This window comes from Rhipicephalus microplus, chromosome 3 (assembly GCF_043290135.1).
Source record: "Rhipicephalus microplus isolate Deutch F79 chromosome 3, USDA_Rmic, whole genome shotgun sequence".
Classification (NCBI taxonomy): domain Eukaryota; kingdom Metazoa; phylum Arthropoda; class Arachnida; order Ixodida; family Ixodidae; genus Rhipicephalus; species Rhipicephalus microplus.
In genome coordinates this window covers 129,825,713-129,969,891 of record NC_134702.1, presented here as the reverse complement: position 1 = coordinate 129,969,891, position 144,179 = coordinate 129,825,713, and the positions used below count along the sequence as shown (strand labels likewise).

General features: G+C 45.0%; 1 protein-coding gene across 1 annotated transcript; it reads left to right on the top strand.

The window, feature by feature from the left end:
- The first annotated feature begins 31,827 nt into the window (after positions 1-31,827).
- On the top strand, positions 31,828-123,634 carry LOC142803351 (endothelin-converting enzyme 1-like). The gene is made up of 12 exons (XM_075888466.1): positions 31,828-31,892; positions 39,351-39,533; positions 46,222-46,503; positions 54,802-54,939; positions 57,056-57,235; positions 71,991-72,132; positions 82,232-82,327; positions 85,388-85,666; positions 89,828-90,025; positions 95,558-95,796; positions 118,595-118,735; positions 123,267-123,634. Exons 1-12 carry the CDS (start codon positions 31,890-31,892, stop codon positions 123,603-123,605), a joined length of 2,220 nt encoding a protein of 739 aa, XP_075744581.1. The 5' UTR covers positions 31,828-31,889; the 3' UTR covers positions 123,606-123,634.
- Positions 123,635-144,179: the final 20,545 nt, after the last annotated feature.

Sequence of the window (144,179 nt, the reverse complement as noted above, 5' to 3'; positions counted from 1 at the left end):
TGACGATGACAAATCGTTGGTAACTTCCAAGTGTACTCCTCTTGTTACCGCGCAGGTGAATATCAGTACATATTGCTTCACAATCTGGTACTTGTCCTTTGCGTAAAGAGGTCCTGTGAAGTCAACTCCCGTAACTTTGGATGGCTCTGCTTCAGTGACTCTGTCTGCCGGAAGTGGAGGTATGTCTTGAGTGGCCGGTGTGGAGTTATGCCTCTTGCAGACGACACATTTATTTAGAACTCTTTTCACTGCTTGTCTACCCTGCAATATCCAGCATTTAGTTCAAAGTTGCGCTAGCGTCACTTGAACTCCTCCGTGTGATACCATTTTATGCACGTGACGTATTAGCAGTTCCGTGAAATGCTCATGCTTTGGCATTATTACTATTACGTGCTTGTTGAATGCTTGGCTGCACTGCAATCGTCCCTTCTGTCTCAAGATTCCATCGTCATCAAGATAAACTTCGTGTCCATTAATTTCAAGCGATTAAGTGTTTGAATAGGCCTCACCCTTTGTTTGTCTGAGTGATATTTGGGTCTGTGTTATCCAGTATTTCTCTGCATTTGTTACCTCTTTTTCTGTCAACGGCCCTTTGTGATTTTCCTTTCTTGTGTTGTTTATGAATCTGAACACCCATGCTGTCACTCTTATAAGCCATCCGTATGATGAATACCTTTTGATTTCCAAGATTGGCTCAATTTCGGCTCTTCTCATGCATTGGTGACATTGTGTTTTATGCTGGTCTTCTACGTCTGTATTTGTGCCAATTATGCTTACTAAGTTCTTTTCCAGTGATGTTATCAATTCGGGACAGTTCCACTATAACTTTGACGTTATGAATGCCTTTGCGCTTATTCCTCGTGTAAGTAGGTCAGCAGGGTTGTCGTCACTTTGAACGAATGACCAGCTTGCTTGAAGTGTTTTTCTTTAATTTCAGCGTTTCTGTTGGGAACAAACGAATTCCTTTTGCTTGTTCCCTTGATCCAGTGAAGCACAATCATCAAGTCCGTCCAGCAGTGTATTTCCTGAATTCTTTCGTTGAAGTGACCTTTGATGTCGTCGCATAATCTTGATGCTACCACCGCTGCCATCAGTTCAAGTCGCGCCAGTGTCAGCTCTTTAATTGGAGCTACGCGGCTTTTTGCTGTTACCAGTCTTGATTCTTTGCTTCCATCGTGGTATACTGCTATCAAGTATGCTGCCGCTCCGTATGCTAATGGGCTCGCGTCGGCAAATACGTGCAGTTTGTATGCTTGTACTGGTTGATTCTTGCTTGCTTAGCATCGTGGGATTTCTAGAACTCGAAAGTCCTCCGCTTCAGAGATAAGGTTTTTTCATTTGTCGCATTCATCTTTAGGGAGCTGGTCGTCCCACATGACGTTCGTTTTCCACAGTCTCTGCAGTCCTATTTTCACGCGTACTGTGAATGGCGACAACAAACCGAGTGGGTCAAATATCTCCGCTGTAGTTTGTAACACAGCCCTTTTTGTCAAGTACGTTGTATCTGTTAATATATTCTAGTTTTTCATAGGGAAGCAAATCATGTCCTTTGAGTGTTTCCATATCAAGTCCAGAAGCATTGTAAATCCTCTAGATCGAATATCTATGTGAGAATCGTCCCTTTCGTTTTCATCAATCATTTTGTTTAATCGCTATTCATTGGATGTCCATTTTCTCAAATTCATCGCTGCCTCTCTGGACACTTGCTTTGCCTCTTTGTACAACTTGACTGCTTCATCAAGCGTTGCTGCTTCCAAAATGACATCATCCACGTAGATCGCTTTCTGCAGTGTCCTTGTCGTATCAGGAAACTGGTCTTCCACTTGTTTCAAATGGTGTTTAATCGTAGCTGCCAGTATAAGCGTGCTTGGTGTTGTTCCGAACGTTACTCTTGTCATGCGCCATGTTTGCACTTCATTCATTGCCCTTCCTTCAGCGTCATGCTTCCATTACAGAAATCTCATTGCATCTCTATCCTCTTCATGTATAGAGATTTATAGAAGTAACGTTTCAACATCTCCAACTAATGCCACCTTTTCTTTTCGGAAATTATTGAGCAGCGACAGCATGTCCTCATTCAAATTGGGTCCTGCCTCTAGGTTCTGGTTTAATGACATGCCTTTTCGAGAATGTGATGAGGCGTCAAACACTACTCGAACCTTTGTTGTGGCTCGGTCCTCTCTTATGAACGCATAATGTGGCATGTAGTAGCAAAGTGCATTTGGCTGTTCTGATGGCTCTTGGACCTCCTCTGCGACTCCTAATGCCATATACTCTGATATAGCTTTGTCGTAGCGATACAGCATGTCTTCATTTTTTTGCAGCTTTTTGTCAGTTGCTGTAGTCTTTTTATCGCATTTTCCTTGTTGCTTTTCAAGTTTACGTCCTGTTTCCATGGCAAGCTGAGTTGATAGCGACCGTTTTGTTGTACAATCTTGCGCTCGAATTCTTCAACCACTTCATTTCCGGTGTTATCAAAACTATTTCTTGTGATCCCCATTGACTCCAGGCTCCAGAACTTCTGTAGCTTTCGCTGTCTCCACAGCTTCGACCTTCAGAACCATGACTGCTTGATTATGTGTTAGTTTTGTCTTGCTTTGCTCTGACGGCCCTTGCAGTACCCATCCCAGTATAGTTTCTACAGCCATCAGTCTGTCCTCGATTCCTTGAGTTCTACCAGGAAATAATTCCCAATAATAGTCTGAGCTGATCAGCAGTTCTACAGAATCTGTTGCAGTCGTCTTGGTCCTGTGATCAGCCACTTCCATACTTAGCTGTTTCTTTTTCTCGCCGAGTTTCTTAGTTGGAGTGGGTATACAACTGTGCGAGATAACGTCGACTTGTAACGCTTCAATCACTGTTGTCGTGCTTGTTTCTCGTGATCCTAACGTCACTGGCACCACGTTCATTAGTTTGACCTTTTCGTCTCCTCCAAATGAACCAATCGTCAGCCTTTCCTGTCGCAACACCTTCGCACCTATTTCTTCTGCTAATCCCGCTTCAATAAATAAACGTTGACTTCCGCTGTCTAATAACAAATGGCAATGTCGGCCACATGTTTCTCCTTCTACGCACGCTACAGCCGTCTGCAAAAGCACAAACTTATGCTTGATGTTTTCGGTTGCGTGTAGCGTAGACGTCGTCGCTTCGGCTTGCGCTGTCGAGATCGCTCTGCCCTTGTTTTATGTATAACCCTTCCACACACTGACGTGGCATGTCGTCCCTTGCATTGCTTGCATTTTACTTGTGCCTTGCAAATGCTTGCAGTGTGGTTTGGCCGCTTGCATCTGAAGCATGCTCTATTTTCGGTAAGCATAGTTTTCTTTTCATCTATTGGAATGCTCCTACGACAGTTTTCGGTTGCGTGGGTTTTCTGCTTGCAGAATAAGCATATTCTGTCCGCTGAGCTATAGAGGGTTGAAGTTGTGCGCATCTGTCCGCGCTTCTCTCTTGGTTTTGCAGTTATCCTCTCTTGTTCACGTTGTGTTTCTTCGCGAATAGCCGCTTGCTCTCTTAAAAATAACATAAGGCTGTCCAGCTTTTCCTCGCACGCTTTTCCCGTTGCGTTGTTTTGCTCGCCGTTTTCTGAAGCTGAGCTGTTTCTCATAGCCTCTTTTGACTTGAACTGCACTGATAATTCTGGTGGAATTGCTCTTTTCAATACCGGTTACAACATCGGCGCATAGCTCTCGGTTTCCACTTTTAGTGACTTGAGTGCCAATATGTTAACTTGCACTCTCTGTACTAGCCTATTTAAGCCATCGGTATCTTGAACAGACCTCACTTTCTCCAAACTCAATAGCTCATTCATGTGCATTTCAATGGAATGTTCTCGATTGCCGAACGTTTTTTGTGGTATTTCGATAGCGTCATCATAATTTTCCTCTGCCGAGTACCGAAGTCCTTCAATAGCAGCTGCCGCTTTTCCTGTTAGTGATGCAAATAAGTAATTGAACTTCTGTCCCTCGCTCATGTTCGGTCTCAGGTGAACTGCCAACTCGAACTGAGACCAAAAGTGGTTCCACTCTAAAGTTTTTCCCCCAAACGTTATCATTTCAAGCTTTGGTAGCTTAACTAGTTCTGTTGCTTCTTGTCCTGTACTTTAGGGCGTCACCTGCCTCGTCCTATCGCTTGAATCCGATTGTTCAGGCTGTCGAAGTCTGAATTCTATTGCAGATAAGATCGTCGTTAATTTCATGTCGTACTCTATGACGCTTTCGAATTCAGCTTCGGCATTGTCTTCTGTTAGAAACTTTTCCATTTGCTCGTTCGCGCTCTTGAGACTGTCGCTTATTGCTTTAATCTGCGCCTGCAATGTAAGCAGCTGCTCCCGGTTAGGTCCATCATTAATTTGCTGCTCGGCTGCGTTAATCAGTCGCTTGATCTGGGAGCAAAGTGCTTTCCTTTTCTTCGTTATCACTTCTTTGCTCATATTGAGGCGGTTAAATATGACTCCTTACTTGTCACTCGTTCGTTCTGATTCTCGTACTGCCCACCGTCGCTCGATCCAGGTCGATCCTCTGCTCCTCCGCCGTTTTCTTCTCTGCTACTCCGTGGCAGGTTGACCTTTCTTGTCGGCGAGGAGGTAGTATCCTGGTTCACTTCGCCATTATTAAGACGATAGAGACCAGGGACTGCTTCGAAAGAATACGGTTTATCAGAAGAAGTGATGTAGAGTGCGCTCGCTCCAGGCAGCAGTCTTCTTTCTTCTTCTGGCGTTTGATGATGATATTTTATAGACATTTTTCACGCATGAGTGATAAGAAAAACCTGAAATCAGCAGAGCTAACCCGAGGCATGTAAATAATATATGTCAGGGGCCCAGCAGGAATCGAATCCAAGCATTTTGCGTTGCAATCAAGCATGCTACCACAAAGCAACGCCAGGTCTCGGAACTACTTTTCAAATCGACCCTAATAGTTTTTGCAACGTCAATTGTGGTTACCTTTCTCGGTATCTAATTTTATAAACGTTTCATATGAATTTTTATAATACAGCCGTCATGTCGTGTCAACACGAACTGTATTTAGGTGTCATGCGCTGATGGTTATTTATTTAGCAGTGCCCAGGGCTACCATCCTCGTGAGCACCAGCACCTAATATCAGCTTTTCGCTTCTGGTGTTGCTAATACTCGTGTTCCTGTTAGCATCATTCGCAAGTGCAAACAACTGGATATATGAAGATCTGCAACTTTTCGAGATATGTCTGTGCGTGTACATTTATACATATATAGAGGGTCATTTCATACAATTTACCTCTACAAAAAAGTTCCGCATTCTTCAAATAACGTTGATTATCAATGTATGTGGGATATGCCAAATTTGCATGTCTTGTTTCTGATTATACTGTGCATTTTATTCAGAGCAGAATCTGCGAGGCATCTGTAAAAGAGCTGTGATGCAGATGTATGTCAACTTGAGGATGTGGCTACAGTGAAAGTGGCTCTCGCTTCACATCCGCTCTCAAAGTAATGGTTGCATTGATTTCAGAAGCCTTTCTTTTCAGTGGGGGAGATGGCTCTTGCCACCAAGCGGGTTGTCTTTCTCGATCTGTTACACAGAAGTAAATGCATAATTTTATGTATGGGTGGAAAAAAAGTGCAGGATAACGTGTTCAGTTGAAAGTGTGGAACGCTGTGTAGTGAGTGACGAAAATGTTGAAATATGCTGTACGCTTTAAAGGAACGTTGCTACTCAGCGTAAACTCGATAGAGTTTACGCTGAGTAGCAACGAAATATAAAAGATCTCGCTGAGTCTCACCTACTCACAGTATCAGGTCTCATAGCCCAATGTAAGTTCATGGGTCAACATGTACACCAATCATGACTCAACAGAATGCTTTCAAGACATGCTCTACTTGCAGGGCAACGTATACCTTGCTCTTGGTTGCAAGAACCAGCCAAATTTATTTCGCAAATACACCTCGAATTCACCAAAGCGACACAAGGCTTGAAACCGAAAAGCTTGAATAATCACTAAAGAACTGAAGGTGATGGTGTGTTCACGGTAGTAGCATAGCTGATGCATGACACTCCGGGGCAGTCTCCTCTTCATGTGCGAGCCCGACCCCACTTAAGGCCAAAAAAGTGCCCTCTTTCAAAAATATTGCTGCACAAAACCATTTAGGCTGATGGAAATATGTGCGATTTAGGGATCACGTATGGTAGCTAACGAGGGGTATGCACAGAATCTAAGCAAACGCATGAAATACCACCATCAGTGGTCAAGTGCAGAAACTTCGCTGTCGACACCCTATTGCCTGCTTGCATTAATGTGCGAAATAGTAATAATAAAGTTTTTACTTCAACTGCTCAGATTCTCAGCCAAATTTTTGTGTTCTGTTGTTTTAATATTTAACAGATCGATGGGTCAATGCCATCACAACCTACACCAATGGCACCTATACAGCAGTCGATGAGATTCTCGTCGAAGAACCTGCGCTGAATATTCTTGTGGATGCGCTAAAAGACCAGCTTGTGGGTGAGAATGGTCTTCGCTACCTGGTCGCCTGGAGCATTTACAGGCAGCTGGTGCGATACACAGTGCCTGATTTGCTGGCTAAGCGGAGACCCGCGAGTGACGCTTGCTACGAGCACGCGGACAAGGCTATGCACTTGGCACTCATGAGCCCTTACCTTCAGGGAGGTGTGTTTATTTATTTATTTCATCATTCGTGCTTTCAGGTGATTGTCACAACGCTTGAATCTACAGTAAAATTAATCCGACGACTGATGACGAATTGCGACATTCACTAATATTTACCAATAACATACCGGTAGCTCCTTCGTTGTGACAAACATTCAAATCATCCTGGCGTTGACTTCACTATTTTTCACACATTGTTGTAAATATGATTGTGTCTATCTATCTATCTATCTATCTATCTATCTATCTATCTATCTATCTATCTATCTATCTATCTATCTATCTATCTATCTATCTATCTATCTATCTATCTATCTATCTATCTATCTATCTATCTATCTATCTATCTATCTATCTATCTATCTGTCTATCGATCTATCTATCTATCTATCTATCGATCTATCTATCTATCTATCTATCTATCTATCTATCTATCTATCTATCTATCTATCTATCTATCTATCTATCTATCTATCTATCTATCTATCTATCTATCTATCCTCTTTCCTGTGTCTAGGAAAAACACCAGTCTAACGGCAGCGCCAAGAATCGTAGTATCAGAACGAAATAACACGTATTGTACAATGCACATTAAACAAATCTACCACGTTTTTTCACCCATTACGACCACTGCAGGCTCCGAATGTCGGCTACCGTCGCCTCGTGTTAGCTCTTCTCACCTAGCTTTTCGCCAGCACCTGCTGAAATTGACGAACTACCAGCTAGCCTTGAATAGTGTTGCCTAATCTGTTCCCTTTTCGCCAGAACCAACCAAGGTTGACCATTTGTCTGCAACCCTCGACTTTAGTTGCATAATGTGTAGAAATATCAGCTAACGTTAGCGAACTCTCCCGCTAAGTTGGGATAGGCTTGTTATAGTTTACTGTCGCAACGCACTGTCGAAGACTTGTTTGTGGAAGTTTTTATCAACAGTACGTTTCCTCTGACACCTCTGTGCCTGTCTCTTAGAAATCTCGTATTGACGTACAGCACATAAACGCGCCAATCTTCGTGCAAAAGCTGTTTGAACAAACATGTCAACGCCCCAAAGCATTCAGCACGCCTCATTTGTAAGATGGTCTTAGGGGCCGATTCGGTGTACTCCCATGCTGGGATGGTGCACGTTCCTCTACCTGAAAAAGCATTCATGCCTGCCTCATCACCTTTCATTCCACGTCAGAGAGCACGGCATATTACCTGATCTTGGAATGTGGCTCCATGAAACATCAATTCTATGGTGCAGGAATTGTGCTTATTCATTGTATTCGTGCGAACATTTTTTTATTCTATGCAGTGGTCAAGTCGTCTATGGTGGAAGCGGTAAAGACAATGCTATCTAATATTCGAGATGCTTTACATGAAGAATTCAAGTTATCAAATTGGGTCACAGGAGAAGATAAAACAGTGGTAGTCAAAAAATTGGCCTACATGAGGAACTTCGTGGGAAGTCCAGGACAGCGTCTTGAAAATGACTACTTGGAAAAACTTTACAGTAAGGGCTGGTTTTTTATACAGTTTGCGTGACTTAGAGTGGGCCATCTAACGTTAGTCTTCTGAAGAATAGGTGCGATTATAATTAAATTTCTCGAGATTTCTTGCACTGTAACTTGAGTTACCTTAGCAATTCAAGAACCAACATGGTTGCTTCACTCAAAGTTATGTGTGAAGGTGCGTTCAAATAGTCTTCAAAAAGGGTATCACAGTTGAGAATAGTACTATTTTCTTGATGTACGTGCTACGGCAACTACAAATCCCACCAGGTCGATTTAGGGTGTTTTAGGTTTTCCTTTCACTGCAGATATCCGTCGCTGCATTGGAGACAGTTTGGACTCATGTTTTAATTCAATTACACAATATCGTGCTGTTCTAGCTCATGGGGTTGTTTCTTTGTATACTTTGTTCTTTTGACATGGGAGGAATTCATTTTCTCAATAAACATTTTGATGCAAAATATTTAACTAAGAATAAAAAACAGTAATGTGGCCACCCCGAGACATCATTTTTTTGGCAGAGACATGCAACAAAAAAGTTCCAGATATTGAATGTAGTTCTAGCCGTAATTTTGCATTGTTTACGGCTTGAGATAGTGTGCTGTATCAGGCAACCATTGTTATAAAAATGACACCCGAATATACAGTTACTACTCTTAAGTGAAGTACCCACCTTGCAACATTGAAGTGATAGAAAAGCAAATACTAGTAGTTGTTGGGCAAAACTAACAGCAACTTGCGTGTGAGACATAACAAAAAAACGGCCGCGTATGTGCATGTTACAATGCAAATGTCGTCGAAAGATGATAGTCTTGCGTCTCGAGAGAGTTAACAAAACGTGTATTTGAAGTTGTTCACACAAAAAAAAATTGGTGAATCGTATTCTGGAGGCGCTGTGTCAGAGTGCCTCGAGCGTGCAGCGGAGGCGAACGAGCGCATTGAGTCACGTCACACGTGAGGCACGAGCGCTATCTGGCAGTCATCTTGGAAAACAAAGTGCGCAGCGTGCACGCCCATTTGGGGGGCGATAAGGTGTAGAACGCAAGGCGATGGATAAGTGCCACCACCGTGCCGTCTGAGCAAAGCGTTGGAAACACTTGCCTTTTCGTGCAAGCGTTGTATCGTCAGCGCCGCGTGAAAAGTGCTACGGTCCTTAGAATTACTGATGTATGCCTTGTCTAGTAAAAAAGAGGCACACAAACAAAATATTGACGTGTTGTTATGGTCCCAAGATATGTGCAACAATTCTTTTTTTATTCACAATCGCACAAGTATGAACGCTAAATCTTGAGCAATATTGGTGGGCGCTGCGGATGAGGTCGACCGTTTAGGGAATCGTTAGGTGAGGATAAACAGACAAAGGGACAGGCAGAGGGACAAAATTTTTGCGTCAAAGGTCCACAAGAAAGACTGTCGTCTTTGAAAAGGTCAACAGATATGAACATTCGCAATTTTACTTTTGATCCGCAAAAAGACATAGCAATCGTTCGATACATTCAATATCCTCCGAAATAAGACAACTTAGTTTTATATGTCGTACGCACAAGAGTACGAGTGCATTAGCGCGAATCTGCAACGAGAATATTTCATAGTAAACATTTTTTTACTGTGAGATTCGGATGTGTTAGTTATGGTCCTAACACGCCTTCGTACCACTGCTACGAGAATGGAAATTTGTTAGTCAGAGAGAAACTTCTATAGCTACTATCGTTGAGTGTTGAGTGCAAAGTATTCCTACAAAAGTAGTCTTTGAGATGCTATGAAAGAGCCTATGGAAATTTTAGTTAACGTTAGACTCGTACAATGGGATACTATGTAGTTGAGAATTTATCTCTCTGCGCACTTCATCTTGTAATAGTGATTCTAGTTGATTACTTGAAGAATGAAGGAATCGGGTAACAGTATAAAGTCAACTTAGTATATAAATAAACTCTTTCGAATGCTAGCGGTTTGTGAAATAGATACGATATATCGCATTGTGACCACGTAGAGTTATTTGTGCGAAACAAAGCAATGAGAACGTTTCGAGCAAGAAAGTAAGTAGAGGATGCAAATTGTGGAGGCTACCACTCTCTCAAAGTAATAGGCGTCTTAGAGTACAATTGCAATAAACGCGCGATAAAATTTTACACCTAAATATGTTGAAAAAATCAGTTTCATTACCATTAAAACCTGCTTCTGTTTCACTTAAATGCTAGCAGCTCTGACCTGGTATAAGTAACAAGGGTATATTAATAGAATTATGATTATATTCGAACCAATCTCACCTGAGGAAGTTAAGTTATGCTTGAAGAGGCCTAAACGCAAATGCATGTACCAGTTTTCCGTGAATAAGGCTATGAGGAGATATAGCTGTCGGGCAGCAGATACAAAACTACGCTTCCTAAGCTAAGCTTACTCCAATCAGAAAATGATAGAAAGTTAGGCGAGAATGGGTCATCAGTTCTACATGTTGATTCTTGTTGCCCAAATTGTGTCTCTTAACAAGAAACATTTCACTTGTTTTTACATGTGTTGGCATGAAGAATTTATTATTATTATTCGCCCCTCCCTTTGGCCCTTTTTTAAACCAAATCGACCATACGATTACAAAAACGTGCCTTGAAAACCACTACCTCTTTCTCCTCTTCTTGCACAAGCTCAGATTTTTCTACCTACTCAGGTGATGCCTTTCATGTCTCCACAAAGTTATAAATCTGGCATGTTGACAAACTCTGTCATTGACACCATCTTTCCACTCTCTGTGAGAACGTTTTTTTGCACCGACCCGTAACACAAGGCATGCAGGCGATGGAAACCTTAATATATTGATATGTAAGAATGTATATGGCGAATGGTTAATTCGGTCAACTGGTACTGAAATTTGAAACAAAAAAATCACTTTCATTTCATTTCATTTTATTTTATTATCCCAAAGACCCCACTAGGGGGTGGTATATAAGGGGTGGATGTAGAGAAATTATACAAAAAAAGAGAAAAAAAATGCTAACCATGTATGTTAATTGCGAGACAGTCAATGTGTTACATTTTGTAAAAATAAACTCGGGCAGGTAATGGCGGCAGTGCTATGGGAAAGCTCGTTCCATTCAGATGATGCTTGTGGAAAAAAGGAGGCAGAAAATGTCTTGGTGTGGCTGCGTGGACGGGTGACTTGTAGGGCATGACCGGTGCGATGAGATATGCGGGCTGGAGTGGTGATAAAAGTCCGGTCGATCACGCGAGCTGTAATAGAACTTATGAAACAGAGCTAGGGTGGCAATGCGACGACGAAGCGCAAGAGTTAATAGAGATGATTCTTCTTTCAATGATGACACACTGACATGATATGAATATGATGAATAAATCGTACTACGCGGTTCTACAGTGCCTCAAGTGAATTTGGTAAGTAAGCCTGAGGCGGGCTCCAAATGGCAGCCGCATACTCAAGCTTTGGCCTGATAATAGATTTGTGGGCTAGAAGTTTCAGGTGTTTTGGAGCGTGGCATAAATGACGTTTCAGAAATCCAAGTTATTTGTTAGCACCCGCTATTATGTTAGTGAAATGCGCACCCCACGTTAGATCATATGACAATGTTACACCTAGATACTTTTAAGATTCGACTCTGTCCAAGTCAACATTACCGAGTGTGTAAGGAAAAGTTAAAGGGTTTTGACGACGTGAGAAATATAATGATTTTCATTTAGTTGGGTTATGTGTCATGAGCCAATGGTCACACCATGCTTGAATAGAGTTAAGATCATGTTGAAGTGCTTGTTGCTCAGATGGATTAGTAATAGTACGATAAATGACGCAATCATCGGCGAAAATGCGAATGTGGCATGAAACGTGCAAAGGTAAGTCGTTAATGTAGCCCCGCCGCGGTGGTCTAGTGGCTAAGGTACTCGGCTGCTGACCCGCAGGTCGCGGGTTCGATTCCCGGCTGCGGCGGCTGCATTTCCGATGGAGGCGGAAATGTTGTAGGCCCGTGTGCTCAGATTTGGGTGCACGTTAAAGAACCCCAGGTGGTCGAAATTTCCGGAGCCCTCCACTACGGCGTCTCTCATAATCATATGGTGGTTTTGGGACGTTAAACCCCACAAATCAATCAATCAATCAATCAATCAATCAAGTCGTTAATGTATATTAGGAACAGTAGAGGGTCTACCACCGAACCTTGGGGAACACCGGACGTAACTGGAAGAGGGTTAGAAACACACTCATTAACAAAAACTGATTGGGAGCGATTCCTCAGAATTGCAGCAATCCAATTAAGAACGTTAGGGTTAATGTTTAAGCTGGAAAGTTTAAAAAGAAGGAGCTTATGAGACACTTTATCGAACGCTTTAGCGAAATCTAACAAGATGGCATCAGTTTGCTGGTTACAGTCTAAGTTTAAGTGGAAATCATGAAGGAAGTGAGCTAGCTGTGTTTCACAGGATAGACCTTTGCGAAAACCGTGCTGTGAAGGATTAAAAAAATTATTTAAGTCTAGAAAGGTCATGATTTGTGAATAAATGATATGTTCGATGATTTTGCATGGTATACTTGTTAACGAAATTGGACGATAATTTAATGGTGACTGCTTACTGCCAGATTTATGGATGGGAACGACCTTTCCCACTTTCCAGTCATCGGGCAAGTGACCTGTTGAAAGGGATTGAGAAAACAAAAGACACTAGAAAGCAACCGAAATGTTCCTAGTATTAAGTAAAAACTTCAAATTAATTTCGTCAAAACCAGCTGATGATGTTAACTTGAGACGTTCTATGCAAGATATTATGCCATCAATGGAAAATACAATGTCAGGCATTGGTAGTTCGCTGGTAATACACCGAGATCTTAGTACAATCGGAGGCATGGCATGGTCATTAGTAAATACACTGGCGAAGGCGGTATTAAATACGTCCGCACATTCTGCGTTACTTATAACATCATTGTTTTCATTAGCTAGTGTTATCGTGTGTTTTTGTTCTGGGTTAATCACCCGCCAAAATTGCTTAGGATTTTGTGTTAGCATACGAGAAAGGTCATCTTGAAAAAGTTTGTACTTAGTGTTTTATATTGCCGTGAGATATTCGGTTTTCACTGAGTAGTACTTATCTCACAGAAGTGGGTTGTTGCTCTGTTTAGCAGCTCGGAAATATCTTTTTTTTCTATTTTCTAGTCGCTTCAGTGATTTCTTGAACCATGGTTTGTTTTTGTTAGCACGGAAACTACATGCCTGTATATACTTCTCAATTAGCTCTAGCACTTTGCTCTTGAAAAGCAACCAGTTTTCTTGCACTGGATGATTACTAAATTGCTTCTCAAATACCGGGAAAAAGCGGGTTAGCTCGCTGTTGATAGCTTCATAATCAGCCTTATCATAAAGTAGAATTGTTTTTTTGTAAGTTTCACATACTAGCGGGGCAAAGTTAAAGGTTGCATGAACAACCTTGTGGTCGCTTATTTCCCTTAAGTGTGTTATGGATGTCATAGAGTCAGGGTTGTTTGTTAGTATCAAATCTAGGGTGTTTGACGAGCTCTGTGCGACACGCGTTGGTTCAGTTATCAACTGTGAGAGGTTGAAGTTCAGACACACATCAGCAAAGTTAGTTGCTTCTGGGCTGAAAGTTGTGTAGTTATGCCAGTCAATGTGAGGATAATTGAAATCTCCGAAGAGAACAATGTCAGCGTTTGCATGCACTCTTGTAAGATTGTTAAGAATGCTGTTCAGTTTGCACGGGAAATCGGGGTTACTTTGGGGCGGCCTATAGCAAACGCCTAAAAGTACAGTTCGCTGTACCGCGCGGCAGATGATCCATAACATTTCAATGTCCGAATCGATGTCTAATACTGAAGATGATAGCTGCTGATTCACTGCCACAAGGACCCCACCCCCACGTTCATCTGTGCGATCTTTGCGATAAGAATGGAAGTTAGGCAGGTCGGCTAGAACTTCATCGTCACTGATGTTGCTATGTAGCCACGTTTCAGTTAATATGAGCACATTGCTGGTAGATGATAAGACAACATTTGATACAAGCTGACGTTTTGACAAGAAGCTGCGAATATTAGTAAATATTACAGACAATGTAATGTTAGCCCGAGGAACTTTGCTATGATGGTTTTTTTTCTTTTACAGCCCATTGACTACTTTTTGAATTCTCTGACAGATTGCAAGACTTCGACATAAATATATTTCTTTGAGCCAATAGAAAGTGTTTTGTAAGACAGTTGAAAGCGATCAGATTTAGTTTTGGCAATAGCAACCAAATGCTTACGAGCGTTTCTGACCGAGCGGGAGAAGTCCTGTGCGATACTGTAATTAGTCCCTTTTAATTTTCGAGCATTAAAAAGAACAGCTTCTTTCGTTTTGTAGAAGCTAAACTTAACGATGATGGGGCGACCGCGCTTGATAGGGTGACGGCGTAGGCGATGAACTCTTTCAATTTCTTTTGGATTTATTGCAAGGCCAAGGTGGTCACGACAGTGCTGTATGACCAATTCTTCGGTTTGAGTGTAACTTTCTGAATTACTAGGCTCGGGCAGGCCATAAAATACCAAGTTGTTTCGCCGGGATCAATTTTCGGCATCGCCAAGACGTGTCTCGAGTTCGAATACTTGGCGAGCTGTCTGGGCAGTGTTGGACTTTATGTTGTCTATTTCTCCGCGAAGCAAATCAAGGCTCTGACAATGTTTTTCAACATCATTTATCCGCTTACTCAACTGGGCGATAGTTTGATTCGTTGTTAGAACTTGGTCTTTCAGGTCGCTTACTTCTGAAATTAGTTTGAACTGACCAGCTGATATTTTATGCAATTCGTCGAGTATAGCGGTTGTGTTAGGACCCATATTTGACACGACATCGCCCGATAACATGAGCAAGGAACGAATGACGTCAGCACACTCAACAACAACTAATAAGCAGAAGCAGCACCGTGGGCTCGGCAGCTGTAGCAAAAAGTAGTTGCTTGATTTCTTTGAGAACAGAGCGTATGGTTTACTAACCTGCATGGCAAAGGTAACCGGGTTACTGCTCTGTGCTGTAGCACAGCTGTCGAGCCCACGAAGCACCGCGGTAGATCGCAGCTCTTTTGTAGGCGACAAACAGGTTGATGTTCCAGGCGATGCGGTCTCCCACGTTGAAGTGAGGACCGAGTGTTCCAGGGTTAGCGCCATCTGGTCGGTTGAGGTGCTGGCTTCCGGTTGGGTAAGGGGCGTTCTTCGGTAGAAGGCTTGAGTTTCCCAGCCATTTCCTTGGAACCGGCATGTTGACGCTATCTCGGTGGTGGCGAACGATAAGGCAGTTAAATTTAAAATTGCAAGCAATCCTAATTTGACTTGTAAAAGGCTTTTTTCTTGTAAATCCTTCATATTCACAACTAAAGTTGAGCTCATATCTACACTTTGGGACGACTCACCTGACATCTACAATTTTTTTAGCTCTCATGTAAGCTCGACAGCTTTCATTCTTCAGCACAGTGTTAGCGCAAATTATGCACAATCATATTTAGTACGTCAATCTGCTGTATAAGCGCATACACTTAGTTGATTTTATTGCTTCTCTATTTAGAATACTTTAAAAGTTTTCTATTTATTGTCATCTACATTTCTTAGGTATATTATACCTTTGAAGCTATTCTGTCAGTAAATATGCATTGATTCATATACATATTGACTACACCTCTGCTTCTCACATGTAATCAAAAAAGCCACTCGCGTAATTATGTGGGGTGGAACACGAGTAAAGGCGTCGCAGAGGGGGGGGGGGGGTATCGTTTGAATGTCGCCTAATTGGGTATGGTTTGAAAATGCTTTAGTGTTATTTTGTCTTTAGTATTCTTATTTATTGAATGAAGGAGAAATGTTGCCCTCAACGAGTTGTATGACGCTAATGTCGAGTTGTGCCCTACTACTGGTTGAAGGAACTGTTGCTTCCATCGCTACTACTCGACTCAAGCAAAGCGCCAAGTCGAGCGAAACCAAGTAGAGACGCCCTTGACAGAATTTTTCAAGCACGCGATCTGGTGCCTACATATATGGGGTGGCCAGTGAACAGATGTGCAGCGCGAGCAGTCGGTTTTGTCTAGCATATGGTGCCTGCGTTTGCATTGCGAAGCGAGAGGGGTGGGGAGGGAGACCGTTGGCACGAGACGCAGTCGCGAGCATGCGTAGTGGGTGTGTATACAACACCACCGACGCCAATTTTGGGACTAGGTATGACTAAAACGAATTACATCATATTCGTGGAGTGAATGATGATGAGTGGGGTGAAGTGTTCATCAGTCTTTCCGTCCATGCATCTGTCCGTGCGACCGTTCACGAATCCGTCTGTGCATCCACGAGTTCGTCCGTCCACCGTCCGTCCATGCGTCCGTCTGTGCGTCCATGCTTCTGTCCATCCGTCTGTATGTGCATCTGTCCTTCCGCCCGTACTTTCGTTTTTGCTTTCATCCATTGGATCGTCCATGCGTCCAACCATCCCGTGCATTTATGCGTTCGTTCATCTGTGTGCCTGTCCATCCGTCTATCCAAGTATGTCTGTTCGTCTGTCCGTCTATCTGTTTGTATAGCGATTCACCTTGTCTGTAAAGGCTTTTTTTGTCTGTCGGTCTGTGTATCTGTTCATCCGTCCGTTCATCTACTGAACATTCCAAGTACCGCCATCTCACATCTTTTTGATCATATATTCATCATATACAAGTACCGCCATTCAGGGAACCTTCCCTGGACTAAACCAAGGGTGACTATCTACTACTACTACTACTACTACTATTATACTACGACTACTACAACTACTACTACTACCTACTACTACTACTACTACTACTACTACTACTACTACTACTACTACTACTACTACTACTACTACTACTACTACTAAATACGTCGGCGACGCACGACCCAAAGCTTAAGCAACTTCGCGCCTAAAATGCCCCGCATGAAAAAGCACATGTTAGAGATTCGTCCACTGACTAGCTAAAAAAGGCTGTAGGTCCAATATACATTTGTGACCACTTTTTGTATCACGTTGAGTAAACAAGCATGGATTGATTTATTATTGAATAAAGAGAAAAATAAACCGAGGGATCGAAAGGAACTTTGGTGAGCAAAGCGTCGGCATAAAGGTCCAGAAAATTGACAGTGGCAAATTTTAGAGGTGGTTATCAATGCAACACCCACGATTTGATCACACGTTTTAAAATCGACAAAATGCCGCTAGGGAGTGCTCGTACTGCGGAAAGTTGCTCTAAGCATGTAATTCAGTTGGTAACATGCCTCGGCTACGATGCGCTTGAGACTGACTTTACGCACACTCAGTTTAGAATTTTGCTTAACATTTGTGAGCAATAAGGTTTTGATTGCATAGCCGGGCTTAGCCGAGCTAAACCATAGCCATCTTTTTAATTTTAAGGGTACCTTTCTCCTTTCCTGAATTGTTTGTGACTTTCTTGTGGAATATTTTTTATTTCAATTTTAACTAAGCACGCACCATATATAAATAAATAAATATAAATATATATATATATATATATATATATATATATATATATATATATATATATATATATATATATATATATATATATATATATATATATATATATATATATTGCAACGAGCAAGGTTGCGTAAAAACACAGGTTATTATTCCAGAAACGTTAGCCGCAACAAGCTGGTACAGGCAGGAAGCCGGCAAGCACGAGCCACACACGGACGCTTTCACGCTGGCACAGAGCTGGCCCCACTTTGCTTCGGTACAATTACTCCCCGCGCAGAAAGGAGCCAACCTGGCGACCTAGGCAAAGGACACGACAAGGGGGTCATAGCACGGTTTTAGGCGTGATACGTGTACTGTTTCACGCCCACGGCAGCGTTGGTCCGAAGGTGGATCAATGGGCTCAACTTCATAGTTGACAGGAGATGTTTGCCGCACCACACGGTAGGGGCCATGGTATTTCGACGAAAGCTTCGGGGAAAGACCGGGAGGGGTAGACGGGACCTAGAGCCAAACCAGCATTCCTGGGTTATAGTGTACAGTAGACGCAGAGGAATCGTGGTCAGTTTTCTGGCGCCATTGGTCTTGCGCGGTAAATGAGCGAGCGAGTTGACGACACTCTTCGGCATAAGCAGCTGCTTCGGAAACATCAGGCCTGTAAGGGAGAATGGTGTCCATGGAACATGATGGCTCACGTGCATACAGGAGGAAGAAAGGAGAAAAGCCAGTGGTTGTTTGTGCCGCAGAGTTGTACGCGTACGTGACAAAAGGTAGCACTTTGTCCCAATTAGTGTGGTCGTCAGAGGCGTACATGGCAAGCATATCTCCAAGGGTACGGTTAAAGCGTTCCGTCATGCCATTTGTTTGAGGATGGTATGCTGAGGATTTCCGATGGACAGTGCGACATGCCTTGAGTAGCTCGTCGACGGCGTTCGAGAGAAACACGCGTCCACGGTCACTCAGTAATTCACGAGGTGCACCGTGTCGCAAAATGAGATGGTGAAGAAGAAAGGACGCAACGTCTTTCGCAGTGGTAGCAGGCAGCGCAGATGTTTCAGCGTAGTGTGTCAAATGATCCACGGCGACGATAATCCACCGGTTGCCTCGAAGAGAGTTGGGTAGAGGAGCATAAATATCAATTCCGACGTGGTCGAATGGTCCCGCTGGGCAGGTTAAGGGTTGCAAAGGGCCAGCAGTGCTGTGAGAAGGCGTCTTGCGTCGTTGACACGTGGTGCATGACCGAACGTACTGGCGAACGTGCCGAAACATGCCGCGCCAGTAGTATCTTAGACGAAGGCGAGAGTAAGTCTTAAATACTCCAGCGTGGCCACACTGGGGTCATCGTGAAAGGCAGCGCAGATGTCCGAACGCAAATCACGAGGGATGACAAGGAGCCATCTACGGCCGTACGTCACGTAATTGCGGCGATACAACAAGCCTTCACGGACAGCAAAGTGTCTTGCTTGACGAGAGAGGGAGCGTGAAGTCGTTTCTGACGAACTGTGAGAGAGGACGTCGAGCAAAGAATTGATCCAGGGATCCTTGCGCTGTTCGGATGGCATGTCAGTGATGGTCAACGATGACGAATCGCAAATGGTAGTTGATGAGCAGGCAAGGTCAGGAGGCAGTGGAGAACGGGATAGTGCATCAGCGTCTGAATGTCTGCGTCCTTAGCGATAAACAACACGGATATCGTATTCCTGAAGGCGTAAAGCCCAACGAGCGAGGCGGCCAATAGGATCTTTCATGGACGCTAACCAGCATAAGGCATCGTGATCTGTGACAACATCAAACTGGCGTCCGTAAAGGTAGGTGCGAAATTTTCCTATAGCCCAAATGATAGCGAAGCACCCCTTTTCCGTGACGGAATAGTTGGACTCTTCCTTCGTTAGTGTACAACTGGCATAGGCGACAACGTACTCGTCGCAGCCATCCTTGCGTTGAGCGAGAATGGCACCGAGGCCCACACCGCTTGCATCCGTGTGAATTTCAGTGGGTGCATTGGGATCGAAGTGGCGGAGAACTGGCGGAGAGGTGAGTAGCCGGCGTAGCGCCGTGAATGCCTCATCGCAGTGGGAATTCCAGCCAGAGAGGTCCACGCTACGGGAGAGAAGCTGAGTCAGAGGGGCAATTATAGAGGCAAAATTGCGAATGAAACGCCGAAAATAGGAACACAAGCCTACGAAACTACGAAGCTCCTTTAGGGTAGTAGGCTTGGGGTACTCGGCAACGGCACGCAGTTTGGCAGGGTCTGGCGATATTCCTTCTTTTGAAACGACGTGGCCGAGAATTGTGAGTTTGCGGGCGCCAAAACGACATTTCTTGAAGTTTAGTTGCAACCCGGCTGCCGTAAGGCACTGGAGAACTTGTTCCAGACGGGAAAGATGAGTTTCAAAATTCGCCGAGAATACAACTATGTCGTCTAAATAGCAAAGACAGATGTGCCATTTAACTCCCCTGAGGACACTGTCCATCATTCTTTCAAAAGTCGCAGGCGCATTGCAAAGACCGAAGGGCATTACATTAAATTCATATAAGCCGTCAGGGGTCACAAACGCCGTTTTTGGACGGTCTGGTTCAGCCATTGGCACTTGTCAATATCCAGAGCGCAGATCCACTGAAGAGAAAAACTCCGCACCTTGAAGGCAATCCAAGGCGTCATCAATGCGTGGCAGGGGATAAACATCCTTGCGTGTGATGTTGTTTAGTCGACGATAATCCACGCAAAACCTGATGGAGCCATCCTTTTTTCGCACGAGGACCACTGGCGAAGCCCAAGGACTGTGTGAGTGCTGAATAACACCACGTTGCAGCATCTCGTCGACGTGTTGAGTGATGACGTCACGCTCAGCCTGCGAGACGCGGTAGGGGCGCTGACGAAGTGGAGTATGATGACCGGTGTCGATATGGTGAGCGACCACTGACGTGCGTCTCAAGGGAGGTTGTCCGTGGTCTAAGGAGGCGCGGAAACGGTCAAGTAGTTGAATGAGCTGATTGCGCTGGTCTTGCGTAAGGCCGGTGTCTACGCTGCGCAACAGAACGTCTTCGTCAGGTAGTGAGGGCGCGGTGCCAGCTGTGACAGCATCCACGGACATCGGTGTCGTATCAGAACGGGCATCGAAAGGAAAGATGTCATCATAAGTGTCAAGACTCCCAAGGCATTCGCCATGCAATAAGGTAGCGGGACAAGGAAACGGATTGCACACGTACACGGCACTGGAGCCATCGGCAAGTGTTATGATGGCAAACGGGACGACAAGGTTCCGGCGGCGAGCACATTCTTGTGACGGCATAAATAGGGCAGTTGAATCGGAAACGGAGTTGCACAAAAAAGATACCGCGGCGACCGATAAAGCAGAAATGACGACGTCAGCGGCGACGATCACCTTTTTGGGTGAGCGAGGGAGATCTATGAATGTCGTGCTGAATGGATACAAAACGAGTTGAGCACGAGCGCAGTCAACAACCGCATGATTAGCGGAAAGAAAGTTCCATCCCACGATGATTTCATGAGACGCATGCGGAAGGACGACAAATTCAACGATGTAAAGCACTCCGTGAATCACAACACGAGCAGTGCATGTGGCAGAAGGTTAGACGTGTTGCGAACTCGCTGTGCGTAAAGAATTTTCAACCAGTGGAGTCGTCACTTTGTTCAGTTTGCGGCATAACACTTCACTGATTATACAAATAGCGGCACCTGTGTCGACAAGAGCAGTTGTGGCGAAACCGTCCACAAACACGGCAATCTCGTTAGGGGGTGAAAGATGAGGCCTTGGAAATTTCGTCGGTGGCGCAGCTCTTGCCTCAGGAACTGCGACTGTTAGTTTTCCTCCTGGGCGTGGTTGGAACGGCGAAGCATGGGGGAAGGAGACCGAAGACGGGGTGAAGGAGATCGACGTCGGCTGAAGTCTGGTCGACGTGAGCGGGGGTCATGTGAATCAGGTGTCACATACGATTCAGATTGCCGAGGTATGTTGCCTGAATGCTGCACATCATTAAAATAGAATCCACGGCGACGATAGTAGCGCGCGACATGTCCTGGGATACCACAGTTGTAGCAGACGGGCCGGTTATCCGGAGTACGCCAAGAGTTTACAGGTGCTCGAGGTGGCGGAAAGGGCCGATTTACCGGATAAACTGAAACTGGTGACCTGTAGTAGCTGGTGGCTGGACTGTATGAAGGGAGCGGTGGTTGGGCAGGAGGTCGGCGGACGGCTTCTGCATAAGTCAGCGGTGCAGCCACTGATATTGGGGATGCGGGCGAAGGGAGAATCTCGGTAACCTGCGTCTGAATAGCACGGCTAAGTGAGTGGTCCAGTGTTGTGGGGGTCTCGTTGATGGTGGCGACAAGAGAGAGCTGTCGAGCAACTTCTTCCCGGATGTACTGTTGAATTTGAGGCATTAACACGCTGTAGTCGGGGCCACTGCTTTTGCGCTCCAAGGCCGAAATATCGGCTGTTTGCGTATTAGCGCGACGTGTAGAAACTCGTTGCTTGCGCAGCTCATCGAAACTTTGACATAACTGAATCACGGCCGTGACGGTCTGTGGGTCTTTGGCCACAAGCATATGAAAAGCGTCGTCATCAATGCCTTTCATTATATTCTTTATTCTGTCAGCCTCCGTCATCCTGGCATCAACTCGCCTACAGAGGCTGATCACATCCTCAATGTAGCTTGTGAAGCTCTCACCATTTCGCAGAAATCGTCCCCGCAGTCCCAGTTCAGCACTAAGCTTACGCATGGCTGGACGACCGAAAAACGAGGTGACGGCCTCTTTGAAAACCGACCAGGTGGGGATGTCGGCTTGGTGGTTGGTGAACCATAGGTTGGCCAAATCCGTCAAGTAGAAGATGACGTGAGTGAGCTTCGCAGAGTCATCCCACTTGTTAATCGCGCTGGCATGCTCGTACTTTGCCAGCCAGTCCTCGACATCTTGATCTTCAGTGCCGTCGTATGTTGGTGGGTCACGCAGGCGAAGTACACCAGAACACATGACAGGTGGCAGCGTGGAAGAGCCTTGTGGGGGATCGATGCGCTCGGTCATCGCGGACTGAGATGGTAGCTTACGGCTGTGGAGCTACAGGACGTTACCCAGCACGTTTCCACCAAATGCAACGAGCAAGGTTGCGTAAAACACAGGTTATTATTCCAGAAACGTTAGCCGCAACAAGCTGGTACAGGCAGGAACCCGGCAAGCACGAGCCACACACGGACGTCAACGTCTTCTTTCACGCTGGCACAGAGCTGGCGCCACTATGCTTCGGTACAATATATATATATCGATAGATAGATAGATATTGTAAACACGCACACACACACACACACATATATATATATATATATATATATATATATATATATATATATATATATATATATATATATATATATATATATATATATATATATATATTGATAGATAGATAGATATAGTACACAAGGCACATAGGTGCTAAATCGATAAAGTCACTTGAACCCAAATTTGGTTTTGAAATCAACAGATTCGTACCTGGACGTAAGCCTCGACCGCCTCTTCCCATCGTGGATAAAGGCGCTATCACTTTCCGTCCGTAATCTGTGGGCCGACTCGAGGACGTGGCGTTACGATGAGGCGCAAGTTGAAGCATATTACGAACCTTCGCTGAACGCCCTTGTCATACCGACAGCCATTATATCGCGTCCACTCTTTTACGACGAGAGTCCACCGGCTCTCAATTATGGCTCCTTGGGAACGGTGAGTGTTGTCATTTCAATTAAACGAACGATGTTAAGCTAAGCACTTGTAAAGAAGGGCTCATGGCAATAAACTGGGTAACCAGCTTTTAGGACTCGGGTCTCAAGCTTACCTCATCTAGCACGCCACGATCCCAAAACTTAGTCACCTATGGGCCGGGACAGCAAATAAACTTGAAACACAAGCGTGGAGAGGGGATGAATAGAGGGAAAGCGACAAAATGAGAATGTGTTACTAGCAAGAAAGCGTTTCCCTCATGTCATATAAATACTTTCTTACGTGTTTCTTATGTGTTTGTCACTTCATATGTGTTTTCGCCTAATATATGTCCCTTCATATGTGTTTTGCTGCAGCATTATTTTTTCGCCTACATGTGGTGCTTAGGAGCGTTTCCTGGTCACTGAGAGACTTATAAGGGTTCTCTAAGTTCTTTCCCATTGCACAGTTTTAAAAATAACGAACAAATCACGCACTTGCCGATAGTCGGCAACGAGATGATACACGCCTATGATGTCACAGGAATCGCATACAACGAAATGGCCGAATTACGTCATTGGGCCTCAGCTTCGTTCACAAGAGAATACACTCAGAGAGCGCTCTGTTTACGACAGTCTCACGGAGCCGCTGTAAATACGTGAGCCCGGACCCTTGGATATGAAGAGAAAGCAAAACTTCATTTTCAAACACAAAATGCATACAAAATGGAGTATCTGAGAAAAAGAAAAGCTCAGAGACAGCCAAGAGATTTAGGGAAATAAAGCCACGTCGTAAATGCAGATGTTCAAAAGGTCAAAAAGAGCTTATACCTTCGTAACGAACGCTGATGTTTTTGAGAGATTCATGAGAATAGTAATGAAACTTTATTGATAACAACACCATACATAGTTACAGTAGGGCACTAAACAACAAGATACTGATGGTATATAACAATAAAGCACTAGTAATGCTTAAAGGCGATCACAGACATTTTGCGAACATAAAACACGCAGTTGTGGGTGTGTACACAGGTCAGGATACGATAGTTGTGTTCACAATTCTCTGAAACCAATGGCTATGGTGTAAAGCAACACACTTTCCTGTTTTTATCTTGTGAGAGGGACATTATAGAAACAAAGTTTTTATTGTGTTGTAAAACAGCTTAGCAACCTGAATTTTAAACGGGCTTTTAAGCGTACTGATTCACTCTATCTTTTATTTACCTTTTAATTTTGTTGCCAAAAGTGCAGTTGTGCAGCTTACTTATGGTGACCACTTTTCGATTCGAGCTGTCAGTGCAGAGGCTCATTAATATGCAGAAGCGGAGGCTTTTTTCATTGAATTTTCGTTGGCTCAAGCGTATAAGATGTTTGATTGCGCTGCCCAGCTTCTTTCTTGTAATCGTTATTGTTTTTACAACGAATCTATGCCAATAGGCCCCTTTCTTTGTGCCTCCAATAAAACTTATTTGATAATGCACTTATACTAAGATTGATACTTAATTCATTAAAAATGCGCTTTTTCTATGATTCTACATCAAACGCACATCATGTTCGTATTTCTAGCCATTGGTAACTAGTTCCAAGCTAACGTTGTGATGTCGAATGCCTGTGCTCGAAGCTGTCGACTGACTGCATATATAAAGGGCTCAGATGATCATCGTTTCAAAGATCTTCAAGCGTAAGATACTGAGCGGGGGTGAGACAGAAATGTCAATGCTGCAGCGCAATTTTTCAGCAGTACAAAGCCTATGTGGAGCTTGGCCATTGGGAGTACTTACAAGGAGCTGATTGTAAGATATATATGGTTGCGCTAAGTCGTGCCACATAATTTAAGAAAATAATGTGACGTAAAAAGCTGAGATCTTTTTAACCTGCAATGCTTTCATCTGAGGGCAAAGCACTGAGCAAAACCGAATATTGTGCTCAAAAAGCAACTACACGATACGCATATTTGGTGTGTACCGGGCTCTTTTATGCCTCAACGTCATGCAGAATGTAATGCCTATTTATTAACTCAACGAATTGTCACAGTTGCTGAACTATCATGGCCATCCATAATTCACTTTCATGAGAGATCAAATGCTTGAAAAGGTGACAGGTACTGTCGGTTCCCAACTCTGTTCACAAATAAAACTTTGCACAATCAGTACCCAACAACTAACGTAAGCTATGCGCTCAATTTGGCAGAGATAACTTTCGTTTTTGAATAAAGTAGCAATATTTCTTAATATTTGTGGATATTGAAATTGCCATGGAACCTTCATTCCTGTTATTTTCAGCGTGGCATGTTTTGCGAAGCAGCTTGCAGTAAACTGAAGCTGCACGCTGTACCTTTTGTAATTATTACTGGCGTGGTAATACTCTGAGACTTCACACTATTGCGATTTCAAAATTTGCAGGTACGGCAGAAGGCCCGTCAGGAATTGGATGACTTCAGCGACTCTGAGAACATAGACGACTTTGTGGGCGTGAAAATTGTTTACAGAGCCTTCTCTTCGCTACCCTACCATGAGCGGAGGCTCACATTGGGTGGCCTCAACATGTCGGCAGAACGTCTGTTCTTTATTGGCCACTGCATCAAGTGGTGCTCCAAAGTGAGCAACGTAGCTGACCAGTACGCGCCGTTTCGCTCCCGGTGTGTCGTGCCGATTATGAACATGCCGGAATTCTCGAATGCGTTTGGCTGTGCTGCGGTACAACCGATGAACCCGAAAGAGAAGTGCAACTTCTGGTCGTAAAGTGATGTCTATCTTCACACACTTCAATTATACGCATAGTAATTTGTTTATAATTGCGCAATAAAAGAAACGATATAAAAAACAACAGTTGAACATGCTATTCCGACTTGAAATATCATGCTTGCCATATATTACGTGGTACACATCTTTGTATCGGTATCATCAGCTTACCTACAAGTGTTTCCCTATCTCGGGTAAATAAAGCTTAGTCCAGACTTTCGAAGAGGTCAGAAAGATATTGTATGAAAGAGCTCAGGTTTTAGGGATAAGGAAATAAATATGACCAATCTTTTTAGAGGTACTCATAAAGAAAAAATATTACACTTCGGCAAGTTTGTGTTTTAATATTGTATCACGAAATATTCAATTGAACACAAATGTCTATGTGAATATTTACAACCCGATAGTGAAGACATCAAACGGATTTTGAATGGGGTAAATGACTGAAAGTTTAAATTCGGTAAATACATTTGTTGTTTTTGTTTGAAAATAAATGCAGCATTTTGTCATGTTGCTTCTTGTTAACGTACCAATAATATCTTATCTGTTCATTTTATAGTGTCATTTATCAGGCTTTTATTATGATGCATTTACTAATGAATGAACCTGAATAGCTCGGGCCTCTGAAGCGCTCCGCACCAAAATATCATCATTATTCGTGCGTTTATTATTGTTCACGTGGCTACGTTATAACCTCCTGAGACCTATCAACAGGCAATTTGTCCAACATTTACGACAACTGAACACAGCATGCAACGTCTGTCGAAGCGCTTGGGTCTTCCTTGGATGCACGTGTTCAACCAATCCGCATTGTCATTTAGCAAATTTAGTCAGTGCCCTCGCTGCGTTTTCCTGCCTTCTAGAAGCGTTGGAAACGGCCAGACCGAGACCAAATGACTTCCGGCTTCCGGCTAAGAAATGGGTGGATTTACTGGTGCCCTTGCATGTGCTATAGCACGCTTAGGCATTCATTTTTGTATTTAGGACCTCAAAAACGCAATGATACAGACATTTGAGCAAGAAATGCGTAAAGTTTCATGGTTGCATAGCATAGTTTACGATGCCCAATATATATGACAATGTGCCTCAGCAAGAACACAAACTAGACAGTATAGACGTGTGCTGTATTGGCACTATACAAACAAAATCAGATGTTCTTCGCTGCGCACAACGCCGTAATAATGTCCATTAATTCATTAATAATAGTAGTAGTTGTATTATTATTAAAATTTTCATTTTCATTATTATTATAATTATTATTATTATTATTATTATTATTATTATTATTATTATTATTATTATTATTATTATTATTCATTCTGTATCGTCCGAATGTCGCTTGAGTGATTATTTCAGAAAGACCAACTTTTGGAAATTTATGTTGGTTTTCTCATGTGTTCCGTGCAACAATCTTTGAATTAAACAACCCTTCAATAGTGTATATTTCAATAGAGTTAACGTGACTTGCAAACCCGGGTAAATTTTTCGATCAATTTAGCCAAGTTTTTCACTCTGCAGTACTGTGGTAGCCGATGCATGCCACCCAAAAATCACCCAAATATGGGCATCGGTGCGACATCACTTGTCATAGAACGCTGCCGCGGCAAAGTGGCCGCCCAAGAAGCACGATCAAGCCCCGTGCTCCGGTAACTGGGCAGAATTATGAGATTCGGAACTTGTTTCCAGCATTTGCCCGAGAGCAAAAAAAGAGTGCGACGAATAAGTGATAGCCGAGCCCGGTTCAAATCCTGAATCTTGCGAAGGCTGTACGATGAATGAGAAAGTTGCAAGACTTCCTGTCGCAGTGATAGGATGTGCCAAAAGCAGTGCACAGAAGCGTGCACTATGTGAACAGCAAAGTCTCTTCTTGTCTATTATGGACGCCAGCCCAAATAAAAATTACGTGTTTGTTTATTAAGTGTGTTGCATTTCACGCGCTGGACTTCATTTATGCTGGGCCCGGCGCTGTTCTGTAATGATTGATATGTGGAGTCCCAAAACTACTATATGGTTACGAGAGACGCCGTAGGGGAGAGCTCCAAATGTTTCGACCACCTGGAGTTTTTAACGTGCATCTAAATCTGAGCGCACGGGTCTACAGCATTTTCGTCTCCAATGAATATGCACACCAGCAGTGACCTTAGCCACTGAACTACTGCGGTGGGGCCAGTGTCGTTCTGCAATCTAGTGATCATTCAGTTTATTTATCTTTCAGGTAAATATAACTTTTTAATGGATTCCTTGAAAACTGCCCAAGTTAAAACTCACTGTGTTATTATTACAAGTATTGTTTTAATGATTACTACATTTTCATGATTATTACGCTGAGTGGCTTTAAACTTTGATGCCATTATAATAATCCCATGTTCCAACGGCCAATGACAATGTGCGCTTGTACTACGCATTATTAGCATCTTTTTGATCTTGTATTTATTTATTTATTTAGTTATTTATTTATTTGTACAATACTGCGAACCTTGAGAGGTCCAAGCAGGAGAGGGATGTACACATCCAGAAGACATGCGTACGGATGCAAGATCGACACATGAATGTGAGGGTACATACTGAACAGGTAAGTATACAATCATTATACATTGAATGACAGCAAGGGTGAACACTCTGGCAAAACATTCCAATCGGAAACAGTTCTGGGAAAAAATAAATATTTGTATTGGTCTGTACGGGCAAAGAACGGTGTAATACTTCGGCTATGTTTGTGACGAGACGCTCGACTAGGGTTATTAGCTATGTAATCTTGTGACTGGATTCCCAATTTATTAAAATATAGCTGGTGTAGGAAGTTTAGACGGGCACATTTACGTCGGTTGGCCAATGGCTCTAGGTGTGCGAGCTCCAACATAGCTGAAGGGGAGTCGCGATGTCTAAAACGTTTAAAAATAAAGCGAGCTGCCAATCTCAGAATTTTTTCAAGCTTTTCTTTATTAGTGATAGTATGGGGGTCCCATACAATGCTTCCGTATTCCAGGGTGGGTCTTACAATGGATTTGTATGCAATGAGTCTAAGCGACGAGGGGGCATCACCTAATTTATGCTTCAGAAATCCTAACTTCTTTCTCGCGAAGGAACATATGTTATTTATATGTGTTGACCAGTTAAGTCTGGACGTCAAGGTTAACCCCAGGTACTTATGTTCCTCCACTTGTTTAATCTGATAATTGCCAAGACTATACATGAACTGAGATTTATTCTTATTGGAGATGCACATGTGAACTGTCTTGTCGAGATTTATAAGCATATCCCATTCATTGCACCATTCCGTTATTGCATGCAAAGCATGGTTAAGAACGTGCTGGTCAGTGGCAGACACTATGTGGCTAAATATCATGCAATCGTCTGCAAACAGCTTAAGGCGTAGAGGGGGCTTTACAATTTGGCCAAGATCATTAATATAAATGTTGAATAGAACCGGTGCCAAGACCAAACCCTGTGGGACGCCAGAGAAAACATCAAGAAAACGAGAACAGGCGCCGTCAATTTCAACATACTGTTTGCGGCCAGTTAGGTATGAAATGACCCAATTGACGACTTGTGATGGAATGCCTAAGTTTTTCATTTTTGTTATTAGTTTCGAGTGTGGAACTCTATCGAACGCTTTCGAGAAGTCTATTAGAACTGCGTCAATCTGTCCGCCCTCGTCAAGTACCTGTGCCATCTCATGGACGGTAACTACTAGTTGAGTTGCAGTTGAAAAACCTCTTCGAAAACCGTGCTGTACGTTAGTAAGGAGATTATTGTTGTCAAGAAAATTATTTAGGTGTTTAGCAATTACGTGTTCGAGAACTTTACAAACTGTGCAAGTGAGAGATATGGGTCGGTAATTACAATAATTGGTGACAGAGCCTTTTTTAAAAATTGGTTTCACTCGGGCAACCAACCATTCAAGTGGGAGGCAAGAAGTTTCAAGAGACTTAGAATACATCTGTACCAAGAATCTAGCTAGGAGCTCTGCATATCATTTGAGAAATTCGGTGGGAATCTTATCAGGTCCTGCGGATTTTTTAGGGTCTAATCGTAAGAGCAGCTCAGTAACACCTTCGACAGTAATATGGATATATTGGTTGCTATCGTTGACGTAAGGCGTATTACCCAGCGTGGCTGGCCTTGAGAATACGCTCTGGAAATAGGAATTAAACGTTTCAGCAATTTCTTTTTTATCTGTAACTATGCGAGCAGCAACAGCTATTTGATCTACGCTTCTTGAGTCCTTGTTTGATAAAAATTGCCAGAATTTGTGAGGGGATTCGGTAGCAAAGCGCCCAAGGGTCGTTGAATAGAAGCGCTCTTTAGCTTCTCGTAGTTTAGATTTCAACTTAGAACTTAGCTTAAAAAGGAGGGCGGCATCCCTGTTTTTCCTTTTTCGGTACCGTTTTAGTTTACGTTTTAAATGTATAATTTCTCTGGTTATCCAAGGATTGGCTTTGTTGATTTTTTTTCATTTTATCTGGAATAAACTTATTGATGCAATAATTGCAGCATGACATAAACTTTGCCCATAAGACGTTAACATCGTCATCGTGAAATGTCAGTAATGCTTCTTCTAAATGGTGGGCAATGTTTGGGTTATCTGCTGCGTTGTAGTCTTTTACTTTTACAAATTTAGCGTTGTTTAACTTGATTCGGTTTGGAAGCTTGCAGGAAAAATATAAGAGCTTGTGGTCTGGGACTCCTTCGTGAATTTCTGTGGTATGATCAGTAAAGCTGGCTGAACACAAAATTAAATCTAGAATGGAGGAAGCAGTGCTAGTCACCCGTGTTCGATATAGTACTGTCTGTGTAAGGTTGTAAGCTAATAAAGTATCTAGAAGGATTTCGGAGTTCTTTGTATCAGTGCCCCCTGATGACATCGAGCACCAATCTATGTGCGGTAAGTTGAAATCTCCTGCAGCAATAATGTTCTGATCCTTATACACTGCCAAATGATCATACATTTCAAGTAAAAATTCACTGGGAGCTCCCGGCGGCCTATATATTCCCGCAATAACAATATGGTTTCCTTAAATATTTATTTATAAAGACACTTTCGTGGTCAGGGTTAACAGCAGGCAGTGAAACAGATGAAAGGCCCGCCTTCACAAGAACATGTACTCAGGACACGGGTTTTTAAAGCGTAAAAGCACCTCTGTAAAGCACCTCTTATTTCCCTAAAATAGTGAGTTATGGCGGATTAAAATGAATGAAGTGGCTATTACCAAAATTCGCCGTCAGATTACCTTCTTCAACTTTTACCTGCATAGAGCAAGTCGAGTGCCATCTCCTCTGTGTCTCACCTGTGATGAGGAAGAAACAATTAGTCGTTGCTTTTTATCCTGTCACCGGTACACGTAATCAGAATATTCATGCCACCATCTCTTCGATATCTGGGTTTGGAAATATGCGAATGAGTTGTTCTTTTTTTTCGCGCCTCTACTCTGGGCTACAGTCACAGGGATGTTTTCTACGCCATGGAGGAATTAGTGAGCCTAAAATAATATTGAGCTGAATTCTTAATCCATTATACATTTCAATACCAATAATCTGTAATTAGGTTTGTTATATTAGCTATTTCTAGCTTATACAAAAATATTGCGAAGAGAATACTGAAACAAATTGCCTTATACTCGGCCAACTCCTGCATTGCGTATGAACCATGAGAAGAAAAGAAGAAGAAGCCCGGCCAGTGGTCCGCCCACGCCCTGTTCTTGGCCGATCCCCCTTTGTGGGTGTGCGCCAGAGTATCAAGGATCATCATCATCATCATACGTTGATAGCCAGTTAGCGCCAACGAAGGATGTCGCGTAGACCTCTGCTCTCGTAAGGCCCCCACGGACTTTGCCGAAACATGGTGATGTGTTATATATTCTTACGGTTCTGTAGAGAACGAACTGTGCCAGCACTAGTGCATGCAAAGGAGACCGATAGAACAGCTATGTCTTCATAATCGTCATATTGTTGTTTTAGTTTTATGGTGTTCGTAATAAGGGAAAGCGGCAGGCCATAATCAAGAGGCTGATTTACTAGACGAAAAGCTCTAGTTTGCAGTTACTTCTTGTCGGCAGAAACCAGAAGTCGATAAAAGCACGTTTGCTTCAATTTTTTCTTTGTAATCCCTTGCATGGCACAGCACTTGTGGCGGCATTTTTCTTCTCCCATGAAAAATCTGTAGACCCTACAGCAAGCAGGACAGCCGGACTCAAAGAGTCAGTCTAAATGGGGGCATGAGTATTGGCAGGATTTTGTCTTGGGTGAAAACGCGTCCTACATTGCGACTGAAAGAGAGGGGGACCGTTGGTGTAGCCTGGGCAGGAGGGATGTGCTGGTGTGATTTGAAGGAGGCGGTGTTGCTTTTGCACTACGGCACCCCGTTTCGCACTAATTTAGTTTTTTTCATGTCGTCCACTGCCCCTCGCCGCCGTCATTGCGATCTATTTCGGACGACGATGTAGCTGCAAGAAAAACAATAGACGCAACTGTTCAGCTCCAGGGTGGAGCACGTTTTTCCAAACTCAACCAGAAGGTTACCATCTACATATGTATGAAAGGAAGTAGTAAATTATTGGTGCCACCACGCACGCTTTACAAAAACAAGGAGCGTTCGCGTATTTTCCGATGCGTTCACGTACGCCTCGTACCCACCGATAACATGCATAGCAGTTTGCTTCAACGTCCGACAGCCGAATAGCTCTTTTTTAAGGTCACGTGTGAAAAAGCTCATTGACAGACAAATTTCTCTGTGCGAGTACACAGAGCTCAGTTTTGGAATGAAATGGCACGAATTTTTTTAAAGGACATTGTAGAATTGCACACGGGCGCGCACTTTTTTTTTTTGCGATGATTTCGAACGTGTTCAGGTTGCGGGTTTCGAAAGGTTCCATATTTTCTCCTTACTTATGGAGGCTCATCAGAGTAGCGTCTACTACGCGAATCGAGATATCAAAGCATCCTGGAGCCTTGTCAAGTTGTGGCAAGCGCATGCGTCGTACCTCGAACCATGAAATTCTGACCTGACTCTCACGAGATAAAATACTGACCGTGGCAGCCGCATTTCCCCATGCCAACTGCTGGATACCTGTGTACTGAGGTCAAGGTGCGTGTTTACAACACCACATGGTCAAATATTGTGGAGCCCGTCACTTAGGCTGTCATGATGTCATCATAATCATTTGGTTGTTTGACACATAAAGCCTAAACAAATACTATTATTATTACCACCAAGAATATGTGTTTTATTCTCTTTCGTAGAATAAACGGGACAAAAACAGCATCGTAAGTAATCCCACTGATCAAACTACAGATAAAAAAGGGCCTCAGAGAGGGAAGATGACCGATACGGAATAGGTATAACTGCCGTTCAACAGCACTATTCAAGTTCCTCAAAAATAGTGCCACTCACCATTTTCTCGCTTTCGAAGTATATACGTTTTTGAACTATACTCTTTAATTCAAACCAGTATAATCCAGAGCCATTCCTAATCGATTTCGCCACTTTGGTTCAAAGCAGAAATTCACCAGCATTGTGCCCGAAACTCTTGTTTCCCACAATGGTAACTATATTGTCGACATTGCCGAGGTTAGAAATGCCGTGCGTAGACCATGCTGGTCTACTTATACAAATGGTGACTAGGCTTGTTCTTGAGTTAGGTAATCGAGTTCTTTAGGTGCGTGACTAGGTGTCATGCAGAACTCCTTGTGGGACACTCCCATAACTGCCCACTTTGTTGTTACCGTCTTGCTTCCGCAGCAATATGATAGCGCTCACGCAGTGACTGTAGTTTCGGCCTGGTGCTTCAGTCGAACGTCAGCATCGAGAGCCACACCGCGGAACCTGTTAGTACTTGATTTTCGGCCCAAAGAGTGGCACTTTCTGCGGCAGCACTCTCGTGTCACGCGCCTCAACTCGCCGATGCATTTCATCGTGCTTGTGAGCACATTGCTCGGTGGCTCGATGTATTTTTAGACGCGAAGCTTGACAGATGGTACTGACACGAAGTTTTGATCGGTCAAGCTAGCTTCAAAATGACTTTTAAACACCTTGCAAGCTATAGTAGCCGTTGATATTTTGCGGATGATATAAGCATGTTTCCGGGAATCGATCCCATAGGCTATCTCAGTTGCGAAACGTTGTTTCAGTACCCGCTTAACACTTGAATGCTTGAAATATGAAAGAGTTGAAAGCAATGAAAGTTTTTTTTTTTTTATTTTCATACGTAAAGTACCAGTCTCTAAGTTATTCTGTACATAAATTATGTACAATGCGAATTTAATGCCTGTTTTTAATGCGCAATTTTAATGTGTATTCTGCCGGAAATTTTTCATATGCCACATAAGCGAGGACCTTGGAACAAAACGCACTTCATGACTCCGTTACATGTCGCTTAGCACATCTTGGGTGTGCAACACCAAATGAACAATATTATTGAAGATAGAACTTACGTTGCCCTGGCGAGAAAGAACAGAAAAGTGAAAGCTGTTGCACGTGTTTTGCGCTCTCCGCCATCAGTGACAAAATAATTGCCTCTATCTTAGAATACCTAACAAAAGACGCTGCTATAATTTCATGCTAAAAATGCGTCTCCTGTGAGTGCTTGATACTCAGAAATAAAGGTGCCACGGGTTTTGTGACCTGCTTGCTCAAAGAATTGCAGTATGTCGCGTATTCGCGACGCCCGGCAGTAAAGAGTTGAGCTCGCACCACGTGCAACGTCGTCACTGGTCCTCGTCGTTCCGAAACGCAGGTGTTATGCAGATGGTAGGCGGAGTGCCCATAGCGCGCATATTAATTAAAAATAGGTCGTACCTTGTCCTTGCGTCTTTCCTACCGACCATCTGTGCATCTCTACGCCCGTTGGTGCATCCGTCCATGAACCCATATCCCTCCGTTCATCCATATGTGCATTTATTTATGGGTGCGCGCATCTGTGATACCATCAGGGCATCTCTCTATCAGTACATGCGTCTGTTAGTTCACCTGTCCATACTTTACGCTAGTCAGTGACTTAAACATAGAAATCATGTACCTAAATACCTATCTTGATCTCGTCATCTGTATTTATATCGTGAATCTGCAATCATTTTTTTGCTCTCTAGAGGTCGTATTTGTGCGGTCAGTGAGAAATGTATACTTACCACCTTCAAATTTCTGTGCTAAGATATTGGAGTCATTGTTAAAAATCGCTACCCATTTAAACTGTGCACGAACGTCGAAGACAAACAATTCAACCTTTGCAGTAGCAGTAGTCTTGCAGTTCCTCCTTTTTATGTATGGAATGACTGCATAGTAGGGGAGCACACGTTAGGAACATAGGCTTGAGCGACGTTTTTGTCCCATATAGCTCTCATGCTCAAGCAAATTATGCTTTTCAAACAGAACAGCGGGAAATTCAGGTATTCAAACACTCACTAGGTACTGCAGTCATGCATGTTTGAAATAATATACACAGCTTGCACACATTTGCGTTGGGTGCATTAATTGTGGAACGTTTTAGTCTTGCTCATGTGCGATCACAAGATCATAAAATAAGTCCGTAGTCAAAATTGCTTTGTTTGAGAACCTAAATTCAACTTCAATGAAATTCTGATACTTGACGCAAGCAATATAATATATTATTCTAGAAGATTTGTTGAGCCAAAAATGCATCTTGAACGAATGGGATTCATTTGCATTTCAGCTGCACTTTGCAAAACAGTTTCTGGTGGCATAGCTTATGGAATTCTTACCTTAAAAAAGAGACTGCGCCCGAACAATCTCCACATAATTCTGAGTTTAAGCTTCTTCTTAATTTACTTTCACATACAATTCATCAACTCCTTTCTGCATCTGTCTGTTTTTGTACCGTGAAAATGTGTCAGCGGGGAAGGAGTTGTAATACCAGAGTCCCTCAATACTTTTTATGGTCACGAAGCTACGCCATCAGGCATTGCGGCACTTGCATACGCTACCTAGAACTGCCGGACCACGACGCCACATTCTGGCACAGAGCTTCGTTTGCGTGCTAATGTTCTTCAAAGGTGTGAGATGCGCGGATGATTGCAGCACTTCTCTGTCCTTCTGCTGCGTTAATTTTAGATTAGCGGAAGTGTGGATTGGCGACGGTGATTGCGAAGCCATTTTGCGTGCTGATGCGCTGTTCTGTTTTAAAGAAACACAATAACTGAAAGGTTGTTTGTTTTTATGAGTGACAAGCAGCAGCAGTAGATCTGAAAACAGGCTTGACCACTCTTAGGCAGTGGTGATCTTAACATGGAATCAATGTGGACGTGCATGTTGGCAAAGCACGCTGATGCCTAAGACATCCCCCCTGTTTGAGGTTCCGATTTTTGTAACCTAGATCACAGGTCGAAAATCTTTTAAGGAGGTGGCTGAGCTGCGCCAAGCATCAATGATGGGGCGCTGAACAATCTTGGAATGGCGAGATTTTTGCAGGCAACGAGAGTTTTGATGAGTTGATAATTAGTATGAAAAATCAAGAATAGAATTCGGGCGTAATATGAGCACGCCTGCGTCAAAGCTTGATATTTATTACCAAAGGTTCCAGTACGAATTTTGCTACTGAACATTCTTAGCAAACTCCGAAATATCCGCATGTAAGCTTCCGACATACATGAGCAAGCAAAATGTCCCGGAGCTCTTTGTGATTGAATGTTTTACGCTGTATATGTGATTCATTATAGCATATTTTCGTCATGAACACATATCACACACGCAATCTGCTAGTCTCCTTTATTGTCTTTTTGTGGAGGGGGGGAGGCCGCGTAACGGCACTGTTCCGAGAGCCGCGAAATACTTCAATGCGAGCCGTCCTATTCTTCACCGCGGGCCACAGGTTACCCAACCTTAGCCTAAATTATGTGCTAAATTGGCTTTCGTCTAACAGCAGTACTATGTGAAGCCCCTCAGTTTCATTGAAACAGATGAACGTTGTCTAAATGAAACTCAGTCTACAGAAGCAGTCTGCGCAGCTATGATGCAATCATTTCCTGTATTTTTCGTAGATTGACAAAAATAAAGCAACAGAACTGGGCAAAGTATTGGCACTCAGTGCATTTATAAAGCGTGATTTCCTAATTTTAGCCGTCACAACCAAGACCTTAATATAAGAACTAGCAGTATGCCAGATGGTACACTACCAGTAATGATCGAGGAAGTCAGAAAAGCCTTGGAGGGAAGGCAAAGAGGCAAAGCTGCTGGTGAAGACCAAGTAACATGGGATCTGCTGAAAGACGGAGGGCAGATTGTGCTATAAAAACTGGCCGCTCTGTTTACGAAGTGTCTCCTGAGGGGAAGAGTACCAAAATCCCAGAAGAATGCTAACATCATAATAATAGATAAGAAATGAGATGACAAGGACTTGAAGAATTACCGGCCGATGAGCTTGTTCTCCGTCGAATTCAAGCTACTCAAAAAGGTAATCACTAACACTATTAAGACAACGTTAGAATTCAATCAACCAAAGGAACAAGCAGGAATTCGAACAGGCTACTGAACAATCAACCACATTCATACTATCTATGCAGTAATAGAAAAATGTTCAGAATACATAATCGTCATAGATTATGAGTAGGCGTTTCATTCAGTAGAAATATCAACAGTCATGCAGACACAGTGGAATGAGAGCGTCTACGAAGCATATATAAACTTCATGAAAGAAATCTACAGAGGATGAACTGCCACCATAGTTTTCCATAACAACAGCGACAAAATATCCATTAAGAAGGGTGTAAGGCAGGGGAAGAAAAATTCGCCAATGCTATTTACAGCGTGCTTACAGGACGTTTTCAGAGGCCTAGAGTGGGAAGAGTTAGAGATAAGAGTTGACGGAGAGTTTCTTAGCAACCTCCGCTTCGACGATGACATTACATTGCTTAGTCACTCAGGCGATGAATTGAAACCAATGTATATGGAGTTATACAAGGAGAGCAGAAAGACATCTGTTAAAATTTTTCAAAAGTTAACTAAAGTAATGTACAGAAACCTCAGAAAATAACAGTGCTTCGAGATAGGTAATAAATCACTTGTAGTTGTAAAAAACTACGTCTAGTTGGAACAGGTAATAACCGCGGAGCCGAACCATGAGATTGAGGTAACTAGAAGATTAGGAATGGAGGAGAGCACATTTGGCAAGCACTTTTAAATCATGACTGGTAAATTTCCACTACCCCTCAAGAGGAAGCTATATAACAGCTGCATCTTGCTGGTACATAGCTATAGAGAATAAACATGGAGACTTACAAAGAGGATACAGCTCAAATTGAGGATGATGCAGCAATCGATGGAAAGGAAAATCATAGGTGTAACCTTAAGACACGTTAAGAGAGCAGAGTGGATCAGGGAACAAACCGGGGTTAAGGATATCATAGTTGAAATCAAGAGGAAGAAATGGAAGTGGGCTGGGCATGTAGCGCGTAGGAATGAAAACCGCTGGTCTTTAAAGGTAACTGACTGGATATCAGAGAAGGCAAGTGGGTTAGAGGGAGACTTAAAGTTAGGTGGGCAGATGAGATTGAGAAGTTTGCGGGTATAAAGTGGCAGCAGAAAGCACAGGAAGAAGTTGACTGGCGGAACATGAGAGGGGCCTTTGTCCTGCAGTAGACGTAGTCAGGGTGATGATGATGATGATGACGATAATGATGATGATGATGATGATGATTTTTGCGCGTGAGTGTGCGTTAACTCCTCCGATATTTGCCTCTTTTTGGCATGCGACACCGTATAGACAGTGTTGCGTGTGCGCAGCATTTGATATTAGGCTGCTATTAAAAAGTGAAGCCTATTCAGACATTCAGATTAACGCAACTCAAAAGGTTGTGGCCTCCGCGTTTCGTACAATGTGAAAAAGAAGTAAAACTTACCTTGTACTTTTTTTGATAGAAAACCCGAGATAATCAAAAAGTAAAAGTGGTGCCATGATGGTTATCGTGTTTCAAATCTAAAATAATTTGTCTACAGTCCATAATCTTTAGGCTGAACCCAACGCGAGCTGCATGTTTTGCGTTGCTGCTCCGTTCTTCCGGGTTCCCATCTTAGGACTTACAACGCCCTCAATGACTCATACATCTTCGCTGTGTGTTAAAAGCATCTACGCCAATGTAATGCATCCATCACAGAAGCTTACAAAGCTAGAAGGCCAAGGCTGTCTTCGACACAAATACAGTGATAAAAGCATTCGCATGCCTCTCATCCACAGTGGCGCCTCTATACAAAACTGAGGCGGCAGTTTCGTTACTACACGAAGCGATAAGCGACTATAATGATAGAGATCCAAATTTTGTGACAGATTTTATTCTATTTACAATAACAAACCAGGACCAGGAAAGCCACCTGGTTTACGAGCACCAAGTGCAAGGAGATGGAAATGAGAAGATAAATGGATTCCGCTGGACCTACCTGTATTTTAACTTGTTGCTTGCTGTGGGAGTGGGACTGTTTTCTTGCGTACTCCTGCTCGAGCGCATTTCCTCCTACCAGTCAGAAGACGACACTACCACGGTGAGTGTGCTAGAAGAATTGACATTATTAAGTTTTTCACCTTTGAGCTGTGTTTCTGGTAACGCGTTATAAAAATTGGCAGATCCCACATACTGTGAGAACAATGATATGCGAAGCTCGAATGAGTAAGGTTGATGTGTCACTTAGAAATCAGCTTAAAGTTACGAGGCTAACGTAAATTATGGCGTACATAACTTCCATGATTATCATGTTTGGATGTACCATGTGCCTTCGTAGTCTATTCACGTCACATAATACCAAAGTTTGTATATGTGAAGCTAGCGAAACGGCCGTGAGTGCGCTATAAGCGTAGCATGCAGTCACGTCTTATAGTAGCCGTTTTTTTAAGGAGGCGGATGCAGAAACCGAAACTAGGTGAAATTGTAGTAGAACATAAAGCATGCCTAAGTAGATTTAATTTATGGAACAGTTCTATTCAAAATGGGGCAATTCCTTATTGTTATATGAGCTGGAAAAGGCAGTTTCTATTCAAAAACGGGCCAAATACTCCCACTCTTTGAATTAAAGTGAGCGACATTCATCAAAGCAGCTCTCCTCCAACAAACATGATCAAAATAACCCATTTCAGCCAAACCAAAATGTTTTCTTTTGTGTCTTAGTTGCTTTGTTATCGTGTTTACGTTCCACAATTAGGTTTCCTTGTGCGAGTTGACACTTATCGAAGTACATGAGGTTTAGGGAAAAACCTCGATAGTAAAGAGTAAAAGGCTGACTTGCACTCTTCTTTTTGCATCTTAGTGATTGCTCTCGACTTCAGCGCAACAGTATCTTGTCTTTTTTTCACTTCAACGCAGTATATTTGAAATAAAACTGGTATGAAATAAACTTATCGGGAGTCTACTATTCCCTAAACAAGAAATGGTCAGAAAAGGCATAGCATAAATCTCATTCGAACACTTTTCAAGGCTTTCAATTGATGCCAGAAACAAGAAAACCCTGATGACTGTCCAGAATAGTGCTCATTTTGCAACGAAAAATCACTTGCCCTTCAAGTCTAGTAATCGTAACTACGCCCATGCGTAGAAACATGGCAGCAACAAAACCACAAGTAAGATGTCAATTCTATTGCAAAATATTGCTATACCGTACACCGGAACCATCTTACACTTATTTCACTACCTAATTTATGTCCAAATGAAATGCTTCATTTTATGTGAGCCAAATACAACCTTCACTCCACACTACTGTCGATATTTGTCTCTTGGAGTTTAGCCCCATTATAGATTTGTTGTAATTAGGGAGAGGAACAAACTAGCAGTTTCTTGTTTGAGCAAGCCCAGACATATTTTCAGTACTAAAACAGTTGATTGTTCTCAGTTTCATTTGAAGCACATTTGTCTCTTTTAGAGAAAAAAACGCCTCATATGACGCGCATAATATGACTATCATGTTTGGACATATCATTTAACTTCGTCGTACATTCACGTCACTTAATACCATATTTGGTATACGTCAAGCTAGCGAAACAGCCGCGAGCGCTTAATGAGCGTGGAAGTGTCATCCCAATTTTAGGTTTGATAACAATATGTAGACTGCAATGACAGCTGAAAGTCGTAGGTGGATAGATAGATAGATAGATAGATAGATAGATAAATAGATAGATAGATAGATAGATAGATAGATAGATAAAGTGTTTTGATGATCCGACAAAGACAAAGATTCGTGCATAGCAGACCCTGAGTTAATGTGCTCAAGTCCCTGAGGACACGTCGTGGGCCATCTTCATGGAGGAAGTTCTGAAGCTGTGCCAGCGTGTAGAACCACTTTTGACTGACGATAATAATGTCAGTCATCTTATCAAGGACATTGCAGAGGATATCTATCAATACCTCATAAGGAAAAATAACTTACAGTCGCGAACGACGTTATCCGACGTTGCCGAAGATTTGCGGCTCTTGAAGCTCGGTGCATTTCGGCGAAGTTTTGTCGACTCCCCAACGTCACTGCGGCAACGAACATCAATGTGGTCCCTCCACCCAGTGTTCTGACGTCAACATTGCGGCAAATAGTGGGCAAAGATCTGGATCAGTGGAATGCTGCTGCGACATTGATAGCACAAGTCCACGGACCTTTCACCCCATGCAGCACCACGCCGGTGTCCATCAGCTGAGAGCTTCGACGACTCAAGGACACCGGTACAGTCACGTAGTCATGCCTATATATCATAGCAGCGAAACGCATGCATGCAAAAGTCAAGCCCCTACATCATCAAGCCTACCATCTTCAGCAGCGAGTGGTGCGTGAAGACGTACTTCTACTGCGGCGTTTGTTAACATAAAATGCCCGCTTCTGCTGCGAGTGGAATGGGCACCTCTCCCACAGTATCAGTGACCCCCGGAACCCTCATGGTGCGCATGTACTCGGGAAGACTATCGCTGGTCCTGAAGGGATACTACCCAAGCGACTTCCATCAGACCTTCCACCGTGATTCGCCTGCTTCTGTGCGGAGTGTGACGTCACCCATCTTCCGCCCGCTTCGATCAACAATACCTGGTTGTCGGTGACTAACCTCTCCTCCTCCGCCAAGAAACTAGGCGCCACGGCCGATGGAGTCGAGGTCATCGGACATTTTTCACTGCGTACAGATATACATGCCTCCACCGGTGTCCATGCTAAAGACTAAGGTCCATTCTTGAAACGGTGTTCCCTCGTCAGCTTTAGTCGACGCGGGACCTTTGTTTCGGGCATGAGCAGATATTTAAAGACTCATCTCAGTAAGAAAGTGATGTTCTCTTGGGGAATCAAGACAACGTGTCATGCAGTGTGTGGAGAAATGTTGCGCCCAGTTGAAGTGCGTACCGTGGATTGCGCTGCCTATAATATTTGAGTGTCTGCTTTTTTGAGGAGGCCACGCTCATCCAACGGACTCTTACAGTCACTGATGATATAAATCTACAGGCTTGGTTCATAGTTCAAGTGCCTATCGACGTTGCTCGTTCCACAGCAAATGACGCTGACATTACATTTCACCCAATCTAGCATAACTGTGCAACGAAGAATGTGGTTCTACAAATACCACACTGCGCGATTTCAGCGAGCAGTGGCAAATCCTGGGAACGGATGGTGAACTCCGCTTTAGAGCTGGTTCTAATGCCAACTGGAATAAGGCTGGCTGTGTTTGAACTAGATGCAAGGGGCAACGTTAACACTGCAGTCATTAGCGACGACCAGAAAAAGGAAAAGGCATCTGATGTGACTTGCCTAAGTGATAACATATTGCCAGTTTCCGAGATGGGCTGAGACGTTGAAGTGCTCTGCATGATCCGATGTACCGTAGCAGAAGTTTTTTCATTGAGCCCACGGCGGTGTATCGGTGTCCATACCCATACACGGTCCCAGAGCTGGTACTCCATGAACCTTCGTCGAAGATTGTAACGACGGCTCTCGATTGCTTGCCGATTCTTAATGCGCAGGCGGGCGAGTTGATGAGTTGACATCTGGTGGAGGTGCTGTTCCTTGCATATACCAGACACCCTGTCAAGATGTGAACCCAGCCCACGCCGTGAGGAAGACACTGATGCCAGCAACGAGCAGCGAGTTAGCCGCCGGCCACAAGGTCTGGCACTGGAATACAGGCTTTTACCGGACAAGGCTAGCCCCGTATTCACAAATGCTCTTCTACTCGAGTTTCACCCTTCACTTGAAAGAGCTGGGCACTGCCCCGCTGTTCGAATGAAAATGATTTTGCGCTACTCAAAAATGTCAGCAAATTATACTGATATGCAGCGACTTTTCCTGCCTAGAGATGGCCCTTTCATCGGCTTTCTTAAGTGAAGGTGGAGCGTTGAGTGAAGAGACGATCCAGAATACAGGCCTAAGAAAACCAAGACATTGACGGCTACAATGACAGCACCTATGCTACCCAGCATCTCCACCAGATGTCACGGGTTCGTGAGGTAGACGAACTAAGCACAATGCGAGTCGAATAATAAACTGTTCATTTGGGCGAACCGGTGCCGTGTAATCGGAAAGTCGGATTGATGTAGTAGGCTTGCAATGATAGCGGCGAACGGAGCATCGGCCGTCGATCAACTGACAAGCGACGAAGCATGAGGGCATTTATACCCTTGCCATCGAATATTCTAGCGTTATCGATAGCGGCAACATAGATTCCAGAATAATCAGTAATGTTCACGGGTTGGGCGTAATCTTAACAAAACGACCAACTACAGCCTCGAGGCTTTTCGAATATCGTAGGCGTGGTTCGTGCTGAATGTAGTGTAACGCGGCGATAACAAAACTTGTGGGAAGGAACGTGGCATTGCCCCCCTTTGAGAAAGACATCGTCCTGAAGCTTTAACAAAAGACAAAAGTACAATTGTGAAGACAATAAGCAATAAGTACAAGCGTTAAAGCACAGCAACAACGACCAAATGCAGTCCTCAGGTTCGCGCATGAAATGGCTTGAGGCGCATGACATGGGCGACGTCTGGTCGAGCACGGCGCCGTTGAAAGTTCGTAATGCCGTCGGGAAAAACTTCGTAGTGAAGTGGGCCGGGATGCTGAACTGCTCTGCATGGTCTGAAGTACCGTTGCTGAAGCTTTTCACTGAGCCTACTTCGGCGTATCGGCGTACATACCCAGACACGGTCCCCGGGCTGGTACTCCATGAAGCTTCGTCGAAGATTGTAACGGCGGCGGTCGATAGCCTGGTGATTCTTGATGCGCAGCGGGCGAGTTCACCAGTTAAAATCCAGGGGAGGTGCTGTTTCTTCCATGTACCAGATGTGCCCTGCAAGCCATGAACCCAGCCCACGCCGCAAAGAAGACGCCGACGCCAGCAACGAGCAGCGCGTTAGCCGCAGGCAACGAGGTCTGCCACCGGAGTACGGGCTTTTAACGGACAGCACTCAGAAAACCAAGACGTTGACGTTGACCACCGCGCCAATGACATTGCCTGCGCTACCCAGCACCTCCGCCAGGATGTCAATGTCACGGGGTCATGACGTGGATGGATGAAGCACACTGTGAGTAAAAAAAAATAAACTGTGTATTATTAGACTCGCAGGGTGCTCCATTCGCCCACGCCACGACCCCATGAGAATAATCTTTGGCGTGGTCTATAGGTCGCTTTCGCCAGAGAAGAGATAAACATTAGTTCGGATCCCCTCCAACCATGCATCCGCTTTTCATTTTGCACTGAAAAGCTATTGAGTTTCTGCACCTCCTTCACGCACTAGTCATGTGATTGGTACCGGTTCCGCATAGTTTGTCCGCCAGAAGCTGTACAGAGTATTTCCACCTGAGCGTAAAGGTTTTTCTGAGCAGATGGAAAAAAATCTGGCCGAGAAAGTTATATAGGATACATCCAGCCCCCGACAAGCGCCTACCATACTTGTAAGGAAGGAGAATGGTTCCTGGAGACGGAGTCGATTACCGGCGGCTCACACTCTGTCACAAAAAAGACGTACATCCGCTTCCCTGCACCAACAACGTTATCGATTGTCTGCATAATGCTTCGTATTTTTTTTCATAGACTTAACATCTGAATATGGGCGAACCCAATGCACTCTGCAGATAAATAAAACTGTTAGGTAGGTAGGAAACATCGGTGAAGGGAGGCACAAAACGCCGGAAATATGACCACAGGACCAAAAGTTACCCTACCCATCTGCCTGCCTGGCTACCACATATCGATCCGTCCAATCATCCATCCATCCATCCATCCATCCATCCATCCATCCATCCATCCATCCATACATCCATTCATACATTCATCCATCCATCCATCTATCCATCCATCCATCTGTTCGTCCGTCCGTCCGTCCGTCCGTCCTTCCATCCATCTATCCAACCGTCCCCCCATCCGTCCGTCTGTCCGTACATCCATCCATCCATCCATTTATCTATCTATCTATCTATCTATCTATCTATCTATCTATCTATCTATCTATCTATCTATCTATCTATCTATCTATCTATCTATCTATCTATCTATCTATCTATCTATCTATCTGTCTATCTGTCTATCTATCTATCTATCTATCTATCTATCTATCTATCTATCTATCTATCTATCTATCTATCTATCTATCTATCTATCTATCTATCTATCTATCTATGTATCTATCTATCTTGAACATTTTAATGGCAATAACAATAACAATGAACAAATCGTTCTTACATTGCGCAGCGTGCATGACTGAAATCTTTCGCAAGCCGCAGTTAACATTTATTTATTTCCTGCACATGTCTATTTATTCTCCATACTTCATCATAAACATCATTGCTACTTTGGTGTCATAGCGGTTGGGCATAGAAATTAAAGGATTAAGTTTCAGTTTACAGGTTTCTGAGAAGGTGTACTTTAAAACAACGCATTCTCTACAGAAATGAAAAAGTAAATTTCAATTAAAGCGGAATGACGCGGCAGCGATTTCTGCAAAACCAACGGTAAGAGCACTGAAGAGGTTGCTAATAAGAGAAATTACTTGTGCTCCTGGTTTAGAAATGCATCTTTTCATATACTGATGTATTCGTAAATAGGAATCTCGTGCATAGCGGCTGCGTCTGTTGGGGAGAAGGCCCGATTGCAGGATCACTTGCTACCATTCTGGCTTATAACAAGTACTTTGCGCGCAACTTCTGAACCCAAGGAGTCTTACTCTAAATAAGCACATCAATAGACCATCTATAGCTTAATTCTCTTTTCTCTTCTAAAAACCAGGTGGACACACTGCCGTACCTCAGCGTGCCAGAGATTTTTGTTTCTGGTGTAACACGACCACCAGAAGAGCCTAGAGTGCGTACAACAAATGCCTCACTGACAACACCACTAGATCCGCACAATGTTCCGACGCCGCTCCGACCCGATTATTACTGCTCTTCGTGTGCCTGCCGGTCATTGGCGCAACAGATACGAGAAAAACTCGACTACAACGTCGACCCGTGCAATGACTTTTACAAGTTCGTATGCAATTCTTTCAGAGGCCGCAGCGAATTCGAAAACGTAAGCAAGACGGCTGTGAATTTTCATATATTACATGAAAAAATTCTTGAACGTCTTTTATGGAACGACTATTTTAGCCATTGTGTCACTTGTGCGGAAAGACCGAAATTATCTTTTCTGTCCCACATGCTCGCCACAAATTACGACGTCATATGCAACCACGTTACTGAAGCAATAATTGTTGGTCGCTTCGTGTCACTCACACATACACCAGGCATGTATAATCACGAACAATACAATGGTAGGAGCTGGCACAGGCTAATAAATGATGGTAATGCGCTCTAAGAACAAAACATGTCGGCTTGTAATACATTGCCACGCTACCTTCCAGCACATTTGCCTGTGGTCCTAGGACTTCGAAATCTACTCGACTGCATGTCTTGTTATCCGTATCAATTCAGAATAAGTTATAGGTCTTAGGATTATGAAAGTAATTTTAAGGTAATTTTTACGTTCAAGAGAGATTGGCTTGTTGCTTACCAGGATAGGTAAGAGTGTGCAACGGTTTTAAGTACATCAGTACCCCCTGTGTTTCAACACCCCCCGCCCCTACCGCTCCGATCTCCCTGTCACAAAGCGTCGTCTCTTCGTCCTCGATGCTACGTCAGTGCTGTGACAGAAAACACACACACAAAACATATATGTATATATATATATATATATATATATATATATATTGTGTGTGTGTGTGAAGTTTGCATGCGAAATATGTATACTTACGCATCGTGCCGCTCCGACCACCAGGGGTGCCCTAACGGGCTTTTCGCAGACCCCTTTTTTAACATCGCTGCAAGTAGTGAACTTTAGATTGCGATCTGTTGTGAGTGGGCACCTCCATAAGTGAAGTGAAAGAGTTGACAGTGTTCTAGGGTCAAAGTTGCTTCTGTGTTTCGCTTTTTTATATTGTACTAAACAGTATGCTGTATGAAATTTTCACTGTGTGACACGCACTGTTCTGGCCCTTTTTCATTTCGCTTTTACAATGCTGATGAATGAAGGAGTGTTAACTTCTTTGATATTTAACTAGGCTAAGAATGAAAAAGAATTCATGGAGCCAGAAAAACATTTTGTTTACTAGGTGTGCCATTCACTCAGACACAGTAGTAGTAGTAGCAGTAGTAAATGCAATAGTAATAGTACTTGTAGTAATAATAGTAATTATAATATTACCATCTGCCTTTTCAAGTTCTAAAACCACCATATGAATATGAGAGATGCCGCAGTGTAAGGTTCCAGAAATTTCGATCACCTGAGGTTCTTTAACATGCACCCACATCTAAGCACACGAGCCTCAGGCATTTTCGCCTCCTTGAAGAATACGGCCACCACGGCCAGGAGTACATCCCGTGACTTGCGGTTCAACCACCGAGTGCCTTAGCCACGATGGTGGGTAGAAACACAAAAGTCTAGAGTTCGAGTACAAAATTATTCATATCATAAATGGTGATTTAAATTTAGCAGAAAATTCACCTAAATTACTGTCAACTGTACTTCTATATTTCAATTTCCATTGATAATACCTGAAATAGCAGTTCTGTTTGATTTCGTTTCACAACTTATGACTAACTAGCCTTTAGCATCTGCTTAATGCTTATGCCATCGTTGATACTTTACTTTATATAGTTAATTAGCTGGTCTGAGATATACGGTCTATGTAGCTGGTACTGGTTACAAAAAAAGCTTTGCTGCTTATGTACGTTAGGATGCGTTTCAAAACCAGGACATATAATACAGTTCAAGACTGCCAAGTTAAACGTTCTTTTTTATCGGAAAGGCAGCATCTAAGAGCCTGCTCCTTGATGCGAATTATGCTCCATACGTTTTATGCAACTAACTAGTGAGGTGGCAGTTTCATTACTAGCCTTAATTTAGGTTGGTGTGCTAGGGCATCATTTTGCAATCGCACGTTTGGCTATTAAATGACACAAATAAATGGTACAGTTTCAAAAGATTTGTTTTTGGTTTGTTCCAGTTTAGAAGTCGTTGCTATTGTCGCCCTCTCATATCATCACTTTGGGTCACACTGTTGCTTTGCATGGCGTGTAACGTCGCATGTCCAATGCGTGAAGCTACTAAATGCCTGCCGTAACCATGTCACCCAATGAACGTGCATGAAAGACGTTAGAACCTTTCGGCATACAATTTGGTTGACCGCTACCTCCAGGATTGATTGATATGTGGGGTTTAACGTCCCAAAACCACTATATGATTATGAGAGACGCCGTAGTGGAGGGCTCCGGAAATTTCGACCACCTGGGGTTCTTTAACGTGCGCCCAAATCTAAGCACACGGGCCTACAACATTTCCGCCTCCATCGAAAATGCAGCCGCCGCAGCCGGGATACGAACCCGCGACCTGCGGGTCAGCAGCCGAGTACCTTAGCCACTAGACCACCGCGGCGGGGCTACCTCCAGGATTGGTACAGCTCTCAACACTTGGAGATTTCGTGCGAGGACGTTGCCAAGTAACATGTATTTATGTCACGTATCAATAACTTTACTGTGTTTTCCTGTCCCTTACATCGTCATGACGGGGGAGCAGCGATGCCCCGCAGCTCACTTTTAACGAACTCCCTTACCTATTTTGTTTTCCTGTTGCCTAATTAGTGTTTGTGTTGAGTGTATTTTTGCAGTGACATATATTGAATAAAATTTGTAACTTGACTGAGCACAGTAATTTCATATTTTTAAGAAACTTTTTCGTGGGACTTTTTGAGACGTCCTTAGAGAGACACAGCAGGGTTGCTCATTGCTGCTGCCACCAGAAAACAGCATAATGCAGCTCCAGAAGTACATCTTGCCCTGCTCAAGCACAAATTAAAAAAAAATTAAAAAAGATACAACAGCGAATATTCACAAGAATTTGATATAAAAATGCAGGAATTTAAAAACTTCAATGAATAATAGAAAACTTTATCGAAAAGTAGTCTGTAATCAAACGTACATAAAAACTATTTGCCCGAGTATTTCACTAAACAAAAGGACGTTTACAACTCTACTCGCTGTATCGCAGTCGTCGACAGTTGTTTCGAATGTTCCTACTTCGATTCTAGAAGACAGTAGTGTCTGATTGGTAAAAAATCAACGTCTACAGCTCAGGGCCTGCCCATAAAATATGCAAGTTGAGTTTGGTCAAAAACATTTACTGATGTCTTCAGTATATTCTGTGTAGAAATATATTGAACATCGAGACCCCGAGAATAACGCAATCTTCTCCCTGCAAGGGCTCCCCTACAGTTGACAGCCATGACCACACGACAGCGTGGTGGATGGTGAGAGCACCGCTCAAGCTTTAATTCTCCATTGTTATTTTTTTAACATTTTATAGTCCACTTTTTATATGTGAAGGCTTCTGTTGATATTTATTTGTCAAAGGGAAAAAGTCAGAGGGCTAGCGTTATCATTGCATCAGAGCTGCATAATACGTTATATGCACCGACAGGCCTCCTCATGTTTCCAAATCTCAAGAGAAGCCTTAGTTGGACCATTTTCAGGGCGTTCCTGCCACGGAACGTAGACTGTCAATGCCTCAGAGAGGTCATGGCTGGTTACATTCCAGGAACCTTTGCAGCGTCCAGATAGATATATACACGGTGTAAAGACGTCTACGAATACCGTTTTGGTAATTAAGTAATTGTGACTAGGTGCAACGTCATCAAGCATTGCAGTGACTACGCATGCGCAAGCCTGCCCTGCCTCTGTACAAATACACCGGCGTCATGCAATAAAGGGCTCTTTCATTACCTGCTGCACGACTGTCCACATGGTGTCAGAAGTGGTTCGTTTTATACCACCGTAAGTCGGCAATGAATGAACCCACCGACCGGCCGCAAACGCCCGTCGCGGGAATGGCGTCAACGCTGCTGCAGCCACCGAGGCCACTAGACTTGTCTGGGGACATGTTTTATAATTGGACCAGATGGAAACGCGAGTTTGACCTTTTTGCTACGGCGACGGGACTGAGCCGGCAGCCTAAGGATGTTCAAGCCGCAACCCTTTTGGTGACAATAGGCGAAGACGCGAGAAGAACATTCTATACTTTCAAGCTTGACAGCGAAGACGATAAAAAAGACCTCGGAATTATTTCAGCAAAGTTCGAGGCGAATTTCAAGCCGTCTGAGAACCTCACCTTTAACTAATTCCGATTTGGCTCCAGGGACCAACAAGAGGGAGAGTCGTTCAATCACTGGCTTACGGAGCTGCGAATCCTCGCGGGGAGATGCGAATTCGGTGAGCTTGAGGAACAGCTGATTCAGAGCAGGATAATTCTCGGCATCAAAAATAAAGATTTCCAGCAGAAGCTTCTCTGGGAAACCCCTCTCTTTCAAAAGTAGTGCAAATGTGCCGCGCAAGGGAACAAGCAAAAGAACAGCTACTAGAAATCGGAGCCAGAACGGACAACCCGACAATTGCCGCAGTCACAGAAAATACAACGCCTTGCACGCGCTGCGGTCTTGAAAAACATCAATATGGGAAATATGTGGCGCAGGGCAAACGCTGCAACAATTGCGGCAGAAGCAATCATTTCGCTCGTGTGTGCCGTCAGCCAAAGCGAACGCCTAGATCGACCACACGCGAAGTAAAGCAGGTTGTTTTGGGAGTTGAAGACGAGTATTTCCTACAAGCCCTAGAAGCGTATGCTATCTCCAGTGAGGACCGTTGGTCGGCGGAAATTGTTATCGCAGGTTCAGCGGTTGAATGCATATTTGACACGGGAGCTAACTGCTGTGTCATGCCTAAGGCGACGTTTCGGAAACTAACTACGCAGTCGGCGCAGCCATGCTCGACCACCTTGCGCGCTTTTTTTGACCACAAGCAAACGGCGTTGAGTAAAATCACGTTACCGACTTCGTACATAGTTCAGACTTGTCAAGTGGAATTTTTCATTGTACCCCAGTGCGTGCCGGTAACAGTGAGGGGCAGTGTTGCAAAGCGCTTAAGACTAATATCCCGCGTACGCGCGGTCGATGCCCAGCCAAGCCAGGACCCAACTGCCGGTTTTGAAGATGTATTCCAAGGCCTCGGGGAGCTGAAAGGTGTTTCGTACCACATCAAGCTCAAGCCAGGCGCACAAGGTAGCATCAAGCCAGCTCGGCGGGTTGCGGTTGCTCTTCAAGAACGCGTGAAACAAGAGCTCGATAAAATGGAGCGTGACCTCGTCATTTCAAAGGTAACTGAACCTACTGCCTGGGTAAGCCACATGGTCGTAGTAGTTAAAAATGACAAAGTGCGCATTTGTTTAGATCCTTCGGACTTAAGGCCATACAGAGGGAGCACTATCATATGCCGACATTAGAAGATGTAGTTCCGCGCCTGCATGGGGCAAAGTACTTTTAAACGCTAGATGCATCTTCAGGGTTTTGGCAAATTAAGCAAGACGAAGAAAGTTCATTATTATGTACCATGAGCGCTCCCTACGGCCGCTACAAATTTCTGCGCATGCCCTTCGGGATTGCCTCGGCTCCAGAAGTCTTTCAGTGGACAATGCACCAGGTAGTTGAAGGCCTGAGTGGTAACGCCGCTGTAATGGATGACATTCTCTTATGGGGAAACTATCGAGAAGAGCATGACAAAAATCTAGCAGCTTTGTTCGCAAGCTGCAAAGAGCATAACCAAAAGCTGAAACAAAAAGTGTCATTTTTAGCAGCCGCAAGTTTGATACATGGGTCATATCCTCACGCAAGAAGGACTTTGCTAGGATTCCGGGAGAGTAGACGACATCTCGCAAGTGCCACCACCACAAAACTGTAAGGAACTGCAGGTTTTTTCTCGGGATGATGAACTTTGTGGCGCGTTTCATCCCCAACATGTCTTCACTATCTGCACCCCTTCGGGAGCTATTGAAGAAGAACACGGCCTGGGTATAGACACAAGAGACCCAAGAAAGCTTCAATACACTTCGCACTTGCCTAACAAAAGCACCTGTCCTCGCCTATTTTGCGAAAGGTGTTCCCTTGACGTTGTCCGTGGATGCAAGCCAGAAAGGGGTAGGGGCAGTTATTTTGCAAAATGGACGACACCCAATCGCCTACACGTCGCGTTCGCTTACCGAAGCACGAAAGAAATACGCCCGAATTGAGAAAGAGCTGCTAGCCATTGTTCGCGGGTGCGCAAGGTTTAAAGACTGCATCCTTGGGCAGCCAGAGGTAGTCGTCGAATCCGATCACCGCCCTCTAGAGTCAATATTTAGGAAACCACTATGTGAGTGCCTGTTACGATTGCAGCGTATGAGACTCTCCCTTCAGAGGTTTCCTATAAAAGTGATTTACAAACCAGAAAAGAACTGTTCCTAGCGGATGGGCTCTCGCGTTTTCCTAACCAGAAGGAGCTGAAAGAAGAATCACTTGATTTTCATGCGCACGCTTTCTCTTCTCTTTCAGTCTCTGATTGGCAACTGCAGGAAATCCGGGAAGAAGTACTCAAGGATGCAACAATGACCGAACTGTGCAGCTATTCAAGCACAGAATAGCCTGAGAACAAGCTTGAGGTGTCTGAAACCGCCCGACCGTATTTGAACTATCGTGACAAACTTCACGTCAAAGATTGCCTTCTCCTAAGAAGCAACAAGTTGGTCATTCCGCCAACAAAAAGGCAAGAAGTACTTAGTTTGCTTCACGCGGCGCACGGGGGTGAAGAAAAGATGAAGGCAAGAGCCAAAGCGGTTATGTACTGGCCGGGCAGGTCGGCGGATATTGCAGCTCAAGCGAAGGCGTGTCAACGTTGTCAAAATTACAAGAGCAGGAACGCCAAACTACCAATGCTTAGTCCCGATATACCTACTTTGCCGTGGCAAGTAGTCGGAATCGACCTTTTCTACCACGAAGGCAAGGAGTACCTCGTTGTGGTAGATTTCTATTCTTTTTTTTGATATCAAGCAGATGCATCGAACTACTGCAGAATCAGTGACAAACGTGTGCATGCAAATCTTCGCCACGCACGGCATACCAGCAAAGATATCCAGCGATAATGGTCCCCGGTCAATAGCGCGTGCTTCCGTATTTTTTCAACGCAGTTGGGCATCACCTACATAACTTCCAGTCCGCATTACCCTCGCGGTAACAGCATGGCTGAAAGGGTCGTCCAAGAAGCGAAGAAACTACTGAAGAAGTGCAGGTTTGGAACACTGGAGTTCTACACCGGCCTGCTTGAATGGAGAAACATGCCAAGGGATGACCGCCTAAAGTCACCCGTCCAACGGTTCATGGGTCGACAGACGAGGAGCAAGCTGCCCGTACTAGACTGCCATCTAGAACCCCAAACTGTTGATTGATATGTGAGGTTTAACGTGCCAAAACTACCATATGATTATGAGAGACGCGTAGTGGAGGGCTCCGGAAATTTCGACCACCTGGGGTTCTTTAACGTGCAGCCAAATCTTAGCACACGGGCCTACAACATTTCCGCCTTCATCGGAAATGCAGCCACCGCAGCCGGGATAGAACCCCAAATCGTGCCGACTGAAGGTTTCCAAAAGTGACTCGGCGAAAAACGGCTAAAACAACGCGTCTTCTACAACAGATCAACGCTGAATCTACCGGAAGTGCACAGTGGGCCCACAGTATCGGTTTACGATACAACAAACAAGACCTGAGCACCAGCAGTCGTCATAGGCCCGGCGAGTACACCACGCTCTTATATTGTTGCTTCTGAGAATGGCCAGCATCTACGACGCACGAGAGAACACCTCAGGTCAACAAACGGGCAGGTTTTCTCACAGCAGCCAGAAAGCGCGACAGCGACCGCACGTTGCAGCCAGCAGCCGTGCACCACCGAAGCAAGCACCTCAAGAAGCACTGCGTCGAAGCACAAGACTACGAAGATTGCCACAACGCTACCTTCTCCCAAAGCGCCCAACATAAACTGTTCAACGGATGTAGTGCAAATTGAACTTTAAATTGTTTCTTCAATGTGCCTTCGTTTACACATTTTGTGTTCTGTTTCTTTTTTTTCCCAAGGGAAGGAAGATGTCACCAGGTGCAACGTCATCAAGCATTGCAGTGACTACGCATGCGCAAGCCTGCCCTGCCTCTGTACAAATACACCGGCATCATGCAATAAAGGGCTCTTTCGTTTCCTGCTGCACGACTGTCCACAGTAATATGGACCGATACGATCAATACATTTGTATATACGAGACCCAGTCAGATTAAATTGCGGCAAGACCCTGTGTGTAAGAGTAGTATGCTTCACACATTTACCTTAAAAAACATCGGCGCTTTATCTATGAACAACGCTCATCATTGCTCTATCACAGCTTTCCTATGGGCCTTATAACAAGCTTTCTCTATTTCTTTTACAGGTAAAAGACGCCATCCGCTTTTTTGCCCTATTACGCCTCACCGTTCCGTATATACCACAGTCCAATCAACTTTCGTGGCAGAAAGCAGCTGGGATGTACCATGTTTGCTTGAATTTTGTATCGAAGTACGAACCAGAGGTGTGTGAATGCTATGTTATTATCAAACCTATTATTTGAGTACGTTGATAACAGGTGACATGTGCGAGAAAACGGCTTCTCTCTGGATTACACGTGTCTTCAATTGAAAGACAGTTCTGAAGGGCTTCTAGTATGAATAACTTTAGTGAGGCCACTATAATACTCACGTGGCAGCGTTTCTTGGCAGCCACATGAGTATTATAGCCCCGAAACGCATCGGTTCTATCTCGCACGATGCGGTTCTGCGTATATACAAGTGAAATATTACTGGTCTGTGTGCTGGGTGATTTCATCGCTTGTTGAATACCACAGAGGGTAGAAAGGCCGTAAAACTTTACCGAATTGAACCGCCCTAGTGTATATCTTCTTACTTACAAGAAAATCACAGAAGATCAAGCATAGAAACTTTCAAGTACATACAATCGATTAGAACCTAAGAATATATCCAAACTCTACCTCCCCTCCCCCCCCCCTCCCCAAAAAAATAGAAACAGCGGTGCGCCTGTCTGTCATCTGTACAAAAGCCATTCCTGCAAAAATAAAGCACATGTTGGCTGCTATAGAAACTACTACACGTACTAGATGTTCAAGTTGGTCGTGCGCACCTCAAATATTACTCAATAACAATGTAAGAATTTTCGCTAAATTTGAGTGCGTGTTTTCTTCTGGAAACCATCGACGCAGTGTTTGTATGGGAACAAAACCCAGCCACGACCTGCACAAGGAGCTTGACCTCGTGGAGCGAATGCGATTAGATATGGCATCACACTGCATATAAGTAAATCATCTTCGGATAGGACCCTAGCTACCGAGGGTGGAGTCTGTATTTATTCTTAGGCTGTAAGCGACTATTGTAATGACTCAATAGTGAAATGAAATTACGACGTCATATGGAGAGAAAATAGGGCGTACTGTGCACCTTTATGTTCTGAGTACACCGAATTCGTTCTGTTTTCGCATAGCCACTGTAGACAGCACAGCTGCATTGCCGTCTTTTGGTTCTGGAGGAAACAGGCGTGTAGCAGACCAGAGAAGTGGTTCTCATTTTTTTCAGCGCGAAGCACTCCAGGCTCTAAGTTTGTCCATTGTGTGTTGTCCTGCACAGCTGATGAAAGCTGCCCACTATTTGCATTGACGATGAGAATGAAGTATAAGTGCGTCAGCACACGCGCGGTATCTTATGAAGATGACACTGCCAACACGGCACAGAACATGCAAGGTATCTACCACACGTCATAGGAATGATGATGACGCTGATGACCACAAAAAATAAGTTTGCTAGGGACCACACATTTTCTTCTGCCAATAATTAAAAGAATTGGGAAAGCGCTCTAGCCCACAAAACGCAAAGCAGCAATTCGACTGACAAGCCGCTACTCCGTGGAGCCGAGAGTTGGAATGTGGTGGCTCAATGTCTACGCAGACAGCAAGCTACTCTGAAAGCAAGAGATCGGGAATCAGCGTAAAAACAGCTGAAAGCGCAGGAAGTGGCAGCTCAGTGGCAAAACACAGTGTATGTGATGTACACATGTGTTTTCGTGCTGGTAAAAGTGCGAGTGGGCAATGTCAAGGGCGATTTGTGGCACAAAACATTCTCAGTGCTTCGCCAATTCAAGGTTCACTTCATAGAGATGCGTAAATTTTGTGTTGGCACTTGGCTTTCCGGTGCACTGAGAGTGGTGCCAAGGCAATATACGCACTCCACACAGTCAGTAACTGAAAAGCCATGATAAGCGGCATCACATATGATTTGCATGGGCAGCGTGAGTTGTACTTCTATCCTGCTGCGTATAAAAACAGCTTGGTTTGAGACGTTCGACCAGCCTCCAGCAACACTGTGGCGTAAACGACGGGGTTATGTGCGGCTGAAATGTTTCTATGCTGTGCATTACGTTACAAGGGAAATAAATGTTTCATCGCATATGCATACTTCAACGTAGTTAAAGCTGCTTTTTCATGCAATAATTCTTAATTGAAGGCTGAAATTGTTTCAACCGCCATTTTTTTCTCTAATTAATCTTGCTTTTTGTTCATGTGCGAAAGCCCTTCGGCCAGAACACAAAACGCACCTTAGCAATGTGTTTTAATTTATGTTACAATTGCTTTTTTATCGCAGACTGAATACCTCGTCAAGTGGCTAAATTCACTAAGCCTGGACCTTCGTAGCCCCCGAACTCTACTGCAGTTCAACCCGGCCGAGATGATAGTGCGCGGTTCTCTTGAATTTGGAGTTCCAGCCATATTAGCCATTTCCTTTAACCCGAAGGTGTTTCGTGATAACAAGAGAATAATGCAGGTGCGTAAATAAATCGTCATTCAACGTACATCTGGAATTTTAAGAACAGCGTCGTAGGTGACATTGTACAGGCAAAGCGGTGTTGGCTTGTTTTCATAGGCATGCGTTCTGGCTCCCTAGAGGCAAATATTGAGTTTAGGTGAAAGCATCAACCTATATGTCGTTCCGTATTGAGTGATTATTCACTATTACAGAATGACAATAGTTAATATTTTGCTCTGACGAAGCCTAAAGCCGGCCATTTGGATGTGCGTTTAACCGTAGCTAGAATAGGACTGCTGAAAAGCACACATGAACATTTTTACGGCAGCTAAATGTCTAATAAATCTGTACAGCGGTGTTTGTGCATACTACTTACCAAGAAAGAGAAAGCAGCAAGGCAAGAAAAGAAAGTTCAAACCTACCCTGAAGAATGATGTGCCGGAATAGCTCATTTTCCAATGTATAGTTCAAAAACGAAACATTCTGTGCGTGTATCCTAATTCTAAGCCTGTTTTAATTTTGTAAGTGCACACAGAATAACGTTTAACTCAATGAGAGCTCATTGGTGTTTTGTGACAATACAATTGTATGAATTAGAATTACATCACGTATGCTTCAGCCCATAATGTTTTTAGTGAATATTCATGTCATTGCTAAGAAACATAGTTTGGCCCAAATTAAACGTGTAAGTATTTCGGTGCTAAGTTTACAAGATACTTGTTCGTGTATCTATCTGTCTCTATTTCTTCAGGGGATCTTTGCCATAACAACACATTTGGCTGTGGCCTAACGCAGTTACGCCAGGATGTGTGTCGCGAAAGGTACTGTTAATATTATTGGTCAGATTTAGTTTAGCATACGCAACAGCTTTGCGGATGCAGCATGCCGTAGAAAATGGCTAGAAAGCTGAGTCCAGAGATTTGCCGCGGATGTTCAACGACACCTTTCGATGACGCAGCTTGGTCCTGCCTACGGTCACACTTATCGACGCATGCCGCTTGTTCTTCCCGGTCTCCTCGGCTCACAGCATCCTCTCAGTTTCGTTCCGATGACGAAGCCTGCCTCTCTCCGACTGATTTTCTATATCCACTGATGAATTCCACCAAGTCACCACTTCTGTGCATACGACGCAATGTCAGCTCCTTAGAATGAAATCGAAGTTGGAATGAAATGTAAATACATCATGTTAGTTGTTCAGCATGCGCTTAGCGCATAGCTTGCGTCTCCCACGTAGGAACTGACAAGGAGTACCTGGTGGCCGCTTCGTGGGCCTGCTGGACGGCCATTTCTGGTCGGCGAGAAGTGAGCTCCTGAGGGACCTCTCCCTCTTGTTTGAAGTAGAGCCGGGAGGAGTGCTTCTACACTCCCAGAGCGTGTGCGCGAGCGTCGCCATGTCTCCACGTGAAAGGCACGTGTCACTGTGGTACGCATCAGGAGAGTAAACGTGAAGCTTGACAAGGTTTGGGTACGTTTGCGTCTGTAATAGGCGTAGGGTTAGCGCCTGTGGTCTGTTACTTTGGGGTGTGGGGGGTGTAAAAATGTGGCGTTCAAGGTAAAAATGCTTTGTGATGTCATTTTGCGTAATGGGTGCATCCCGATTGGTCTCTAACTCAGCGAGATGAGGTTGCTCTGTGGCCGCGAGGTCGGCAATTGTGTGCGCTGCATTACGGGCGATCTCGTTGAGGTAGAATGGGGCACCCGGCACCTGGCCCAGAAGGGCGGGAAACCAGATGAAAGTGTGGTGCTTATGGGCACTCGGGTCCGCTATTCGCAGGATGCGTAACGCCCGGCTGGAGACGACGCCACGTTCGACGACTTTGATGGCCAATCTGGAATCGCTGTAAATTACGTCCAGTTCGCTATCGAGCATTCCCATAGCTATAGCTACTAGCTCCGCTACTTCGGGGTTTTGGGTGAGGATTGTAGCAGAGTTAAGGATCGGCTCTGCGGATGACACCACGACCACGGCGAAGGCTTGGTTGTTGTCATAGGTAGTGGCGTCTACGAACGACTAGTTGTCGGCTTCCATGTCTATGCTCTTGAGATTAGTGGTCGCCCGCACAAGGCGCCTGCCTCTGTTGTTTTCGGGGTGCACATTTTGCGTAATGGGAGCGGATTTCACGGGGAATCAGAGTCAATTTTGGAGGATCCCTGGCCGTCGAGGCGAAGAAGCCGATCTGGTTCAGAATATGACGGCCCGCTTTTCATGGTCGTGAGTCGCGTCAATTGCACGCGTTCCCGGGCCCCGGCGAGATCTTCTAGCGTGTTGTGTACGCCAAGCTCGAGGAGATTTTGTGGATGAGTGGTGATACAGAGGCCGAGGGCTTGTTTGACCACCGTGCGAGTGAGGGCATAACGTTGATCGCTCTTAGCACGTAGCCATTTGTGTATAGCGGCGACGTAGGTAAAGGGGCACAAAGCAAACGCGTGTACAAGACGCAGCAGCTGTGATTTTTTCAAGCCATGGTGCCTGCTATCTACGAGTTGCATAGCGTTCTCAGCCGTAGTCCTGAGCTTCTCTACTGTTTGGATGATGGTTCCGTGAGGCTTGATGATCATGCCGAGGACCCTGATAGTATCTACCCTGAGGACTGTGTAGCTATCTCTGAATTGGAGCATGATGTTGCGTTCCGCTGAAGGTTTCCACCTTTTGGTTTTGGCACCCCTGCGTTTAAGCAAACGTGAATAAACGCGGACCACGTAGCACGCGCGCGCGCACACACGCGCGTACACACATACACACATAGCTCACTTCCAACTAGAAGAGTAGTTCAAAATCGGTTCCTCTGGCTCGTCTTCTAATATAATGACAGAAGACGTGGTCAGCCGGGTGGCCTTCGGCTACAGCAAAGAAGCAAGAATGCGGTAAACGTAGCTCGCGCTACAAAATGGAGTCAGAACCAGCAACGAACTTGCGCAACAAAGTTTTTATGACAAAGGAGTACTTTCCTACCTCCAGCGAACCCTCAGAGGACATGATCCGTCCCCAATTTTAAGACAATCAAAAGAGACTTAACTTGTAACGCACAACAAAAATGGACCACATGTTCTTTGTCGCATCATATGCAATTACATTCATACAATATTCACAAAAGTGTCATGTCGTTCCATTTTTTTCATTCAGTTTGATATCAGCAGTTCATAATATTTACGACTTGAATAATATTTTGCGGTCATTCTATATGTCAGGTATAAGTATTATTACACGATTGTATTGACGATATTTGTTTTCTCTTGTTATGTGCGTAAGTGTTTTCTTTGAACCATGTTTTTTCGTAAATCTTTTTGTGAAAAATATTTGTATTGCCCGTAATCAGTGCACTTCAAAACGTACTGAGATGTATGAAGAACCGGCATCTCCGGCTGCACAAGTCAGCTTCCTTCCGGCATGAAAGTTCCGCACTTAGTGCGTCAAAAAGGAAGCTGTACTCAATCATTGTGTGACGTTGACAACTCCTCGACCGCTTAGTATACTAGTATACTTGACGACCGCACCGACTCATGCTCACACCGACTCTCGGTTGTTTTAGTTGCAGAACTAGAGTTTTGAGGTAGATTTTATCAGACAATTGTTCATTTACCACCAAAGCTACCAAGCACGAGTGTCTTTCACAGTTAATTAGGGGGCGGTTTCAGTATTGGAGCCTACAGCTATTGTTAGGTGTAAATGTGTACGGTGTCATAATCCCCAGAAATATTTATGATGCAACGTGCCAGCATGTACCGATGATGACGAGACGGCGGACTTATCGGCTGTCAGAAAGTGTGTTTTATGCGCCCAAATTAGGCAGCTAGAACAACAGTTTAGGTTGCGGATATTATGCAGCAAATAGCAGTTTCAGACATCAATTTTTCTAAGTATCCGTGCAATAGATTTCTGTATAAATTTAAACAATTTGAAAATAAGGACTTGCATTACCTGGATCACTATTGTGATGGTATGGTGCTATTTTGGGTTCAGAACTCGTCACAGAAAAAACGACGCAGCGTGCAGGTGAACAAGCTTGCGTAAGATGTATTTACAGACGCAAAATAACCGAACAAGTATAAACATACAGTTGGGTTCAATATTCTGTCCTCTACGCGCAATAGTCGATCGTTCTTGTTCTATTGGGAGTCTTGGCTGGCGAGGCCGCCGAGTCGAAAGCGTCAAGCGTCAGATGGCGTAGCTTCGTGGATGCTGTGTAGGCGTAGAGTAGTGGCCGTTGATTCAAGAGCTCCGCCCCCGAAAACTCCGCAGCGTAGACTTACTCAGCCTCCACGTGCTCACGCACTGAGCCCTCAGTGTGCCTGGCGGCATACAAACGCAAGATTTTTGCCGGCCTCATGCCCGGTTTCTGGCCCGATCTTCGATTAGCAGAACAGGCGGTAGCGAATCGGTTACGCTGAGGTGACAGGAGGTAGGGCTGTGGATTCTCCCATGCATAGGACACCCAGAAAAAGAGAGCTCTGAAACTTCTGCCCTCGTGCTTGGTCAGCCACTGACCACGCTTCCTAACGCCCCACCAGGCAGCAGATAGCCACCCTTTACGCCATTGCACAGCACATAGGCTGTTGAATATTCGACCACTGTCGTGCTGTTTGGAGTCATAGCTGACAACGTTGGTGAGTCAAAAGCATCCAGCGTCACATATTTAGCTCGATTGTGACTGTGGTCGCATAGAGTCGTGGTGGTTGAACTAGGAGTTCCTCCAACAGGAACTCCTTCAAGGTAAACGTACTCGACCTCGACGTCCTTGCTCGCAGGCCGAACCTTCCGTGGGCCCATTGGGACACAGCGGCAACGCTTGGCCTAGCTTCGGGGCTGGTTCATGACCTAATCTTCTGCTGGTAGAGGTGAGGGAGTACGGCTTCAGGTTCTTCCTTGAATGCCGACCCTTGCTTACGGCTCAAGGACTGGTCGTGCTCCCTCGGGTGTTCCCACTCACCTCCCCGGATCAAAGCAACCTCTCATTAGATCCATTGTATTCTTTACAAGAAATTGTTTAATAATATTATCCTTAATTCCCGCCCATGCAAAAGCCTATGTAAAGTGAAGGAGCAGTTTTTACTACAACTGTACACGAAGACAATACTGTGTCCTGTAGCACTCAAACACTGAAATACTGCCATATCTTACTATTCTTCATTTGCTGACACGACACACTCGGGACATCAACTGGTAGTGGGTAGTCTGCGGAAGGAAAAGAAGAGATGGGACAATGGGGACAATAGCGGAGTATGAGCCATAGTTGAGGCATCATAATCATCATGGGTGGCGGAGGTGCAATAATAAACCGCGCTGTGTTTTTGGAACCGCGTGTCAGAGTGCTACATTGACTGGTGAACCGAGACTACAAACGAGACCTTCCATGAAGTAGCGTGAGCTACTCGTTGTTGCGTTCGCGCCCCAGCCACTGACTGCAATTCGCGACATCCGCGTGGTCCAGCCTGGAGAAACTTCATATACGACAGTTAATCAGGCACTTCTTCGCCAACTCGTTCCGACTAAGCATTGACGCATTCAGAAATTTCTGTGCAGCGAAGAGCACTGGGACCACCGTGCCTCACAATTTCTGCACTATCTGCACCAGCTGCATGGGTCCAGTCGGACTGCTCGGAAACATATATGCTATGTGATTTGTTTATATAGCGCCTTCCACCTAGCGTGAGAAAGACTCTTGATAAGTCTGTGTCAAAGGTGGCAGAAATTAAATATGAAATGATGCACGTTATTTGCTCTGGCAGCCATAAACGCTGCCAGCACCTGTTCTATAGCTGATGCAGATTTCCTTCGCGAAACGGTAAAAGATATCGCAGGTGAAATCGCCAACGTGCGTCTGCGATTGCTGAGAGTTCACGACCTAAATGAACAGCCTCTTCTACATCATATACTTAGAAATTTTGGCGCAACCTCGACTCACGCAAACACTCACACAAGCACACACACTTACACCAGAGCAACACACCCGACACGCAGCGCTCACTACCAACTGTTTATTGCTCCTATCTGACCTTCTTAAATACGTACATCGAAATGCGCAAAGGCACAAACTAACAGAACTGCGCCAGTAGAAAACCAACATGGCGTCACCACACCACTAGGAACAAGTAAAAAGTAAAAAAGTAAAAAAAGTAAAAAAAGGGGGGGGTTAACACGAAAAGGAGATATAATCGCTAAACCCTCGCATCAAGGAAAGATATTTCTTGTTGATGCAACACCAAAGATGGCTCGCTGACACATATATCTTTATTCTTTTCTATATAATATGCTTCTAACAGCAAACGTGCTGATAAATTTGAGCTTCTCCCAAGAATCCTTGTATCCGAAAATCGTGGTTCACACCCACATGCGGCAATATGCGACACAAGATGTGCGTACTTATCCTCGTTTTTCTTAACCTTTAGCGCATGCTCCCTAAGCCGGTCATTGAGGCATCGCTCGGTAATGCCAATGTACACGTTACCGCAGGAAAAAGGAATGGAGTATACAACTCCCATGGAACATTTTACGAAGGCATTCTCATGTTTTTTCACGCAACCGCGTCTCTTGCCATTGCAAATACGCGGACATAACTTGGCGAGCTTTTCTGGCGCAGAAAAGACCACAGCCACACCATGCCTTGCAGCAACCTTCTTAATATTATGGGAGAGCTTGTGCACGTAAGGCACGACTTGAAGCTTGGAACCCGAAGGATCCCAAGTAGCTCTATCCTTTTGTGTTCCACGTTTCATCTTCTGCAGTAGTGACTCGGCGACCGCGTTTAGGACCGACGAAGGGAAGCCCGCCGCCGTCAATCGGCTGATCTGTTCATAAAAACTAGTACGCATGTGGTGTGGACACGACTTAATCAACGAGGATTCTAGACATAGCGAAGCAATACCTCTTTTAACTAATTTCGAGTGTGCAGAATCATACGGCAACAGCCCCTTCTTCACTCTAGGCCGGTACACCCAACAAAAGTGTTCACTACCCCACAGTAGCTTGAGGTCTAAAAACTGGAGACAAGCCTCTGTGGGTACCTCGGTAGTGAACCTAAGTCCGCGTCCATGATCTTTAAAAACACTAAGCACATGTTCACAATAAGAACGCTGCACTTCATATGATACCTCATCCGCACGCACACTCACTGAAGTACAGGCGTCTACTTGAAAATCTAAAAAGTAATTGGGGGGTGTATATGGCCCCCGCTTGTCTAAAAGAATTAAAAAATCGTCAACATATCTAAAAATCTTCAAAACCTTATTCCCCCTTAAAAATTTATCCAACGTCCTATCTACATCTGCTAAAAATCTGATTGACGGCGGCGGGCTTCCCTTCGTCGGTCCTAAACGCGGTCGCCGAGTCACTACTGCAGAAGATGAAACGTGGAACACAAAAGGATAGAGCTACTTGGGATCCTTCGGGTTCCAAGCTTCAAGTCGTGCCTTACGTGCACAAGCTCTCCCATAATATTAAGAAGGTTGCTGCAAGGCATGGTGTGGCTGTGGTCTTTTCTGCGCCAGAAAAGCTCGCCAAGTTATGTCCGCGTATTTGCAATGGCAAGAGACGCGGTTGCGTGAAAAAACATGAGAATGCCTTCGTAAAATGTTCCATGGGAGTTGTATACTCCATTCCTTTTTCCTGCGGTAACGTGTACATTGGCATTACCGAGCGATGCCTCAATGACCGGCTTAGGGAGCATGCGCTAAAGGTTAAGAAAAACGAGGATAAGTACGCACATCTTGTGTCGCATATTGCCGCATGTGGGTGTGAACCACGATTTTCGGATACAAGGATTCTTGGGAGAAGCTCAAATTTATCAGCACGTTTGCTGTTAGAAGCATATTATATAGAAAAGAATAAAGATATATGTGTCAGCGAGCCATCTTTGGTGTTGCATCAACAAGAAATATCTTTCCTTGATGCGAGGGTTTAGCGATTATATCTCCTTTTCGTGTTAACCCCCCCCTTTTTTTACTTTTTTTAATTTTTTACTTTTTACTTGTTCCTAGTGGTGTGGTGACGCCATGTTGGTTTTCTACTGGCGCAGTTCTGTTAGTTTGTGCCTTTGCGCATTTCGATGTACGTATTTAAGAAGGTCAGATAGGAGCAATAAACAGTTGGTAGTGAGCGCTGCGTGTCGGGTGTGTTGCTCTGGTGTAAGTGTGTGTGCTTGTGTGAGTGTTTGCGTGAGTCGAGGTTGCGCCAAAATTTCTAAGTATATGATGTATAACCAACTAGCCCAACAACAAGTTTTATTAAGCTATATTTCTAGTGCAATGGGCCCCTCTTTTTATGCTCCTAATGTGTCTGCGAAGATTGACCTTCTTATGGGCTACATCAGTGAAGCCACATGCAGAGCAAGGATTTCCGCCTTTTGCATCCGGAAAGCCATCACACCAGAAGAAGTAAGTGCCTTGTTTGGGTGTGTGAGACCTTCTTGGGGACACGTGAAAAGAGTGCTCAAAATTCTTAGAGCGGAATTGTGGCGCCAAGTAAGGCTGCTCTATGATTGGCTTCGTGTGATTCTTCAATGCGAATACCCTGAACAACTTGCGGCTTATAAACTCGGGAAAGTCAAGCGTCGTATAGCTCAGACAACTGAATCTAGGTGGAGGAGCGTGTTGACCCCCCTTCTGAGGCTTCAAGGTAAACGGAGAAGAGATAATTATCAGGACCTCGTTGTTCTCGGGGGTGCAGTGCTACCTGAAGACATTGAAAAGCTTCTGCGAAAAGGACCAAAGTATGCATGCACACCAAGTGTTTCCGCCCATGACCTGGTAGGCCTGAACAGGGACCTGTCATCTAAGGCCAACCAGGACCGAGAAAGATGCCTGCTGGACGGTATGGACTGCCTCACGAGGTGTGCAAGCCAACTTCCGGACAATAGCGGTAGCAGAAGACTGAGTAGTGTGGTGTCTTTTTTCAAGAAGCAGAATTTGATGTTAGTACAAGCCGACAAGGAGGGTGGTTTCGTTGTTTTGCCACAGGGTGTTTACAATGAGAAAGCGATTAGCGCCATTGACAAGAACTTTTTACCTGTTAAAAAAAGTGCTGTACGCGTTAAATCTAAATTCACCGCGTTCTGTAGGGAAGTAGGACTTCCTACGCTGGCTGGAACCTTAGCTAGTAGCAAAAGCACTAACTTGAACGTCTTTTTTTCCGCTAAAACCCACAAAGTGGGCATTCCCTTCAGAACCATTGTTAGTGAAAATGGTTCATGGCAGGGCAACGTTAGCAAATTCCTGTTAAGCAAACTAAAGCCACTCAGTGTTAGTGACCCGTTTCGCACTAAAAGCTCTAGTGATGTCGCAGATTTCATACGGAATAACCAGCAGATTTCCTTTGCTTTCTCAGTAGATGTTGAAGACCTGTTTTATTCGGTACCTCATGATAAGCTTTTGACTTCGGTCCGACAGTGCATAGAAGATAATGGTGACGTTTCTTTTATGAATAATGCGGGCGTATCCGTTGAAAACTTTTTAGCACTTTTAGAATTTTATCTTAACGTTACTTTTATTACTTTTAACGACAAGCCCTATCTACAACGACAAGGCATCTGTATAGGTTCTTGTGTCGCCCCTGTTCTTACTGATATTTTTTTAGCAGATGTAGATAGGACGTTGGATAAATTTTTAAGGGGGAATAAGGTTTTGAAGATTTTTAGATATGTTGACGATTTTTTAATTCTTTTAGACAAGCGGGGGCCATATACACCCCCCAATTACTTTTTAGATTTTCAAGTAGACGCCTGTACTTCAGTGAGTGTGCGTGCGGATGAGGTATCATATGAAGTGCAGCGTTCTTATTGTGAACATGTGCTTAGTGTTTTTAAAGATCATGGACGCGGACTTAGGTTCACTACCGAGGTACCCACAGAGGCTTGTCTCCAGTTTTTAGACCTCAAGCTACTGTGGGGTAGTGAACACTTTTGTTGGGTGTACCGGCCTAGAGTGAAGAAGGGGCTGTTGCCGTATGATTCTGCACACTCGAAATTAGTTAAAAGAGGTATTGCTTCGCTATGTCTAGAATCCTCGTTGATTAAGTCGTGTCCACACCACATGCGTACTAGTTTTTATGAACAGATCAGCCGATTGACGGCGGCGGGCTTCCCTTCGTCGGTCCTAAACGCGGTCGCCGAGTCACTACTGCAGAAGATGAAACGTGGAACACAAAAGGATAGAGCTACTTGGGATCCTTCGGGTTCCAAGCTTCAAGTCGTGCCTTACGTGCACAAGCTCTCCCATAATATTAAGAAGGTTGCTGCAAGGCATGGTGTGGCTGTGGTCTTTTCTGCGCCAGAAAAGCTCGCCAAGTTATGTCCGCGTATTTGCAATGGCAAGAGACGCGGTTGCGTGAAAAAACATGAGAATGCCTTCGTAAAATGTTCCATGGGAGTTGTATACTCCATTCCTTTTTCCTGCGGTAACGTGTACATTGGCATTACCGAGCGATGCCTCAATGACCGGCTTAGGGAGCATGCGCTAAAGGTTAAGAAAAACGAGGATAAGTACGCACATCTTGTGTCGCATATTGCCGCATGTGGGTGTGAACCACGATTTTCGGATACAAGGATTCTTGGGAGAAGCTCAAATTTATCAGCACGTTTGCTGTTAGAAGCATATTATATAGAAAAGAATAAAGATATATGTGTCAGCGAGCCATCTTTGGTGTTGCATCAACAAGAAATATCTTTCCTTGATGCGAGGGTTTAGCGATTATATCTCCTTTTCGTGTTAACCCCCCCCTTTTTTTACTTTTTTTACTTTTTTACTTTTTACTTGTTCCTAGTGGTGTGGTGACGCCATGTTGGTTTTCTACTGGCGCAGTTCTGTTAGTTTGTGCCTTTGCGCATTTCGATGTACGTATTTAAGAAGGTCAGATAGGAGCAATAAACAGTTGGTAGTGAGCGCTGCGTGTCGGGTGTGTTGCTCTGGTGTAAGTGTGTGTGCTTGTGTGAGTGTTTGCGTGAGTCGAGGTTGCGCCAAAATTTCTAAGTATATGATGTATAACCAACTAGCCCAACAACAAGTTTTATTAAGCCTCTTCTACACCATGTCTAACTTCACCTGCTAAGAAACGGCCCTTCCTCCTGGCCAAGAACCGCTTTTCATCCTACTGTCACTGGCATTTTCGCGTCACGAATCACAGATGTGTACCACCCTGCTCATGGCGCAAGGAAAACGCTCAGGCTGACCATTAATAACGGCGAGCACTCAAGGTCAATCATCTAGCTGCCTATTTTACATCATTGACAGAATCACTGGTCTTCGCTTGAATGTGGATGCTGGAGCAGCAGTCAGCATAATATAGCTTGTAAAACTGACCGGTGTCTGCGCAAGCAGTCAACTCCTTTACAAGCGATCAACACTTCTGTTCTTGCAACTTACGGACAGATGTCTCGGACCCTTGGTCTGGGTCTTAAAAAACAAACTAAAGTGGTTATGTGAGATAGAAGACGAACGCTACGCTATTTTAGGCGCCAATTTTTTTAGGCAATTTCATCTGCTCGTTGATATGAACCACTGTCGCTTGGCGTACAGCTATGCGGGCTTATTGTTGAATAGTTTTCTGTGGAGTGCTATGACCCTAAACCCCACTTTCGTCGAACCGGCTACGTCATCATGTACATCTCTTCTCAACGAGTTTCCGGAGCTTACTACGCAGTCCCCAACGAACCAGTGGGTCACATTGCAACATCCATGGATAATAACCACACGCCTACCTGCTCACTGCCACCCTCACTGACTCGACACGGACAAACTTCGATTCGCTCACAACGAGTCTAAGCATATGTTACAACTGCAGATCACTCGTTCACCATCAAGCTCGTGGTCATCGGCGCTACGCATAGTACACAAGAAGAAGATTGACTGGTGGCCCTGTGGTAATAATCGGTCTCCTAATGCACTCACCATTCCAGATTCATGCCCGTTACTCAATATTCAGGAGAGCGCTGCCTTTTCAGTGGGCACCACAGTATACTCGAACAATAATCTCGTGAAAGCTTATCGCCAGATCTCCGTTGAGCCTTCTGACAATCCAAAAAGGGTAACAACTACCCCATTTGGGGCTTATGAGTATTGACGAATGCCTTTAGGTTTTAGAACTGTGGTTATGAAGTTCCAGCTTTTTATAGATGAAATCACGAGAGCCTTGCCATTTTGTTTCGCCTATATGGACCATCTTCTTGTTGCCAGCAATGACGCTGAAACGCAAAAGGCGCATCTGCGTGAGCTTTTCTCTTGACTTAATGACTACGACCTTGTCATCAACGTAGGAAGAGTGTCAGCTTGGAGTCTAGGAGACAACATTCTTCGAACATCAAATCACTAAACTTGGCGTCACTTTTTTAGCTGTCAAAGTTCAAGCTATCATCCACTATCTCCTCTCACGTCTGTATACGTGAGCTGCAACGTTTCATCGCACTCGTAAATTTTATCGCCGCTTTATTTCTACATTCTCTACACAGCTGCGGCATCTGGAAGCAGTACTCTCGACTGTGAAAGCAGAGTCAGCCGCGCTACCCTGGGTTGCGGATCAAGCTGTTGCCGCCGTTAAGGTCATACTCGCCCAGGTCACGCTCTTGCACCACCTTTCATGAACTACTCCCACGAGCCTGATGGTGTGCGCATCTTCGGAAGCCTTCGCAATTACCGTCACAGATTACAAACTCGCGGTACTAAAATCGGCAACAATCCTCGCCAAACGTGTCAAAACAGCTGAAGAAGCTGCTGTAGCACTCGCCACCAAGACTAGGGATAATACCATCGTGGTCTTTATTGAACTACAAACAGCGGCACGAACTACTTGAAGGGCAAGGTCTCCAGAATGGTGATTAGGGTAATAAAACGCATGCACAATCCTACCCCCTACTCACGCATCGTGTGAGTTCCAGGTCACGAAGGTCTCGAGGGACATGCAGCGGCACACACCACAACCCGCGAATGCGTCAACCGGGCGTCATCGTACGAGATCTGAGGCAACTCCCCCTCAACAACAAAAACAGCGCCAAGAAAACCCATACCACTAACATATCATGCATTACTGCAACATTATCGGCTCGAACGCAGGTCATAACCTCCGCAACATTCAAAGCTCACAAGAGACGAAGGCACCGACTAGAGGCGCCTTCAAAGCAACACTTTCATCTACGTCGTACTATTGCATCATACGAGGCCAACGTTGCATAGCTACATCTGTTTTCACTGAAATTTGGCAGACACTCTGGCGCACCTCTCACTGCAGTGCAAAGTAAATGCCACAAGGCTACAAGCAGCATCACCAGATGCAGACCAATACATCTTCAGTGAAGCGTGCGATCTTGTGATCTCCCAGGCGGACCTTGTCGACCAGCGCCAACTCGTCACACGAGCCCGGTGGACTGTCCAGGTCAGAGGGTTCCTCGAATAAGAGACCCTTTTACCTTCACTCAAAGCTTTTACTCAACAAATGTTTTTTTTTTCTTTCTACCGCAAGTTACACGACGCTGAGCACCGATACAGTATTTTTGGGTGGGAGATTCTCGCAGCCTATTCGGCGGTGAAGGACTTCAGGTACCTTCTTAACGGGCGACGATTTCTTGTTTTTACAGGCTCAAGCTACTTGTTTCGGCTTTAGCTTCTTGGAGTAGAGAACACAGTCCTAGAAAGCTTCTACATTTCGCTTTTACTTCCGAAATCATCACAGAGATGCATTATGTAAAAGACAGGTTTAACAGTGGAGGGGCAGACGCTCTCAACCGTATTATACCATCATTGCCACGACAGCCACCACCGACTTTTTATTATTTCCGCTCGCGTAGGCACATTCATTAGACAATGAGCTTCCGCGATTCCGATGCTCTACACCTTTTCGACTGGAACAAGTCAACCCTTCCATCGACCACTTTACTCTCTGCTGTGAAGTTTCACACTACTGCACTCGTATCTATGTTCTCTCACATCTGTGTCATGCTGAATGACCTCACTCTCCACTCAATCTGCCATCCAGGCGTTAGAGCTACGCAACACCTGTTTACTCAATGATATGTCTGGCCACCCATGCAATCTTGCATTCGTCATGGGTTCGCACTTGCGCAGTGTGTCAGCGTGTCGAGAAATAAAAAAACACCAAGCCTCCATAAAGAATACTTGTTGTACAAGATGCACGTTTTGACGCCATTCATTTGGAAATTGTCGGGCATTTACATCTATGCTGGCGATATACGCATTTGCTTACGTGTATTGACAGGTACACTAGGTGGCTAAGGTTTATGTGTTGACAAGCATTGCACGTGTGCAATACACGTTGTCAATACACGTTTTCGTGTATTTACACGTACACAGAGCGTACGTGCATTGACAGGTACACTAGGTGCATGTTGTATACTTCGGTCAATAGCATGGTCGGTCACTTGCCCCTTATAAGAGTTCGTTATTTTTGTCCGCATTGCGTTTTTCGGTGTTTTTCTTGTATTTCTCTTGCATTACCTTGCTTGTACAATGTATATTCCACGCCTGTAACAAAGGGTTGACGGAATTCTGTAAATAAACAAGTAAATACATAAATACATTGAATAAATGACAAGCCATGATGTAAGAAGTCGTTTATCTTCAAGCGTTGGAGCAACTTTAGAAAAACTACCATACCTTGTGATTCTGACGAAGAAAACTGAAAGTAAATATTCAGATAATCTCTTGTGTACGTTGAGCTTTGCACTTTGCCTCCAGCTATTTCTCATATTTGGTGCTTCGCGAAGGGGAAATTTAGTTGCGCCAGGTGCACTTGAGAGGCACCACAAACGTTCAAGTCTTCTTTTTTACATTACAGCTTGAGTATGCTCCAGATGAATTTTTTAGGGGAAATTTCAAGCGCAGCCTGAACGATTATACAAAACTTACGGTATTGTTGGGTGATCATCCCGCAGTGGCCGAAAAACTCGCCCAGAAGATAAAAGAATACGACGACGAACGTGAGCAGCATGCTTTTCTTTTTTCGTCTAATGCAAGTAACTAGAATAGTGCGCATGCTATTTTTACTGAGCTTCTACGTGTGTACTTGTCATTTTTCTTGCGCGAGAATTTTACATGCTTGTAGCAGTTGCCTCAAGACCCATTATTGGCATATAATTCGTTGCCGCATCAGCCTCTGTGCTTGATGACGAGTATAGGAAAACTGTTTCTAAAAATTCGTACGACCGGAGAAGTACTGACCTTTCGTTAAAGATCCAAAAACTTGCGAATATTTTCTCGATGAATTGTTAAATAGTGTAGCACGTTTATGCAGATGTAACAATGTAGGCTTTCTTAAAGCAGACTGCGTGTTCTAACGATTTCCCTCAGCGGAACATGTGAACCTAGGCAATATACTGAGTCCTTTGTTATAGACAAACATTTATACATGATAAAGCTATGCACCACTGAAGAAATACAAGAAGTACAAGTAAATACGATGACGTCAATTTACCAAACGATTCCGAGTCACTAAACCACCCTGTATTGTTTTCCTTTATCTTTATATGGTTCGACGAATGTGTTATTGGAGCCACCGCTAAGGCCAACATATATATTAGGTGTGGAGCCCATCAGAGGGTCATGCTTTCGCATGCTGTAGAATACTGTCGGCGTCACTTGGCGCAGCGGTTCATGTGTGGAATATTGAGTGCACGTTCACTCTAAGGAGAAGATTTCTTTAGAGTTGTCTTATCGAGTGCTTTGGTGTAATCACTTATCATCAATAGCAAAAAGAATAAACAAATGATGCTCACGGTGCAATGCAGGCAAAACCACGTACAAAGATAGATGAAAGTGAAAAGCGAGTGCGATATAGAAAGATACAAGCGAAATGAAAGAAGAAAGAAACGAAGAGCAAGAAAGAAAAATGTTAAATAGGCAGGAATAAATAAATAGAAATCAAGAAAAACTTTGAGAAGAATAACCAAAAGAAGAAGAACAAACAAAAACAGCAGAAGAAAGAAATCGAATAAGTTAAAACAAAAGAAGGTCTATGGGCTACACGCTTTAATAAAGCTTGGCAACGGTACTGCAAACTGCCCAATTTTTTTCTTTTTTTTAAAATATATTTTCTGCAGTATGCTGCTACGGACCGACAACTGCCCCAATACGGCGGGTCTACGCCAGCCGTGACACCATCTCCACGCTTGATAACGTCTTATAGCCCTCTGAAGCCACTCACCGACAAAACCTGTATGATTTGTCAAAAGCATTGATTATGTATTAGTAACTTATATAATATATAGCAAACGCAAGCTTTCATGTATTATGTGTAGTTAGCAAACTAAAAAATTGTGTGAGCTGTTATCTTGAAGCTTTAAAGTTTAGACGCATAAGTCTGAACCAAATGACGACAAAGTGCCAACATTTATCGAAAAATTGGGCCCCAGTTGGATTGTAGCAGAACGATCATAAAACAGGGCGGCGTGTTTTTTTCTGTGCAAGAAGTAGCCACTGGTTGGCGAAGACAAAGCAGTGTTGTCATCGCAAGTCCTTAAAAGTCGACACTCATGTGAGCTGCAATGGTAACAAAAACCAATACCACAAAATAAACAGCCTACTGCTGGAATGGCGAAGTTGGCTAGGCTCAAGGAATGTTGAACGAGACTGGTGTTAGAATGTTTAGGGACCGCTCTTTAGGGACGGCTTCGTTTTTTTGCCACTGTCTTCAACCTACAATGAGTTAACAAAAAAGCAGTGACATTGTTTACGTTGAAGCTTGCAGTACACAAACACACACACACACACACATTATTCCTATTGTGGCTACCAAAAAAGCAAGCCCTTATATTCATACATCTTTCCTATGAAATAATACCCTACCTCACGTTGAACATTCCAAAACTATGAAAGAATTGTAAAGATACTGTAGCGGAGGGCTCCAGAAAGTTTGACCATGTGATGTTCTTTACCATGAACTTACATTGCATAGTTCACGGCTTTCTCCGAAAGACAGAGGGCTGCATATACATATATATACATAGGCAGGCATGGTGGTTGAGTGGCCGTAGCGTTGCAAGTAGTCAAGCAGATATACTCCGTGAGCAGTCACAACGTGGTTTATTCCGACGTTTCAGCAAGGCTTTGGCCTTCATCAGGATCGAGGATACAGTTTGTTGGTGCTCAGTTTTATACAATCCTAAATCAGAGGGGGAGAAAGAGGAAAAGGCAAAAAGAAAAAAAAAACAGAAAAAATGGAGATGGAATTCTCGGGTATCTCTTTCACTCTTCCTTCCCCTTCCCCCTCTCTTTCCTTTTTATCCTTTTCACCTTTAGGATGTCTGCGGTCTGTGTATCCTTCCTTTCACTAACGTACTGTTCCCGACCAGACGGCGCCGCATGGCTCTGGCGGTTCGATGTGGGGGAAAAGAGCTTTTTAAAGAAGTTTAGGCCTTTAACTAGTCAGCGCCTCGTCGACATCTCGTCGTTGAAAAAGGGGCGTTGCGTATTGCCGCAGAGACTGGCAAACGGGTGCAATGTCATATCTTGCCCACTTCGGGATTACGCGTGCAGTAGGGGCCTCCTGACTGTGCACATGGTTGCTGTTGGACATGCCATGCTTGGCACAATTGATTGGATAGTAAGGTAAAAAATTGGCAGATCCCACGAACAGTTGGAATCGATGATATGCGAAGCATAGATGAGAAATGATGATATGTCAGTTTAAAATGAACACAACGTTACAAGTTAGTTGCAAATGATGCCGTACGTGACTTCCGTGTCATGAATATCATGTTTGAATGTGTCGTTTACCTTCGTCATCTATTCACGTCACGTGATACCAAATTTAGTATATATGAAGCTAGCAAAACGGCCGTGAGAACGCTATAAGCGTGGTATGTTGTCATGTTCTTACATGACACGTGTGTCAGGATTATCATGCTTGCACCAGGATTATATTTCATCTCCATTGACATCACATAGGACTAAACTTGGTATACGCGGAGCTAGCAAAACGGCGGTGAGCGCATCATCAAGGACCCAATATTATACTCCAAGGTAGCGTTGACGCACGCGCACGCTGGGGACAGCAACGCTACCTTAGCAAAACGCGAGCACTCTATAATCTGACCCCAGGCGCGACCAGCGTCCGTTCGTGCGCCCCGAACGGCAACCACCGCGAAATGCGACATGCACTTCACACCGATGCCATAGAGTAACATAAATATATGCCGATGCGCAACCAAGACAATACTGCGTCTCCCTCTTTTCGTGACGCAGGGACACCTGACGCGCTGAAACGGGCATGCGTCAAAGCAACGCAGTGCGGCACGCTCCTGCGAGTTTATGGCAGGACTGGCACATAGTGTGACAACGCCGGCGTGATGCGACGAAATGAACCCCAACGAGCACGCGCACCGCGTCATGTCGAAATGCATTGGCCCCTTGACTGTGGGATGTAGTCATGTTCTCCCATGAAATGCATATCATGATTACGTTTGCACTATTCACACACCTTCCTCATTCATTGGCGTCACGTAATACCAAATTTGGCATACGTAAGCTAGCGAAACGGCCGTGAGCGCATCGTGTGTGTGGCATGTACTTATGTTCTTACAGGACACGCATGTCGTGATTATCATGTTTGGATGTGTCATTTACCTATATCTTCAGTTCGCGTCACGTAATACCGAGTTTGGTACATGTGAGGATAGTGAAATGGCCCCGAGCGGATCATGAGCGTGGCATGTAGTCATATTGTTACATGACACGCATCTCATGATTATCATGTTTGAACCAGCCACATACTTTCGTTGTCTAATCACGTACCGTAATACCAAATTTGGTATATGTGACGCGAGCGGAACGGCCGCGAGTGAATAATGAGCGTGGCATGTAGTCATTGTGTTACATGACACGCATGTCACGATTTTCATGTTAGGGTCAGTCCCTTGTGTTCGCCATGCAATCATGCCATACCATACTAGTTTTGCAACATGCCATGTGAACGAAACCACTGCAAGAGCTGCAGGACCATGAAATGTAAATCTTGACATTCCTGACATACATACCATGATCTTTATATTGTGACTAGTCAAATGTTTTTCATAAAGATGTTCTTCATATTGTCATGTTATACAATACCAAGTTTGGTATTGATACCTTTATGGAAAAGGCCAGGAGAGCTGAAAGTCGTAGGCGGTTAGATAGATAGATAGATAGATAGATAGATAGATAAATAGATAGATAGATAGATAGATAGATAGATTAGATAGATAGATAGATAGATATATAGATGGGTGGATGGATAGATAGATAGATAGATAGATAGATAGATAGATAGATAGATAGATAGATAGATAGATAGATATCCTAAAGTCGCCGAAGTTTCTCTACTCTATTTCACATATTTCATTGCTATGCGCGTAAGTCTACTCGTATGAGAGGGAACGCTTGTTTGGCACCTCTCCTATACAACAAGTTTCTCAGATTGGGCCCGAATCATTGCTCTTTTCCCTTTTTCGTGTTTTATAGCTTCAAATTTTGTCTTGGTTTCCCCTATTCTGTTTCTGAACAACCCAGGACTACTTGTTTTTCAAGTATTAAACAGTCTAATGGGGTCGCAAGCACGTTTTTTTTCTACGGATCTGAAACATTATGCGGCATCCTCTTTCTATTGCTTTGATTTTAAAGCATTGTTTGAAGCTTTCCCATTCTTCCAACTTATCCTACTCCCTTTGTGTAACCAAAGATTTGACTTTACTCTTCACGAGTTCAATGAATTTTTTATCATTCAAAAGCTTTTCATTAAACTTCCAAAGTTCCCATTCAACCTCCTTTCTAGTCTTGGTCTCTATCTCGAACATGACCAAACTGTGATCAGTATACGATATTTATTTCACCATGTAGTTCCTGCAGCTGGTTGCTACGTCTGAGGTCGCATAAGCTCGGTCAAGCCGAGCATGGCAGGTACCTTGAAAATGAGTGAAGTGCCGGTGTTTCCCACCACCAGGATTATAAGCCACATCGAGCATAGCAAGATTGCCTATTACATCCCTTAAGTACACTGAACCGGCCTCACTTACGCGTGTTACAGTTTGTTCCCTCTCCACCCCGTTTCCCCTCTTTCATGATATATGCTTCCAGTGGTCAATCACCGCTGTCCTTTGCCTGGTGACACCGACTAGTTCATGTCTCCGCCGGTGTCTTTGCCGCCAATGTAACAGTATCGATACCACACTTAGTATGGCATAACATGACTTTATGAAGAACATATTTGATTAGTCATAACATGAAAATCATGACATATATGTCATGAGTGTCATGATTTACTATTCATGGTCCTGCAACTCTTGCGGTGGTTTAGTTCACATGGCATGCTGTGAAAATGGTATGGTTTGGCATGGTTGCATACCAGTGACAGACCCTAAAATCAAAATCATGACATGCGTGTCATGTAACACTATGACTACATGCCACGCTCACGATGCACTCGCGGCCGTTTCGCAAGCGTCACATATACCAAATTTGATATTACGGTACGTGAATTGACGACGAAGGTATGTGACTGGTGCAAACATGATAATCATGAGCTGCGTGTCATATAACATCATGACTTCATGCCACGCTCATGAGGCGCTCGGGTGTTTTCGCTAGCTTCACATGTATCAAACTCGGTATTACGTGACGCGAACTGAAGATATAGGTAAATGACACATCCAAATATGATAATCACGACATGCGTGTCATGTAATAACATGAGTACTTGCCACACTCACGATGCGTTCGCGACCGTTTCGCTAGCTTACGTATGCCAAATTTGGTATTACGTGACGCCAATGAATCACGAAGGTGTGTGAATGGTGCAAACATAATCATGAGATGCGTGTCATGTGAGAACAAGACTACATCCCACAGTCAAGGGGTGAATACATTCCGACATGACTCGGTGCGCGTGCTCGCCGGCGTTCATTTCGTCGCGTCACGCTGGCGTTGCCACACTAGGCGCCGGTCCTGCCATAAACTCGCAGGAGCGTGCCACACTGCGGTGCTTTGACGTATGAGCGTTTCAGCGCGTCCGGCGTCCCTCCTTCACGAAAAGAGGGAGACGCAGTGTCGTCTGGGTAACGCATCGGCATATATTTATGTTACTCTATGGCATCGGTGTGAAATGCATGTCACATTTCGCGTCGGTTGTCGTTCGGGGTGCACTGACGGACGCTGGTCCACCTGGCGTCAGATTATAGAGTGTTCGCGTTTTGCTAGCGTAGCATCGCTGCGCCCAGCATGCGCTCGTCAACGTTACGTCGCAGTATTATGGGCCCTTCATGATGCTCTTACCGCCGTTTAACTAGCGTCACATATACCAAATTTGGTATTACAGTGCGTGAATGAATGACGAAGGTATGTGCCTGGTGAAAAAATGATAATCATGAGATGCGTGTCATGTAGCAAAACGACCACATGTCACGCTCATGCTGCGCCTGCGGCCGTTTCTCTAGCTTCACATATACCAAATCAGTATTGCATGACGTCAACAGACGGCGAAGTTAAATGACACGTCCGCACATGGTGATCATGATATGTGTGTCACGTAAAACATGACTACATGCTACGTTCAGCAAGCTCGCGGCCGTTTCGCGAGCTCCACATATACCATAATTTGGTATCAGGTGGCGTGAATAGATGATGAAGATAAATGACACGTCCAAACGTAATAAATATGACATGGAAGTCATGTACGGCATAATTTACCTACCCCTCATAACGTTGTTCTGATTTTAAACTGGCATATAAACCTTCCTCATCTGTGCTTCGCATATCATCGATTTCCACTGTACGTGTGATTTGCAATTTTTTTTCTTACAATTCCCAACCACAAGAAGAAAAAACGAAGGACTGAGGAGCAGGCACAGTTTACCGGCGGTTACTGTCAAGTTTATTATTAGTTTCTCGCCCTCACTAAAGGGCGACATCTGCTCAGGCTTTATACCCCGTGTTTAGAAACGTTCCTTGACTTCAGCTTGACTTGAAACTGACTTCAATGCAGCGCGTTTCAACGAGTCTGTGGTTTGTGCTGCCTTGGCACCGCCTAAAAACAGCGCGTTAAAAACGCGTTTGTGCTGCATTGAAGTCGGTGGCAAATAACGTTAAAGTTTAGCAGCGTTTTTGAATACGGGAGTATTACGCCTCTCGGCTCATTTGACAGACAGCCCCACACAAATGATTGAGTAATGAGATGTTTTTCGCGCACCGTACAGCGCAGTCGGGCCAGCGCAGTGCTGTAGCTCTATTGTTAGCAACAACTACATAACAGCTTGGCCAAAATAATGCAATGCGCAGGAAACATTATGCTATCATATTATTGCTTCAGTAAGCATACGAATGGACAATCTGAGTTTTCGCATAAAAGCCAGAGAAGTGCCAGCGAGTGCGACCGGCGGCTGTCGGTCGCGGGAGGCGTATACGTTTGCAGGATGTGCTGGCAGCACGTCTCATTGATGTTTGTTGCTTTTTGCGCGGACTCTGTACACTCTAAAAATGTTTCATTTAGGGTAAATGATGACATGGATGTGCTTTATTGTGGTTTTTACTCGTCTAAATTGTGTATTCTAAAACCCAAAGGGCCGATAACACTTGAACAGGCTCGGTCGGTAGGCCCAACTTTTGGTTGAAGTCATGGTGGTAGAACAGAAGGGTAAAAGTCAAAGTCTCTGGGACTTGTCTTGACGTATGTCGCAGGTAGAAGTTTACGCTTTTTAGCGTCGCACGCACTTTGTTAACTTAAAAGTACGGTACAAGTAATTGGGTCTACAAGAATTGCCAGAGTTGCGTTTCTAGCGTGGCGGCATCAAGTGACCGCTGTATTATGGTGTACCGTTGAAAGGGGAAATTGCGAACTGGAGATTTGCGAACTTCTTTCTCGACAACTGCGTTGAGATGTAACACATTTACAGTCACTGCTCACAATGACACATCTAGTCTTCTATCACCACAAAGCAATAAAATGTGCATGTCAAACTGATGCATAAGTGCACGAGATGTAAACATTCGCGGCCACAATTTACGTACCACAAAAATTTAAGCGTAGTTGAGGCCACAGTAAAAAAAGAATGCTAGAAAGCGTAATGAGCGGTGTTGGTTTCTTTCAACCGTAAACATATTTCTCTGCGCATTCCCGAGTAGAACACTACGAATAATTGAATGGTTTCTCATACTGCCATCGGGTTTTTCATCATGCCACCATCATTCACCAAGATTCCATCATACCACCGTCATCCAGCTTGTTAACCAAGCCATCCACCAAACATGTCTTGAAACGCAACCATCAGCCGGCATCGGCCACAGTCACCACCATTGGCTCGCCACCACCACTACCATCTGCCACCATTTGTTCACTCTCGCAGTGATCAGCCATTATGTCCACTACAGCTTCCACCATATCTGCTATCATTTCCACCATATGCAGTATTATTTACACCACATTCACCAACGATACCAGCATCTAGCAGCCCAAGATTTTCAATAGGGGTATTATCAGTGATGTCCTTGTCGACTATAAGACGCGAGTTTTCTTTCCTTTATACTTCGGTTTCCAGTACGGTCCTGACATGTGCTTTTGCTCTGTGCCGTTTGCCTCGTGCTATGCTTCCCCATGAATACATGCTTTCTCACCCAGCACTTTGCGTTACTTCATAAACTGTGGCTTGCGGAGTACGCAAGACAGAATTATAGTAAGGCAAAAGCCTTCAATCGCACCCTTTCGTTTTTTCGATGCGGAGCATTTAATACTCGAGGCTTGTAGTGCGGCGCCGTCCGCAAGCTTCCTCCTCCTTCTTCCACCATCTGTGCAACCCTTCCTCCTCTACACACCACGCGCGCTTCACTCCTCCATCATCTGTGCACCCTTCCGCCTCTACACACCGCGTGCGCTTCTCCTCTTCACGAACATTCGCTAGCTGTATAATGCATCGCGCATGCGCCGTCACGCTTCGAGAACATCGGCAGCTGACACGCGCGCCTGCGCCGTCGCACTTCGAGAACATCGGCAGCTGACGTGCGCGCATGCGCCGTTGCGCTTCTTCCCCTTCTCGAACATTCGACAGCTGACGCGCGCATGCACCGTCACCCACCATCTGTGCCGCGCGCGCTTCTCCCCTTCGAGAACAATCTACAATTCTCCTGATTCTCCAGTGGACGCGCACGATTCTCCAGTGGACGCGCAGTGGACGCGCCGTCGCGCTTCGAGAACATTCAACAGCTGACAGTGCATGCGCCGTCGCGCTGTATATATACTCAAGGTCGGCGCTCGCTCGCTCAGTTGGCGCTCGTCGGTTGGTTTGTACGGCGCGTCGACGTCCAAGGTCGCGGTGAAATGAATTCCAACGAATCCACAAACACAATGATCGACGTCCCTTCGACCAGCGTCGCCCTTTCGCATACGTGTGTACGTGTTCACTCATTTAACACCCCCTCCTACAACCACGTTAACCAATTTAGCCATCGACCCAAGTAAGTCGCAATTTAACACCCCATTTCACAACCACGTTAACCAATTTAGCCATCGACCCAAGTAAGTCGCACTTTAACACCCCATTAACCAATTATATGCTCCGCATCCTCCTCAGTGTTCCCCCGAGGGAAGCTGCGGGCAATCTTTTTTAGAAGTGCATTAGAAGGGAACGCGAACATCGCATTCCCTTCTAATGCACCTCTGTTCGTCTGTCTGTACATCCCTGCTTTCGTCTCTCCGTCCATGCGTCCTTGCGTCTGTCTGTGTGTCCATGGTTCCGTCCAGCCGTGTGTTCATCCGTGAGTTGGTCTGTCTCTTCGTCTGTGCGTCTGTACTTCTGTCCATCCGCCCGTGCGTCTCTCCAAGCACCCATGAGTTCGTGTATGCTCCCATTCGTCCGTCCGTGTGTCCATTTGGCCGAATGGACGGATGGACGGATTGTTGTTGTGCTGTGATTTTTTTAAAGCTGTGTCGGTGCTCTTGCCGATACATTTATATGAATTGTATCGTATTCTCAGGTGGACGTTGTGTGCCTCTCGCAAAAGTCAAAGTATATGAGTTGTGTTTTTGGAACACTACATCATGTTTTTTTATTCCTTGCGCAGTTGATTATTTTGAATACACAACATATAGTGACCAAGGATTCGAGCCGATTCGTCTGAACAACTTCGGCAGCGTTACGGAACCGTACGTTACTTCAGGTAGGAAGTCATTTCTTAACTATGTCCGCTTTAAGTAACAAAACCTTTATTGTCCATAAGTCTGCCAATGGCACCTAATGCAGTTATTCTTGGTACGTAAAGATGCGGGAATACTCAGGGCATCTTAATCACTGAACCATGATGGTCTTTTTGGGCAGAGTGATTAGCTACACAGTAGAAGTCAAGAAGCAGTAGATGATCAGCACATTATTGGGTCACACAGTAGCTATCTCAAAGTGCCTCGAACGTTTCCGCAAATAAATGTAAATAACGAACAGCTCGGCCTAGAGAGTGTTTATGCGATGATATACACAAATCAAATCAGGGTTATGGTAGAACCATAAGGCGCATTTATTATTTCGACGTGATTTGTCCTTCACAAAATTATTGGTAACAAGGAATGCTATTGTCTCTGCGTGCCCATTGCGTGAGCTGTATACCCTGATTTTTCGCGAACGTTACAAGATACCATTAACCAGAATACAAAAAAAGTGATGGCATAACTGTAACAAGTATACTTTTTTGGTTCAAGCGCCTGTAAATAAATGACTTGGTGATGTAAAAGATGAGGATACCTATTGCTAAAGATAGCTATTGATCGTGAACGTGAAAATAGCTATTGGTAATTCTTAACAATACTTAGACTACATAAACTCCATGGTAGCCAGTGCAATCAAAAATCATTTAACACATCCAGTTGCCTCTAGCTTGACTAATATGTACTGAACTATTACACACGTGGGGCAATAAAAGTATTTAAAATGCTAAGTTCATTTCCAGATTGTTCTGTCGCAGCGTCCCAATTTAACCAGACACCTCTTCTCCCAACCCACAAAAGTACTCGTTAGATAACGTGTCTACAAGGTGCTGGTAAAAAGAACAAGACGCTACACGTCTACAAGTCCAGCAGATACCCAGAGACAACGTTCTCTTGCCATCGACCTGCTCCTTGGTTTTCTCAGTTGTGTTATTAAAAAATAAATTGGTGCACTGTACTTTTGCGTCGATTAACAAAAGCTCATCAAGATCACAACGAAAGAAGCTTATTTTCTGCCCGGAAGAGGCAATTCTTCGCATCGTATGCACAACGCACGATAGTTCTCTTGTGTGGCTTTGCGGATTCATTATAGTAGACTATCATTCAAAGAAACCTGAAAGAACTAGGAAAATCTGTTCAAATTAACAGGGGTTTCGTTTACTGAAAGAAGAATAAGGCTGCAAAATGGAAGTAGAAAATTAATTGTGTTAGAGGCACTTGTTCCTCTTAAGCAGCTGTTCTCTTTAACAGATTTGCATTTACTGAGGGTCTTCTGTAGTCGCAAATTGTAGTTCACCAGTATCACCACAAAAGTACCATTTTTTGTCGCCCTCTTGGTAAGTCATCACACTCTAAAACAGTTAGAGATGGCATTGCACGTTCTTGCTTCCGCGCAGCTCCAACGAAAATATGTAGGCACCTCATGAACCCTAGCATTTCCCTACATTTAAACAGACTGTGGATTTCTGCCTTCGGACCTTAGACTTTGAAAATGTGAAAAGCTTTTAAAACAGGTCAAGTTAAAAGTTGTGTCGAACCATCTAGATAAAAAAAAATTGTCCCCGTATCTGCATGTAGTCTGCAAATGTCGTCTAAACACGACAGTCTTGCGTGTGGAGAAAGTGAGCAAAACATTTGTTTGGTGCTCTTCGCAAGAAAATTGGTGATTGGTATCTCGGAGGCGCTGCATTAGTGCCTCGAGCGTGCAGCGGACGCAAATGAGCGCATCACGTCACGTCGTACGTGAGACATGAGCGCCATCTGGCAGTTTTCTTTTTAACAAAGCGCATGGCCTTGAGACGGGCGTGCGCTCCCGCATCAGAGGTGATAAGATGTAAAACACAAAGCGACGTGTAGGTGCTACGACAATGTCGTCTTAGCAAACCGTTGGAAACACTCGCTTGTTCGTGCAAGCGTTGCATGGTTCACGCAGCGTTATTATCGCTACGGTCGTTAGAAATATTTACATACACCTTTTTTAGTAAAAGACGCAGATGCAGAATGTATACATGTTGTTATGGTACCACAGATATGCGCAATATATGCTTTTTAATTGACAATCACACACAAATAAACGCTGTACCTTAAGCAACATTGGTGGGCGCTGCGGATGGAGTCGGCTGTTCGGGGTGTTGGCTGGGGCTGTTTAAAGTACCTGGTTCGCGGTAAAGGTGGACAAATAAACAAAGGTACAGACAGACAGACCAAAGTTTTTGCGTCGAAGGTTCCCAAGAAAGACTATCGTCTTTAAAAACGTCACTGCGCCCAAGTCTAAAAGAAGTCGGCGCAAACTAGAGCGTATACACGTGGTCCTAAGCACCCCTAACAAACTTGGAAAGATTTGGCTGCTGTTTCCAATAAACTTTATAAAATCAAATACCTCCTGAAAAGGGTAATGTAGCATATTACACAATGACCAGTTTGTTCCATGCGCTTCCATTGTTTATATAATATCCCAATGGCATGTGGGCGAGTTTGAATAGGAGAGATGTCCCGCTGCCTAAATAGCTGCCTTTTAGTGCCTTTTAATACATTTACTGCCAAATATGAGACCCATTTAGCTGTCCACTGTAAGGTTCTCAAGTTAACGCCTGTTCTTTATAAAAAAACTTTTATGTTTATAAATACGGATGTTAGGGCTCAAGAAATCATGCAAACACTTTTTATTAGAAACCCTTGGGAGAGCTGTATAGGCGTATCAGATGTCAGAGTTCGTTTCATAAAAAGTGCATTCTACTTAGCTGTCAAGAAACTACAATCTTACCTAAGAAATACAATGGAGGACACAAACACTCCTTGCCAAAGCCCGCTGTGATACTAACGTAATTTACATTACTGACCAAACCACACATATCTTCAGTTCAAGTTAAAATTGAACGTAAAATTGCGCAAGTATTCATATACTATACCCTGGGGAACCATCGAATGATGTATATGAAGCGCATTGCAAGACTTAGAAACGAGAGCACGACACTGACACAATAATTGAACGTTTGCCTTGTCTGCACCTGCATTGTTTTCAGAGTATTGGAGCGCCTTCATTTCGCTGTACACCAATAACACCTACACTTCTTCAGACTACATTTACTACAAGGAAGCTGCAATTATGATTCTCAAGAAAATCTACAAAAATATGGGCGAAGACAAGCTTCGATATCTGATCGCTTGGAAATTTTTCTCGCACCTGGTCCGGTTCACCGACCCCTACTTCTTTCTTGGTGATAGGCCTGCCAGTGAAGCCTGTTACGAGCACGTCAGAAATGTCATGGGTCTGGCGGTCATCAGTCCATTCTTGGTGTCAGGTGAGTATACTCTGCTGTGCACTGTTAGTGGCGTTCACGTGAGCACCGTCCTTCTATCATCGACGAAGTGGGCTCTTAAAACCTTACATAACTACACCGCGAAAGCCATGATCTGCTGCGTGAGTCAGAGTGGTGTCAGTGAGCACCCACCATATATCGACTGCTGATCAGGCATCCAACGTGAGCACGCTCAATTCAGCGTTTCGTCGTGGTTGGAGAGACGAGCTGTAGCTAACGTGAAAATTAGAAAACGAAGTAACCGTAACAGATCAGTCTTTTAGCTTTCTGTTGAAGCGACACTAATTGAAGAAAATTTTAAATGCGAAGCATTTCTTTGTAAACTTCGGTGACTTTGAGCGTATCTATCTATCTATCTATCTATCTATCTATCTATCTATCTATCTATCTATCTATCTATCTATCTATCTATCTATCTATCTATCTATCTATCTATCTATCTATCTATCTATCTATCTATCTATCTATCTATCTATCTATTTATCTATCTATCTATCTATTTATCTATCTATCGATCTATTGATCTATCTATCTATCTATCTATCTATCTATCTATCTATCTATCTATCTATCTATCTATCCGACTACGACTTTTAGCTTTCCTGGCCGTTTAGATAATGGTATCGATACCAAACTTGGTATGATATAACATGACTGCATGAAGAATATAACTGACTAGTCATAACATGGAAATCATGACAATCATACCATAAATGTCCCGATTTACATGTTGTGGTCTTGCTGCTCTTGCGGTGGTTTCATTCACATGATATGTTGTAAAACTGGTATGTTATGACACGACTGCAAGGCGAACACCAGCGACAGACCCTAACATCGAAATCATGACATGCGTGCCATGTAACATGACTACATGCCAAACTTATGATGTGCTCATAGTCGTTTCACCAGCTTTGCAAATACCAAATTTGGTATTACGGGAAGTGAATGGGTGATGAAGGTATGTGACTGGTGCGAACTTGATAATCATGAGATGCGTGTCAAGTAACAACATGACTACATGCCATGCTCATGATGCGCTTGCAGCTGTTTCGCTATCTTCTCATGAACCAAATTCGGTATAACAGGACGTGTATGGATGACGAAGGTATGTGGCCTGGTGCAAACACGATTATCATGAGATTCGTGTTATGTACAAACATTACTATAGGCTACGATAATGAGCTTCACATGTAGCTTCACATGTACCAAACTTTGTATTACATGACGTGAAAGGACGACATAGGTAAATGACAAATCCAAACATGAGAATCATCACAATCGTGTCATTTACCAACATGACTACGTTCCACACTCATGAAGCGTTCGCGGTCGTTTCGCTACCTCCACATATGCCAAAGTTTTGTATTACACAACGTGAATGGATGACTAAAGAATCTGACTAGTGCAAACTTGATAATCATGAGATACATGTCGTGTAAGAACATTAAAAAATGCCACACTCAAGGCACCTATGCATTTCGTCGTGAGCCGGCGTGCGTGCGCGCCGGCGTTTCTTTTCACGCGTTACGCCGGCGATGCCACGCCAGGTGCCAATATCACCCTAGTAGAGGTCAGTCAATCTGCAAACTGACCTTCATTGTTGATATGCATGCCATATACTCGAAGGCTTGCGCCGCGCTGCGTTGCTTTGACGCATGCGCGTCTGAGCGCACACAGTGACCCTCCGTCACGAAAAGAGGCAGGTGCGGTTCTGTCTATGTAACGTCGTCGGCGCGAAATGCAGCATGTCGCATTTCGCGCCGGCGGCCACCACGCTGCGCCAGCGGACGCTGGTGGCGCCGGTCTTTCCTGGCTTCACACTATAAGTGCTCGCCACCCAGCCTGCGTGTGCGTCAACGTTGCGTCGGAGCATATTGGGCCTTTCATGCCGCGCTCGCCGCTGTTGCCCTAGCTCCACATGAACGAAATTTGGTATGACGGGAAGTGAATAGACGACGAAGGTAAATGACACGTCTACACCTGACAATCAAACCTTGTATTTTATGTAAAACATGACTACATATACACCCATAGCCTTTCGCGGTTGTTTCACTAGTTCCACATTCATCAAATTTGGTATTACGTGACGTGAATGGACAGTGAATGCAATGGACACGTCCAAATATGACAATAATGATATGAATTTTATGTAAAAATGACTAATGCTACGCTCATAGCACGTTTGTGGCCGTTTGGCTAGCTCAATATATACCAATGTTGGTATCAGGTGACGTTAACAGACGACAAAGGTAAATGAAGCATCCAAATATGATAATCATGACATGGCAGTCATGTACGGCATAATTTACCTCCACCTGTTAACGTTGGCTGATTTTTAAGTTATATATCACCCTTCCTCACTCGTGATTCGGATATAATCAATTCCCACTGCACGTGGGATCTTCCATTTTTTATTGCCTTAGTAAGGTACGTCGCGAATAAGCCAAGGTGCTTGGTATGCCAGAAAGTGTTTGAAAACATTGATGATTGATAGAAATGTGAGGTGGATCGTCCGAAATCACCCTATGATTATGAGAGACGCCGCATTGAAGGACTCCGGATATTTCGACCACCCGGGGTTTTTAAACGTACACGCTTTGAAAACACAGTATAATGATGACGCCTACCTAAAATATCCGTGTAAATACACAGTTTCAGCTTTCTTCGTTGGACAAATGTCAATAAAATACAAAAAAACTATCTTCGTACCCTTGTGCCATTATGCCCGGTTGTTTCGGCAGAAAGTGTAAACATGAAACTTTGATTGAAATTTTTTCGTTCTTTGTTCGTATGGTTTTACTGCCGCCCCAATAACAAAAATATAATGTGTTTTGTGCACATCATCTGTATACCAGAATATTGGGGCCATGTCTTATATTAGGAAACAAGGGCTTAGTATATTTAAAGGAAATTATGGGAAGGTAAATAACTGCTATTTATTTTACCCTAAGAGCCCGTCTAATCGTTCTTAGTTACAGTGCCTAAAATGTCGAAGAGCGGGTTTTTGTTCTCGCGATACACAACTTTTCGATGTCGTCTAATATTGGACGCTAATATTGGTCATTGTCTAATATTGGACGCTTCAAACAACCAACATCATAATATGACATCAAACACTGTTTTGCAGTGCGAAAATCAATTACGGTAGTGTTTCAAAGGGCAAACTGATTTTACTGAATTTCATCATCTTCAAGCTCCCTCACGTATACCGTTCGTATAGTGCAAAAAACGAACACAATTTCATTACGTACTATCTTGGTATTATAGACACCATATATATCAACTAAGAGATTTGGAACGGTTTGTCAACTATATTAACAAAACATTGGGAACTTTCACAAGCGCTACAACCCGGGATTTTGTGGATACATTTACAGTTTTGAGTAGGAAGTAGGAAGTTTACATGTTAGAAAAAACTAACATGTAAGAGCAGAATACGTGTCCTTAATGTAATGCTTATATTCCCGTTCCATCCCAGCTGCGTCAAATTTAACAATCTCTGCACTCTATATATTTGTCTCAATGTTTCTGCCCTAAAGGTTAGTACTTGCGAAATATTTCTTGCTTTCTCGACTACACAGACAGCGGTCAGGAAAGGACACTGCAACAATCCATGTGCGTTACAAAACAATGTTTTTGAATGAACTAGTCAAGCTGCATATGTCTCTAAGAATCTAAAACTTCCTCCAGCGCCTCAAACTTTGATCAGATATACAGGTTGCTTCTTGCTTTTTTTGTTACTAAAAGATGATTTATCGCTGAATATTCTAGATGAAAAGTTCAAAATTTTATGGGTAATAAAACGAATAAATAATGGTAGTTATGCTGGCTGACTGCTGTCACAAGCATCATTGGGTCTGCAGCAGCAGTCATAATGGTGTCAGTCACCTAGAGGCAATTATATCTGGCCAGTTGACAAAACTATTCACTTAAGTGACATTTCGGTAAATATGTCACAGAGTCGTTGTTTCAACTAGTTTCTCATCCTTATAGCGTGAACTTTATTTTCAAATTGTACCCTTCAACGCAATTTCACTGCAAGAGACGGAAAAACAATGAGAGACATCAACGTGGTTGGGCACCATACTAAAATAAATAATGGTTTGTCTCAATGGCTTGCCTATATGATCCTTTCGTCAACAGAGGTTCAGCCGTACACGATAGGAAAGGCGAATAGCATGGCGGACGAAATCCGTGAAGCCTACCTGAGGACCCTGCAATATTCAGCCTGGCTCAGCACCGACTTTCGACAAGCGGCTAAAAAGAAGATTAAAGACATGGTGTCCTACGTGGGAAGTGCCGGGAAGCGCTTAGATCCTAACTTCGTCGAAGCTCTTTACAGTGAGTATTGATAAAAACGCGTGTCTTTAATGCACTATAGGAACATGAGCGTGTCTGCTGAGGGAAGAGGCAGAATGGCGGGGAAGGGGGGAGGTGAGGAAAGAGTGCCCGTTACCCTGTTCATCTAGATTGATTGATTGATTTGTGGGGTTTAACGTCCCAAAACCACTATTTCATTATGAGAGACGCCGTAGTGGAGGGCTCCGGAAATTGTGACCACCTGGGGTTCTTTAACGTGCACCCAAATCTGAGTACACGGGCCTACAACATTTCCGCCTCTATCGGAATTGCAGCCGCCACAGCCGGGATTTGATCCCGCGACCTGCGGGCCAGCAGCCGAGTACGTTAGCTACTAGACCACCGTGGCGGGGCCCCTGTTTATCTAGTAGGGCACGGAGTTTTCCCAGCATTTTCGCTATGCTTGTCCTCTCTCATCGTTGTTTAAGCAGCAGTCGTACATTTATGCTAGTTTTTGATAATACCAGCGGCTTCGATGCAATCATGTTGCCTAGAAAAAACTGTTCACTTGCCACATTCAAATAAAGCCGGTGAACAAACTGAGGTCAAAGTAACTTTGTGCCACTTTATGATTTTTTCAGCCATTGCCAAGCTTGCTTTTTCTTTGATCTACGCTAATCAAGAGAGGAAGAGCTGTACTGAAGTTACGGCAGTTCATTTAACATATTGAATAGTATTGATCAAAGTTTTATTTCGTTGAGTAAAAACTACATGTGTTTGTTCTTTTTGACTGCGAAGGTGCTCCTTGCATGCCTCTGTTTTCCACGTTATTTGATTTATCAGTGAAATGCAATTCATCGTAGAGTAGCCTCTCCTGAAACCGGATTTTGTTCCTTGTTGAATGAAGTTATGTGTTACTGTTACACTGTTTCAAAATACCTTTGTAAATATTTCGAATATCACCACAAGCTAACGCGTGGGCCTGTAATTCCTTATTTAGTTTGTTTTCTTCCTTGTGTATTAGCATAACCTTGGCATATCTACTCAATCCAACTGTTGTTGTGAGGCACTACTTTTTCGCAATAAATTATGGACCTTCTCTAATCACATCTGCTGCTTCTACATCATTATCATCGGATTTGCCACTTGGCGTATGTCGTATCAAAGTTTCATGTTTTTTCGACTTACTTATGGAACTAAACTTGCTCGTCAGTAATTCATTACTAAAAAGAATATTTATTTTGGAACTGTATTGCTCAGTGCAGAATTTGTTTCCAATATAGCTGTCCTTTGAAGGATTGGTATTTATTTATTTGCTTTTTCAGTATGCCTTGGTTTCTTTTTGAACGGAGCTGCCTTTCTTTACTGCTGGCTCAAACGATTTGACAATGTATTTTCTGATGTCACTTACTGCTTCTGTAACTTGCTCCTTTGCAGCCCATTAGACCAGAAAGCCCTGTTTTAGATGTGAAGTTGATCTCCATATTGTAGCTGCTTCTTTGAAAATATTTCGTTGATTATTGAGTTTGTCGACTCTCACTCTGGCATTTCGCCACCATCTTCCATTGCTGCCTTAGTATGAAAGTCACGCGTGCGATTTCAGTAGCGACGGTTGCATTTTCGTGGAGACGAAATGCTGGAGTCCCCGCACAGTATGCTATTTCAGTGCACGTTAAATAACACTTGATGGTCAAAAGTTTTGGAGCCCTCCACAACGGCTTCTCGCTAAATAATCGCGTGCTTTCGAGACGCGAAACTTCACATTATAATAATAATAATGCTTCATCACTGAATAATATAGTCATTAGTTTTACCATTCTTTCGACGTCAGTACTGTCTCTTGTCCTACAATTGTGTTATTGTTCTTCTTTATAACCCTAAAATCGGACAATATTCTTGCTAAGTCTAGGCGTGGCCGGCTTTTTTTTGTGATGTGAGGGCACAAACAGCTGCTAAGATGAGGGTTAGGAAGAGTGCGTTCTATCTTGCTGTGCTTGACCTCGGCAAAACAGCGAGCATTCAGAGCAGTGGCTTGCTGATTTCTCTTCTGCTTCCACCCGGCTCTTTCTGCACTTCCACCGGTGCATGTGTCTTTTAGTAATATGCGCTGATATTTTTTGGAATTCATTCCTGCTCATTACAGGGCGTGCGCATCATTTTCTGGTAGTCAACAGGTTAGGCATTCATCATTGAAGACGAAGTCAATATGGTGAATCATGGGCATTTAAAAATTTTTTTCTTTATGTAACTGAACGCACAGGTCTTCTTGATCTCTTGGTCACTTCATTAACCTGATAAACACCGAAATTCGCATTTGATGACATAATTGTATGGCGACAGAAACTGACTGGTGATAACATGGAAATCATGTCAAGGATGTCTTTAGTGTTAGAACGGACACTTATCGCTCATGGGGCTCAAGCAATTTCTTTACTAAATAGATGGCTCCCGGTTGCTTCATGTATACCAAATTGCATTCAAATAGCATTTGTGTTATCAAGTTGGTGCCTACTGCAGTGAGCTGGCATATCTTGTAAAAACAAAACTCTTAGGACGAAAATAGTGTAATGCATGCCAGGTGCGTACTGTAACATCAACTGTTCGTGACGCTGTAGCAGCTGTTTTATTGATAAGAACGTGTTGAGAGACTAGTTCGTTCATTTTAGCAGGCATATCATTGCGAAGTATTTCAATGGAACATCGCAAAGAAAACACGAACGTCAAAAACGCCAAATACTGTTTCATTGTCTGGAGAACGTCATTGGTCTTTTGGTCCTCCGAACGAAATTGCGCAGATGAGCACAAACAGAGAAACTCCTAACGCACATTATCCATTCTGCGTCGTAAGGTCACAACTGGCATCACTTACACAGATATCACCCTCCATCTTAATGACCAAAGCTTCTTCTCGAGAGCTCTCGTTGTTACAACGCCCCTTCATCTTAACATGATGAAATAATGCTTCCCATTCACAGGCAGCATAGTGAGCGGGCGAATGGACAATTCATTTTTTATGACTGTGATGAATACTCAAATTTATGAGAGATATATGACGTGCGTAAGTTACTGTTCCCAGAAAAATTAGGCTCCCGATGTATGTACGTCCCGTTAAACACTACTCAATTATAGCGATTTGGCAAACTCTTTAGTTACTTCACCTTCACCAAAAATGTCAAGTCATAATAAAAACAAATTCATAACGTTATTGACCACTCATAACATGAGTCGTGTCATAGAGTACATGGCATGGCCAAGTGCGTGTTGGTATTTGACAGATTTGTATAATTTTAGTGGGAATTCACTATGTATAAATTCGCGCGGGTTTGTTAAAGATGTGTTGGTTGTGCCTCTCCGGAGTAATATATTCGAGGCTACCCCAACTGACTTAACCTGACCCTACTCAGTCATAAAACTAGCTAGGCAATTTCAAGGTGCTTAACTGTTCAAGGGAAGCTTAATCCGGCATATTTCAGGGCAGCTTAGCGTGCACACGCGCCTTCATCTAACTGGTTACGTAGTCTTATTTTTCGTAAAAGTGAACAGATTTTTTATAACTAAACACAGCCCCCTTGCTAAGCATTGTAAATTTAATCAATAATAACTTGTTGAAGTACGGATTTGCTTAGCCTACAATAGCACCATAACGAAAAGTTTTATCTTTATAGCGACACTACTTCATCTTGTTCGGGATTAGCACAAGGCAACAGTTTCTGCGCTATCTCACTCATTATTTGTTACCTGTAGATATAAGTATTGATTGGCTGGTCCAAGCTTAATCAGGCCGGGAGAAACTCGTTCAACTAAAATTTTCTAAGCTAAATGTGGCTGAGGCCAGTTGTTATTAAAATTGAGTAGCATTGAATACCTTTTATTGGTATCACCTATTACAACTTGGTTTGACCAAGCCTAATAAATCTATGCTAAGATTAGTTTTTCTACTCTAAGTTTACCTAAGTTTAAAATGTGTAACGTAGGTATCTGCAAGCTAAGCTGAGTTTATCTTACCTACCCATAGCCTGAACAAAAGCTTAACAGGTCCTCTGCAGGTGAGGCTCCGCATAACATTTGCGTAATGAAGCTACTGCGGTAATAGTGTATATAACATGCAATGTTTGTAGAACAACATGCTCATTGCAAGCGACGAAATATACAGGCTCATAAGTTTCATTCGAGTTGACAAATAACCGAACATGTCTTGGTGCCGTCGTTCCGATACCAGCAATGGAGTTTTACTTGAGCCTCCCAATTGTTTGTTCGCACGCTATGACAAAATAAGCGAAATATTTGTTGGTTTTTTGCTTTTAAACTTGAACAAAGTGGCGCACAGCAGCGTCTCATGCCAGTCACAGAATGTATGTAATACTTAATTACTGACACGATTGTAGCGCTGTCCCTGTTCAAGGCACTGTATGCTGCCTCACACTTTATAGACAATATGTCTTCCCACGAAACATGGTGACGTGGGCATCAAGACATTCTAAACAATCATGGCGTCCTCTGCACTTTCAGAATTTTCACCTTACGGGAGTTGCATTTAGCATGTGATTTAAAAGTACGTCATGACTTACACTCCCGTTTCTGTAAACACCAATGCGTTGCTACTTTCGGTTGAAGTTGTGCTCAGAAATAATGAATCAATCATTGAATTATTGTTCCTTACAACACGCATATAATAAATATGCGCAATATGTATATTCCTATAATAGGCTAGTTCGGGCGCCATTATAACCATACGTAACAGCAACTCCTATAGTTTTACTGATTGTGAAAAAAAGTAAAAATAAAAGGGTGTCTTACAGGCCTAAATATGAACACAATGAATACTTCGATACGCGTGTTCACCGCTTATTGTCAAGTTGGTAATTTTGACTTCTCTCAAAAAACAGCCACACCGTGAGCAGTCTGACAATACTTTCTTTGGTCCGGTCGCATGCTATGATGGAACACAATGAAAACTTCGATACGCGTGTTCACCGCTTATTGTCAAGTTGGTAATTTTGACTTCTCTCAAAAAGCAGTCACACCATGAGCAGTCTTACAATACTTTCTTTGGTCCGGTATCATGCTATGACGGAACACAATGAACACTTCGATACGCGTGTTCATCGCTTATTGTCAAGTTGGTAATTTTGACTTCTCTAAAAAAGCAGTCACACCGTGAGCACTCTGACAATATTCCTTTTGGTCCGGTCTAATGCTAAGATGGAACACAATGAACACTTCGATACGCGTGTTCACCACCTATTGTCAAGTTGATAATTTTGACTTCTATCGAAATGCAGTCACACCGTGAGCAGTCTGACAATACTTTCTTTGGTCCGGTCTCATGCTAAGATGGAACACAATGAACACTTCGATACGCGTGTTCACCGCCTATTGTCAAGTTGGTAATTTTGACTTCTCTCAAAAAGCAGTCACACCGTGAGCAGTCTGACAATACTTTGCTTGGTCTGGTCTCATGCTAAGATGGAAAAAATATGGTTACTTTTTGCGAATATAATATTTTGTCGTTTGTGAACCTGTATGATTTCCTTGTTCAACATCTGTAACTTTTTCGTTGATCTTCTTACTCAGAACCCTATCCGGATGTGCCACTGGACATAGAAGCATTGTTCCCTACGTGGATAAAGGCTCTGGGTCTGTCTGCTCAGTACATGTGGATGGACACAACGACCCCGTTGTACGACGAAACTCGTCCCATCCCTTATTACACGGGTGTCAGCAATGATGTAACTGTACCGACAGCATCCATGCTTCCTCCGTTCATGTATACACACGGGATAGACGCACTGCACTACGGTGGCCTTGGAACGGTGCGCACGTAGTCTTTTATCACGTATTCTCTGCGCTCTGTATATTTACAGCTCACCGTCGCATGAAAATTTGTTCAGCAGGACAACAATATTGGCACAAACATATTGCACGCGCTCGAGAACGACATAGTAATAAGGGTTGCAGCACAAGCACGAAGGTGCTAGAATTTAACCAACTCGCCCAAATAGCCGTTCTTCTTCGAGAACGACAATATATTTGCCAGAAACACAACTGAAGACGCATGTTAGGAGATAAAAAGTGTGCCATTTTTTCGCTTTTCCCCTGATTAAATTAGCAACCAGCTTCGCAGGTTTCTGCAGACGTGCATTTAAAGTGTCAGCGGCCTTATTCACTATATGACGGTGCTATTAAGATACAACTTGAAAAATATTTTTTACTTGATAAAGAAACAAGGAGAGTATATTGTACTGCAAGACAATGTTACCAGGGCATAAATTGTCGTCGTGATGCGTTATTCTCATACACTTCGCAAATCAATGAACTGAATAACGTCTTATTGAACACTCTGCCAGGAGGCGATACAACCAACTCAGATCACTCAGAAGACAGTTGCACTTGTGGAACATAATGAAATCGTGCTCTGATACTCGTGCTGCGCCTCCTTTCAAACTTTCTGAGTTGCTATAAAAATTTATGACAACTTATGCAGCCAACTAATCAATGAAAACATTCATCACAGCTTCAATGGCTCGCCTATGCAGTGTTTAAAAGGGGGATCTATGGCGATTGACAAGCACTATCTATCTATCTATCTATCTATCTATCTATCTATCTATCTATCTATCTATCTATCTATCTATCTATCTATCTATCTATCTATCCATCCATCTATCTATCTATCTGTCTGTCTGTCTGTCTGTCTGTCTGTCTGTCTGTATGTCTGTCTGTCTGTCCACCTATCTATCTATCAATCTATCTATCGATCTATCTATCTATCGGTCTATCTATCTAATGACGTGGCTGAGTACGTATTTACACGTTCGTGGGAGAAAAGAGGAGTGCGGCCTTATCAATTGACAGCTACACAAAGTGCGTTCTGTGCCGTTCACATTGGAAAACACCGCCAAAACCTTCGAAAAAAAAAGAGTATGCCATGACAGCATGGGACGCTGCAGTGTACTGTGACCCAAACTAACACCAATCCCCTACGACCGCTTTTTCAGAATATAGACGGTTGTGCTCATTTTGTACTGTGATTCAATTATTCTCCTTCACACAAATCTGATAAATAAAGAGAATGAATTTGAGAGCACTGAATTCGGTGTGTCTGTAAGATGAAACGAAATATACGGTGATATCCCACTTGAATAAATGTCAGTTGGGCAAACCATTTATTAGCGCTAACTTGGTTTCCTTCGTTTGAAGCGAGCACTGTAAGTAGATAAAGTGCAGAGTTTTAACTCTATAACTAATTATAGCGCAGGTCTAATTTCAATTCTACGAACATATCTTGTGACGCCATCGAAGGCCTCGCACGTCATATTCCCCACAAGTGCAACGGCACTAGTGGGAATACGACCGAAATTGTCGTTCAAAATAACCAGCATGCATCGCACCCAGCTTGTCTAAATTTTCAAATGAACACCTCATGTTTTCTTCAGCTTACCATTGTCTTTGCAATGAGTTCCACGTGTCCCATGTTGAACGTCCTGGACGCCTCTGAGTTACATCAGTCAGGCCCCTACATCTTTCAAATGGAATGCATTGGTTGTCTCTCTTTCCGCTAAAATTAAGACATGCGCCAACCCATCTTTAGAATAGATGGCAGCGAGCATCCTCTTTCAAAAACATAAGTGTGAGGTCAAAGTAACTCTTCCCGAGGCAGCACCACTCATTTCAGCTAAAAAAGCACTGATGTATTGGACAAAGCCAAGTGCTTTACTATGCAGCAGAGGGTTTAAGGCCAGCTGTTGAACTAATGACCACTGCAACCCTAAGTGAACAAGGGGAGCACGAAAGTACTGCTTCCTTTAAAACATCAGCAATAGCCGAAATTGTCGTTCAAAATAACCAGTATTGCACCCAGCTTGTTTAAATTTTCAAATGAGCACCTGATGTTTTCTTCATCTCATGACAAGTTGCTATATATATATATATATATATATATATATATATATATTGTACAGAAGCCGCCGAACACTGAAGTGGGTCGAACTCTTATGTGCCTTCTAGTGGGTCTGCCCAAAGAGAACGCCGCTCGCGCGGAGATCCCGTGTTTTGGCCGTTACTGTCGCCATTGTGTAGACTCGCTGTGTGCCGGCTAATAAACGCCATAACAAATTGGTGGAGAGTGCTACGATCCCCTTCGATGCCCTTGGAACTACGCTCACGTACGCTGCAATCTACCATGTCCCACGACGCCTCTCAGCAAACGCCTCCTCCCATGCCACCCCCATGTCCCGGTGTCCCCAGGATCCGCGATCCACCCATCTTCACGGGCGCCGATGGCACTGACGTGGAGGACTGGCTCGCCATTTACGAGCGCGTGAGCGTCCCCAACAAATGGGACGAGGACGGCAAGTTGACAAACTTGGTGTTCTACCTTGCGGGCGTTGCAAGTTTGTGGTACACCAACCACGCGTCCGAGTTTGCAACCTGGTCCGGTTTCAAGACTGCTATCACCAACGTTTTTGGCCGCTCTGCCGTTCGCAAGCTGCAAGCCGAGCAGCGCTTACGCGAACGCGCTCAGCAGGCCGGTGAGTCATTCACCAGTTACATTGAAGATGTCCTGGACTTGTGCAAGAAGTCGAACGACAGCATGTCCGAATCAGACAAGATCCGGAACGTCATGAAGGGCATTGACGATGATGCCTTCACGATGCTGCTTGCCAAAAAGCCCGGCACAGTAGCTGAGGTCATCACGCTGTGCCAGAGCTACGAGGAGCTCCACCGGCAGCGTTCGATGACCCGTCGCTCCACATCACGAGATGCAGGGCTTGCAGGCTTGCAAGCGAACTGTGATCAGGCTGCACTGCTGGCAGATCTCAAGTCCTTCATACGTGAGGAAATCGCGAGGCAGTTCTCTCTCCTGCCCTTTGCCCACCCACCGGCTGCTCAACAATCGGCCCCTACCATTCTTCCACCCATCCGCCGAGCGATTGAGCAGGAAATAGCGGAGGTCATGCCTGCGTACCACCCACAACAACTTCCGGCCCCTGCACCCCCAAGTTACGCCCAAGTGGTCGCAAGGCCGCCTCCAGTCGTTCAAGCGCCTGCATCAGTGACTTACGCCGAAGCTGCCGCACGACCTCCGTCCTTTGCAGCGGGTATGCCGGCTGCATATGTTGGCGCAACCCCTCAGCCTCATTTTCAGCCCACCATGCAGCCTTTCCAGACACCGTTCCGGGCGAGACCCACCCCGGCAAACCGATGGCGCACACCCGACAACCGGCCCATCTGCTTTGCTTGCGGTTACGCCGGTCACGTAGCCCGTTATTGCTCTCGACTACAGCCGGCTCCCACTTCTCCTGTTGCTGGCCACCTTAGCCGTTCGTATAACGAGGAACTGCCGTCTGTGCCACTGTCTCGCCCAGGTCCGTCTGCTCGAAGGTCGCCGTCTCCACGACGTCGGTCTCTGTCCCCCATGCGGCCAAGTTCTTCTGCTCATGAGCGGGAAAACTAGTCGTTGCAGTCCCAGAGGCAAGGACTGCGACGCTATCGCATTGTGAAAGCCCTCAGAGCCGCCCATCTAATCTCATTGACGTGCTTGTAGACGGTTTTCATGCATCTGCTCTTATTGACACTGGAGCTGCGGTATCAGTTATGAGCGAAAACCTTTGCCGCTTGCTTCGAAAAGTGACGACGCCGATTTCTGGACTGTCCCTTCGTACCGCTAGCTCACATCGTATTAATCCTACAGCAGGCTGCACAGCTCGCGTTGTCGTTCAGGACGTTCTGTATGTCGCCCAATTCATCATCATTCCTGCATGCTCTCATGACGTCATCTTGGGATGGGATTTTCTCTCCCGCAACGACGCCGTCATTCATTGTGCCGCCGCCGAAATTGAACTCTCGCCCTTCTCGCATTTGACGCCAGAAGACGGTCCCTCGACACTGAACAAGATTCTTGTGAAAGACGATACTATAGTGCCTCCAAGCTCGACGATGGGCGTATCGGTCTACTGCACCGGTCTCTCCGACACAATTGCACTTGTTTCGCCATCCTACCGTGCTTCCAGGAGGAAAGGGTTGCTAGTACCTTTCGCGACCGTGCAAATCACCCAAGGCAACGCCGCTATTTTTGTGACCAACCCATCCCCGTACACTGTTACCTTGGTTCAAGGGCAATGTCTCGCCAGAGTGGAAGCAGTCGACGACGCACAAGTCCTGGACGTACCCGAAGACTCGCGTTGTCCCGATTCACGTACCATCAGTGCTGTTTCTACTTCTGACCCATCATCTCCTGATGTATTTGGCCCATTCATTGATGACAACCTTACGTCAGTGCAGCGTTCCCAGCTTCTGGACCTGTTGCAAGAATACCGTTCTTCTTTGGATGTCGGGCGAAGTTCTCTCGGTCGCGCGTCCACTGTTACGCATCGTATTGACACTGGTGCCCATCCACCATTACGGCAACGTCCATACCGCGTGTCGCCTGCTGAACGCCGGCAAATTAACGAGCAGGTTGACGATATGCTCCGACGCGACGTCATTCGGCCCTCGGACAGTCCATGGGCGTCTCCTGTTGTTCTTGTTGCGAAGAAAGATGGTTCTGTGCGGTTCTGTGTGGACTACAGACGGCTCAATAAGATCACTCGCAAGGATGTCTACCCACTGCCGCGCATCGACGACGCAATTGACAGCCTTCACGGAGCCCAATTTTTTTCTTCTCTCGATCTGCGCTCGGGGTACTGGCAAGTACCCCTGGCTGATGACGCTCGACCAAAGACTGCCTTCATCACACCCGACGGCTTGTACGAATTCAACGTCATGCCGTTTGGTCTGTGTAATGCACCTGCGACATTTGAGCGCATGATGGACACCGTACTGCGCAACTTGAAATGGCACACGTGCTTGTGTTACCTCGATGACGTTGTTGTCTTCGCTCCAGATTTCTCCACCCATCTCCAACGTCTAAAAGAAGTTTTCGCACGTGTGAGCAATGCTGGCTTGCAACTAAATCTGAAGAAGTGCCGCTTTGCAGCACGCCAACTCACCATCCTAGGGTACGTCGTGTCCAAGGATGGCATTCTTCCTGACCCAGCCAAGCTTCGGGCCGTGGCCGAATTCCCAAAACCTGCGTCCGTCAAAGAACTGCGTAGTTTCGTGGGCCTGTGCTCATACTTCCGACGCTTTATACGAAACTTCGCCACGATTATATCACCGCTGACGAAGCTCCTCAGAAGTAACGGGCCCCTCAATTCGTGGTCGTCAGAGTGCGACAACGCGTTCTTGAAGCTCCGCCACTTGTTGACGTCTCCTCCCATTCTCCGCCACTATGACCCTACGGCCCCAACAGAAGTGCACACGGACGCCCGTGGTGTAGGCCTCGGCGCTGTCCTGGCGCAGCGCAAACCCGGGTTCCCTGATTATGTTGTGGCATATGCAAGCCGTACGCTCACAAGAGCCGAGACAAACTACACCGTCACGGAAAAAGAGTGCCTGGCAATCGTCTGGGCTCTTACAAAGTTTCGACCTTATTTGTATGGTCGCCCATTCGATGTCGTCACTGACCATCATGCACTATGCTGGCTGTCATCATTGAAGGATCCCTCAGGCCGCCTCGCCCGTTGGGCTCTTCCCTTACAAGACTACGACATCCGCGTCCTCTACCGCAACGGACGCCAGCATGCTGACGCCGACGCCCTCTCGCGCTCCCCTCTGCCTGAAGCTAACGTGCTCTGCTCAGTATCCTCCGTTGTTGTTTCTGCCATTGATGTTGACATCATCGCTACCGAACAGCAAAAGGATAATTGGATCGCCCAACTGATCGACTTGCTCTCTGATCCGTCCGCAACGCCATCCACGCGTGCCTTGCGTCGTCGAGCTCACCATTTCGCCATTCGTGACGGCCTCCTACACCGACGCAACTACGACGCCGATGGCCGGCAGTGGCTACTCGTGATACCCCGCAGTCTGCGGTCGGAGATATGTGAATCCTTCCATTCTGATCCACAGTGCGCGCACTCTGGGGTATTCAAAACCTACCATCGCATTAGACAACGCTACTTCTGGCGCGGGATGTACCGCTACGTCCAGCAGTTCGTTCGCTCCTGTCTCGCTTGCCAACGCCGCAAACCGTCCGCACACATGTCACCAGCCGGTCTGCAACCGCTACCTTGCCCTGACCGTCCGTTTGGGCGCATAGGTATCGATTTGTACGGACCACTTCCTCTGACGTCCACTGGCAACCGCTGGGCCATCGTCGCCGTAGATCATTTAACGCGATACGCCGAAACCGCCGCTCTCCCTGCGGCTACTGCGCGTGATGTTGCGTCCTTCCTACTACATCGATTTATATTGCGCCACGGTCCACCCCAGGAGCTTCTCAGCGATCGAGGCCGTGTCTTCTTGTCAGAAGTCGTCGATGCCATTCTCACTGAGTGCCATTCTGTCCATCGCAAAACTACTGCTTACCAACCGCAGACGAATGGTCTGACCGAACGCTTTAACCGCACCCTCGGCGACATGCTGTCGATGTACGTCGCCGCCAACCACACGAATTGGGATACCATACTGCCCTTCGTCACTTACGCCTACAACACCGCCCCTCAGAGCACGACTGGTTTTTCACCTTTCTTTTTGCTGTACGGAAGGCACCCGTCACACACCATCGACACGATACTCCCGTACACACCGGATCCATCCGAGTGTACACCTATTTCCGAGACCGCCAGGCTTGCTGAAGAGTGTCGCGAGCTTGCCAAGACTTTTACGACGCATGAGCAAGAGCGGCAGAAGAGTATTCGTGATGGCTCCGCCACATCTGAGCCCACCTTCCTTCCTGGTTCCCTTGTATGGCTCTCAATCCCGACCTCTGTAGCTGGCCTTTCTTCCAAACTACTCCCGAAATATGAAGGTCCCTACCGTGTGATCGAGCGCACATCTCCGGTCAACTATTTTATCAAGCCAATTGAACAATCTTCGGACATGCGCCGCCGCGGGCGCGACATAGTCAACGTGGAGCGTCTGAAGGCTTACTATGACCCGCTCGTAGTGACAAGCTGTTAGGTCGCCAGGCGGCTCCCTCTTCGACCCCGGGGTAATTGTACAGAAGCCGCCGAACACTGAAGTGGGTCGAACCCTTATGTGCCTTCTAGTGGGTCTGCCCAAAGAGAACGCCGCTCGCGCGGAGATCCCGTGTTTTGGCCGTTACTGTCGCCATTGTGTAGACTCGCTGTGTGCCGGCTAATAAACGCCATAGCAATATATATATATATATATATATATATATATATATATATATTTGCGAATACGAGTATGTGCCATGGTGTGAAAGAAGAAGAGGACGGTTGGTGTGATCGTGCTCTAACGTTCGGTTCGGCTCGACGTCCAGTGCTGCTCTTGTGAACAGACGTTGTGGTCGTTCTGTAATCACGTGACATTTTCTGGTGGAGGTGCTGGGTAGTGTTGTATGCACTGCAATCAGCAGCAAGGTCCTGACACTAGTCGCGACTTGGAAGAACCAGCTGACCTACGGCGTAGCAGGCGACAACTAGGCCTACCTCCTGAATTCAGACCAATTCCACAATTCGGCAGTACTATGGCTAGTGCGGGAACGCAAACCCAAGAAACATCAACGCTGCCTCCTCCATGGTTCTTCAACGTCCCGCGAACTCCGAAGCCATTCCACGGTGACTCTTACGAGGACGTCGACGACTGGCTTGACGACTACAGCCGTTGCGGCAGCGTCAACGAGTGGTACGAGCAGCGAAAGATTCGGTATGCCTACTTTTATCTCGAGGACTCGGCGCGCACTTGGTTCGAAAACCATAAAGCCACTATGACAACCTGGCCAGAGTTTCGCAACCAGTTGCAAAATACCTTCCGACGCTCTGACCGAAAGGAGCAAGCGGAACGGCTCCTCAATTCCCGAAACCAGTGTCCAAACGAGAGTGTTGCCATGTTCGTTGAGGACATGTCGCTGCTCTTTCACTGCGCGCCTCCTAATGCGGGCAGTGAAAGAGCAGCTGTTCGCGGGAATAGGGCGGAACCCTCCCAGCACTGTAGAGGATTTCCTCCGTGAAGCCACGACAATGGAGAAAATGCTAAGGCAGCGTTCGTGCCAGTATGAGCGTCCTGGCAGTCTTTCGTCAGTGTCGTCAGCCCTGCCAACACCTGACGTCACGACTGTAAAAGACCTGATAGAGCTCGTGCGTAGTATTGTGCGCGAGGAGCTGCAAAAGCTGCACGTGGTGTCTTCTCCGTCCCATGTTGCTGCTCTAACGGATGTCGTTCGCGAAGAGGTCCGGCAGCTAGTGCACCCCATGACGACTCTGCGTGCAGCCGAAGTCCAACCCATGATGGCCCCGCGTCCAGCCGAAGCTCCGCTATTAACGTACGCGGAAGCACTACGTACTCCTGCACCGGCTGTTGGCTATCCGTCCCGTCCGTCCACCCTGCAGACGGCACGGTCATTCTACTCGGGACCACCGCAGTACGGCAACTCACCCCTTACACGGAAATCCAGTGTATGGCGTGCTCCCGACAACCGGCCTCTATGTTATCACTGTGGTGAACCAGGTCACATCTACCGTGAGTGCGCCTACAGGCACATGGGTCTTCCTGGCTTTCGTCCGGATGCTCGTCCACCCAGAGATGGTGAGCGGCCCCGTGCTATCGCCAAATACTTGGAAAGCCAACGATCCTCAACCCTTCCGTGTCGCCAACCCGCTCACCATCTCCACGGCGTTCCACGTCACCTGGCCAACAATCAACCTTTGCGGACGTCCTTGCAGGAAGATCCCCGAGATCCACAAGCCCACGCCGGGGATACTAAGAACAGCGACCTCTGGGGGTGAGGCCGCTGTTGATCGACCGTTTCAAGACCCTCCCCCGATTTGCCTGCCGACATCCGAAGACATTCTCTCACCGACATGTGGCATCGACGACAAACGGGTCTCTGCTCGTATCTCTGTCCTTGCTGACAACCACCCGCTGACCGCTCTGGTAGATACGGGTGCCGATTATTTTGTTATAAGCGCTGACCTCGCTGCACAGCTAAGAAAGGTTACGACACCTTGGGGACATAAAACCAAACTCTGGACTGCGGGAGGTCACCTATTGACACCGCTAGGAATGTGCACTGCCCGCCTCCGAATTCGTGAGTCGACGTACATTGTGTCCTTTGTTGTATTGCACGAATGGTCCCAAAACCAGATTCTCGGAACGGATTTTCTCCGTGAGCATGGAGCCATTATTAACCTTCGGGACCTGCTCATAACGTTATCTAACGACCATACAGCCCTACGAAAGGATGCAGTTGCGCCGACCACAACACTTCGAATTGCTGACGACACCATCGCACTGCCGCCGCGAGCTGGGATGTTGGTAACTGTGGAGAGCGACTGTGACAACAAGAGTAGTGGCATCGCGGAAACTATCCTCTCGGTGCTCTTGGCTCGGCAGATTTGTGTCGCGCGTGCTATCGTCAAACTGAAACATCGGAGGACTCAGCTTCTGATCACGAATTTTGGCGGTCAGTACGAACACTTGGCAAAGCGAACAGCGGTCGCGAACTTTGAAGCCATTCATGACGAATAATGTTACACTATTGCTCCGATTGTCACTGCTGCCGAAGGTAACACTGCATTAGCCAGTACAGTTGACGTGAATTGCCAGCTATCCTGTGTGCAGCAACAGCAGATACGCATGATTTTACGTATGTACAGTGATTGCTTTGCGTCCACCTCCAAAATAAAGCAGACCCCAACTGTGAAGCACCGCATTATAACGGACCCTACCCAACGGCCTGTACGACAGCACGCCTACCGCGTGTCGCAAAAAGAACAAGAGGCAATACGTTTTCAAGTGAAACAGATGCTCGATGACGACGTCATCCAACCCTCGAACAGTTCATGGGCGTCACCCATCGTACTCGTTTAAAGAAAGACGGCACTCTTCGATTTTGCGTCGACTACTGGAAGCTCAACAAAGTGACGAAGAGAGACGTCTACCCTCTCCCACGCATAGATGATTCACTGGATCGACTTCGACATGCCCGATATTTTTCCTCAATGGATTTACGCAGCGGCTACTGGCAGATCGAGGTCGATGAACGTGACAGGGAAAAAACAGCATTCATAACTCCCGATGGCCTCTACGAATTCAAAGTGTTACCGTTTGAATTGTGCTCTGCATCGGCAACGTTCCAAAGGATGATGGACACCGTCCTGTCTTGTCTCAAGTGGGAATCTTGCCTTGTGTATTTAGACGACGTCGTTGTTTTTTCCAAAACATTTGAGCAACATTTACAACGACTTCAGTCCGTCTTCGTCGCTATTCGATGCGCAGGCCTATCGCTAAAACCGGAAAAGTGTCATTTCGGCTACGAAGAACTAAAGTTCTTCGGCCACCTTATCAGTCACGTTGGCATTGGACCAGACTCAGAAAAGACCATGGCTGTTGCTGCATTTCCTCCACCTTCGAACAAGCGGGATTTGCGCTAGTTTTTGGGTTTCTGCGCCTACTACAGGCGCTTTGTCTAGAGCTTTGCCAACATCGCTGAACCTTTTACCCGTTTAACGAAGGAGGATACTCCTTTTGTGTGGGGTCCAGAGCAGAGGGCCGCTTTTTCTCAGCTTCAGCAGTGTCTTCAGAGTGAACCATTACTAGGGCACTTTGATGAAGATGCCGCCACTGAACTTCACACTGACGCAAGCAACATCGGTCTTGGTGCAGTGCTCGTCCAGTGGAAAGACGGTGCTGAACGTCCCATCGTTTATGCTAGCCGCATTTTGTCATCTGCGGAAACTAACTACTCGACCTCGGAGAAGGAATGTCTTGCTGTTATTTGGGCGATAACAAAGTTCCGACCGTATCTGTATGGCCGTCCGTTCAGAGTAGTTACGGACCATCATGCCCTCTGTTGGCTGGCCAATCTCAAGGACCCTTCAGGGCATCTCGCGAGGTGGAGCTTACGCCTCAAAGAATTTGAGGTCACAGTCGTCCACAAGTCGGGCCGCAGGCACACTGATGCCGATTGCCTTTCGCGCGCACTCCTCGCGACGACATCGAGGGACGATGATACCGATGGCCATTTTCTTTGTGCAGTCAGTGAATCTGACTTGGCCTAACAACAGTGGAATGATTCAGAGATCCAACAACTTATCAAATACCTTCAAGGTCGCAGCTCGACTCCAGCATCGGCATTCGGCGTTCAGGGTCATTTTGTCTCCGCAACGACATCGTCTACAAAAAGAACTTCGAACCTTATGCGACTGAGTACCTCCTCGTCGTTCCACCAGGGCTACGTGCTGACATTTTATCTGCCGGCCAAGACGAGCTCTCCTCCGGCCAACTAGGATTCGCACGTACCCTTGCCCGGATTCGGACTCGCTACTACTGGCCAAAGCTCACCCAGGATGTCAAGCATTACGTTAAAACGTGCAATCATTGCCAGCGCCATAAAGCCTCACCTGTGCGCCCTGCTGATTTATTGCAGCCTGTTGCACCCCCGTCACAACCGTTTGAACGAATCGGCATGGACTTGCTTGGGCCCTTCCCGAAGTCACATGATGGCAACCACTGGATCGTAGTCGCTACGGACTATTTAACGAGGTACTGCGAAACGAAAGCCCTACAATGAGGCACCGCCAATAAGGTTGCGTATTTTTTCATCAACAACATCGTCCTCCGTCATGGAGCGCCAACAGTTCTTATCACTGACCGTGGAACAGCCTTTACAGCCCAATTGATGCAAGACGTCACGAGACTTAGTGAAACAGCTCATCGCAAAACAACCGCATACCATCCACAAACCAACGGTCGCTGACATGCTATCAACGTACGTCGACCGTGATCACAAAAACTGGGATGCAATTTTGCCATACGTAACGTTCGCTTACAACACTGCGGTTCAAGAGACTACGGGTTTCACTCCATTCCGGTTGCTTCACGGCCGAGAAGCAATTGCGATGCTTAATGCCATGCTGTTGCCTGACACGACCAATATTACTACTGATGCGAACGACTTTATCCGGCTCGCCGACGTGGCCCGCAAGCTTGCACTCGAGCGGATCCGAAAACATCAACTAATCGACTCACAGAGGTACAACTCCCGTCATCGTCATGTTATTTACCAACCCGGTCATCTGGTCTGGCAGTGGATCCCCGTTTGCCAAAGGGGTCGCTCGGAAAAGCTACTTCACCGCTACTTCAGTCCCTATAGAGTGCTACGGCGCCTCACAGATTGGATTGGATAAACTTTTATTGGATTGGATAAACTTTTATTGGCGCCTCACAGATGTCAACTACGAAATTCTGCTTGAAGACACAGCTCAGCGATCTCGATGTTCTCAGCAGGCCGACATTGTTCATGTTTCACGGATGAAGCCACACTACCCCCTATCCGCCTGACACTGCTTCATCATGCGTCTTTGTGCGTGTACGCGACTATTTACCTTTTAATTGGCATTGTTCATCGGGGTGGTTTTTTTTCGAAGGGGAGGGGGGGGGGTGATGCCACAGGCATGGAACGAGGTTTAGCCATGCCAATTCGAGTATGTGCCATGGTGTGAAAGAAGAAGAGGACGGTTGGTGTGCTCGTGCTGTAACGTTCGGTTCCGCTCGACGTCTCCTGTGAACAGACGTTGTGGTCGTTCTGTAATCACGTGACAATATATATATATATATATATATTGTAGTGAGCAAGAGGGAAGGCAGCAAGATAGTATCCATTCGGAGCACCTAGAAGACGACTACGACAAAGAGCTGAGCGCGTGACAGTGACTGACGCCCCTTGAACCAGGCAGTTGGTTTTAGTCAATAAACCCTCCTATAATTTGGTTAAAGTGCTGCGGTAGTCTTAGAAGCTGGAACTACGAAGTCGCACCGTACCTCTAGTCCCAGCAATGCCGGAAGAACCCTCCACCCAAGGTACCTCGCAAGTTCCTGCCTCTACATGTTTCGGCATGTGGCCACTGCATCATCACCAACTTTCAGCGGCACTGAAGGTCGAGACGTTGAAAAGGGGCTAACTATTTACCACAAGGTGAGCACAGCGAACAAGTGGGACGATGCGGCTAATCTGACCAATGTAAGCTTTCACTTATCCGGCGTCGTTAGTCTCTGGCTGCGCAATCACGAAGCCGTAATTGCCAGCTGGGATTTATTCAAGATCTCCTTTTCGCAAGTCTTCGATCGCCCTGCTGTGCTAAAAGTCTGAGTAGAACAACGACTTCATGAGCGCACTCAACAGCCAGGAGAGACATTTACCAGCTACATTGAAGACGTTGCTGACTTGTGCAAGCGGGTAAACCCAGCGATGCTCAAATTCGATAAAACCAAACAAATCCTCAATGCATATGCGATGACGCATTTCATTTGTTGTTAGCCAAGGACCCACAAACCATAGCCGATCTCGTCAGCTTGTGCCAGCGTTTTCATGAATTACCCTAGCAACGCGCCCAAACACGGCGCTCTCTGGAACAACGTGACTTAATCGCGGCTTTGACTCTCGGAGACCAGAACGATATGTTGCTTCGCATAAAGCAGTTCGTGCGTGAGGAGGTCACTTGGCAGCTGTCCATTTTATCGAGCACTCCCGAACCGGCACAAACGCATCCTTTGGCCCCAGATCATCTGCTCCGGCCATAAGGCACGTCATACAAGGTGAGGTATACCTACTTTACACCACTTCGACCCTACTGCTCCAACCGAGGTGCACACGGATGCCAGTGGCATAGGACTTCATGCTGTCCTTGCTCAACACAAGCCTGGCTTCTCGGAGTATGTAGTTGCATATGCCAGTCGCACCCTAACCAAGGCAGAGCACAAATACTCGGTTTCCGAAAAGCAATGTTTGGCTATTGTTTGGACATCACAAAACTTTTGTCCTTACTTATACGGACCCCCATTTGATGTAGGTACAGATCATCGTTCACTCTGTTGGCTCACTTCATTCAAGGATTCTTCGGGCTGGCTTGGACGTTGGGTGCTAAGTTTACATGAATTCGATATTCACGTCATTTACCACTCAAACCGCAAGCATGCTGACGCAGACGCTTTTTCTCGTTCGCCCCATTCTTTAGCCGTTGCACCTGTTTCCTTTGCCATCGATAGCATCGATACCACTGACATGAATTCGGAACAACGCAAGGACCCTTGGATAGCCTCGCTCATAGACGTTCTTTCCTCATCTTCAGTGACACCACGCCAGCGTCTACCTCGGGCACTACGATTGATTGATTGATATGTGGGGTTTAACGTCGCAAAACCACCATTTGATTATGAGAGGCGCCGTAGTAAAGGGCTCAGGAAATTTCGACCACCTGGGGTTCTTTAACGAGCACCCAAATCTGAGCACACGGGCCTACAACATTTCCGCCTCCATCGGAAATGCAGCCGCCGCAGCCGGGATTCGAACCCGCAACCTGTGGGTCAGCAGCCGAGTACCTTAGCCACTAGACCACCGCGGCGGGGCTACCTCGGGCACTACGCCGGAAAATCACCCAGTATGCGAAACGGGATGCCTTGTTGTACCATCGCAACTATTAGCCGGATGGTAGGAAATGACTTTATGTTATACCTCGCCATTCGCGCCCCAACATGTGCGCGTACTTCCACACAGACCCTAGAAACGCGCACGCCGGTGTTTCCAAAGCACACGACCGGCTTCTCCAGCGATTTTTTCGGAGTGGAATATACTCGTACGTTCGCAAGTACATACGCTCCTGCACAGAGTGTGAGCGACGCAAAACAACTTGTTATGCCTCTGGTGAACTACAACCACTGCCTTGTCCAGCTCGGCCAATTGATAGAATCGGCATCGACCTTTACGGCCCACTACCTTGTACTCCTGCTGGAGATCGCTGGATTATTGTGGCCATTGACCATCTAACCCGTTAGGCTGAAACCGCCGCTTTGCCAGCCGGTTCTGCTCGTGATGTCGCCTTGTTCATCTTGCGTAGCTTTGTCCGTCACCATGGCGCGCCACGTGAGCTGCTTAGCGACCGTGGGCGGGCGTTTCTATCGCAAGTCATCTAGGAGCTTCTCAGTGAGTGCAATATTATTCATCGCACCACTACAAGCTATCACCCACAGACAAACGGTTTGACAGAGCGTCTTAACCGCACGCTCGGAGAAATGCTTTCTATGCACATATCCTCCAACTATTCTAATTTGGACTTGGTTCTGCCTTTCGTGACGTATGCGTATAATAAAGCCGCGCAAGCAACTACTGACTTTTCACCTTTTTTTTTCTACTGTACGGATGTGAGTCCTCTTCTACGCTTGGCACGATACGTACTAACCGCCCAGATGCTTCAGAATTCCGCCAAGCCTCCGAAACTGTTCAGTGGGCCGAAAAGTGCCGCCAATTAGCGCGTTCATTTACGTCCGTCAAACAAGGTCTTCAAAAAGAACGACTTGATCCAGACAAGCCTGCTCACAGCTTCCCCGTAGGGTCATTTGTAGGGCTTTCGGTTCCATTTCAGTCCCCTGGCCTCTCCCGAAAGTTTGCACTTAAGTACAATGGTCCGTACCGCATCGTTCAATACACATCACCGGTCAACTACGTCGTTGAACTAGTGACACGTGCCGATGACAGACGATGCCGTGGTCGTGAGACAGTCCACATCAGCCGCCTAAAACCTTACTATAATCGCCTTGTGCTTGCTTTGCCGTGAGTCGCCAGGATGGCTCCTCTTCACCAACAGGGCAAATGTAGTGATGAAGAGGGACAAAGACAGTATCTATTCGGAGCACCTAGAAGACGGCTACGGCGAAGAGCTCAGCTCGTGACTGTAATTGACGCCCCTTGAACCAGTCAGTTGGTTTTAGTCAATAAACCACCTTATAATATATATATATATATATATATATATATATATCTGCAGTTCAGGTGCAGGCGGATATGTTGTAGGCCCATATGCTCTGATTTGGGTGCACGTTAAAGAACCCCAGGTGGTCGAAATTTCCGGAGCCCTCCACTACGGCGTCGAACATAATCATATGGTGGTTTTGGGACGTAAAACCGCACATATCAATATATATATATAAATATATATATATATATATATATATATATATATATATATATATATATATATATATATATATATATATATATATATATATATATATATAGCATCATTACTCGTTCCATCTTTTCACCTCTACATACTCATCATCACCACTCCAGTTTAGGTTGTGGGGCACATACTCGAGACAATAAAGAAGAGTCTTGAGGGTACTCGACGCCATCTTACAAGTGGTGGAGAGTGCTGCCTGATTCCCGCGTCCTCTCGCGCTCTCGCACAACCCCAGCGTCTTCTACAACACATCCCTGGAGCTCCATTCAGGCCGCCGCTTAAACGTCCTGGGTGCGGTAATGTCGCAAGCCGACCAGCCCAGCGCAGCAGCTGCGCCACCGCTCCCACTGCCAAGACACCCTTCTCACCTGGTCACCAGCCCTGAAAAGGATCCTCCGCTGTTCGCAGGGCTTCCGGGTGAGGACGTGGAAGACTGGCTCGAGGAGTATGACCGCGTGAGTGCCATCAACAAATGGGATGAGCTTGCAAAACTCACCCACGTTGCTTTCTGCTTGAGCGGCGTCGCAAAAACGTGGTTTTTAAACTACGCTACCGACTTTTTGACATGGCCCGCCTTTATGCGCCAGCTCCGCCAGATTTTCGCCAACCCGTCAGTGCGCTCGGATATTGCCAAGAAAAAGCTTGGTGCACGTTTCCAACTCCCCGGCGAGTCTTACACTTCTTACATTGAAGATGTTCTCGCCCTTTGCCGCCGCATCGACAACCATATGGCGGAAAACGACCGCGTGCGCCACCTGCTGAAAGGCATTGCGACGGTCGCTTTTATTGCGCTTGTGGTGCAGAATCCGCCGACCGTCGCCAATGTTGTAGCTACCTGTAAGCGCCTCGAGGAGCTTCAAACCACTCGGGTGCAACCTGATAGGCCTGATCTCAGCTCGAGTCACGACACCACAGAGCTGCGTTCATTGATCCGCTCTATCATCCGCGAGGAACTTTACGCACAGGCTTCACTCGCCACCTTTATATTCGAACGATGCCACCTGCTACTAGTTTACGCGACGTCGTGAGGGAGGAACTGGCCTTGATCACAGGCACACCAGTTCCGTGCTCAGATCCCGTGCCCATGCCAAGTTATGCTCAAGGTGCTGCAACGACGCCTGCGCCCCACCAAAGCCTGGCCTCGATGACTGTCACACCTGTTCCGAGTTCTTATCCTGTGGCCATGCCAACTTATGCTCAGGTTGCTGCTAGGACACCTGCACCCCAGCACAGCCCAATGCAGCTACCAGTGCCCGATGTGCATGGCTCGTTCAACTCGCTCGCACCGCGACCATCTTCCCAGCCTTACAACACCTGGCGCACTACACGACCGACTTGCTTTTATTGCGGCATCCGTGGTCATATTTCAAGGTATTGCCGACGCCATCAACAAGACGAAAGACGAAGCTACGGGGACTATGAACGGGACGACTTCTACTCAACTGGACCACCCTATCACCGACAGTATCAGAACAGCACACGCTGGTCGCCGTCTCCGCAGAACTTTGCCTCAGTTGGCAGTTCCCGTTTCTCCCATCGTCGCTCACCTTCACCGATGCGGCGTTCCTCCTCTCCCCCTCGACCTTGTACTTCGATTCCCGACCGCCAACTCGAAAACTAAACAGTGCAGCTTCGGGAGGGAAAGCTGCATCTTTCGAACTGCTTCAAACTCCTCCACACCACCCATCAAATGTTTTATTGGTGTATGTTGAAGGTATACAGACAGAGGCACTAGTAGACGCAGCCACATCACTTTCCGCAATTCGTGCAGACTTTTGTGCCCGCTTGAAAGAAGTTAGGACGCCATACGATGGCCCTCCCCTTCAATGCGCAGATGGAGTCCCTATTCAGCCTTCAAGTGTTTGTACAGTCCGCGTTTTCATAGACGGTATCCTTCACCACATTCAGTTTCTTGTACTTCCTTTGTGCACTCACACAGTCATTTTAGGATGGGACTTCCTTTCTTCGGCATCAGCTTTCATATCGAATCATCAGCGAGTAATTCATATGTCAGCTACTGAGAGTTCATCTGATGTCGATCCATACAGCTTCCGTTTCGTTTCTGCCGCGGATTGTTTCATTTCGCCAGGAGATGAACGAATTCTCACGATCGCTTCGGATACTATAGTTAACGGTGACGTGTTCATTGCTCCATCAGTTCCCTCCAAACCTGCGGGGCTTACCATTGCACCCGGCCTTGTGCGGTTTAACGACGGTAAGGCATTGGTCACCGCCTTGAACCCAACTTCGTCGCCAGTGATGCTGCCCCAGGGCACTGCTGTGAGCTGCTTCGCTGACAGCGAGCCTTTTTCGCTGGTTCCTCTTCACGCAGAATCACCGCCTTCGTCTGCTACAACCGATACCAAGGCAACCACTGCTGCTTTAAATGCTACCATAGGTCCTCACCTCACTGCTGAGAAAAAGAGAGACCTCTTAGACCTTCTCCAAAAGCACAGCTGTTCGTTCGACGTACATTCTAAAGTTTTGGGCCACACATCTGTTGCAGAGCACAGCATCGAAACCGAAAGCAGCTCCATTGTGCGCCGCCGCCCATACCGTCTGTCTTCGGGGGAACGGCGAATGATTGAGGAAAACGTCGCCGACATGCTCAAACGGGACATTATTCGACCTTCATCCAGCTCTTGGTCGTCTCCTGTGGTGTTGTCCGGAAAAAGGATGGCTCTGTCCGCTTTTGTATTGATTACAGAGCGCTAAATAAGATAACAAAAAAAGATGTATATCCGTTGCCACGCATAGGTGATGCCCTGGACTCCTTACAAGGCGCAGAATATTTCTCCAGCCTTTACCTTCTATCCGGGTATTAGCAAATACCCATGCGCGAAGCAGACAAGGAGAAAACAGCGTTTGCAAGGCCTGATGAGCTTTACGAGTTCAACGTCATGTCTTTTGGCTTATGCAACGCTCCAGCAACATTCGAGCGCATGATAGATACTGTCTTACGTGGTCTAAAGTGGAAAACCTGCTTATGCTATTTGGACGAAATCGTAATTTATTCTTCTACTTTTCCTCAGCACCTTCTGCATTTGGACGAAGTTCTTACTTGCATTTCGAACGCTGGGCTTCAGCTCAATACAAAGAAGTGCCACTTCGCCAGCAGGAGCATCAAAGTATTGGGTCACCTTGTCAGCAAAGATGGCGTTCGACCCGACCCTGACAAGGTTGCTGCCGTAATTAATTTTCCACGTCTGGGCAATAAAAAACAATCGTGGGCCTGGCGTCTTACTTCCGACGCTTTATCAGTCACTTTGCTGCCATCGCGGGGCCGTTACACAAGCTTCTGACGTCAGAAACGGCCTTCACTTGGACTGACGAGTGTGAGTGTGCTTTTCAAGCCCTCAAACATGCTTTGACAGCAGACCCCGTCCTCCGTCACTTCGATGAGAGCGCACCCACTTTCCTTCACACTGATGCCAGCGGCCACGGAATCGGTGCCGTCCTTCTCCAGCATGACGACACTTCACGTGAGCGAGTAGTTGCTTATGCCAGCCCCACCGCGGTGGTCTAGTGGCTAAGGTACTCGGCTGCTGACCCGCAGAACGCGGGTTCGATTCCCGGCTGCGGCGGCTGCATTTCCGATGAAAGCGGAAATGTTGTAGGCCCGTGTACTCAGATTTGGGTGCACGTTAAAGAACCCCAGGTGGTCAAAATTTCCGGAGCCCTCCACTACGGCGTCTCTCATAAACAAATGGTGGTTTTGGGACGTTAAACCCCACAAATCAATCAATCGATCAGTTGCGTATGCCAGCCGCGCACTAACACCTGCAGAGCAGAACTACTCGATAACAGAGCAGGAATGTCTTGCTGTCGTTTGGGCCATCCAGAAGTTTCGACCTTACCTGTATGGACGCCACTTCACTGTCATTACCGACCACCATGCCCTATGCTGGTTGTCCTCGCTGAAGAATTTGTCTGGGCGACTCGGTCGCTGGATACTCCGTTTGCAAGAGTACACTTTTGACGTTGTGTACAGGTCTGGCAAACAGCATCTGGATGCCGACGCTCTCTCTCGCTGCCCTTTGCCACTTTCATCTACAACCGCGCATCTTCGATGCCCCTCAGGTGATCAAGCGGCCTCCTCTGCACTCACGTTATCACCCCTGGCAGTTGCTGGGCCACTATCTTTAAACAGCAGCACTCAGTTTGCCGCGTGCCAACGTGACGACCCATACTGTAACCGCATCAACGGGTACTTGAATGACTCGTCTTCTCCACCTAATGCCAGACTACGTCGTCAGCTACGGCAGTTAAAGCTAGACAACAATGTTCTGCAACGCTATACTTACAATGCGGATGGGCATCGGTGGGTGCCAGTACTTCCCTGTTCACTGCAAAAACAAGTTCTCTCTCGAAGCACTCCACGACGATCCATCAGCTGGACACTTGGGATTTCAGAAGACCTACAACCGCGTTAGGAGCCGTTTCTTCTGGCCTGGTCTTTCTACCTTTGTGGCTAATTATGTCGCTTCTTGTGCACTGTGTCAACGCCGGAAACGACAAACTTCTGCTCCTGCTGGATTATTACAACCCATTCCATGTCCCGATACACCTTTTGTCGTTGTCGAAATAGACCTCATCGGACCACTTCCCGTAACGCCAGCGGGCCACCGCTAGATCGTCACAGCCGTCGACCACCTCACACGATACGCGGAGACCGCTCCTCTACGCACTAGCTCCGCCTCAGACGTTGCCGCCTTCTTTTTAGAAGCCATTGTGTTGCGTCATGGTGCACCTCGCACGTTGTTGAGTGACCAGAGCAAGGCCTTCATGTCGACAATTCTTGACGAAATGCTAAAAACTTGTGGCACAGTTCATAAGACCACATTCGCTTACCACCCGCAGACAAATGGCCTGACAGAGCGATTCCATCAGACTCTAATCGACATGATATCCATGTACATCGGACCGAACCACGATAACTGGGACAAAATCTTGCCGTTCGTAACGTTTGCACACAACACCGCTGTTCAACGAACCACCGGGTATTCACCTTTCTTCCTCGTCTATGGTCGTGCGCCGACATTCACTATTGACGCCTCTTTCTTCAATGTAACGTCAAAAACGTCCACGACTACGCCAGAAAATTTCGTCTCCAGGCTCGCTGACGCACGGCAACGTGCTCAACTTAACACGGAGGCCAGTCAACTAGACCGCAAGCAACGATATGAAAGCTTTCGTCGAGAGGTTACCTTCCGTCCTGGAGATGAAGTACTACTTTGGACGCCTGTTCGTACACCCGGATTGTGTGAAAAGTTTCAGTCACGCTTTCTTGGACCTTACGTTGTTAGTGAACGAACATCTCCTGTCAATTACCTTGTCACTCCCGTCGAGGGTTCCTCGGACCGTCGTTACCGTGCATCCGAGATAGTTCACGTTTCACGCCTTAAACCTTTTGTTCGCCGCACTTTTCCCGCCTAAGTCTCGGCCGGGTCGGCCGATCAAGTGCGCGGGGAAAATAAGTGTGAGCATCAATACTCGTTCCATCTTTTCATCTGTACATCATACTCATCATCACCACTCCAGTTTAGGTTGTGGGGCACATACTCGAGACAATAAAGAAGAGTCTTGAGGGTACTGGACGCCATCTTACAATATATGTATATATATATATATATATATATATATATATATATATATATATATATATATATATATATATATATATATATGTTGTTAAGACGTTTATTGGCGGACACTCGTCGATGATGCACGACAGCGACAGTCAATGCGGGCACCGAATCTCTGCACGAGCTGCCTCTTCTTTTTACAAAAAGGGCGACCCACTAGAAGGCGCTGGAAAGGACGACCCACTGTTCGAAAGCTTCGCCACAATATATATATATATATATATATACCGCAATAAAATATTTTATTACTTTAATTATCAACACAGTGTTTGGTGTTTCTTTAGAAATGGTACTTTCATTTAAACAAGAAAGAAATCTACCAAGTGGTCAAGCCTAAAGTGCCCTGTGGATACGCTCATGAGAAAGATAAATTACCGGTCGTGCTTGCCAGGACACCATGCTGCAGCTTTTCGTGAATCCACAGTACAGTGACGTTTGATCACAAGTGCATGTGCAAAAATAGAATTGAAAACCATTGTTGATGGCACAACGCTGAAATTTCTCACAGTGGGGCAAAGACTGAAGCGATCTGCCTTTTAGAATTCATGCCAGAAACTCCCCAGAAGTTGTAAATTATACTGATTGTGCGCAACGAATTTCAATTGTATTCGTTTTTAATTCTATTTATTATACAAATGAACTCCCATTAACCTTGTCGCAATTTCGAAATACACTTTGCTGTGTTTAGGTACTTTTCTACGTTCTGAATACACGTGGAATTGCAAACTCAATTCCATGATTTTCAAGCAGTTAGGCCCCAGTAGCTATTTCATGACGAAATACCTTTGATTGCCGCTACTTGGCCGGATAAAAAAAAACAGTCAGCTCTCCGCACACCCTTAAAGTTATCTCGTCGTTCAAGTGCATTCAGCAAGTACCGATCGCGCTTTGTTTTTACGTAAGTGCTTCATGTATCTTACCGCCGACAATTTCTTTTTCAGATGATTGGCCACGCGATGATGCGTGCATTAGATGTGCGAGGCATACATACCCTCGAAGGCTATGTTCCAGATGAAAATGACGACGTCATTCGAGAATACACGAAAAGAGCTCAGTGTTTGCGGAGATCCCATAAGTCCGTCGTGAGTAGACCTACCGAAGGTTTTGCCTCATCTAACATTTTTCAATATATATATATATATATATATATATATATATATATATATATATATATATATATATATATATATATATATGCTAGTGAGAACAAAAAGAAAAAAATTGCGCTGTAAAAAAGATTTGCGTGTTGTGTAATAATAGCAGTCGTGTGTACATACACCCGCTAAAGAGCTAAATATTTAGTTCATTTCTTTATGATACTTATTTATTCTTGCTCGAATATGTCAAATATTACTTTCATATTGTACGTTACCCAACATAAACCAAGACTCAAACATTTGTGGGATGAAATCAGCCTCATTATTTGTTTTCTGAATCGGTCAAAAACACGCGAAACACGCGAAATATAAAATACATATCGCTACTTAGTACCGCTAATCTAATGCCGCTGTTCGAGTGCGTCCAGGAGTTCCTTAGCTAATATATGGCTGAGTTCGATCGTCAGTGCATCGTGCACGGCCTCACACTCACAGATGAGCGCGGTGGCTGCGTCTAGAGAGGCGCGTCTATCAAACAGCAGGAGGCCCTGTACAATGAAGGAACTCAGCGGCGTAGCAGCTAAACAACGGGGATTTATTTTGCTTTATTGCCCGTTTCTGTACAACCAGGATAAAGTAGTCGTTATGCTGTGACATGTTTTCTTCAGTTTCCTTGCACCGCGTAATGTCAAAGCTCTGTGGCTGGGGTCGCAGAAACTTTGCGAAAAGAAAGGATTTTTAGACCCAAAAATAAAAATTGAGGGCAGTTTATTTCAAGCTTTTTAGCTCCTGAGCGTACACAAAAACAGAATAACAGTAATAATTGTGAATGTGCTGTGAAAAAAAGTCAACATTTTTAGATGTACTAATTGGCCTAACAAATAAATTTCAAATATTTGAAGTTGAAAAGCTTTTAACCGTTTTTTATAAGACATATCACGCTGAAAATTGATTGCAACTTTATTAGAAATTCTTTAGTTGACTTTTGTTGGCAACCGCCGTTGTGAAGCTCGACAATGAGCACCACCTTATTCAGCTAAAGTAAAGTAAGGCTCTCTTAGAAAAAAATCAAGTTGAATGCAACAAATGTTTAATTCAGACTTAGCTGTGCTTGCTCGAAGCAATGACGCTGGGGTCACTGTTTCTGAAAAGAAAGGAGAGCCACTGAGAAACGAAATTCAGAACAGCTACGCAACATCCAACTCATGGCGTCATTCTGAACGGAGCTCTACAAAGTCTGGGAATGATGCACGTTTTGAATCTTAGGTCCTGTAGACGTAATGCATAAAGTTTGTTGTCAGTAGAATTTAAGCATATGCAATCGTGTGTATGGTTTTGCGTACCCAAACAACTATATGAATTTCACTGACCCGGAAGTGGAGGGCTCCGGTAATGTTGACCACCTGGTGCACAGACATCGCACAGGACACGGGTCTTTACCATTTCGCCGCCACCGAAATGCGACCGCGACGACCGGGATCGAAGCAGAAACCTCCAGGCTAGCGGCCAGGCACCCTAAATATAGATCCACCGAGCACACTGGAGGAAAGGTTATTTCTGACGACACATAGGGCGTAGATAAGAGGGGATTGATGCGTACGAAAAGCGGTGTTATCGAAACGGGAACATAAAACAAATATTCTGTGCCTTCGTGCGTACGCGCTATTTGGACATAACACCACTGTGGAAACGTTTACCACATCGCACTAAAGACATTCCTAAGTTCTTGCGTCTGATGCTGATACAAAGCACACCTGCGCGTCAATGGCGGACGTCTTTCATATCACAATTTTTTCAGCCATCAAAATCCAGTCCAGTACCTTATCTGACAAGGCTGCAGCCAATACAACTTCAGCTGTACTCGTAACTGACCTGAAAACCTTCTTCAAAAAAAAAAAAAAAAGCTCGGAGTTTATTGGCAGATCTTATGCGGTATGCAAACACTAAATGAACCACTGATAATATTAATCGAAACTCAGAAACTTGCTAGCAGCATACGGTCACGCCACGTACAGGTATCACTTCGAGGCTGCGAGTGAAATAGGACACCACACAGCACACATGCGTAACTTCTATCCAGTAGAGATTCGCCGTGGTGTGTGTGTAACACCCTTGTTACCCTCTTTGTGTTGCCAAGCAGTGTCATAATTTTTCCATGTTTATGCACAAAACTTTCCTTTTTACATCGCAAACACACGTGACCATTCCCGACACATGTGCAACGTGATACTACCGCCCAACAACGTATATCTCAATATAATCGAAACTTCGCCCATCTGTGTCGGTAATGATATAGGAATGCATTCTACAAGTGCATCTTGACACAGAAATACAGATACTCAATACTATTGAACTGCCAATGAGATCCTCTCGCGATACTCTTGTGCCGTGATACTGCATCGCTTTGGCGTGCAGCAGCGTCGCAAGGTCCCAAGGTCGTTCTGGCTGCAGCAGCGCTTGCAGTGCTGGCCGGGGTCGCAGAGGATCACCAAGGGCTGCAGGGGCGTTGTAGAAGTGAGGTAGTTCACTGATATGTGAAGGCAAGCCAATTCAACTACCGTGGAGCTGGCGTAGAAGGGAAGGCGGCACTCGATGGCTGCTATCACGGCAGAGCAAAAGTGTTGAACAGACCCGTCTATGAACATCAGAAGATTCCCCCCCCCCCCACCTGACATGAATTTTCGCCACATCTTGCTAGTTGAGCCCACATTCCGGAGTGCGCCTTTGGCTGAGGTTGTCCTACTTCAACTGCGTGTTGACAGGCTGCTGGTGCTGTGGTGGGGCTGAATAGAACAGGAAGCGTAGAGAACTGGTTCACAGAGAGCGCAGATCTGTTCTATCCATGACGCTAGTCAATTTAACAGTCTTCAAAGTAGAGTGGTGGTCCCAGGGGCCCTGTGGAGAGGTTCGGCAGGATGCAGCGCATGTAGTAGCAAAAGGAGTCAGAGAACTATCATAATTATTAAAATGTAAGCTGCCTATGCCAATGAAGTATTCAACGGGCTGAAGCAGGATGTATAATACCCAGAAGACTTCATTTAATAAAAGTAATTTATATAACGTGAGATTAAACAGTACATATGGATTATGTAATGATGACCATGCAAAGAAGCCGCTCGAGGGTAAGGACTGTGTGCTTTCAAGAAAGCGTATATCTGTACGTAGGTGTGAGCAACTTCCCAGTGAACTTTAAACTTTAGAACACGCATAAGTAGTGCTGCACGTGAGCAGCTCGTGGTACTTTATATTGAAACAGGAGAAACGTTGATAATTCAAATGCCCTTGTTTTTGCACGTACGTGGGAGTCTATACCTTGAAGGCATGTTCTACATGATTCGATCAGTGTTGCCTTAAGCATACAAATATTTTGTAAAGCTGCCAGATCCGACAGCAGTATAGAAATATGTATCTTTTTCTGTTTATTGTGGCCAGCCATTCTCTGATACCTCTAGTTGTAAATTCCTTCTAATAGGTTGCTTTTCAATGCATTATAATACGAATAGTTCAATGACAAGCACAGTACTATCGTCGAACTAATAAAAGCAAAAATGCATGTATCTTCTTCTGTACTTGTCAGTGGCAAACGACGTGTCATTTTCACAGCAATGTTATCTCGTAGCTCACGAGTGGTGTTGTAGATCATTCATTTCATATCTCGAAACGTGGGTTCCGGCTGCCGTGCTTCACTAACTGACAATGCAATTTCGTAATTTTTTGTGAATCCTAATAGCAGAAAACATGCACAAGGGTCGCGTCTGCCCGAAAAATGTTGATTTCAATGTGCAAAGCTTAGGTCACCATCAAGGCACCGAATAAGCAACCGATAATATTTAACATCGGTAGTATCATTGTAATGTCGTCATGAGTCAGTGTTGACGCCATGATCTCCCTTAATTTCTGTCACTACTGTAATATTTGCAATAAAAATTTAGTCAATACACTCGTGTTTTCTTTCGTTATGTTTTAGCATACGTGAGCTTGGTATATATGGTGCGCTGTATATGCCACATTTACGTTTATTCTACTTGACTTGTTTTTGGACACCATAAACATTGGTACAAACGAAAGCAAACAAATTTCAGTTAGTTCATAGTACACGTTATTTTGAGTTAGAGCATTTCCTTGTCAAACACACAAGTATATGTTGAATTTAAATGCTACTAGTGGACAGTCAGGTGCTGATATGTAACGGAATGGAGCGAATTTGTTCTAGAGTTATGATCCACTAAAGATGCATTGTGTAAAAATGTAGAGAGAGTCCGAATTAATAACTTGGTAACCGTCAGTGTCGAGGCCTCACGGTACAGTACATAAGGACGTGGACAAACTTGCGCAGTGTTCGTATGCACGTAAAGTGCATAATAATGTGACGCCCAGAAAATAGAGGCAGACAAACACAGATACATTCAACGTCTAATGACCCTACTACTTCTCTACCACCTTTTTTTGTTGGAAGCATTCTGAAATAATGATTCGTATAAAAATAAGTATTCCACGCAAAGTTTTATATTTCCAGCTGTCCCTACGTGGCCAGGAAGAAACGCTGAGTGATGAGCTTGACAGCGAGAACCTGGCTGACCTCGTGGGCACCAAGATGGCGTATGATGCTTTCGAGCATACAGTGAGTGAATACAGGGACCAAAACCTCGCCGGGCTCAACATGTCAGTGCAGCAGCTGTTCTTCGTCAACCACTGCGCGAAGGGGTGCTCTGAAGACAACTCTGCAGTACCACCCTACGCATCACCGCGCGCGCGTTGCATAGTGCCACTGATGAACATGCGGGAGTTCTCCGACGTTTTTGGCTGCGCTGCAAGAACACCCATGAATCCACACGAGAAGTGCACTTTTTGGTAGTAAATTCGTTACTTCTGTACCTCATTCTATCCATCTGTTGGTCATGTTTCAGTGCCCTCGAGTCGAAAAAAGATTTCACAAGAAGTATATTAAAACACATTCGTAAGCTTCACTGAATATATCCATTTCTGTTAACGTGTTTCAATGGTGAAGGTATTCAGCCTACGTTCTTTGTGCGGCCAGTCAGAGAACTATCATAACAATTAAAAGGTGTGCATCAAAATGCAGAAATTCCGATTGCTCACTAGTGTCTCGCTTGGCAAGCCCGCATTTGCCAGGATGGTTGGTTGTCTGTGGACGAATGGACGCTCTATTACTAAGGCCATACTTGTGTTCGCAAGACAGCAGATGCTTTTTTGCGTGTTCATAGTTACTACACTTTTTGAGTGTTGACCGAATACTAGTTTATATAGAAACGAAAAAATAGAGCAAGAAGATTGAACTGGAAAACGATATGTTTTTGTTACGCAAAAAGGGTTGCTGTTTCACACCTGGTTTAATGGACCCCTGGATCATTTCCTGGTTAAGTATTTTCTCTCCCATTTTGCCAACTTTCGCTGTACGAAAAGAAGGCATGAAAAGGTGTCGAAAAATCGCAACGAAGGTTTTCTTTCATATAACGAAAATGCTCAACTCTTCGCCCCCTCCTTGTGCACTTGCTTTCTAGGTGCACTTAAGACAGATGCCAAAGTACAAAGCTAGACAGCTGGATTGAAATACATTTATTTTATGGAAACATTTGAAGCTCAAGTAGTTGGCCTGGTTTGGTGCTAGAACTCGAAATCACTAATAAATATGAAAATCTGCTACGTGAGCCATAGACACGTCACCTAACTTCGTATCTATTATGCTGCTGTTTCACATTCACAACACTAAACCTGTAGAGAGAGGGGGCATTTCGGTATGACACTGGCCCCCAATGTCTTACGTTTTTCTACATTAGCGTACATGTTAGGAAAATTACAACCTAGAACACTCCGGTCAAAGATTCAGTGTATGACTCATTCGGCAAAACCAGCACCTTCCGACTGGCAGGCCTACGGACCCTGCGTCAAGATGTCAGGTTACTTGTACCATTTTCAATGTGACTGCTGTCGGCAGGCAGGGCTCAGCAATGAAAATTTTGATTTCACTGCACCAGCAGCCCCACGAGGCGGCCGCTAGGTATTCCCTGTCGGTCCCTACGTGGAATATGCCCGCTATACGCTGAATGCGTCCTGAAGGATTAAAAGAAAGATTTTTTTTTCATTCCTCTCCACTACACAATGTAGCAACATAGTCTGCACAGGTCGGTAGACTTATTGCGCGCTTCGTAAATATGCATCTCTCGTTGCCGCTGTACTACCACTCTGACTCTCTTTTACCCCTGCGCGTGGCCTTGCTCGAAATACCTGCTCATTTCACCTCTCTTCGTGCGTAGTTTTGATGGCAAAGGGGCGTTTTCCCTTGATGTAACTGCTATCGCTTGATAACGTAGGTGTTCGACATATTTCTATTGACTCGCAATACACCCCTCATTGTTACAAAGGGCGGGTATCATCTGGGTCGCAGAAAATGGCCCCCTGTTTGCTAACGCAGCATTCCGAGAGCTCACGAACCGCGTTTACTGAAAGAAGTGCCCAACGCAGATGGCGCATCAAAGAAACCCCAGAGCTACACTGAAGCACTAAGAATACCATTCGAAACTGAAAGCACTTACTACCTCCACACAGAGCCTTCGGCTGCGAGAAAGGTACGGATAAGGGGCGGGAACTCCAGAATAGGTCATTTCCCTGGTTTTTCATCCTTTACATCTTCCCTTGTAAACGATGTATAGACTATGCAGCACCTGTGTAGCAAAGCGCATAGTGTGAACCTATCCCTGGGTACTTTCACAGTCGCTCAGCGACCCCATTCTTCCCCAAGCGCATCCCATTCCTTCTCAGTCACTACGGCAACCTGCTCAGAGCCGCAGAGGCAGCGTTGGACGAGCCAGGGGCCACGTGGACAGACGCGAGCGATTGAAGCGATGAAATAATGGATGCACCCTATATAAGTATCATAGCTGCGCTTCCACGCTTCCACAGAGGAGTATGATTAGATAAGACGCCGTAGTGAGAAGCTCTGGAAAGTCGTACCATCTACGGTTCTTTACCCTGCACCTAAAGTTGAATGGACGCTATTTTTTTCGATGCGAAGCGTCTTGTAGAGGGGGCTGCGCCCGTCACTTCCAGTCTTTCCAGCGGTGTCCATCCCGAATGCGCATTCGCGACTCCTACCCTCTCATTTTTTAAAGACGGAGGTCGTTCTTGGGGACCTTCATCGCAAAAAGTTTGGTCTGTCTGTTTGTCTGTATATTCATTTGTTCCGCCACTCTTAACAGCACCGGGAACTAGAACCGGCCGACCCCATCCGCATCACCCACCTATGTTGCTCAAGATTCAGCGTTCATACTTGTGCGATTGTCAATTAAAAAGCAATTATTGTGCATGTCAGGGGCATCATAACAACACGTATACAGTTTGCACGTGCGTCTTTTACTAGAAAAGGCATACATAGGTAACCGTGCAACGCTTGTACGAAAAGGCGAGTGTTTCCAACGCTTTACTAAGACGAGACTGTGGTGGCATATACCCGTCGCCTTGCGTTCTACACCTTCACCTCTAAAATGGGCGCGTGCACCCGTCTTAAAGCCACGTGTTTCTTTTTCCAAGAAAACTGCCAGATGGCGCTCATGACTCACGTGTGACCTGATTTCATGCACTCGTTCTCCTCCGCTGCACGTTCGAGGCACTCTGACGCAGCGCATCCAGAATACCATTCACCTAATTTCTTGCGCAGAACATCACATAAAACCTTTTGTTCACTCTCTCCACACACAAGACTATCATCTTTGGACGACATTTGCTGATTAACACGCAGATACGCGGCCAATTGTTTATATGCGAAGCATTTCGTGGCGAAATTTAGCGACATTGAACGTATCTATCTATCTATCTATCTATCTATCTATCTATCTATCTATCTATCTATCTATCTATCTATCTCTATCCGCTGACATTTGGCTGTTCTCGTGGTCACCCCCTTAACTTGGCATGAACCAAAATTAGCATGGGAGGATGAGATGGTTTGACAAATATGACGCCTTGGTCAAGACAAGTATGATGTCACAATGCCGTCGTCAAACACTTCCTATGGTGTTGCTAATACGCATGTTCTAGTTGGCGTCGTTGCGCAAGTGGAAACCACTGGTTATATAAACATTTGCAACTCTTCAACATATATCAGTGAGGGCAACATTTGAACATATATATTTAGCCTCGTTTCATGACGTGTCTCTCAATAAAAAGATTGCAACACGGTCACCTTCCCTCCGCGTGCTTCGCATAATGTCGATTCCCAGGTACGTGGAATCTGTAGAATTTTTTTACACTCGCTCCTGCTCCCCTTCTGTGACGTCCGCACCCCCAGTTAGCATGCATGTCTCCTCTTCCCACTCTCCTCCACTTTGATCTCCCTGTCTCTCCTCTAGGAATCATCTAATACTCAATATCTAATACTCAATCATCTAATACTAATACACTTTGGAGGCGAAAATACCATGGCCCGTATGATGCATCCTGTCCTTTTGCGGCACGATGCAACTGGCTCACACTCATTCTCAACTTGCACTGGTCTAAAATTAACCAATTGTTGTCACCTCCGTGCCACAGGCCTGTCATACACACGCTATACCACTTAATACTACACCAATGAAATTTGCATGTGTATATATAATCAAAACTGTTACGCTTAAACTAATCAGAACGTGTATTCACAGCCTCTCCAGAATTGTAGGACATTTATCGTGGTCGAGAGTAATGGAAGTGGCTAAAACGAAATTTCGCTGCCGTGTTACATCCTTCAGTTTATACCTGCATAGAGCCCCGCCGCGGTGGTCTAGTGAATAAGGTACTCGGCTGCTGACCCGCAGTTCGCGGGATCGAATCCCGGCTGCGGCGGCTGCATTTCTGATGGAAGCGGAAATGTAGGCCCGTGTGCTCAGATTTGGGTGCACGGTAAAGAAGCCCAGGTGGTCGAAATTTCCGGAGCCCTCCACTATATACGGCGTCTCTCATATTCATATGGTGGTTTTGGGACGTTAAACTCCACATATCAATGAATCATTATACCTGCATAGAGCTAGTTAACTGCTTTTCCCTCTGCTGTGTTTAGTAATGACACGGGAATAATTAGTCATTTATTTTTATCCAGCCACTGGTTCGCGTCATTCAGGAAAAGATTTGTAGTACCAGCTCTTAAGAATCTAGGTCTGCATGGTACAGAACCAGTTATTCTTTCTTTTAGCGCCTTTACTCTGGGATGGTCACAGGGATGTTTTCTTTGCCATTGTGGAATCTATTTGACAGTTTCAAAAAAATTAGATTTATTTTTCAGTTTTAAATATTTTATTACCAATAATTTTGAATAAAATTCCTGATATCACTTATATCTAGCTTATAAGAGTAATACACTAGGAGAAATCCTGAAAAAAATTTCCCTACTACTCGGCCAACGCCAGCATTTGGTAAGAGCCATGAGATGAAGAGAAGAAAGTGAAGACAAAGTTTTTAAATCTTCTTCTTGTTCTGGTACCTTCTCTAGTGGTTCATACCCACTGTGAGGCATTCGTCAATAATTGAGTAGTCTTACAACTACACAGGTGTCCATCGACTTTGCGGTCTCTTTAGCATTGCGCCCTCATTGCCTACTGAAATATATTTTTCTTTTTATTCTGTTCAAAGCAAATGAGAAAGTACCTTGCGAGTTATTGAATGTATTACAAACGATGGCCGGCACGCAATAAAGAGGTGGTTGGTTATCACTAACGTTCAAGTGCTTGAGGATACCACATAGTGGGTCTTGCCATTCCGTATAAACCCAAGCACCCGACGTCATTTCGGGGTGGACCTATATTCGCAGGCACGCTTGAACACTCTAACAGAGTTTAGGCAGCCTACGTGACCTGCGCATATCACGGGCATTGCCTGTGTTCCAATCGCTCGGCATTCACCTGGATGCTTTCAAGACCAATGGTGATGTGTTTCTTTTGTATACGTTGATGTACTAAGCGTTCTCTAGAAAAGAGCGTACCCATTTGCAGTTATTGTAATTTCGCCCAACATTTTAGTATCAATTTTGTTCAATCCTTTTCCTAAATGCTTAACCAGTAGAGCAGAAGAGCTTGTGTAGTAGCTTCTACAGTGCTTTTATTTCACGTAGCAAAATATTTTTGCTTGAAAAACTTGTGATTCTTTTACGTGAAAATGTAGCAATACTTTTACTGAAGGTTTTTTGCTGCTCGTGCGTAATCCAAATCGTTCTACGCATCATATACACTCTGACTCCATTTGCAGCAACCTCTGGAATGACTGGTGTAGCATGTCTAAAGTGTCTAGTATATTCGGTAGCACGAATAGGCACTGCTAGTTACGCTGCTTTTGCTCTGAAATATACTGTCAGTCAACAACAATTGCTGCCCCTGTTGTGCCGCCTTGCAAATTGCGTGCACTGAGGAGTGTTGCATACAATAAACTGTTGTGAGCTTACTGGTTCCTGCATGAGTGGCACTGAACATCTGTTTCAAGCTCGCTTTAAGCAGGCACCAGCACCGCATTCAGTCGCGTCTGTTGCGTATACCTCTGATATGAGGCAGTTTTATCCCCAGCTTGCGCTGACAACGGATTGCAACGCTGATCACACATAAAAAACGTGGTGCAACCTCGCCATCAATTTGCATCATTTCAGTTATTCATAGTGGAACTGACGCATTGTTGAAACTTTTTGCATCAGATACCGTTAGCCGGTGCAAACTACTTCTTTTCGTGAGGTGAGCCGCTCAAGGAGAGTGATATTTTTTTGTTTTTTTTTTCGTTTTATGTTCGCAACAGCCTCGTGGCAGACCAGTTAAGCAATTTTGTAGAGTAACTATACAGCGCAAGGAAAAACAGGAGACAATTACACGAACGAAGATGACCGCTGACTTACCACTGAACTTTATTGTGAAGTACAAACAATGAATCAACATGACGGCGTACGAAAAAAAAACTCAGAATATGATAAAAAGCGCCTTCTTCCAAACACACGAACCTAACATGAGCAAGCACTTTAAACCAAAAAAACGAACTGGTCCATAGCCACTCTATGCTACGCTGTGCAAGAGCGTTATCCATGCTCATCGTGCTTCGCCTACGGTTTTTCCAAGTCCTGTAGGTAAAAGTCGTAATACGGTGCCAAAAACTACAATTATGCTCTGTTATCTTGGAAGTGAAGGCGCGAAGTGGACGTAAAGTGAAGGCTACTTCGGAAGGCGATCTCGCAAGTGGAGGTGATGGTACTGAAGTCTGTACTTCGTTGGAAAGTGGTCTCCTCTTTTTTACAATAGCGCGAAAAAGCTCTGAAAGTAATTTATTTTGTTTACTTTTCGAAGGTTTTAAGAACAATGTGAGAATTGTGCGTACACTTTGTATGTTCAGCAAGCCTGCACGAGCTACGAAATAAGGTAAGCTGCAAAGAGATCTGATAAGACAAATACGATCACCTTATTTGTATCTCTAGTATGCTTGCATCCACCCAAAGATGTTATTGTTATTCACTGAATAATTTGTGTATAGACTAGCGTTTTATATGAAAAAGCTTGTATTTTGAAGGCATTCTTTCAAATAAGATTAGACCCTATCTAATTTAGGCTCTAACATTTCATCATGCTTTCGTAGGCGGTGTTTTGTTTTTACCAATTGGTGGAGTTCCACTTAAGGTAGCAATACGTTATGACGATGCTCGTCGTACTATGCGTAACGCCTGCTATTGAATAAATCAGCACGCTTTATCAATGCCGTTCTGTAGCGTGGTTACTTCTCTCGAAATTGAATACGCCGGCTTCAAGCGTAACTGTCGGGTTCTCAATGTTCGTTGCGCAGGAACAACGGGCCCGGATACCTGACAACTTCTTGCTCTTTGAAGAACACAGTTCTGAGAAGTTCAGCAAGCGACCTGGTTATGACCGTGTCTTGTTCTTGTTCGTGGTCACACTGGTGCTAGTAGTGATAGGCAGCGTGTTCGCGGTCATATACCTCCCGTACTTTCAGCCATCTGAAGAACTTCACACAACGGTAAGTGTGTTAAAATCATCCCGGGTAACTTGTTCACAAGCTGCACTATTGCGTAATTACGCATGGAATTGTACATTATACTAACACAGATCCGACCAATATGTTTCTTGCACTGTTCCGAACACCGAATGTTGCTGAACGCGTTCTTTCTGTCATGTCTTTTTTTCTCTTTGTTAACCTTGCGCCACGTATTTCAGCCTAATATGTACCAACTAGCCCAACATAACGTACTCCGTTGAGGGACACTTTGACACCCCTTGGCACTTGCCCAGCTCACGTGACGCTCACCTCTTTCCGCGCTTAAAGGACGTCTCCCCACTCAACCCACCACCAAGCTTAGCTCCGGCTGGGCTCGAGGAAGCCATTACAAGAGCAGTCCCCCGGTCGAAATAACCACAACTCATGATCGGTAATCGACAGGAGTAAACGACAGTCTTGGCATCATATTTCATCCAGTGTAGTGCTATGTTAAACATTTCCCGTTGCAAGGCGAGCTTAGATTGAAGCCCTCTTCGAGAATAAGTGATGCAAAGCAACAAGCGAGACCTTGTATACCGAGTGCCTCAAGATGTGCCAGAAAAATATGAAAGGAATGTAAGAGTGACATTGCCTAATGCAATTTTTTAAGCACATAAAACTGTTTGCTTGAAGTCCTCCACGGTGGTCTAGTTACGGTGCTCGGCGGCTGACCGAAAGGTCGCTGGATTTATTGCCGGCCACAGCAACCGTATTTTCGATGGAGGCGGGAATACTTGAGACATTTGGGTTTAGATTTCATGTACGTTAAACAACCCCGAGTCATAAATACTTTCACAGCCCTCCACCTCGCCGTCCGTCATAGTCAAATCGTTGTTCTTGTTTGGCAAACAGCAGTGGTTATTGTTACAATACGTTTGCCTAAACCACCTGCTTGCACACTGAAAACGTTCTGATGATTTACTTTGCGATGAGACGATTAGTCATTCAGCGTTCTCTCACTACGACAACGATGACCTGATAAATCTGGTGACGCACCTCTGCCAGGCGGCTGACTGAAGTAATGCTTGATTTGAATCTGGTATAACAAAAGTATTGATTCCATTCGCAGTTGAGTAGATTCTTAAGATAGCAGAAAACTCAAAGGGCACGGAAGGATTCTTATTGACTCGTTTACACTTCAGCGATAGCAATAGATGTAACGGTTTTACACGAAAAAACTACTTCGCGATACCAGGCACAGTAAAGTATAACCACGGTAACACCAACCACTCTATAGGCTGTTCAACGTCAATCAAAGCACCCAGGTGTTCTTCTTTCTTTCTTTTTAAATTTTAACTTTTATATCTTAAGGCCACCGGGGCCGCCAATGGGACTCTGACCCTCGCATTTTTGCACAAAGCGTGCTGTTTACACCAACAAAATAATGTATCAAGAGAAAAACAACATGATACTGCAAGAGCATCAACAACGGCTCCCTAGGTGTGATTACTTTTAGAAGTCATGTACTGTGACGAAAAAATATAAGAAGTCTGCTTGTTTCGATGTATTTATCTGGAATCACTCGGTCATAATTTTTTATTTATGTCTTGATAATATTGGAAACTAGTAGGTGTTATTCTTTTTTTTACACAATTAAAACTGAAGGCTATTTTAATCATCTATTTAAAGTCGTAGCTTTCGGGGAGGAGAACGTTTCCACCCATGAACGAATGTTCCGGAATCAATAATAATTGATGGGGTTTAACTTCCGCGAACATTGACAAGGGCAACGCAAACGTCACCACGGTCATAAAGTTGCATCTGCTGTACTCTGCCACTGTGGTTATGCTGTAGGTTTCAGCACACAGCCAGCAGCGTTTCGAGTGCGTCGCGGCTAGAGTGGAGTGTGCAATGGCTCTGTTTGAAGTACTCACGCACGCAATGCATGATTTCTTGGCGTGAATGCAACGCTTTGCAGCGCCAATGCATTACCTCAGATTCAATCTGTCTTATTTTTTGTTACATTATTAAGAGTATGTTATTAACAAGAGCACTTGAAAAAACGAAACATTGCAGAAAAACTAACGTGCGACTTCAGTCACAGTCACTAGCCTAACAGTTTATAGACACCAACCAGCCCAAGCAAGTACCCTAACAAGCGACATCTTTTGTTTCATGACCTAAAGTAATCTGCGTTCATACTCCGTTTCTCACCAACAGCCCCATTCTGAGCGTGGCTTGTGGCGGTGATCAAGTTTTTCTTGATGTGACCTGCTTGCCTCTCCAACTCATATTCACTATTCACAGTGCTTCTACAAATGTTATCCTTCTAACTTGTCAGCTTCTAACTTGTCTCTGCCTTATTCATTGCTTGACCCTTGCACCAAAACTATGGCATTTTATTGTTACAGCAGGTCTCCAAAGCTCGGATTTGGCCGTGTGTCATAGAAAATAGTGTTCGACGCGCGTGCGCTAAATCACTACGCAATCACTCAGTACAGGTGGTTAACAAGAGAAGCAGGAATGCGGGGCCTGTAACAACCATATTTTGTATAAAATCGGGGGCGTGGGAGAGCTGGCAGTGTAAAGCCTAGCCAAAAGCACAACGAGCTAGCTGCCCATCATCTCTTTTGTGACCTTGCCTGGCGCGCCTTAATGTGAAGTGTACTAACCGTTTTCTTTTGCCCTCGTAAAGTTACCGGTAATACTTCGTTATAAACTTCCACTATCGTTCATCCTCTGTCGTCGTCCCTTATGCGTGTACATCGCTCCAAACGAATATTTATCAAACTTCATCTTCGTTGAAAATTCGGCCATAATAAACAGCTCCAAGAGAATGAATCAACATTGTTCATTTTGAGCAAGACTAGAGCAATCAAGTGAACCCATAATCCTCACCGTATGTGTTAGCGCATACACGCAAGCGCTCTCGTGCTACGTTATATAAAATAAAATATGCCTGTATACTCACGGCGCCTTTCATAAATGCGAGCTAGACTTTCGTCGTCTTTTTGGTGCGTCCAAATTTCTGGTATATTTTTCTGTCGATATTTTTGTTTTCGAATGCATGGTGCAGTTGTAGGTATAAGCAATAGGATGAGCTACTCAAAGAACGTAACAGTACCCTCATTTGGCGTGAAGCAATGGCGAGGCGAACACTCGAGTCACTCAGCACATGCCAGAATAGAAAGAAATTCGACACTAATGTTAACGGTGCTCGTTGAAAAGAGAAGTAGCCGAAATCACAAATCTTGCCTCTAAGTTTTTTTATTTTGCATTGGCCTGCCGGCTTTCCCAAAATATGCCCAACATCAGGATTGGTTCCAAGAATTTCTTTGTAGACAATTGCAGTGTAGGAACTGGTCTCGCATTGCTTTTTTCTGTTTATTATTATTATTATTATTATTATTATTACTTGCGAAGAAAATCTCAAGGTCTCTACCAGTCTAAGAAGTTATACTTCCCAAATTATAAGAGGGCGGAAAAAGGCCATTAAAAATTGAATTGTGGGTTCTCTGAAAGGCAGCTCTCTCAACATATTTAGTAAGCCCTCCTCACTTGATTAACTACACGCATGCAATGAAGTTCACACTTTCGTTCTTCTTAGGGGATCGATACTCATTCCGGGCTGTGGATTCCAACGGTGTCAGTTCCTGACTTTCTGCCGCTACCACCAGCGTTTGTGCCAAATAAGACGCATGCGGTGGTTCCTGTACCCTCGAACCCAGGCGAAAACCCACGTGTATGCTCGACGCCTATCTGCCGCATCGCTGCGCAATGGCTTCGAGCTAGAATAAGCCCAAGCGTGGACCCGTGCCAGGACTTCTACGGATACGTATGCAGCAAATTCAGGGGACAAGACGAGACCGTTGAGGTAGGTGCCCAATCCAGTGAGAGCTTGTGATATAGCTCTTTTAGACCTATATCGCATCCCTTAAAGGGGCAGTAAACAAGCTCGAACCCGTAGTTGTGACGGCAGGCTTCGACATGCATCTCTCTCTATGGTAGGGAATGGTGGCGAGACCGAGCAAAAATTCGAAACCTGTCGAAACTGAAGTTTCAACCCTGTAGCTTTCTTATTATAGCATGCATGCGAAAAGTTTTTGTGACAGCATGTACACATAGAAAACATGGGCATATTTCGCTTCGGGACAAATTTTCGACTTGGGTTTTTTTACTGGCCCTTTGAGGTAACCGTTCACAATGAAAGAAATGAACACAAGCATAAAATTCAGTCTGACACGACTTCATGTTTTATCGCACAATCAGTGTGCAAATTTTACGCGTTCTAAAAAACCGACTGGCCAAAAAGAAGAAATGACCAAGTACAAGGAACAATATTTCAGCTGCCAGCCGCTTCAGAATGCAATGAGTAAAAGAAGCTTCAAAAATTTTAGCTAAGTCAACCTTATTGTGGTCATCAAAACCTCACTGACAAACTGTTGACAAAATTTGACTTATATATGTTTCCTGATAACAATAGCATATTGTTTCAAACAAACATCAGAGATAGAGATACTGTCCTAAAATTTCTTTTTCTACGGCAGGCCGCATCCAGTTGTTAGCGAAATACATATTCAAATTACAGGTTGGTACTACTAACAGATTGGTATTTTCTTAAAATAATAGTTATATTCAACAATTCGTTTCTATGCTTGTGCCATACCTGACCTTTTCTCTCAATTATTATATAATATATAATCACGATATGTTTTCTTGTGCATAGGGCAACTTACGCTTGAAGTTTGTAAATGCTAGAGGTTAAAATACGTATATATTCTTCTATCACGCTTATTTTTCTTCTCCAATTCAAACCTATGTTTCCAAGGGATGTGTGGTTTTATATTATTGTACCTTCTTTTTTTTCTTGAACTTGTATGCAAACGTAATGGTCACTGTGCTGCCATTAGACCTTGTAAGGGGGCAGCGGGCTCGTCAAGCTATCGGTAGACAGATGGCATTTGCCACAACTTTGTCTGTTTGTGGAAAGAACACAAATAATATTTAATGATTGATTGATTTATTGTGTTTGACGAACATTTGACAGCAAAAGAAGGCTATCTTCTCATTGTGTTTACAGTGCAAAGGATGAACCTCTCAGTGCAGTGAAGATTTATTGCCACTGCCAAGGCTTTGTGAGGTGAAAAATTCATGAACACGCTACAGCGTTCAACCAGCATTCTTGTGCTGTGCAGGGCCCATTGTTGCATTTTGCAACGCGTGTCAAAACATCGGCTCCAATGACACTCCTTGTTCATAATTTTTTTCGTATTTTGAAGATATATATATATATATATATATATATATATATATATATATATATATATATATATATATATATATATATATATATATCGAGAATAGTGCATTATAGGAAACAAAACAATAAAATATTTATTTAATCCTAACAGTTTCGGCTGGTGGACCACCCTTCTTCGGAGGATATAAGTGAAATGGTACAAGTTCCCGTAGCAGAGGGTCACCCTCACAGTTTGAAGCAATATCTTAAAAGATGCATCTATTAGGCTTACACAGGTCGTAATACAACACAGTACACGTAGGGCCGCGGAACTTAAAGAGGAAGAAAAGCCGCGACTAAAACAGTCAAGCTTGACGCAGTCAGAAACAGAAGAGCTGGCCAAATACGAAGGAAAAAATAGATTGACAATTCAGGGCAAGAAGGACAAGAAATTGAGGCGAGACGGTGCGTGGCCGACTTTAAAATTCTCCGCCAGCAATCCTCCCACAACGTATACAGATCAACCTGTTACCTCTCGTCAATCTCCACAAAAGAGCACCGATGTCACCAATGTGGTTAATCTTTCCAGCAAATCTTTGCCACCTGCGCAAACAAAGCTGCTATCAGAAGGTCTAACCTTCTGCCCCGCCTCTGGCAAAATTGATGAGTTTAAACTTCACCAAGATTTGGACAACTTTGCCAGAACCATGCGTCTAAAAGAATATTTTCATGATCGAAGCATCACGCAACAAAATCAATTTTCAGATAAATCTTGGACTGCAGGTGAACAATGAGACAAATATCTAGACATGTACATTTGAGCCGTCCAAGGTGATATAATCTGGGAATATGAAAAGCACCGACCCATTCGCAACAATCTGTCCAAAGAGGAGCGGGAGGCTTTGCGCAGTTTAAGTGACAGCCAGAGCATCGTCCTTAAACCTGCTGATAAGGGTGGTGCTGTGGTTGTACTCGACAGGACTGACTACATCAAAGAAGGGCTTCGCCAACTGGCAGATGAAAATTTCTATAAAACAACTCCCTTGTGATCCGACAGAGAAGTATGAAAGTACTATTAAGGCCTCACTAATATCATTACGTAAAAGTGGTAAGATAACCTACCCTATGCTTAAAATGATGTCACCTGGCAAATCATCTCCCGGGCGTTTCTATTTACTACCCAAAATTCACAAGATTAACAATCCCGGCCGACCCATAGTTTCCAGCAACGGTACTGCTACTGAAAAAATCTCTAGTTTCATCGACTCTCTGATTAGGCACATCCCCCAATCATTCCCATCATACATCAAAGATACCAGCCACTTCCTTCGAGAAGTCTCAAAACTTGTGGTACCTCTAGAGTGCTATTTGGTGACCATGGATGTCTCATCACTGTACACAAACATTCCCCACACCGAAGGAATCACCGCCACAGTCGCCGCCTATGGGAAAAGTAAATTAACGAGTGAATTCTACGAAAGCGCTTTAGAGGTGCTCCTAAATCTTGTACTTAAACATAATAACTTTGAATTCGACCAAAAACATTATCTGCAAGTAAACGAAACTGCCATGGGAACCAAAATGGCCTGAAATTACGCAAATATTTTCATGGCCTCTTTGGAGATTCCTTTCCTCGAAAATTCTCCATTCAAACCTATATTTTACCGACGCTTCCTCGATGATATATTCTTCGTGTGGGCCGATAGTGAACTTAATCTTTCCAAATTCATTTCCGGTTTCAACTCCCTGCCATCCTTCGATAACATTCACGCACACGTATTTGCAGAAGAGTGTTCACTTTCTGGATGTCACTGTATCACTCAGTGGCACCACCATATCTACTTCCCTGTATAAAAAACCAACTCACCGCCAACAGTATCTGCATTTCCATAGCAGTCACCCCCGTCACTGCAAAACAGGTGTTCCTTACTCTCAAGCCCACAGATACAGAAGAATTTGCTCTGAAATCACGCAATTTGACACCCACGCACAGGAATTGAGAGCAGCCTTCTTGCGTCAGAAGTACCCCGAAAAAATAATTGACAATGCAATTGAGCGCGCTCGCTCTTTGGACCGAGAATCAAAAATGGGAGAAAAAGGCGGGAACAAACATGATATAACTTCAGGGGCAAATTTAGTCCGCACATACTGCGCCGCCGCCCCTCGGGTGAATTATATACTAACCCGCCATTTCAACATACTTAAACAGAGTAGTCGCCTCTCTGCCGTTTTTCAGACTCCGCCCAAGGTGGTTTACCGAAGAAATAAAAACCTGAGAGACTTGCTGGTCAGGGCGAAAACACACAAATCCGACCACCATCAGGGCTGTAGACCGTGCGGGAAACCTCGCTGCAGGGTGTGCACACAGATGGTGACCACAGATACGGCCGAAGCCTCCTGTTCAGACTTTGTGTACAAAATCAAAGACGACCTTAACTGTGACTCAGCCAATGTGGTATACGAAATTCGCTGTGAGGTGTGCAAACAGGAATATATTGGACACAGGGAAACCGCGTTCCGTTTGCGTTTCAACAACCACAGGGCACACGTAAAGGGCCTCCCCAATTTGCCATTCTCCAAACATATCAATCTTCCTGGTCACTCTTTCGAACGCGTAAATGTCATACTCCTACAATCTGGCTTCCAGAACACACGGGAGCGCGAACAGCGGGAGTCATACTTCATAAAGAAATTCAGATCACTTACCCACGGAATCAACGAGAGCCCTGGGCGACTGACGTGCCTCCGCGACGTTTCGTGAAACACAGAAATTGAATTACTCAAATAATTTATTTATACATACGTGAAGTCGCACACGTAAGTTGGTCAATATAGCGCGTGAAACTAAATGAATTCGATGCTACGTGAACAAAACGGCGTGTGTTAGTATTATTAGACTTTATTTTCATTTCTGAGTACTTCTTTAGTATTATTTTTTACTTTTTTTGTTTACGTTTTTGTTTGTTCATCCTTTACAAGAGTACCCATTCATTTATTTTCAGTATGACTGGTTGTACAGTTTTCGGCAATAGAGGGTACGTGGAGGGAGGGGTAGAGGGCACATTAGCTTTCCAACGTGGCCACTATTTTCCGAAAGCTGGAGCGGGTCGTGTGCTTCTTGGGTGTGTGTGTGTGTGTGTGGCCCGATGCCGTGGGCCAGCCGCCGAACCACGTGAACTTAAACTCGATCCATGTGTGGGATGCGAGTAAGCGGCAACATGTTCCACATTTTTCCGTCTTTCTTGGTCGCCTCTGCTGGCGGCGCGTCTTACCTATACCAAGTAACATTGCCAGAATTACCCGGTCGTTTCCTGCAGCTCTCCGTCGCTCCTTTCTAGTTCCTCTCCTTCTTCTGCTTCTTGTTGTCTGTTGCTACCTCGTTCGCCCGTTTGTCTCGTTTTTTTTACGGTCTTCAAACTGTGAGGGTGACCCTCTGCTACGGGAACTTGTACCATTTCACTTATATCCTCTCCGAAGAAGGCTGGTCCACCAGCCGAAACTGTTAGGATTAAATAAATATTTTATTGTTTTGTTTCCTATACTGCACTATTCTCGAAGTTTATAACTTTTATTACGGTAGCCGAAAGAAACTCTGATCATCTATTTCATCCATATATATATATTGTAACGTGTGTCCCGCGAAAAAGACGCAGGCGACAGCGCATACGCGCATCTGCACGCTTTTATGCAGAACGTAAACACGACAAAGACGAGGAACTCTCTTGGGTTAATAAAAATACCGACCCGTTGTTGTTTTCTCAGCGTCTTCAAATACGACCTCTGTCTTCACGTTGCTACACTGGTGGAGGTGCTGGGGCCTGCGACCTGATGCAAGAAAGCGTTGTTCGGGACCGTACACCCAGTCCGGAGCCTCAACATCTCGTTACGACTCCAGTACACCGATTCAGCCGGCGCCTACTAGGCCTAAGTCCAGAACTCTTGAAGGCATCTCCTGTTACCAACATGGCAGCCCCTTCAACGTCTGCGAATCTCCCTCCGGCCCAGACGGCTCATCCTTACCAGGAAACTTTTGAGACTCCTCGTGTTCCCGAAGTCTTCCGTGGAGAACCGTATGAAGATGTCGAGGACTGGCTCGACCAGTTCAAGCGGACCACTGTGGTGAATCGATGGAGCGTGCAAGAAAAACTTGGCCGTGCCTACTTCGCAATGAAAAACAGCGCTCGCACATGGTACGAGAACAGAGAGCCTACTTTTCAAACCTGGGACAATTTCCGCCAAACGCTTCTCAAGACGTTCCTGAGTGCGGACTGACGGGATCTCGCACAACAGATGATTGAAGCCCGCATGCAAAAGCCGAACGAAAGCGTCGCCATGTTCGCTGAGGATATGGCCCGTCTATTTCGCCACGCTGACACTGACATACCCGAGGCAAGGAAAGTTCGTTACCTGATGCGGGGAGTTAAGGAACCGCTTTTCGCCGGCCTTGTACGAAAGCCGCCAACAACAGTGGATGAATTCATCAAAGAGGCGACTGTCATCGAGCGGGCGCTCCGGCAACAATGCCGCCACTTTGACCGCCTGCCCGCCCAAACGCCTGTTGGTGCCGCCGCTCAAAACGCTGCTGTTTCCGAAAACTCTTTACGCCAAATGATTAGGCAAATCCTGCGGAAAGAGGTGTGGGCCCTCGGCTTTCCGTCTACCGAGCCCCCAGTTGCTTCTGTTGCGGAAATCGTGCGCCAGGAACTAAGGCAAGCTTTTACATCACCAGCGCCACCACCCGAACCACGTCCACTGACCTCTGCTGATGCCGTCCGCCGTCATTCGCCTGCCCCAGAAGAAGCACCCTTTCAGCCACGGCCCGTTACCTTGCCGTGGTGGCAGCGGGAACCTGTGCGGCGACCACCAGTACGTCGCACCGACTTGTGGTGCACTGCCGACCGTCGACCCCTTTGTTTCCACTGCGGCAAACCAGGCCACATCTCGCGCTACTGCCGTCATCGAGAAGCCCGGTTTGGAAACTTTCCCCGGCCCGCTTCATCTTATTTTGAAGACCCTCGTGACCATGGTGCTAATCACCTGCCGGCGAACCAAGCGTCTTCACCAAGTCGTCGCTGGTGATCTCCCTCACCTGCACGAGGTCACACTTCCCCCGAATCGCCAAAGCTACGCTGACGCCGTCAGAAACCGCTCCACAAGCCCGTCCCAGAGAAACTAACTGCCGCGACCTCCGGGGGCAAGGTTGCCAGTCGCCGAGACGCCAAAAATGACCCCCTTGCCTCTACACAAATACGACGTGACGACGGTGATGACGAAGACGACGACAACCACGAGTACTAATGCTAATGAATTTGTACGTGCCGACCTCAGCGTTATTATAGACGAACACCACGTAACAGCATTGGTTGACACGGGTGCTGACTTCTCTATTATGATACAAGAGCTCGCCGACCGCCTTAAGTAGGTCAAGACGCCGTGGAGTGGGCGGAGCATAAGGAGTGCTGGTGGACAGCTAATCACGCCAACCGGTAAATGCACAACTGGGCTCGTAATCAGTGATTCGAGCTTCGTCGCCACTTTTGTCATTTTAGCGGACTGTTGTAAAGAGTTGATTTTGGGTATGGATTTTCTGCGAGAGTACGGTGCCATCATCAACATTCCAGAACGTATTGTCACCTTTTCCGCCCATCCTTATGTCAACGCCACCACTGAAGAACTGCAACGTTTACGTGTAGCCGATGATGTGATACTCCTGCCGAGATCTTGCTGGCTTGTGTCGTTGTTATGTGAACGGCCGTGCCGTAATGAGGTGATAGAGGAGCGAATAGACACGCTATTGCTTACGCAAGTTGTTTCAATAGCGAGAGGCGTTCTGGCACTACTTGATGGGCGGGCAGAAGTGCTCATCACCAACTTCAGCAACGATCGTCGTCACATCCAGAAGGGCACCGCGATTGCCTACTGTGACGACGTGGACCAAGCCAGTGATAGCTTCGCTTTGCAATCAGACGACGCGACCATCTCAGCCTCGACACCTTTGTCTGTCAACATTTCCTCAACGTTGTCACCCTCGGATAAACCGCGCCTACTAGAGCTGATACACCAGTTCAAAAATTGTTTTTCGTGCACGTTGAAAGTCAAAGAAAGACCACTGACCCGGCACCGAATCATCGTTGAGGAAAATACGAGACCGATCCGTCAAAATTTATACCATGTGGCTCCGAAAAAATGTGAGGAGATCCAAAAGCAAGTTCAGGAGATGCTCCAAGAGGACGTAATACAGCCTTCCAAAAGTCCCTGGGCATCTTCCGAGGTATTTGTTGAAAAGAAAGACGGCAGCTTGCGTTTTTGTATAGATTACCTCAAGTTATACCAAGTGACGAAGAAATACGTCTACCCACTGCCACGCATAGATGACTCTCTTGATCGGCTGCGGCATGCACGCTATTTCTCATCGATGGATCTGCGAAGTGGCTATTGGCAAATAGAGGTCGACGAGAGATACCGTGAGAAAACTGATTTCGTGACGCCGGATGGTCTTTATGAATTTAAAGTGCTTCCATTCAGGTTATGCTCTGCGCAAGCCACTTTTCAGCGTTTAATGGACACTGTGCTATCAGGATTGAAGTAACAGACATGCTTGGTCTATCTAGACGGCGTTATCGTCTTCTCAGCTACATTCGAGGAACACCTAAGTCGATTGATCGCAGTTCTACAAGCTATACGTTCGGCTGGCCTGACTTAAAAACCAGAGAAGTGCCATTTCGGTTTCAGTGAACTTTGCTTCTTAGGCTACGTGGTCAGCCACGAAGGTGTTCGACCTGACCCGGGCGAAATCGATGCTGTCGCAAAGTTTCCCGCACCGCATGACAAAAGGGCAGTGAGACGCTTCTTAAACCTCTGCGCTTATTACCGACGATTCATCACCAACTTTTCGTCTATCGCGGCGCCTTTGACGCGGCTCACACGAGAGGATGTTCCTTTCCTTTGGAGCGAAAAGGAACAAACAACATTCAACGAATTACGCCAACGCCTCCAAACACCTCCGGTTCTTTCGCACTTCGACCAGGAAGCGCCAACAGCACTTCACACCGACGCAAGCAATGTAGGCCTGGGCGCCGTACTGATACAATGGGAAGATAACTGCGAGAAAGTGATAGCCTATGCCAGCAGAGCTCCCTCTCGCACGGAAGAGAACTACTCAACTACCGAGAAAGAGTGCCTCGCCATGGTTTGGGCAGTTCTCAAATTTCGACCATATCTGTACGGCCACTCATTCAAGGTTTTCAGTGATCACCATTCGCTTTGCTGGCTCACAAACTTGAAAGACCCATCCAGCCGTTTAGCACGCTAGAGCCTTCGGCTTTAGGAGTTTGATATGACCATTATTTATAAATCAGGGAAGAAGCACACCGACGCAGACTGTCTATCGCGGTCACCCGTCGAGCCTGCCGCTATTAATGACGAGTCTGTGGACGCCGCATTCTTGGGAGTCATCAACGCGGCCACTCTTTCACAAGAGCAGTGCAGTGACCTTGACCTGCTTCCGCTTATCGACATCTTAGAAGGATGACGTGAAGACCTGCCGCGAGTTTTTGCGAGAGGAGTGCCATCTTTTTGTTTAAGGAAAGACGTTCTATACAGGACGTTCTATACCTTCCGAGAGTACGTTCTATACCTTCCGAGAGTAACTCGCCGCTTCATCTGGCGCTGCGCGTCATTTTCAGACTCAGCTTGAAATTCAGTACTCAACCATCAGCCATGCCGAAGAACGTCCAGTTCCAAGTATCAATCAGAATTTCGAAGAAAAAGCGGTTGCCATGTTTCGGGGCTGCGTCTCCTTCGTTGCAGCTAATGTGTCCGAGGTAAGTGTCAGCTACGTTTCCATAATCACATGAACATATGCCGGTCTGATCCGCCAAAGAGGCGTCAACGTGTATCAGCCCATGCTGAATTTCTTTAGATCAATGTTTACCAACAGTTATCAATAAACTATTTGCGCAAACAGTTTGTTGCTGTATGGTATATGTGTAGTGTTCGAATAAAGCCATATCAAAACTCACTCAAGCTTTGCTTGTGTGTGCCGAATCTGCGCTTGCGCTTTTATAACCACCACTATTTATGTCGAGCTATCACCGTTTTTTTTTCATGTACTTTTATTCTGCTATCCAGTTGTTTCTGTCAACCTCACGCAATTTCTACTATTGGTTATTGTTGTCTTGAATATGTATTTCTGAGTTACTATGTGAACTTCATAAAATTTATGGTGTTAACAATGCTAAACTTTAT

Coding starts and splice junctions, on each gene's coding strand:
- LOC142803351 (XM_075888466.1), top strand. Junction 54,940..57,055: donor TATCGAAGTACGAACCAGAG/GTGTGTGAATGC, acceptor TTTTTATCGCAG/ACTGAATACCTCGTCAAGTG. Junction 82,328..85,387: donor GGAACCGTACGTTACTTCAG/GTAGGAAGTCAT, acceptor CATTGTTTTCAG/AGTATTGGAGCGCCTTCATT.